The following is a 144,179-nucleotide window of genomic DNA, read 5'->3' as shown; positions in this document are numbered from 1 at the left end:
ATCATTTCTCACACTCCAGCTAATCTGAGGACCCCAGGCAGAAGATTCTCAGTCTGTTTGGCTCTGTAACGGTTCAAAGCTGTAACTGGCTGAGTGAATGGGATAAATAAGTGCATTTGTGATTCTGAGGTTTGTTATACAAAATATATGTCAGTGAGGCAGTAGGTTACTGATTAGAAGGACGGGGGTTTAAGCCCTAGTATTGACAAGCTGCAACGCTTGGGCCCTTGAGCAAGGCCCTCAACCGTTTTGTGCCCTGGGGTGTCTGACCCCATTCTCCTAACATCACTGCGAAGGAAGAACTTTACTGTGCTTTAATGTGCATGTGACAAGTCCCTTTTAAACTGATCAAACCTATTAATCCAAAGTTTAACAATTTCCGTTTCAGCCCATTCAGTGGCTCTTTCTCTATACCGAGCAAGAATAACACGTCCAACTCATCTCACCTCAGAATCTAAATCATTTGATGCGAAGCCTGGTTGTAATTACTTTGCTGCTTTTACCTCAGTTTATTTTTAATGTAGTGCATGGCCTTAGGTGGCTAAGTTGCAAACAGTTTAATTAGTTTGTATGGCGTGATGTGCTGCAGGATCCTGACGCTTCAGGAAGAAGGGAGTGTATAAAATAATTATCGATCGCCAACACGCCGTACGGTTTAATCAGACGGAGAGGTAGTATTCGGACTAGAGAAAACTAAAGTGTGCAAAGGAAATGAGGAGTGTCACAGAATTAAAAACAGACAATTATTTCCTCTAGTTGATGCAGATAACGCCAGGACTGAATTGGCAACAACCGTCATATTGTGTCGAATGTTTTCACCAGTGCTATGCTATTCCTTACAGTAAAAAAAATATGTCTCTCTCTTCAAGGGAGAAAATGTCATTTTTTCCCCCTTCTTCTCGACAAATTGGAGCGGGTAGCTACGAGGGAGGGTTTGTGTGTCATTTCAAGGGGCTTCAACAAAGTACTGAAATTTGGTGAAGGTTGTGAATTCTAGAGGCAGCCAGAGTTGATGTCTTCCAAGCAATGAGAAAGCCTAGATGGTGCACTTTAACACACACACACTTCACGCCTGTCTGCTTGTAAGACCTCTCGAGCTGAATTCGATCGATGCGATACAAACCCAGACAATCCTTCAACAAAAGGATGACGGATGAGGAAGTAAACAAGTTTGCTCGTGTGTCGAAACATGGATTTGAGTTGTGGTATGTGTAATGAATAAGGCAGCGCAGCAACAAGGATTCAATCTGGTGCAGCCAGTCGTAGGGGGTTTCGAGAGGTGAGTCACCTCCTGAAGCTCATCTGCAGTAATATCAGGTCGCATGACTCGGGTGGGAAACAAACCTACAGCTCACATTATTCAAAGTCTGAGTTGTTTTCCAGCTTGTGCATTTTATCTTTCTGGAAATTTCTGCTGAGATGGCGCGATTTGACACACCGCACGCACACATCACTACAAACTCCCTGAATACAACTTACAGCCAATATGCAATTTGTGATTTCTCATAGTCCAGGTATGGAATAAAACACGATTTGCTGCGCCGTTACAGGAATATAATCATTGGCAGGTAAAGGGATGTGAATACGCTCAATCTGAATCACAGTTACTGTTACAACCGCAAAGTTAATCTTCTTTCAGCAACACGTCCTGAGATGTTTTATATAAAAAATACTAGAGCTGTAAATATTAGCGCGCTAGTAACGCGTTAACGCACATTCACTTGAACTGCACTAGTTTTATGAACGCGCATTTCCGTTTGACCATTTTTGTTAAAAATATAAATAAATAAATAAATAAATAAATAAATAAATAAATAAAAATATAAAACACCATAATTATTTAAAAAAAAAAATTTTCCAAGAATATTTAGTCTTTGTTGTCTATGTTGATTTTCACTAATAATTAACATACATTTGCATAAAGCATATTTGTCGATGCCCATGTTGATTAGAGTATCAAAAACTTGAAAAGTATTATTTTTTTAGGTACAATTATAACAGATAAAAATATTGAATTAATCACGAGTTAACACACGACAATCATGTGATTAATAGCGGTTAAATATTTTAATCTATTCGCATATCTAATATATACATTAAAACTACAAATACACAATACAGACAAAAGTTTGTACACGCCTGTCAATAAGATTCGTGTATGCTTTTTTGAACATCCCATATTACATTTAGTCTCCATTTGCATTTAACCTCCACTCTTCGGAGAGATGTTCCATTAGATGTTGAAGTATGCTTGTGGGGATTCATTCAGCAACAAGGGTATTAATAAATGATCAAACATCTCAAAGGTGTTTAATAAGGTTGAGGTCAGAGCTTGATACTAGGCCACTCAAGAACTTCCACTTCAACTCCATGTAAAGCATACTTCATGGAGCTGGCTTTGTGCCACTGCATCCTATACAAGTGAGTGTCTCTGTCTACATCAGTAGTCAGTTTGGGCAAGAACCACATATGGCTGGAAAAGTCAGGTCCTCACCACATCCATAAACCTCATCCTTGACCTTCCTTTTTTCCTTCTGCCTGATGTCTCAATTCTCAGCATTCTTCTACTGATATACCTCATATCCCTCCTCTGCACCTCTGACCAAACCATCTCAATCAGGTCTCTTTTATCTCGTCTCCACAACATCCTACTTGTGAGATCCCTCTAATAAGATAATTTCTAATCCTGTCCATCCTTGTCACTTCCGATGAAATTCTTCCAATAATCTTCAACTCTGCTACCTTCAGCTCCGCCTCCTGTCTTTTAGTCAAGAATGTCTATGAAGTGTACTGTACATATTTTAATATATAACTCATAACTATAAATATATATTCCTACAATACTTCCTGATGCCATTCTTGCACTTCTTTCATAAACTTTTCTGAAATGAACTTCACATACAAAACAGAACCATATAAATATGTCATTTATTAATTTTATTCTGTTTATGTGTGACACTCATGTTAGAAGCTGCTGTAGAATTTGTTACAACAGAAACAAAAAGTATTAGAGCAACCTGTACATTTGAATTACAACTGGAACATCTGTTAGAACTGCTGTTTTCTGTGATTCTGTGATCTACTTTTCAGATGCCATTATACTTTAACTGACTCTGTGCTAAAGGAGAATACAGTACATTTACAACAGCCAAATCTCTAATAATTACCATTTATCCTCTCTATTTCTTGCAATTACTACTACTAAAGTTGTATTAATCCGCTGCGCTTCCAGGTCACTCAAAAGATTTCAATGATTCAATGCTTCAGTGGTGTCCTTCCTAAATCAATTCATCTCTTAGTATCATCATGTCCCCATGTCTATTAAAAGAATCAATATTATAGAGAAATGCGGTATAACAGCAGTTTATCACAGAAATCTTGAATGTCAGTACTAAAGCAGGAAACCTAATGAACACAATTCACCAAGTCTCCTTTCACTGTAGCCACAGCTGCACGTCCCACATACATCATCTTTAGCAGAAGCATCAATATTAACTTCATAAAATGACTGTGGGTTTTCAGTGCATTTTTTTCTGTGCGTTGATTATTTCCTGAGGATTTAAAATTATGGCAAATTGTGTCTTTTTTATGCAAATTTCACAGAAAAAAACCCACGAAAATTTTAATTCTGCATGAAGAAATGTTTGACTGTAAATGTCCTTGTAAGTGTACCTGTGACCAAATATACTACTTCTGCTCTGTCAGCTATTGCAGAATAAAAGACAGCTATTAAATCCACATAAATATATATCTGAGGTTGTACAGTTTGCTACAGATGTGGCATGTGAGCTCTGACTAGTGCGCTCTCTGACCATCCAATCAAAGCACGTGAAAATACAGACTTGTTTGGTCGGCTTCTAGTGAGCCTTTGAGTAAGCCTGTCACAATCTGATTGGTTAAAAACTCCAACGTATACAAATACACAAGAAAAAAGCTATGAAATTAGGTGAATCGACTATTAGGAATTATTTTATTATTTTATTCATGGACCCAGTGGCACGTCGTCAGGGTCAGCAAAGCCTTCTCTCCTGGCCTGAACACTATCAGAAGCACTAATCTACATTTACAACCTAAATTCTAATATTTGTTCCATGAAATTGTATTAATTTATTCCCAACAGTTTATTCCCTTCATTTCGTAGTGTTTCTCTTGGCTGCACTGCTTCCAGTACGTGTATGTTGATTTTTTTTCCAATCAGATTTCAGACTCTATGTGCTGCCACGTGAATCTAATCTGCTCAGGGCTTTCAAAGTCAGTACTGCTGGTCTTCTTAGCATAGTCTCTATTACCAACAGGTCTGTTTCATTAACCAATCAGATTTCATATTCACCTCACAGGGCAGCTAGCTGGCCCAGAATAGCGTCAGCATTTTTTGGTCCTCTGATTGGTTGGTCAGAGGGAAACTGTTACTGCCAAGTTTGCCTGGCAAAACACATATACATCTAAGTTAGACTTTTTTATACCTACAGAGGAAAAGAAATGTATTTGGTCTCGGACATACTTAAAAATACATTTTCCAGAAAAGCTAGACATCGTGAGGAGGTCAGCCAACCCCGAAGCTAGCTAGCTTGTCTCAGCCTGGGAAAGGGTTTGTTAACCACTTCCAGACCAGTGAATACAAGCGGTACCACTGGATTACCTCTGAGAAGCGCTGCAAATTATGAGTCTGCATCTCTGGTGAATAGGTTAGATTTTATTAAAATTTGTATGTTTTTGTCATTTTATTAGACAAAAATTTATTCTGAACTGCTCCAGATGATGTATGTGCACAGTTGCGGTTCTAGTGTAGAGAATTGGAGCTTGCTTTAGTAAAACGGTATTCACCCTTAATACGCTAAATGCCGCTCTCTCTGTAACACCACGTGTTGTTATATTGCATTTTTGTATAGTCCTAATGGCTTTTATAATTGCGACGTGATAGTGGAGGTATTAAGAGGTAGATTAAGTAGGGTACGTCCTCACTGAAGGCCCAGGTATTAAATGCACTGCATGGACCAATATATATCAAAATGTAAGTCTGATAGAGTTTAGGGGAGCAGAGAAGGCTTTACTGACCCTGATTGACTGCTAAGGCTGTGAGGTTTATTAATGGTTCAATAGTGCATGTATGAGATATTAACAGTAGAAACAAATTTGCTCAGAGATAAAGAGGGTTTTTACTTACATACAAATAACAGCACAGTGAAATCTTTCCTTCACGTATCCTAGCTTGTTAGAAAGAACACAGAGCACAGGGTCAGTCATGATACAGGGCCCCTGGAGTAAAAAAGGATTAGTCAAGGGCCTAACACTGGCAGCTTGCTGGCAACTCTGAGAAGTACCCCAAAGCTTTAATTATTGAACTACACCTTAATTAAATAACTTAAATCTGGCAGCGTGTGATTGATAAAATAAACATTTATTCACTGCAAACATTTGATATATTGCAAGGCCATTACCTAAAATGCAAAGTTTTTTAAGCTAACATAACTAAAATGCCATCTGGGCACATTGCAGACAAAAACACAGTTTTCACAAAACATCTCTACATTCCTGCACTTCTCCTGAGGCTCATGATATAAACTGTGCAGAAATGAGTGTGAGTGCAGCAAAGAAAACCAAGGCTTCAGGAGTGAGTTAAAGCCGACGCTGTGCCACCTTAGTGCTAACGAGGCTCAGAGCCGAGCCCTGGGAACACGCAGGGCCTCTTCCTACTTGTCTCCTTCTTCTTTTCTTTTTCTTCTTGTGGCTGTTGTAATCACTCACCCCCTCCGAAGAGCCACGATTCTCACTGCTGGCACTTTCACACGACAATTATCTCACTGCCTCCAACGCTTCCTTGTTAGAATGAATTATAATAAGAACTCTTCAATCAAACCCTAGAAGACAGCACGACCTCGCAACTTTTCCATTTTGTTCCCTTTTGCTGCGTCGACCAAGCCACCAGCAGGAGTTTTCATTTTGTGCTCTGAACATCAGGAAGCTGTGCACAAACTTACAGTAATAATGTCAGTAATTACAGTCATAAGAAAACACGTTTCCGACTTGGTGTTTTACATACAAATGTACTTCGAGCTGGGTATTTTTATTTATTTATTTTTTTACAAAAATCTGCTAAAAAAGTTGGCCTACATTTTCCAATGTTGGTGCTCTGGATGGCCTCCCAGGTGGCAAACAGCAAGCTGACGGCTTTCTCAGCTTGGCTTTTGAAGCTTTCTTCTCTGTTTCTCTGCCTAGAACTTTCCCTTGCTCATCTTATGTTTTAGTACTGCATAATTTATTTAAAAAAAAATGGGAAGGGTTTTCTTTTATATTTTATAATCAGAATTGTTCATGAACTCAAGATTGCGACTACAGGACATGAAGATACATTGAATGATGATTATTAATGGTTTAATTTAAGCAATAGTAATCAAGTACTTATATTTTGGTGACACAAAAACAGAGGTGGGTGAATAATATAAAAGCAATTTAATAAGGTATCTGCAGAAACTGTTATGAGGAAGGAGTTTCGTAGAGTAACAGAGGTGGATGCAAATGCAAAATATAGGAATGAAACAAAACTAGGATAATGCCGGGCTGGTGCTTGGAATGGCACAGATAACAAAAGAAGAAATTTTAAATGTCCTTGGGTATGCTCTGGTGGTCTGGAGGGGGATTTTCTAATGTGGCTAGACAGAAACAGTATTAACACATATAATAAAGATCTACATGTTATTTTGAGTGCAAGAATGTACAGATTGGAAACAGACAGACAGACAGACAGACAGACAGACAGACAGACAGACAGACAGACAGACAGACAGACAGACAGATAGATAGATAGATAGATAGATAGATAGATAGATAGATAGATAGATAGATAGAAAAATAGATAGATAGATAGATAGATAGATAGAATCCAAATGAAGCATCTGGAAACTGGAGTATACAATAAGGAAAGTGCATTATTGCATTCAAGAGCAAAACTGAGCGGATATGAAAACCACCACAGACCATTAAAAATGCTAATTCTGTGTAAACAAGTTATTAAGTTTAATACCACAGTCTGGAAGGAATAAATGCATATTTTTTCACTTCTAATATTGTTTTTAATTAGAAGATATTTGAGTATATCAGAATATGTGTAGTGAAAACCAATTTGGGTTTTACTACTAATATTTTAATAGACACTGAAAAACTCATTATACTATCGTTTGGTGATGTGCTAAAATTAAATACATAAAATTAGTACATTAAAATGTGGACATTTTGGCTTTTCTTGTTTTCAAGAAAGTCAGACTATTAGTAAGAAATAAATGCTATTGTACAGTGAATGAATCCATAATCATAAATCAAAACCAACAATACAGATACAGAAATCATGATGTTCATTATTTAAATACAAACAAACAAATGATACTGATAATAATAATAATAATAATAATAATAATAATAATAACAATAACAATTATTATTATCGTTATTGTATTATTATTATTATTATTGTTGTTGTTGTAGCTGTTATTATTATTACTACTGTTATTATTATTATTATTATTATTATTATTATTATTATTATTATTATTATTATTATTATCAGTATCATTTGTTTGTTTGTATTTGAATAATGAACATCATGATAATAATAATAATAATAATAATAATAATAATAATAATAATAACAATAACGATAATTATTATTATCGTTATTATTATTATTATTATTATTATTATTATTATTATTATTATTATTATTATTATTATCTCATATACAGTCTGCTGAAACTCTTTCCCAAGGCAGGTGATAAAGACTGGTCAAACCAAGTATAGCCGAACTCCAACATAGCTTTTTCCCATTAGCCAAAAACTATTTTAAAAACGCTCTCCCTTAACCCCAATCAATACTGGTCTTTTCTTTCTACACTAACTTTAATACTGTGTGCAATATCATACTCATGGACAATATTTGTCTTTACGAACTTGGACAACCACTGCACTAATGCCACTTTCTGTCATGGGGCAATATGTACTGGGGCATACTGGTCAATGTGCCAATTCTGTGTTAGTGACTATATGTTAGTATGTTGGTATGCTGGGACGTGGTAGCACAGTGGGTAAAGCATTAGACTTTGGATCGGAAGGTCCAGCACCACCAATCTGCCCTTGAGAAAAAACCCCTAACCCTCAACAAATTTCGGTCAAAGTCCAGTACTGCCAGGAAGCTTGTATGCCATTTAAAAGTAAGTTTCCTGATATATAAATAAACGAAATATAAATGCAGTAGGTGAAGCCAACACATATCGAAGCACTTGCTGAATTTCAATGTGATTCGATGTTTTACTCCGACTGCAAGTGATCTTGCAAGAAAATGACCCTAATGATGGATATGAGTTGAGATGAGATCAGATAATGTTTGGGTTTTCCGAAAGAATAAATTCCGTCTGCTGCCAAATTCAGGGTAAAATCAATCAGAGATGAAGTAAAGAAAATTTCAAAGGAAATGTCAGAATGATCGATGATATGACCAACTCTGGTACATGGCTACAAAGTAATTGGTATAATCATAATTGTGGATACTGAGCACAAATCTCCACAAAATCTAGTGGAAATTCTTCCCAGAAGAGTGGAGGATATTATTTGAAAGAACATATAAATCTTAAGGTCAGCTTTCGCAAGTTTTTGTTGAATCTTAATAGCCAAACCTGAAAATGAAATAAAAAAAAATGATTTTAAATTTTTGAAAAAAAATGAGCTCTTTTTCTTCTTATTACAACGAGGATGAGATGCAACTGGGATTGATTTTACAATTTGTTAAGCAAAATAATACCGAATTCAAATTTCCAATCTCATCAACAGGCCCTGCTTGTTCGGCGTGAGTGCCGTGAACGTTCCTCCCCCAGATCCTCTGATTTCCACACAGATCTGAAATGAAGAATGAAGGAGGAGGATTAATGGAGGTGGCTAATGCTCAGAGGGCTCCTCTATCCTCCCAGCACTAATGAGAGAAGCAAGGCCACTGATTAAGCATGCCATCAGAGGTGGAAAGAAAGACGAGTCATGCTATTGTTAATTGCATAAATCCTCTTTCTTCTAAGGGGGCTGGAACTACTTGAAGTTGTTGAGACGGAGTTCAGTAAGTTCTCCAATGTTCTGCAGGTCACGCTCACCCATATCTCTGGGAATCTGCCTCTTTTGTCTGTTCTCAATGCAATTCAGACACTTGTTAGAGCAGAAGAGCAGCACAGTCATGTCTTTCTAAACTAGAAAAACAAAACCATTTGGTGTAGGTGGGATGCTCAGAAAAGGAGAGGAGAGAAAATGAATCAAAGCAGAAACAAGGAGAGCTTTGTTTGGTGTTCAGTCAACACTCGGCATGTTATATTCTAGCAGCATAATTAAAACCTGAACGTTGTGGACTTTTCCTTGTATCGTGCTGTTTTCAGAGATCACATGTGTTAGAAGAGCAGGTTGATGTTCCCATGATGCCACACAAATAACTGTTTAGGACATTCAAAAACTATCAAATGCTAATCAAGGCCAATCAAATACTTAAATAGGACACTATTCTTAATGGAAAAAGATAAAGCCACATTTAAAATCTTTTTTTTTTCTTTCCATCTTTACTTTCATCACTCAATTTATCATCTACATTTTAACCAGGGACTGTCTGTTTGTTCCTTTTTGTCTGTGACTTTCTTTCTTTCTTTCTTTCTTTCTTTCTTTCTTTCTTTCTTTCTTTCTTTCTTTCTTTCTTTCTTTCTTTGTATTTCAATCAGTGAGTGTATGTGTGCTGATTTCTTTCTTTCTTTCTTTCTTTCTTTCTTTCTTTCTTTCTTTCTTTCTTTCTTTCTTTCTTTCTTTCTTTCTTTCTTTCTTTCTTTGTATTTCAATCAGAGTGTATGTGTGCTGATTTCTTTCTTTCTTTCTTTCTTTCTTTCTTTCTTTCTTTCTTTCTTTCTTTCTTTCTTTTCTTTCTTTCTTTCTTTCTTTCTTTCTTTCTTTCTTTCTTTCTTTCTTTTCTTTCTTTCTTTCTTTCTTTCTTTCTTTCTTTCTTTCTTTCTTTCTTTCTTTCTTTCTTTCTTTCTTTCTTTGTATTTCAATCAGTGAGTGTATGTGTGCTGATTTCTTTCTTTTTTTCTTTCTTTTAAATACTTAAATATGACACTATTCATCATAAAAGCTTGATAAAGCCACATTTCTAATAATATAATAACATAATGAATTGATTCTTGTTATTCTTAAAAACAACTTTTCTACTCCTCCTAAAGCTTTGAATCTACTTACCCAGAAAACACCCCCTAATTATCAGCCTGTTCTGTTTTAGCATGTAGAGACTTTTTAAACAGATCGGAATGATGTTTTTTTTATTATGAAAGCCCGAATTCCCACCAGCCTCAATTGAAAATGTTGAACTTTATAACTTCTAAACCTTTCAAGCTCCATGCACTCCTACATTCCTCCCTTCAGACTGTTCTGACGTTTCATGCTGCATTTTTTTCTAACTGATCTGATGTCTATTTTGCTTGTAGTGAACCATCCAATCCCCAAACTCCCATAGATATAGAGTGAGGAAATGTTCCAGAGTCCAGCTCAGAACCTTCATAACTCAAACTGTCAAAACTCACACATGCTGCAGGCCTGAAGCCCCTCAACCTCACTTCCTTCATCCTCATCCTTTCACTCTGTCACTGTTACACACACTCACACTTCATCTGTCTTCATCTGTCTCTAACTCAATCTGCAATTAACACACACACACACACACACACACACACACACACACACACACATACACTCACTCACTCACTCACTCACTCACTCACTTCATCGTTCTCTAACTCACTATCAATCTGCAGTTAACACACACACACACACACACACACACACACACACACACACATACACTCACTCACTCACTCACTCACTCCTCACTCACTCACTCATTCACTTCATCAGTCTCTAACTCACTATCAATCTGCAGTTAACACACACACACACACACACACACACACACACTCACTCACTCACTCACTCATTCACTTCATCTGTCTCTAACTCACTATCAATCTGCAGTTAACACACACACACACACACACACACACACACACACACACACACACACACACACACACACTCACTCACTCACTCACTCACTCACTCACTCATTCACTTCATCGGTCTCTAACTCACTATCAATCTGCAATTACACACACACACAAACACTTACTCACTCACTCACTTACTCACTCACTCACTTCATCTGTCTTCATCTGTCTCTAACTCAATCTGCAATTAACACACACACACACTCACTCACTCACTTCATCTGTCTTCATCTGTCTCTAACTCACTATCAGTCTGCAATTAACACACACACACAAACACTTACTCACTCACCGACTTCATCAGTCTCCAACTCAATATCAATCTGCAATTAACACACACACACACTCACTCACTCACTTACTCACTTACTCACTCACTCATTCACTTCATCAGTCTCCAACTCAATATCAATCTGCAATTAACACACACACACAAACACTTACTCACTCACTCACTTACTCACTTACTCACTTACTCACTCACTCACTTCATCTGTCTTCATCTGTCTCTAACTCACTATCAATCTGCACACACACACACTCTCTCTCTCTCTTAATATATCTTTCTAGCAATCGACCTGCATCCTTCTTTCGCTCGTTCTGCCTATTAATAAAACCTCTCTAACGTGTCATGGTTGTGATTGCTACATGTACATTCAATACAAGTCAAATTCTCAAGTACTGTTTAAATCAGATACTCTTTAGACTTTTACTCGTCATATTGGAATTAGTTACTTTTAACCCATTCCAATAATTCCAATAATAGTTTTGCAATAAGGCATCTACACTGATTCCAGGTTCTCTTTACACCTGTGAAGAAAAGAAGAAAGAAAGAGAAGGATAGACCTCTGTAAGCATGAACATTCTAGCTGCATACACGTAAAAGTGTTGGTTCGGTGGATAATGCATTGGCTCAGAAGGTCACAATTTTAAATCCCAGCCGCACCAATCTGCCGCTGGGTTCTTTGAACAAGGCCCTCAACCCTCAAGCGGCTCGGTTGCGAGTCGCTCTGACTAAGGACATCTGCCAAAATGTAAAAATTGTGAAAAAAGAAATTCACTCAAAGACATGGATTCGTAAAAAAGAAGAAATGGGAATGATTGTGCATTATTATATGGCTGCCTCCCTGCTAAGCCTCTCACATATTAAAAGTCACAGAGTTCAGCGCATCCATCTATGTCAGAATGCGAAGGGTTTCGTGCGCGGCTACATGGCAGCATCCGCCACTGCACACGCTAACACAGAAAGGAAATAGAAACTGCTCGGTAATTAAATAAATTGAAGATTAGAACAACTCTAGTGTGGAAGTTTTATTACTGCAGCAATCCAGCCATGGATGCAAATCAGTGCTCGCTTAACACCCTGACTGAATCATTCCTGTACAATGCAAATGACTCTTTGCATTATAAATGAATAATAACTCAAACAGCTCGGCCCGGTACAGTACGAACGCTTAACCGTAAACAAGACTGAGATCAGGACTAAATCCTTTACATTTGTGAAACGTGACTTTTCCCAAGCTTCGAGGATTTTGTTGCTTGAAAAGAAGATTTCAGTTGCAAGGCAAAATGTTCGGTGCCAAAACAGTTTGGTATCTAAACGCTTGCTTTCAATGAGTACAGAGGCTTTAAATAAATGACATTTACATGGCTTTGTTGTAGTTGATTTCTGAAAAGGATCATTTTTATCTGACTCTTAATCTGGTCTAAGCTTATCTTTTAAGATATAAGATGAAAAAGTCAGTCTAGCTAAAAGAGGAAATCTGTCTCTAACTCAATCTGCAATTAACACACACACACACTCACTCACTCCTCACTCACTCACTTACTCACTCACTCACTCACTCACTTCATCTGTCTCTAACTCACTATCAATCTGCAATTAACACACACACACAAACACTTACTCACTCACCGACTTCATCAGTCTCTAACTCACTATCAATCTGCAGTTAACACACACACACACTCACTCACTCATTCACTTCATCTGTCTTCATCTGTCTCTAACTCAATCTGCAATTAACACACACACACAAACACTTACTCACTCACCGACTTCATCAGTCTCTAACTCACTATCAGTCTGCAATTAACACACACACACAAACACTTACTCACTCACCGACTTCATCAGTCTCCAACTCACTATCAATCTGCAATTAACACACACACACACACACAAACACTTACTCACTCACTCATTCACTTCATCGGTCTCTAACTCACTATCAATCTGCAGTTAACACACACACACACTCACACTTCATCTGTCTCTAACTCACTATCAATCTGCAGTTAACACACACACACACACAAACACTTACTCACTCACTCACTTACTCACTCACTCACTCACTCATTCACTTCATCTGTCTCTAACTCAATCTGCAATTAACACACACACACACTCACACTTCATCTGTCTCTAACTCACTATCAATCTGCAATTAACACACACACACAAACACTTACTCACTCACCGACTTCATCAGTCTCTAACTCACTATCAATCTGCAGTTAACACACACACACACTCACTCACTCACTCACTCACTTACTCACTTACTCACTTACTCACTTACTCACTCACCGACTTCATCAGTCTCTAACTCACTATCAGTCTGCAATTAACACACACACACAAACACTTACTCACTCACCGACTTCATCAGTCTCCAACTCACTATCAATCTGCAGTTAACACACACACACACTCACACTTCATCTGTCTCTAACTCACTATCAATCTGCAGTTAACACACACACACAAACACTTACTCACTCACTCACTCATTCACTTCATCTGTCTTCATCTGTCTCTAACTCACTATCAATCTGCAATTAACACACACACACACTCACTCACTCATTCACTTCATCTGTCTTCATCTGTCTCTAACTCAATCTGCAATTAACACACACACACAAACACTTACTCACTCACTCACTCATTCACTTCATCTGTCTTCATCTGTCTCTAACTCAATCTGCAATTAACACACACACACAAACACTTACTCACTCACTCACTTACTCACTTACTCACTCACTCACTCACTTACTCACTTACTCACTTACTCACTTACTCACTTACTCACTTACTCACTCACTCATTCACTTCATCAGTCTCTAACTCACTATCAATCTGCAATTAACACACACACACACACTCACACTTCATCTGTCTCTAACTCACTATCAATCTGCAATTAACACACACACACACACTCACTCACTCATTCACTTCATCAGTCTCCAACTCACTATCAATCTGCAATTAACACACACACACACACACACACACTCACACTTCATCTGTCTCTAACTCAATCTGCAATTAACACACACACACACTCACACTTCATCTGTCTCTAACTCACTATCAATCTGCAATTAACACACACACACACAAACACTTACTCACTCACCGACTTCATCAGTCTCTAACTCACTATCAATCTGCAATTAACACACACACACACTCACACTTCATCTGTCTTCATCTGTCTCTAACTCAATCTGCAATTAACACACACACACACTCACTCACTCATTCACTTCATCGGTCTCTAACTCACTATCAATCTGCAGTTAACACACACACACAAACACTTACTCACTCACCGACTTCATCAGTCTCCAACTCACTATCAATCTGCAGTTAACACACACACACACACACACTCACTCACTCATTCACTTCATCAGTCTCCAACTCACTATCAATCTGCAATTAACACACACACACACACACACTCACTCACTCATTCACTTCATCGGTCTCTAACTCTATCAATCTGCACACACACACACACACACACACACACACACACACACACACACACACACTCACTCACTCACTCACTCACTCACTTCATCTGTCTCTAACTCACTATCAGTCTGCAATTAACACACACACACACACACACACACACACACACACACACACACACACACACACACACACACACTCACTCACTCACTCACTTACTCACTTACTCACTCACTCACTTCATCTGTCTCTAACTCAATCTGCAATTAACACACACACACACACACACACACACACACACACACACACACACACACACACACACTCTCTCTCTCTCTCTCTCTTAATATATCTTTCTAGCAATCGACCTGCATCCTTCTTTCGCTCGTTCTGCCTATTAATAAAACTCTCTCCATCTGTCTACTTGTCACTGTCTGACTCCATCTGACTCTCTTCTTTTATCACTCTATTTATCATCATATTTCCACCAGGGACTGTGTGTTTGTTCCCTTTCTTTCTTTCTTTCTTTCTTTCTTTCTTTCTTTCTTTCTTTCTTTCTTTCTTTCTTTCTTTCTTTCTTTCTTTCTTTCTTTCTTTCTTTCTGTCTGTCTGTTTGTCTGTCTGTCTGAGTGTCTGTGAAAGGAATGAACATTATTAATAATCTGGAAAGGCCACACAAAGTTTTAAACAATGAGCAATCTCCACATACTGAGGCTGATTTGTCCAACTTTTGTCTTTATTCTTCTACCCATGTATACTTATAATCCTACTATTCACTGTTCTTTGTGAATCAGCTTCACCCCCACGCATTCCTCCTCATATCCCCTTAGGAAGGTTTTCTCCTGCCACCCCAGACCTCCTGCACTAAGCCACCATGAAATGCAAAAAGTTCAATTTCACATTCAGAATGACTGAAAGACAATCTTTGTCCTTCCTGGTGTGCAAGTTGCATTTTTGTTTCTTCTCTTCGTCCATCCATAAATGTTAATCAGGCCAATCGGTTTAACTGCAAGTACATCCCTGTGTGTTCTACATCGGGTTTGAGTGCTGTGTTTAACACCTGGGTTTTGTCTCCTCTCTGAGACAGCGACCTCATTTTCTTTTGGTGCAGATTCACTGATGGAATAACAACACACACCCTTTATACTGAGTTTTTCTGGCAGCCATGTACTAATGAATAGGTACACTACAGAAAAGTCTCTGATGAGATGAGTGTCACGAATAGAACCGGTGGAGTGTGACTCTTTAAAGATGAATACCTGAGGCGCAGATTCGCAAGAGGGAAGCTCATAATTGTAAGAAAATGACGACAGCGAGAAATCTTCAAATTAAACGGGAGCTGATGATCATTTTAATACAAGCAGTGTCTGGCCTGTCTGCAACTTTCGTCTAAGTTGGTGTAAAGTATTTAAATACGTGTACTTCATTAGTGTATTTGTCATTTTTTTTGGCTACGTTCTAGGTTAAATGAGTAGGAAATATATACATCTTTTCCTCTGTACTCAGCTACATTTATAATTTAATATATGCACTTTATACTCCGCTATATTTTTATTGAAATTATCATTATTGATACAATTTTGTACAAGATGTCATTAAGGCTCAACGATCCCGCATCTGCTGCCCGTGAGTGACTTTTTAGCACCGCTGGCCTCTTTTTCGATCCAAACAGAGTTTGAATAAAATCCAAAATCTTTAGAAACCTGAATTTGTTGAAGAATAACAATATTCTTCTCTGAGACTGAGAGGTGCATCAAACTCAGTCAAAATATTTGGTTTTACTTTATCTTAAATGATTAGTTTTTTTAGTCCATTGAATATACCATAATTTCCGGTCTATAAAGTGCACCCATATATAAGCACTGAATTTGACAAAGATTTTTATTTTAAACATAAATAAGCCACACCTATCTATAATTAACTTTACACAGGCTTTAACGAAAGACAATGTCTGTTACATGGTGTAACGGATAAAATATTTTGCACTTCCGTTAAGAGCAGAGCGGCATTTTGGGAATAGCCTGCCGCCGCATTTTTCCGGTATTACTGCATGTGTGCAAGACCGAGGAATATGTCCTTATTATTTTCTGATGCTCATTTCTAAGTTTCTTTGACTAACCCATAACGCTGTTGCCAAGAAAAATAAAAAAGCACGAGTTTTGGAAACCTGTCTGTGCTTATATGATTTCTGTTGTAACTGGAGTTAGCGAGCTCTCCCTTCACCCAGACTCAATGCGTTACAACGGCTTGTATCTAAACAGTAGCTTAACAAGAAAGTCATTGTTCACTGTCTTTCTCCTTCCTTTCACAACTATTTCTCTCGGGAGTTTATCTTTTGGCATAAAAAAAAAAAGCGTTTTTTCTCCCGATGCCGTGCAGCTCAGAACACAGGTGAGGTGCGTTATTTCGTTTCCGTTCAGAAATGTTATTGGTCTAATGTTATGGGGTTCAGTTTTTTGGCTTGAAGTTTGTGAAACCGGGAAAAACCCAGGAAAAATCCATAAATTAGTTTGTTGTTTAAGCCGCGGGGAAAAAAACGTGGGGAAAAAGTAGCGGCTTATAGTCCGAAAAATACGGTAAATTGTTCTTCTCCTTTATGACTTGATACCGTCATTGAATTTGTTAATTGAATATCCCTTTTTTGAAAAATTGTTTTAATACTTTTTTTTTTGACCAGCTTCATTTGATCTTTGTTTCATTCTGACTGTTGTGTTGATGGTAATGCAGTGTTGAGGTGTACAATTGACGAAATAAAACCTCTCTAACGTGTCATGGTTGTGATTGCTACATGTACATTCAATACAAGTCAAATTCTCAAGTACTGTTTAAATCAGATACTCTTTTAGACTTTTACTCGTCATATTGGAATTAGTTACTTTTAACCCATTCCAATAATTCCAATAATAGTTTTGCAATAAGGCATCTACACTGATTCCAGGTTCTCTTTACACCTGTGAAGAAAAGAAGAAAGAAAGAGAAGGATAGACCTCTGTAAGCATGAACATTCTAGCTGCATACACGTAAAAGTGTTGGTTCGGTGGATAATGCATTGGCTCAGAAGGTCACAATTTTAAATCCCAGCCGCACCAATCTGCCGCTGGGTTCTTTGAACAAGGCCCTCAACCCTCAAGCGGCTCGGTTGCGAGTCGCTCTGACTAAGGACATCTGCCAAAATGTAAAAATTGTGAAAAAAGAAATTCACTCAAAGACACGGATTCGTAAAAAAGAAGAAATGGGAATGATTGTGCATTATTATATGGCTGCCTCCCTGCTAAGCCTCTCACATATTAAAAGTCACAGAGTTCAGCGCATCCATCTATGTCAGAATGCGAAGGGTTTCGTGCGCGGCTACATGGCAGCATCCGCCACTGCACACGCTAACACAGAAAGGAAATAGAAACTGCTCGGTAATTAAATAAATTGAAGATTAGAACAACTCTAGTGTGGAAGTTTTATTACTGCAGCAATCCAGCCATGGATGCAAATCAGTGCTCGCTTAACACCCTGACTGAATCATTCCTGTACAATGCAAATGACTCTTTGCATTATAAATGAATAATAACTCAAACAGCTCGGCCCGGTACAGTACGAACGCTTAACCGTAAACAAGACTGAGATCAGGACTAAATCCTGTACATTTGTGAAACGTGACTTTTCCCAAGCTTCGAGGATTTTGTTGCTTGAAAAGAAGATTTCAGTTGCAAGGCAAAATGTTCGGTGCCAAAACAGTTTGGTATCTAAACGCTTGCTTTCAATGAGTACAGAGGCTTTAAATAAATGACATTTACATGGCTTTGTTGTAGTTGATTTCTGAAAAGGATCATTTTTATCTGACTCTAATCTGGTCTAAGCTTATCTTTTAAGATATAAGATGAAAAAGTCAGTCTAGCTAAAAGAGGGAAATATGTCTAAAATACTGCTAGCTAAGTGTGATTTCCTCACAACTTACACTGTAAATTTCATGCTCATCTCATACGTACATTTTTTATTATATTTTTTACTTAACTACAAATATAGAAACCATCAATATTATAGAGAATCACAGTGTAACAAAGTGCTGATATCAAGACAAGTATCTCATACAGTGAGAATGAATGTCATTACTAAAGCAGCCAAAAGAAAAAGAAGAAGAAGAAAATGAAACACAACGGCATGATGTGTAGGATACAAATATAATCCATTTAGTTTGTAATGACACCAAAATGTTCCTGTGAACAAAAAAACACTGTACTTCAGAAAAGAGTTTTTTTTTAGATTGGCATATTATAGAAAAAAGTCAAAAATGTTTGTGTCCTATGGTATTTTTCTTCACTTGGAAAACACCTGCGGTTAAATTTAACAAACATATTACAGATCATACCGACACCTTTCATTTTAACACACACACACACACACACACACACACACACATTAGCTACACAGAAAGCACTTGCACTGCAGGTGTGCTGTTAGTTGCATTTATATCTAAAACGTTTCAAAAGACATATGGACATTCATTGTTTGAAGTCTGGTTCCTCTCCGGGTTTCTTCCTCATACCATCCCATGAAGATTTTCCTTGCCCTGCCATGACTGACTCACTCATTATGGATAAATTATAAAGAACACACACTAAACAATACATTTATACACTAAATTAATACATATTGCAACTTCTCTAAAAAGCTGCTTTGGGACAATGTCAATTGTTAAAAAATGATCTACAAATAAAGCTGAATTGAAAAGATTTAAAACGGTCAAATGGAAAACAACCAGCAGACAAAACCAGAGGGAACGATGAGTGTCGATTCATTTTTAAATTGCCATGTAGATTTGATTATATTCAACTAGATTAGATTACATTAGACTTTGATTACACAAAACGCAGTCAGCCGACTGAGTATAATGACCAAATTTACAAGTGCATTTGGAATTAAAGGGAACAAATGAGACATCGCAAACAAAATGCATTAGATTCTATAATTTATTGCTGGAGCTCTCGTTTCATGTATATGGATTTAGGATATAGTGCGACTGCCCATTCTCTTGTTTTTATCCTTAGCTTTTGAAAAAATCGTTGTTTTTGAATAAACATGTCATTATGCCTATTAGTGCAGTAATGCAAAAAAAACCTGTCTGCAGATGCACAAAAACCAAAAGGGAACATTTTTTTTTTCTCTCATACAGTGAGAATGAATTCCATTACTAAAGCAAGAAATCCAGTGAACACAATTCAAAAATTCTTCTTTCACTGCAGCCACAGCTGCACCACCCACGTACCCCCACCACCCCCCAATAGCAGAAGCATCAATATTAATCTTATAAAATGAGCCCAGTTTTGTGGGTTTTGCATTTTTGTGCATTTTTTCCCATGAAGTATAGTTTTCCCAGGGATTTGAGATGAAGGCTCAAGTTGTGTGTTTTTTGCAAAATCTGCAGGAAAAAACACAAATATTTAAATGGTCCGTGAAAAAGCTTAGCAACTGTTTTGAACTGTTTCGGCCGACTTTTCCTCACGATCCAGCTGCTCTTGAAAAGTCCATCTATCTGCGATCAAATAAAGTTTTTCTCCTTCATCAGTCATTGCGGAATAAAAAAACAAAAAAAACAGCTATTAAATCCACATTACGCAAAACCTAAAAAAGCTGACACTATTGTATGTCTGCTAGATGACCCCCAAGAAAAAATGCAATATATGGTATAATGAATTGCTGGAGCTCAAGTTTCATCTATATGCATTTAAGATACGGTGTGACTGCCCATGCCACGTTTTTACCCTTGTTTTTTTTTCCTAATACTTTTAAACAGACTCAGAGACACGTTAACTTCTCTATTTTTAATAAAAAAATATACAAGAGAAAAAATAAACATGTCTGTAGATGCACAAGATACAAAAGTGCCAATTTTTTTTAGTGTGAAGTTATTTACCGTAGTTCATTATGGCTGTCTGATCTATCTCCTGGAATCTGTGCACAGAAGGATAGCAACCGTGAGTGTGTTTGCGTTTTTTTCCAGCTTGTGAGCTGGGTGCAATTTCATAGCTGGATAAGTTTGTGATTGCGATGCTGGCTGTCAGCTCAGCTTGAGAGGCAGGTTTCTTGAAAACTGCAGAGGACTGAGCAAGAGTTGCCAGTCGCTTCATCATCATCTCGTTATGTTAAACCAAAAGCAAAAACCAATGTCATTTGTTGAAGAAGCCCTGATCAACAAGTTTTATCAAATCCCCTTTCTAGAACACAACAAGAGCACAATAAAACCAATTGTCACTACTGTTAAAATGAGTGATTGTTCCCGGCAGAACCCTATAACTGGTGTTAAACATACAAAAGCGTGCACATAAAACTAACCGAGCCTTTACATCTCACAAGGCTCCCATAGTTCTGTCTGTATTGAAGCTCTTTATCACGGCCCAGCATAAATGTCTTGTCCCACAAGAGACTCTCTGAAACTTTAATGTAGCTGTGCGCTACATATTTATTAAACTTAGCCTACAACGTCTAAAAAATCAGATATGCACAGAAATGATCATGTTAGGCAAATCACCAAAAGCTATGATTCTTTTCCATTTTATTTTTAAAGCTGCTAATGCATCACCATCCTTTTTTGCTCTGTTGAAGCTGAAACTGTGATAGTATGTGAGCAGAATCTTGTAGTGTGAACATGAACTAAATAATCCGAAACTCATAAAGAACTCCTTCGTTATTCAGTTTTCTTTACACTTTTCCTAGTGGGGGTTGCGATGGCAACAGGCTGAGAAAGCTAGTGCAGACTTCTCAGTACCTGATTAGAGAGTCTAGCTATTTCTAATGGACTTGAAGTGACTCTTTTTTTAAAGATTTTTTCACATGCGATCCATGAGATATAATCTTTCCAACAGGTTCTAGATCTACCATGGGGTTCTCCATCCAGTGTGACGTTATACACTATATGGAAAATGTCCCCATTTAGTCCCTATTTGCTCTTATAATAACCTCCAGCCTTCTGGGAAGATGTTCAATTAGATTTTGGAGTGTGCTTGTGGAGATTTGTGCCCATTCAGCTTTTTTAGTAAAGCCAGGAACTGATATCAGTGTTCACATTCATCCCAAAGGTGTTCAGTAGAGTTGAGGTCAGACCATGCAAGCAGGCCACTCAAGATCTTCCACTTCAACACGTAAAGCATATGGTCATGGAGCTGTCTTTGTGCAAAGAGTCACTGTCTTGCTTAAACACTTTTGGGTCATCTACTGCGGTGGTCCCCAACCCCCGGTCAATTGGTACCAGGCCGCACAGCAAGAATACATAACTTACATTATTTCCATTTATTAATTATCTGATTCTGAACGATGTTTTATTTTGGAAAAACCGCATCTGTCTATGACTCACTCTTGATGCATGTCAAGATGCCTCGGTCGCATGTCTTACCTCCATCCGCTACCTTCTTAATGCAGCTGCTCCGGCCGCTAACACATAATACATTACCGCTAAATTCAAACCCACAAGCTAGCAAAATGAAAATACCAGTTTTTATGCCGGTCGTATCATTCCATTTTGTTAAATTTATACACCACAAATATAAAATATTGTCAGCCATTAATCCGGTCCTTGGTGCAAAAAGAAGTTAGGGACCACTGGTCCACTGTATATCAAGTGAAGGTAAGCGTTAATGCCACCGCATATATAATTTGTGCCTTCAATTTGTTGGTAACAGTTTGGGAAACAACCACATATTCCAGGAGAAGTCAAGTAAGAAAGAAAAGTGTTTTCAACTTGTCACTTGTACACCAAAGCACAGTGAAATCTTTCTTCACATATATTAGCAATGTTAGGAAGCCAGGGTCAGAGATGTTACAGCAGCATTGGAGCACAGAGGGCTAAGTATCTTGCTCAATGGCCCCAAGAGTGACCTTCTGAGCCTCCACTTCCCCAAATCTTCCTTCTATAAGTCAGAATTGACCAGCAGGGCATCACTGTATATAGCATATACTGTAGATATAGATATATAGTATATAGGTCATTATACTTAGTTGTTTCAGAGAAGCAACAGCTTCTAATCATCTTAAACAGCTTTGTAATCTGATGTGCTTTAGAACTATAAGCAAACCAAGCAAGCCTGCAAATAATTAAAACATTGACTGACCAGTAAACCCAGAAGTTTCTCCAAAAACAGACCTCCTGTCTGACCACCTAAACCAATGCAAACAACCATAATGCCTGATTCAAGAGGCTATTTCAATTTTTTTTTTTTTTTTTTTGGAAGAGATCCATAGACTTAGTAATGCAGATTTTCTTGCCAACCTCTTTATATTTAAAAAGGATGTACTCCTGTGCATGGTGCAAGTCTACTCTCTGTATATTTATATTCTACTTTCTTCTGGAGTCAACTGAGTGAACAGAATCATATAACTGCAACTAGGAATTATGAAAGCTGTGCCATTAGATCTTCAACTATGGTATGATTTGCAAATTTTGCATACGTATGCTACAAACATTCTAGAACAACTTGAATATGTTAATACACCTCATGCAGAAATCAGTATTTAATTTGGATTTTATTACCAGAAAATTGTCTGGTGATGGCGAGGTGTTTGTTGTGGTACTTGTTTAAAAAAGTGTCTGTTCAAGCCAGTGGTGGACGAAGTCATGACAAATCATGTAGAGATTCATTGGTAAAATATGACTCCAGTAAAAGTGCTCCATTTAAACATTCATTTAAGCAAAAATACCAAAGTGCTTAAGTATCTAAAATACTAGGATTTATTACGGCTTTAATGTTCCTTTTATGATTTTTGTCACAAGACTCTTTGCTTAATCAACTCAGATTATGTGAAAATACTCTGTTACTCTCAGCACGTCAATCCATTAATTGAATGATATTAATGATTCAAACACTGATTGATATCTATTCAAAAGATCATGAGCAAACCTTCTTTTTAACTATTTAAAAAGAAATCGTGTAATTAAGGCCACGGGTGCTGTGGCGAGTTCGAGTCAGGAGTTTCTCCATCATTTATTCCTCTCAAAATGCTGAACTGTATGTTGGCGATAAGTAGACGCCACCGAGCGCCAATCAAAACAAGTTCAAAACGGAGCGTGCGCTCGACCCTGATTGGTGGATTGATGCATGTTTGGCCAGTTAAGTTTTTATCCACTTATGAATAAAAACAAACATCTGATTTTACAAAATGTAGTTAAGTAAAAAGATACTTGCTTTTGAAATGTTGTGAAGAAATACTTCAGTAAAATACAAATACGCATAAAAGCTACTTAAGTGCAGTAATGAATCACATTTACGTGGTTACGTATCCACCACCGATTCAAGCTGTACTCAACTAACTACAAACATTTAGGACTTACATTATCGAGTACACAGCGTATCGTCTAAGATTAGAGTTTATCGTGCAAGATATAAAGAAATATACTCTACATTGCTGCAAGTGCTGAATGTGTCATGAAGGTGTTTTATCAAAACTGAGTTTTAAATGATGGGTCTGTTTTGTCCAGGCAGAGGTATTAGAATGGCAGTCTGTACGACTTGAGCGGTGGATGGAGGAAAGGAATTACAGTAGTGTGTCATCAGCAAAGCATTAGCTGAACAAATTATTAGATCAAATCAATAAGTTCACTGATTTAATGTATAAAACAAGATTCAACCAAAGAGCAAACACTATGGGAACTCTGATCATTATGAGTGAATGTGTTCATTGAATTTCAAAAACTTTTTCTTTTTTTTTTTGAGCCCATGGTGGAATTAGAAGTCTAATATTCTGCATGGTTCGGAAAAAATGTGAGGCATTGCCACTGCACAGGTCCAGAGATCTTATTTTGATTCGGAGCTTGTTTTTTTACAATTAGTTTTGCAAATAGTCGGCAAGGGTTTTCTAAGGGGTGTTCAGTTACCACTCCACACCACCACCCCGCTACCCATCCTGTGCACAAATGGTGTAGATAACCGAGAACTGCACCAAGCTGTAAATGAATGTGTGAAACTGTCTGCTCTGGCAACCCAATCAGGGGGTTTTCCCAAATTATATGGTGTTCCTGAGATTCCAGATCCATTAACCTCACTACAGTAAAAGAATCACTGATTAACATACTTATCAGGTCTTTCTTTCTTTCTTTCTTTCTTTCTTTCTTTCTTTCTTTCTTTCTTTCTTTCTTTCTTTCTTTCTTTCTTTCTTTCTTTTTTTCTTTCTTTTTTTCTTAGGATTGGGGGTTAAACTGTGGAGAAAAGTGGAACTAGATTTTCTCCATTAGCTCTTATAGAACTATGTTCCTATAAATTTAAATAAAATGAAACGAGACGAAATGTGCTCTCGTTCATTTCAGCCATCCTGCATTTTTCATCCTATTTATCTAATGCTTTCTTTTTGGGTTTGGAAGAGCTAAGCGAATTCAGGATGGATAAGAAAAGACGGCTTTAAAAAGGCTCAAATCCAAAGTGCTGACTAAAAGACACTTAACCATTATTGATTTCTGTCTAAAAAGGTCTGAGATGTATATGTATTTTTGGTCTTCCCCAAAAGCTTTTTTCATTATGGGCAGGTTGGGATGCATTTTAAAGTCTCAGATATCATTCTCTCCACAAAACACAGTAAATGTTCATTTGTATATTTTATAAATGTTAGTTAACTTAACCTAAAAGGTTTATTGTGTGTCAAACTTAGGTTCTTGATATCTACAGCTTTATAGTTGATTGTATATTCAATATAAAGGACTTTTGTGATTAGTTAAGAAGCTGAATGAGGAGTGTAGACAGGTAGTGTGGTTCTGTGGTTCAGGCTCTGGGTTACTGTTCATAGAGTTGAGGGTTTAAGCACCATTAATCTACCACAGTTGGGCTTTTGACGTACCATGGCTGAACCTTTGCTCTGAATCCAGGTTCCTGACAAGCTGGGTTATGAAAATATTTTAGGAAGATGGCAGCTCTGGGTTACTGATCAGCAGGTCGGGGGGGTTCAAACCATGCTGTGCAACTCGTGGGCCCTTGAGCAAGGCCAGTAACCCTCTGTGCTTCAGGGGTGCTATATCATGGCTGACTCTGCACTCTAAAGACAGATTCTTTAAAAAAAGGTGCTTGGATATGAAAAGAAAAGAATTCACTAGAATATATACATGTGACAAATAAAGGCTCTTGTCTTCTTCTATACCTTTAGTAAACCTCCAAAATATAGTATGAGTCCAATTCATTGAAATGATATCAAATTTCTTTCTACACGATTCTCCTGAACAGCTGGGTTATATTAAAACTTTTAGACATTTTAACTTTCAAGCTCAGCTGAATGAATGTTTCAGCTCTTAGAGCATGCTTCAAAAGAGGACAAGCAGATCCTAGTGGGCTTCAGAGAGCTTCATCAAAGCAAACTGGCTTCCCTAGTTCAGACTCATTAAACATTAGTTAGTTTTTTTTTTTAAAGCAAGAGAACAGATACAGCACGTTTAATTTATCATATTTTTTAATATTCATCGTATAGATTTTCAGACATCGTATAGATTTTTTTAAACACAAAATGTTTTGTTTTCACAATTATTGGAAAGATTAACAGCAGCAAATGTCTTCTTGCAATGTATTATGACTTCACCCATTCCTTTATACAGAACAATTAATGCTCTTGAATATTTTTAAGCCCTATCTATGGTGAAGCCTCAACCTCCTGGCAGAACTATGCTCATACATTACACAACTTATTACAGTTACGGCATTTGGTAGGTGCCCTTATCTAGAGCATTTTACAACTGAGCAGTTGGTGGTTAAGGAACTTGCTAAAGGGCCCACCAGTGGTGGTGCTGGAATTTGTTCACAAAAGGTCAAACCTTGAGATGGTTAAGCAACATAAACAGAAGATCACATCAGAATCCACTCTTACTATCTAAAACAAAAGAAAACTGGAAATACATTGCTTGTTCCCCAGTCTTTAAATGTCCAGTTTCTGTATAATCTTTTTATTGGAGACAGTCCATCTGTCTCCAATAGCCATGCCATTGTGGAAGACCCTGAGATAAATAGATAGATAGATAGATAGATAGATAGATAGATAGATAGATAGATAGATAGATAGATAGATAGATAGATAGATAGATAGATAGATAGACAGACAGACAGACAGACAGACAGACAGACAGACAGACAGACAGACTCTTTCCAAACTTTAAATCCCTCCCTGTAGAATGAGCTTGAAATCAGACATATGATAGCAGTGTGAGAGAGCTTCAGAGCTGCTTAATGGAAAACTCGAAGCACAGTCAGCCCTGAAACTAATAGGGATTTACAGAAGGGTGCTCATGGGCTTGGAATTGGTATTTCTTTTTCTTTTCTTTTTTTTTTCTGTGAATAACAGGATTATTGAAATGAAATTCACTTGGTTTCTAAAGCACTTTTAGTTACCACAATGGAATTACAAGTTCACTGAAAACAACTATAGTTCCTATAAAACTATATGCCCTATAGCTGAGTCAGTTGAAAGTATACAGTGAAACAGTTGCTTTCTTTGTTATTATTTCTGAATATTATTGCAAAAGGCTCTGAGAATAACAGTCCCTCGCTGTGCATGGCGTGACTTCCTGTTTCAGATGTGCAGTTTAAGTAATTCAACTTTTTTCTGCTTGGGTGTAGTGGGATTAAAAAATTCGCCAAATGATAAAAGCATTACCTTTATCATGAGTTTCAGGACAGTAAAGTAAATGAACACTATAGGCTTATATATATATATATATATATATATATATATATATATATATATATATATATATATATATATATATATATATATAAAATAAATCCTTCTTCTTTTTCTCTCGACAACATATCATCCGTCTCCATACCCCCCTGTCCTCTACATCTGCCTCTTTTAAACCAACTACCTGCATGTCTTCCCTCACCAAATCCATAAACCTCCTCCTTGGTCTTCCTCTTTTCCTCCATTCTGGTGGCTCCATCCTCAGCATTCTCCCCCTGATATACCCCATGTCTCTCCTCTGCACATGTCCAAACCATCTCAATCGAGCCTCTCTTACTTTGTCCCCAAAAGGTCCTAGATGCGCTATCCCTCTAATAAACTAATTTCTAATCCTGTCCATCCTCATCACTCCCAACAAAAACCTCAACATCTTCAGCTCTGCTACCTCCAGCTCCACCTCCTGTCTTTTACTCAATGCCACTGTCTCTAAACCATACAACATCACAGGTAAAATTCTGATAGCAAGGTCCTGGATACAAATGAAATCAATTTATCCCCACTGAGTGAGCCCTTATTCCTTATAGTTTTGTGTGAAGTCATCATGAAAGTTACTTGCCACTTGATTTGTGGTGAATTTCCCAGTAAATTACACAAAAACCATGTCAAATAAATGCCCCGGACTGCATAACAGCCCTGCTATATTTATACCTTTAATTAAATAACTACAGCAATTCAGAATATACTGATATTAGCATATATTATCACATCCTAGTTCCATATTTTCTGGTCATAATTAAATCATCTCATAATTACTATAATTCTTTAATTATACACTATCAGTCCAATGTGTAGATTCTGTTTTAGATGCCATCACACAAGCAGATTAAAGCATTAACCAGGCGCAATCCTGTTTGTCCTCAGGCACTCGCACTTAAAACAGCTGTAAAATTTAAGCATGTTAGCATGCTTATTTAAGCTAAACCATTAAAGAAAAACAGGCTATAAGAGAAAGCTGTGTTTGGAATGTTGTAAATGCACACAGGAACAAAATGATACACATTATCATGAAAACTGATAGAGTCATCGTTCGCAAACAGAACCTAGTTTCCCCAAAGCATTGTAACGTGATGGAGGCAATATTCAGTGTGATTCTTAAATTGGAATGCTTTGAGAAAGTCAGCCTCAAGCAAATCTCAAGCACTGAGATTTCTGCATCAACGTATTATTTTTTCGCTGTATTAGAAGTAAAATTTAAATGGTTTAAGGGTGCAATTAGGAGAATTTCATAGATTGGGACTGAAAGATTCATATTAAGAAATGATTAAGTGGCATTAAAGCGAGATTTTAAATCCACACAAGACAGGCAAAAAAACCTTCATATTCTGTTTTTTCTGTATTCGATTACGCACACATGAAAACCCATATTCCCTCATTGGAAGTCCTGAGTGTTTATCTTGATCTTGAGTTTGGAGTTTGATTTTAGAATGAAATTATTACCTTCAGCTCAGGGTATTTCTGCTGCATAGTCCACCAAGCGTGAATAATTTTCAGAAATCTTACTTCAATCCCGCATGCACTTAGAATCACACTGGTATACAGAAGACCTTTGCATACTTAATATCTCATAATTATGAGATCCTGATTTTCTAATTATGACTTACTAACTCATAATTTTGACTTACTATCTCATAATGATGAGCTTGTGATAGACCCTAATTAGATTGAAAGCCAGAAAAATACTTATAAAAATAGATATAAAAATAAAATATAATATTTATCATTATATAAAAAAAAATCTAGTTAAATGCATCAAATATTTCCTATAACTGGATTACAATAAAACATATGTAAGACTATGAAACCTATCACAAGGATTTTTATAATTTTTTTATTTAAAGCATGAAGTCTTTTTCTATTGGCAGATCAATATTCTCCATTAAAATAATGTTATTTATAAATGCAAAATGAAAACTAGAAGAAATAAACTACAAGCCTAAAATGTAAAAATATTCCAAAATTTATATTTAACATTTTTTACATTTCACTGCAAGCTGTATTCTGAATATAAATAGGTTTGTGCCAAATACAAATCTTGAACTTGAACTTAAAATTGGTTTAATTCTCTTTTATTATTTGGCATATTGCAATCTTATAATAAGAATAAATAATAGCAAAGAAAAGAAAAATGCAAAAAATATATTTTTTGCATTTAAGATATTTGAACATTCCAAGATGATTGCAGGGTGCAATGATTGTTTTCTAAACATGAACCAGCACTTCTTCTGTAGTAGGTCTTCAGCTGTGTAGTAGATCCTCAGGACCGTCAGATCCATGGGCCGATGCCTTAACCACCAATCCACCACATCCCCATTTAGGTGCAGGCAGAACCTTCACAGATTTTTCCATCGTATTGACTTTCTCTGGTATTATTACTTACTGTTAACTTGCCTTGTTTTAGAAAAGATGAAGATACATAGAAGTGTGAACTCATTTTCCCTGTAACAAATTAGCAAATTAGGCACCAACCCAAATTGAAAATGTGGCAAAAAAGCACACTCATTGGGCACGTGAACAGATTTTAAATCTCTCTGCAAAACAAAATACAAGCAAGAACCATTCTCTTATTTCTAGCCAAGAAATAAACATTAATGGCTCTGAATTAAAAGGTAATAGTTGTTGCCCTTTAATCAAGTCAGTCAAGGGAGCTAATCTTGATAGTTGTAAACATAGAATGCTATGTACATAGAGCTTTAAATCATTGTTCTATAGTATAGTATAGTATTCCATGCATTGGAACTATGTGACTGAAGAGAATTTCTGCTGTTTGAACAAAGCATTGGGATCTTATGTAGATCTGATGATATCTTGGTGTTGGTCAGAAGCCAGTGAAATTTTCAGTCAATTGCACAAATGCTAATATTATTCCTCATTAACAATGTAGAAAAAGAAAACATGAACCCTAAAACAAGGCAGTAATATATTTTTGAATTATGTATTGCTTCTTATAAGTAAGTCTTGAGGTAAGCATCAAGGAACAGATTTTGATATTCTGAAAGACTGAGAAAGACAATATACACTATATTGCCAAAAGTATTGGGTCACCTGGTCATAAGTACAGTATGTGATTTTTGATCATTGCATTCCACATTTAGTCCCAATTTTCTTTTATAATTCCCTCCACTCTTCTGGGAAGATGTTCCACTAGATTTTGGAGTGTGCTTATGGATATTTGTGTTCATCAGCCACATAGGTATTATGAAAGGCAGGTACTGATGTAGGTGAGGAGACCTGGGGTGCAGTCAGCTTTCCACTCAAGATCTTCCTCTCCAAACCATGTAAACCAGATCTTCAAGGAGCTCACTTTGTGCACAGGGGCATCGCCATGCAGGAACAGGTTTGGGTTTCCTAGTTCAAGTGAATGCAAAATGTTATTACAGCGCATCTAAAGACGTCCTGTACAATTGAGTGCCTCCAGATTTGTTGTAACAGTTTGGAAAAGAACCACATATAAGCAGGAAAGTTCAGGTGTCTCAATATTTTGGCAATATAGTGTATCTGACAAACACACCACATAACCAATCTTAAAGGAATTCTTCAGGTGTCAAATTAAAGTCTGTATGTTTTGTGGCTATCACAGATCATTTTAACATCACTTCATCACCACAGATAATAAACTAAGACATGTTGTAAAGCAGCAGTGTATTAACCCCTGGTGGAAAATGAATCCATGTGCATATTAAAATCAACCTCTCATGCAGTACGACAGGAGACTTTGGCTACCATCGCAGGCAGTCTTACGAATGGAAGCATGTGGACAAGCTGTTACGACAAGAGTCATGAGTGTTAGAATTTATCGAGAATCCTATTAGTGAAAAAAGGAGCAGCTGATGCTGTTATTAGCTTGGAGATTGAGTGGGCTAATGTCCGGACTGGAGTAGATCCGGATTGGTGAGTCCAGTCCAGAAACTTGGAAATGGATCCAGAGGGATTCTGTGTCACTACGAACACATTCACAATTCTGAAACTGTCCCATCTGTTCATATTTTGCCCACTCCATCCACACTAAATTGGTTTTGACCACAGAATATATACGTATTTTAATAATAAGGGAAAATATTGCTTGTTGGACACACTGATGTATCATGTGATCTGCTATGCTGTTTTCTGTGTTTTTTATTTTTAACATAAGGTATGGCTGTTTTTGTCATTTTACCTAAGTATGTTTTGTTTGAAATGTTGTGCTGTAGTGGTTTCGTTTTTGCTTTTTTGTTGTTATCGCACTTTAATTTGTGAAGGTGTCCCTATAATTAAAGACAACGAGATTGATATTTATATTCCCTTGTCATTTTTTAACTACACCAGAATCCCCCACTTCCCACCATCCTTAAAAAAGGACCTTGGTTAATTTTACTCCTAGTATATTTTAAATAATATAGGTATTACTTTGACTTAAGTAGATTTTTAGGCCAGTAACTTTACTTGTACCTAAGAAAAATTTAATGGAAGTAACTACTTTCACTTGAGTAGAATATCGTATTACTCTTTCCACCTCTTGCTATATTAAATAATACAATGCTGTGATGTATTACGTTATACAAAGTGGTGCAGGGAAATGGAAATTTTGGAACTGGGATTTGGTGATTCTGGAAGTTTGTGTCCCATCTGCTCTTTTTGGTTCAGTCCCCAGATGGTGTTAAATGGCCGGCACACCATAGAATATCGAGGCTGGTCGAGCTGCGATGGTGAGGAGCCCTCGCCCCTTCCTTCCACAACACGCTTCATCACAGTGTTGAGACGTTCCTTCGAAATGACGCACCTATGATGCCGAAATTCCCTTTGTGCAGCACTCACACTGTCACCATTCTTATAAAAGGCTTTACAGCGATCGCCTGTTGCACACTGCTTCACAGCTCCACTAGAACTAATAGCAATGGGTTTTAAATGCACTTTATAATAATAGTAGGCGTGTTATCAGGGGAGTGGTAGCTCATTGGTTAAGGTGCTGGGTTACTGATCGGAAGGTTGGGGGTTCAAGCCACGGTATTGCCAAGCATTGATTTTTGATATTGGCCAAGGCCCTTAACCCTCTGTGCTCCAGGGGTGCCGTATCATTGACGACCCCAGCTTTGGAGTTTCCCTGCTCAGTCCTGTCTAAAACTATGCTTTAATAGCTGCTTACACTCCAAATGGCAAAGAAAAATGATGCAAAGGTCAGATACATGTCAACAACGGTGTTTTATATTATTTCCAGAAACATGAACGGTAAATGTTAGTGTGGTCAAAACATAACAATGATGTCATGTACTAGGGTTAGGGTTATGGTTACGAGAAACAATACCACCATCGATCAAGGATTTTACAGAACAAATTCATTAATGCAGTACATACACATCTGATTGTTTAGCTTTTAATTGCCTGTAGTTTGTAATGTATTGTACACAAAATAGTAAATGCTTTCAGTTTGTATTTAATTTTTTAAAGATGGCTAAATGGCAGTAGTGTTATTACAGAAAATCCAAATTACTGCACTCAGGAAGTACAAACAGGATGTTTATCCACTTATATCATGGTGAGTGATATATTGGCACTAACACACGCAGGTGTTTTTTGGATTCCAGGTGCTCTGTACTTTCAATATCGCCAAGTGGCTTGAGAGCCATTGAGGAACAGATGGATGTTCCACAGAGGTGAACACTAACTCCCTCTGCAGGCCTTGTAACACCTTACATCCAACCAACACGTACAATATTGGAGTTTATTACGACAAATAGATTTTTTTTATTCTTTTGACTGATTTCAAATGGGTTAATTTGTCTCTACACATTACAGTGGGTTACTATTCATACATTTGGAATTAACATAGGGGTTAAAAAATGTATATAGCTGCAGATGCATATGTAAAAGTATGCTAATATGATGCAAATGTTGTGCATTATTTATTCATAAATCATTTACTGGAACCACTGAATTTGTGAATGATGGTCAGAATTTAAAGCTTTAGATGATTAAGAGGTTTTAATAAGAAAATCCATGCATCTGGTTTTAGATTTAGATGTATATATTGATAAATACTCTTCTTATATTATATTTCTTATAATCTAATCAAATATTTTTAACTAGGAAAATATTTTTTGCTGCTTGCTTGTTTACATTTACCACCCTGAAGTTGATCATTGTCTAAAAACAGCATGTTAATGTGACATTTAACTTTGTATTTTATATCTTTTGAAAATAGGAATTAGAAAAAGCAAATGGATATTTTGCATGTTCATTTTACAGAAAATGGAACCCCTTTCCTATGTCTAAACAATGTAAAGCATTGTGCTGACTGTAACCTGAAGACTTCTTTAAAAAAAAATTAAATAAACACTTTACTAAACAAAATCTTTTGCCAAATCAACAATACCACACATTCTTCACAAGCTGCAGTAGTTCCACTATATGACAAGTTCTTAATATAGCAATGTTAACATTGTTATAAGCTCACCGAAACAACAAAAGTTTCCAAAAGTATGTATATTTCTGATCATCAAATGATTGTTTGATAAATGATTATCAAATGATATGGTTGTTCCCCAAGATTTTAAAGCACACAATTGTCTTTGTGTGCTGTGGGATTACAATTTCCTTATTTACAAGAACTACGAGACTTAAACCTGCTATAGCATGACAATGCCCTGTGTGCAAAGAGAGCTTCATGTAGATATGGTGCATTAAATTTGGAGTAGAAGAATTTGAGAGTCCTGCACAGATACCTTTGGGAAGAACTTGAATGTCAACTATACCCTGGAACTCCTCATCCAACATTTTGATCTCAATAATGCACTCAGGAATCAGGAATTCCCACAAAATCTAAAGGAAGGCTTTCCCAGAAGAATGGCACTTTTGACTTATTTTGACAAATCAGAATTAAGAATTTATCAACTTAAAAAATGAGAAATGCGTTACATTGAAAACAAAACATTTAATACAATCATGTAATTTCACCGTGTTTGATCTTCGTCTCTTCACAGGAGGAATTAACGGTGATATAAATCGCACCTGTGGTGTTGTAAGCCAGATAATTTAAAGCTTTACGCTTCACTCACAATAACCTGAGGCATGGAAAAACAAATCGTGTGTCCATCATGACGGATTAATCAATCGAAAGCTCTCCATCAATTAAAGTACATCCCTATACAATGTCTAAACACATACCGATTTAGCCTCTAATAACACAAATATAAACCTTAAATTTAATTTACTTTTGAGACTAATGGTTCTACAATGCAACCGGGATCTTATTATTCTCATTAAACTGTGTGTGCAAGCAAACAGATATGAAGCTTATGTGACAATCAAAGGCCAGGTTTGATGATATGATCCTGAATAGCAGTCATGATCATGATGCATTTATAAAGGTTATATGTTCATCCTTAGTAACTGCCTGGTCAGTTGTGTTGGTTTATATTAGTCTATTGTTTTGATTATTTAATAGAATGTATGTTAGGATGGTACAATGTGCAGGGGGTATCTGGGTGCCAACAGACTCACCAATGCCAACAGACTCACCAGCTTATTAGTCATGGAAGTTGGGCTGGAGTCTTTGGTGTCTTAGAGAAGAATGCTGAGGAAACTTCTTAGTATCCTTGACAACCGCAGACCAAGACCACCGAACACAACCATAGAACGACACAGGAGATTCTTCTTACCCCAGTGGCCATCAAACTCTATAACTCATTCTCTTTAATGTTAAAAACTTAGGGAGTGATGTGGCTGAGTTTAAAAAACTGTCATACCTGGCATGCGAAGTGAGCAATGTTGGAGGCAAGCGCAGATGTGGAATATACAACAACCAAACACATAAAACAATACGAGAAAATGTGAAATAAAATGATTAAAACCCAGAACTTGAAACATAAATTAAAGACAACATATAACTCTGTGAACCATAGAAAGACATACAGTGAGAGTTTGTACATGGTGCATGGTGAGACCAAATCCGAATCCTAATTAATCAAAAAGTAAAATAGGTGCTACCATTCATTTGACATAAAACAAGGAGGTGAAGTAGCTAATGGGAAATGTAGCTCTGGGCCATAAACCACGACTCGGCAACCAAGACCAGTGGTGTTGTCAGTGCTGCATTTCTAGCTGTGGGTTAGAACAATGATGAATGGACCAGCATGCACTTATCTCACCGCATGCTGCACCATGCTCCCACAAATCCTCAACCACTACTCCAATGCTTCCACGACATCTCAAAGTATGAGGAAGAAATGGCAGCTAGGTGGTGGAAGGATCTTCTATTTGATGTTCAAACATCTGAGTCTCTAACAGTCTTTGAGAGACCTATAAAACTTACTTCTTCCAGCAACACTTTAATGAACACTTATTCTAGAAAAGAAACCTAACAATTAGCTTATGGCTTAATAGCTATATTAGCATGACTACCTGCCTAATATTGTCCCTCTTTTGCTGGCAAAACAGTCATAATACATAAAGTATTAACTTCTTCAGCAGTGTGAGCTACAGGGGCTCGTCTGTTGGATCGGACCACATGGACCAGCCTTCGCTCCTCACATGCATCAATGAGCCTCGGCCGCCCACGACCCTGTCACCGGTTCACCACGGTTCCTTCCTTGGAGCACTTTTGAGAGATACTGACCACTGCAGACCAGAAACATCCTACAAGATCTGCAGTTTTAGAGATGCTCTGACCCAGTCATCTAGCCATCACAATTGGTCAAACTCGCTCAAATTCTTACACTTGCCCATTTTTCCTGCTTCTAACACGTCAACTTCGAGGACAAAATGTTCACTTGCTACTAAATATATCCCACTCACTAACAGGTGCCATGATGAATAGATAATCAGTGTTGATCACTTGTGATATTATAATGTCACAAGTCTGTGTGCCATTGAATCTGTATATACTGATAGAACCTTCTAATCACTTTTTTTTTTTTTTTTTATTGCTCTGTATGTGTTTTGGGGAATAGTGATTAAAAAAACCAACCAACCAAAATAAGCATTCTGGTTTGGATTTAAACACAATACAGAATATCTGGAGCACTCAGACAATCATCCAGATACATGTGGTGTTATTACAGCAGCCTTATTAAAGTACAGACACAGAATAATGTATTGCCATCCCCCATTACTGGCCCCACATCACTCTGCGATTATGACTTTCATCTTCGCTACTTGTTAAACGTCCTCGAAATAATTAACTACCATTGAAAATCCACCACAGCATCATTTACGGATGGAGCTGGAGCCTATAGATTTGTTGCATACTTTAAAAACATTTACTGATACTCGAATCCCTGTCCGAGTGATCAATCCTGAAAAAAATAAACTACAGTTTACCCAGGGAGTTTACAGAGCATGGATGTCACGAGTAAGCTTTTCCTTCTATATTTATTGCCCACATATTACACATGCTGGGGATAAAGGCGAGATTGGGCCGGAATTGAGCGTTTTCGCCACCGACTGAGAGCGTGTCAATCAGCGAGAAAGGCTGAAATTATAATCTACTCGCTCAAGCTGCTCTGTAATTACTTATATTGTGTAAATGCAAATTTCTGTGTCGAATGTCTTATTTAAATCAGCTAAATTGCCAAGCTCTTATCTGCACCGCTTGCATAACCAGATATTCATTTTACGCTTTATTTATTTATTTTTTTAAGGTTAAGTTTTTTTTTTCTTTCTAAAATTAAAAACATGTGGTCTAGCAATCAATACGGATTCGGTGAGAAAATTGCTGTTCAGTGCAGCACTTGATTGCAATTATCACCTTCAAGAATCGGTGATCTATGATACGATGTCGACAATGTATAACCGGGAGAGCGCCTGTGCAAATGTGCTAAAGAAAAAAAAAAAAGGATGTGCTGTCAAGGAAAATGTAGAATTAGTATGCATTAGTGTTCACATTTTTTTTTTGTTCCAATATAAGATGGAAACATGTGGCAGTTTGGCAGGAGCTTGAAAATCTATTGTAATATAATGATATTAAATATGCATTAAAGATGATAAGGGTTTTTTTGTGAACTAAAGACGGTATATGTTCTATTGTTCTGTTTCTTTGAAGAATATAAAGACGTCTGATTGGAAGGTTGTGGGTATATAAATACCAGCAAAACCAAGCTGCCACTGCTGGGTGACAGATATATACCGATTTATATACAGATTTATACAGATTTATACCATTTACATGCTTTTTTTTTCACCTCTCAACTGCTGCTACTGCTGTTTTTTGCACTGCATTGTGTTTGTGTACTTGGTTATAGTCTTTATAGTCCTCTTTGCACAGTACTGTATATTCAGATTATACAGTAGGTTTACTAGTCAGCGCTATCTTGTGTTATGTGTATTGTCCCACACTGTCTTGTGTTGTCTGTCTGTCTGTACTGTCTGTTTGTACTGTTTGTTGTCTGCACTGTTTGCATTAGGTTGCACTCGATGCACTTCATGTAGCTGTGTGTTGTGTGTTGTAGCTCTATGTTGTTTAGTGTAGCACCAGGGTTCTGGAGGAACGTTGTCTCGTTTTTACTGTGTACTGTGTACCACTGTGTATAGTAGAAATGACAATAAAAGCACTTGACTTGACTTGACTTGACTTGACTGGGCCCCTAAACTAGGCCCTTAACCCTCACATGTTTAGTTGTATAAATGAAATAAGTGTTATTTCTTTCTGAATAATATTCAATAATGTAAATGGAAAAACAATGTGCTATCAAAGTAAATGGAAAAATGTTTGGGAAAACTCGGAATTCTGGCATGCAGAATAAATCAATAAATCTAAATGACTTGATGACCAAAACTTGATTTTCTGCTTATAATATACTTAAAAGAAATTCCCTCAAATATCACATTATATATAATTAACCAGATTATCAATATGCAATTTGTTCATTCCTATTGTTTTATTTAATCACAGATAGTTTACATTCTTGCCACTTTTTGTGCACTAAAACTTCTTATGTGAACATTGTGCAATATTTTTGCATTTTTGTGTGTGTATCTATTTTGTTACCTATCAAGTGAAGTGAAGTGAAGTTTATTTCTATAGCGCTTTTCACAACAGACATTGTCTCAAAGCAGCTTTACAGAATTTAACAGTCAAGGTGAGCAATGTGTATTTATACCTGATGGGCAGCCATGGCGACTGTGGCAAGCAAAAACTCCCTTAGATGTTATGAGGAAGAAACCACGAGAGGAACCAGACTCAAAAGGAGAACCCATCCTCATTTGGGTGACATCAAGAGTGTGATTATAGTCTTTAAACAATACAGAACACTGGAGAGTGAGAACTAACATGAGAACTGGAGTGTAAGATTATGAGTGATGTTCTTTCTACATTCTTATACTGATTTGAGATTATGGAACCAGGAGCTACTGAGCAACTCATAAAATAGCTCAACATTTGCGATCATCATAAATCCAACACCAGCTTCTCCTCTGTGTATTGTTTTTCGATACTGTCTAGTTTACTGTCTATTGTATTGTCTATTTGTTACCTCTCTTGGCTGTTATATGTGACATCTGCAGATTGGAGCCTCTGGAGAAACGCAATTTTATTCTGCTTGGCATCTTACTGACTGGCTGAATGACAATAAAGTTCATTTTGACTGAACCATACGCATACCAATGCACTGCGATTATAATCTATTATACTGTTAACTCAATTATATTCCCTTTATTCTATTTTTGCATTCAATTTTTTTTATTTGTATCCGTTTTAGTATCATTTAGTATTTATTATTTATTCTTATGGTATGGAACAGTCATAATGAGCATTTTACTGCGTGCCATGCAACAAATACAATTTAAATTTTTGTATAAGCAGCCAATTCAATAAAGCCAGCAGTAAAAAGAGTGAGTTTGCTTTAATTCGTCTCTGTATATACAGAAGATATAGAAGAATAATTTATAATCACACTATTTAAATGAAGATTGGGTCCCTTATTAAATACAGTTTTTTTAACATTTGTTTTCCCCCTTTTGTCCATTTAGGAGCTTTTTCCTTTCTTATTGTTACTCTTTCGCTTGTTCATTAGGGCTAGATTTCTACATTTATAGTCTTGGTAGATGCCCTTATTCAAAATGACCTACAAAGGTGCTTTGAAGTCTCTATCAATAAACACTTTTGTATATTGGTTCAGTAGGCTACAGACTCAGAATACCATCAGCCTACAAACTCTTTTGGCAGAGAATATACACTGGGTCAAATAAATATTTGATACACTGTTGATTTTTCAAGTTTTCCCACTTACAATCGTAGGTACACCACAACTGTGAGAGACAGAATCCCCCCCAAAAAATCCAGAAAATCACATTGTGGATGGACAGCAGGCTAGTTAGCTAACTTGTTAGAGATCCTTCGAATGTCGGAAATCCGGAAGCCAGCGAATGATACGTTTGCGTCTACATTTAAAACGGCTTAAAAACCATTAAAATGCAAATTGCCACCAAATACACTAAACCGATCTCTTCCTCCTCATTTTTCGCTGTAGCCATTGTATGATTTTTTATTGATTAATTTCCATTTTATTGCATGAAATAAGTATTTAATCACCAGCAAGAATTCTGTGTCTCACAGACCTGTTAGTTTGTCTTTAAGAAGTCCTCCTATCCTCCACTCATTACCTGTATTAATTGCATCTGTTTGAACTCGTTACCTGTAAAAAGGCACCTGTCCACACACTCAGTTAACCAGACTCAAACCTCTCCACTATGAACAAGACCAAAGAGCTGTCTAAGGACACTAGGGACAAAATTGTAGACCTGCACAAGGATGGGATGGGCTACAGGACAATAGCCAAACAGCTTGGTGAGAAGGCAACAACTGTTGGCGTAATTAATAGAAAATGGAAGAAATTCAAGATGGCTATCAATCTACCTTGGACTGGGGCTCCATGCAAGATCTCGCATCGTGGAGTATCAATTAGAAAAGCGAGTTTATTTCAGTTATGAAGATGAAGGTCTTTATATGTCATGTATATGTCATTTGAAAACTGCTGGAGACTCAGTTGTTTGGACACTGAGAAGAAACTTGCATGTCTTCCTTGTACATTGAGAGATGGTTGGACCAGTGGTTGAGGTTTGAAGGAGCATTGTGCACTATGAATTCAGAAGCCTGTTTACACCATGTGAGGAAACACAATCGTTATTTTATTAGCTTTTCAAGATTGTCTCTCAGCATCTCCGTAAGAGATGAGAGCTTGTCAAAATTGACAATTTGAAATGAAAATTGGTCCTTCAGAGATTCGAGATGAACAAACGAACATAAATATGAGGGAGACTAGAAGCCAAAAACATGAACCATGGCTTTGAGGCGAGTGACACAAAGCAGCAGATCATTTAGGACAAATGCTATGCAAAGAACTCTATACAAAAAGCAGGACTTACCCTTAAATAGACGTGTGTGATCATTTGGGTCAGGATGTGCAATGGCTGATGGATAGTGTAATGCTGTGAGACACTCTATGGACAAATGTTTCTGGGCACCTGACCATAAGATTGGTATGTATTTCTTTTTTGAGCATCCTATTCCACATTTAGTCCCTTCTGGAAAGATGTTCCACTAGATTTTGAGGAGATTTTGTGCCACAAGGGTGTTAGTAAAGTCGGGTAGTGATGTAGGTGAGGTGAGGAGGCCTGGGGTGCAGTCAGCGTTTACAATCATCCCAAAGGTGTTTAGTAGGATTGAGGTCAGAGCTCTATAGCAGGCTAATCAAAATCTTCCACTCCAACCCATGCGAAGCATAACTTCATGGAGCCGGCTTTGTGCTCAAGGGCATTGCCATGCTAGAACAGATTTGGGTGACCTAGTTAAAGTAAAGAGAAAGCATGTCACTAAACAATGTGTTTCCAGGGGAATATTTCACTTTATGCCATACTGTAAATTTTTTTTATTACATTTTGTAATTAAAGGGGTCAAATTAAATTGGGTTGTTAATGCAATTCATTTCATTTTTATTTGCATAGCACTTTTAACAATGTCTCAAACCTTCTTTACACAGATAAAATGGTTTTAAAAGAAACTTCTCTCTTATACTGTATGTGTTGCAATTTTACACACTTGATCTGGGAGTAAACGTAATTTTTTTGCCTCTTTAGAAGATCAGAACAATATTTAATAACCATTTTTAGGTTTTTAATCACTGAAAATCCCACGGCCCAGGAAAATGTTTTTCCGAGAATTGTGTATTTTCACTTTCAGGAATCAGAACATGTGGTAAAAAGGCTGCAGTGCTTATTGTGAGTCAGAGAGCACAAATACACAGGTAATGAAGCGAGCTAAAAGTTGGGTTCATACCAAAAGGCTACTTAGCCCCTACTGGCGCTGCTGCTATCGATTATTTTAGTAATGAAGTATTTTAATGATAATTTCCTTGATTAATCCAGAAATCAGATAAGTACCTTTTGTTTATTAAAGAGCAATACTAAATAAGAGCGAGAAAATAAGACAGGTCTCTTAAAACGAACAGGTCATTTGTTTTTCTTTTTTAGAAAAATGTACATTTTTATTGTTGAAATTGCATAAAAGAGTATCGCGGAAACCGAAACCCATTCAGTGCATTTAGTTCCTTTTGCAGTGGCTTTGTGGAGTAGAATTTGTGAAACTATTCGTTTAATAAAACTCATAATTATTACGACTGACATGTTTATAAAATCCCGCACAGTATCGTGACGTGAACTCTGATGCTTGGAACACATCATTAAATAACAGTAGTGACCTTCTGCCATGACACTAATGTTAATTCCCTGCACACTCACAATTTTCTACTTTTAGATATAGCATGAACTAAATTTTTTTTAGCAAATTTGCCTTATATAATGATAATAGGAACAAGAAAAGAGCAATTTTATTTGATTTCTTCAGGATGCTGTCATTCTGAATTTCTGTTTTTCTCCAACTCTCTCTTTCTCACTGGCACAGTCTCGAGACTTTCAGCTCATCTCTGGATCACTGCTTGTGCTTTATTGTTTATTCACAGAAATCTACATCCTTAAATAATCCAAAATTATCATTTTGGTTTCCTTTTCTTTTGAAAGAGCGTCCATTCCCATCGGAACTGCGAACAAACACTCGAGTAACAACATTAGGGTACGTAATTTCTCTGATATAGTGAGCATCTAGCTCATTCGATGTGTTGTATGAAATGTTTAGTCAGTCTTTCTCCATCGCTAGTGGTTATTTAATTTGTGAGAAGTGTACATTTTTTAGCTTTCTGACGGAGATGATCCTTGGATTAGATGAGCATCCAGAGTATAGAGAGAATTAGTGAGTGTAAGAGCAGTCCAAGTTCTGTAGGGGAAACTCTGGATGCCGTAGGTGGAGTGAGCATTCCCCCGACTCCGGCATTAGAGCCTTAACAGAGGGGTGAGTGGGTGACGTCTCGATGGCATACATGCAAAGCCAAAGCTAACGCTAAGGCTCACCTACGGGACCACTATTCCTCTCTGCTTCACGTGTCCAACAGGTTTGTTCTCTAAGATAGTTTTTACACAGGAGCTAATGATATACACCTTCAACAGTCAGAGGTTACTAAGAGTAACATTATAGAGGAGTGAAGGCAATGTCCCATGCTCTGGCCTCATCCTAATGTGATGGTGACGATGTAGCAGATTCTGGTCGCTGAACTGCTGGATGTCTGAGTGGTGCTTCAGAAAACAATGTTGGCTTCATAGATAATTGAAGCAATTTTGAGGCCAAGGCTCGAAAAAACTAAAAACAAATGTAACAAAGTTCTTTATACCAGCATCCGAAAGCAGGTCTAGTCAGTCAGTCCCATTAATTATTATTTATAGACCCCCGGGGCCCTACTCTGATTTTCTCATAGAATTTGCAGATTTCATCACAAATCCAGCTACTTCTTTAGACAAAGCATTACAGGTGACATTGTAGGTGACTTTAATATTCATTTTGATAATCAGCAAGACTCCTTAAGAACAGCAGTTGTGTCAATTCTAGATTCAGTAGGACTTCATCAGAATGTTATAGGACCCACTCATAGTGGTGACACACTCTTGATTTAATATTAACATTTGGATTCAATATTAAAAAAATATAGTTATAATTCCACACTCTGAAGATATTTCAGATTATCCACTTAATATCTCCTTTTAAACTCTCTCTCAGTCATTGCATTAGTACCTCGCCACGTTACCGTGGTAAGCGGACATTCGCGCCAACTACTGCAACGAGTTTTATCAATAATCTTCCGAGATTATTGACAATAATTAGATTTCTGTCTGACTCTGCCGAGCTCGACTGGGCCACTGAATCAACGTTCCGTTACACTCTAGATGATGTAGCTCCCCTTAAAACCAAAATGATCAGGGAGAAAAAATTAGCACATTGGTATAATGATCATATGCACAGTATTTTAAACAGCATGAAAGGAGAATCTCCTTATAGTTATAAAAGTTATAGAGTTATAGAAAAGCTCTTAGTGCTGCTAGATCAGCATATTTCTCTACCCCTTATAGAAGATTTTTTTATATTATAAAAGATTTATATTATACGTCTGGATTTTTTGCCTGATGTTTTCAACTTTATTATTAAAAAAGTTCATGAAATCATTACTACCTACTGATGGTGTCATGAACATTTCAATAATTAAGTTCAAAACATCCAGACGTATAATCAACGAATAAAATAAATCTGTAGACAGCAGTGTAATTATAACAAATAATCAATTACAAAGTTTTGCTCCTATTCAAGAGAAAGAATGAATTTCATTTATTTCATTAACTTTTATTCTCTATCAAGTTTCTTCAAACAGATAATTCCAGAAGTACTAGAACCTGTTCAATAAACTCTACTATCAGCACTGGTTATGTACCTAAATCTTTAAACTGGCAGCTATCAACCCCCTAATTGGGAAACCTGACCTTGACCCTTGTCAGCTGTCCAACTATAGTCAAGTCAAGTCAAGTTTATTTCTATTGCGCTTTTCACAACAGACATTGTCTCAAAGCAGCTTTACATAAATCAACAGTCAAGGTAAACAATGTGTATTTATCCCTGATAAGCAAGCCTGTGGCAAGGAAAAACTAACTTAGATGTTTTGAGAGTGTGGAGAGTGAGAACTAACATGAGTACTGGAGTGTGTGATTATAAGTAATGTTCTTTCTACAGTCTTTTACAGTCATTATGGTTATAAAACTAGGAGCTACTGAGCAACTCATAAAATAGCTCAACATTTGCCATCATCACAGATCCAACACCAGCTTCTCCATGCCAGAGCCTTTATACACTCCAGGAGGTCCAATGTTAAAACTCCACACATGAAGTGGGATCCAGCTGGCACTGGTACACCTCTGGGTGGTATGGGAAGTTTGCGACATCTATTTCTATGAAGGGTAATAATCTTCATGAGGTGGGACGTGACTGGAGCTGGACAAACCTCAGGATGGGGAGAAAAAGAGAAGCAGTGAAGAGAAATTAGCGTAGCTGCTGTTCATGATATTAACAGCACAAGTTGATAATGTGCATTTGATCAGATCTACTGGAGCACAAGTTTATGATATGTGATGTATGTTATGTGTAGGCTTTGCTGAAAATATAAGTTTTTAATCTGCACTAACTGGCAGAGTGTGTCTGCGCCCTGAACACTGTCAGGAAGACTATAGTCCAATATCAAACCTTCCCTTTATCTCCAAAATTCTAGAAAACGTTGAAGCATAGCAGTTTTGCTCACATCTACGTAAAGTGGTAAATGACCTGTTATTCGCCTCTGATCAGGGTTTTTCCCCATTACTTGTTTTGCTCGACCTTAGTGCAGCTTTTGACACCATTGATCATAATATCCTCCTTGCTAGACTGGAAATTGTTGTTGGAATAAAGGGAACAGCATTCTCCTGGCTTAGGTCTTATTGACTGATCGCTATCAGTTTGTAGATGTAAATAGTGGGTTCTCCACACTCTCTGATGCAAAGTTTGGTGTTCCGCAAGGATCTGTCTAAGGCCCAATGCTTTTCTCTTTATATATGCTGCCTCTAGGTGAAATTATATATAAACATGGTATGAGCTTCCATTACAAAGCCATATGAGCGAGATTAGCTTAAAAATGTTGAGGAGTGTATACAGGACATTAGACAGTGGATGCTTGATAACGTCCTCCGCTCAGCTTGGATAAGATGCAAGTACTTTGACTAGAACCACATGTAGCCAGAAGTAACTTTCTAATTCATGCTTTTGCTACTTCTAGATTAGACTACTGTAACGCTTTACTGTCTGGGTGTGCGAGTAAGTGCATAAATAAGCTTCAGTTAGTTTAGAATGCAGCAGCAAGAGTTCTTACTAGATCTAGAAAATATGACCACATCAGCCCTGTTTTAATCAGTCTACACTGCTCCCAATCAAATCTCGCATTGATTATAAAATACTACTACTGACGTATAAAGCACTCGCACCGCAGTATCTGAGAGAACTTCTGTACCAATATGATCCTCCACGCCTACTTAGATCAAAAGGTGCAGGCTATTTGTTGGTACCTCAATTATTGAAGACTACAACAGGGGGCAGATCTTTCACTTATAAAGCCCCACAGTTATGGAACAACCTTCCAATCAGTGTTCGGAACTCAGACACAGTGTCTCAGTGTCCATGTCAAGCCTTTTATCGGTATATGGCAAAGGTAAATGAGCAGATCTGGAGGTAACATGGATATAGAGTGTTCGGTAAACTGGGATACCTGTATGCTGTCGTCCCCTCACTCTCACACGTTCACTCAGGTTTGTTGACGGTGGTGTGGTTGGTCGTCTCTTATCCCTGAGATCCCTCATGTCTGTGTTACCTTCTGACTCTCCATTTTAGTTATGCTGCCATAGTGAGTTTTGCCGGAGTCCCCAACTGCACAGTGTCCTTAACTTAAATACAACAATAAGGATACTCACATTTACATTTGCGGCATTTAGCAGACTCCCGTGACCAGAGTGACGTACAAAAGTGCTGAGTCTCTATCAATGAATAAATCTACACTGGTACGCTAGAATATGATTCAAGATAAATCAGCCTACAACTCTTAGCAAGTTTGTTTTTTGTAACAAAGCAAACTTGGAAAATGTTAGTTGAAGTGTTTCAGAAAGAGGAAGGTCTAAACCTTAACTTGAAGATAGCCAGGGACTCCACTAAACGGACATATAGAGGAAGTTTATTCCACCACCTCGTTGCCAGAACAGAGAAGAGCCTAGAAGAATACTTACCTCTAACGCTGAGAGAAGGTGGTACCAGTCGAGCAGTGCTGGAGGATCTCGGACAGCGTGGTGCAGTGCAAAGTGTGATGAGGACTCTGAGGTAAGAGGGTCCTGGTACATTTTTGGCCTTGTAGGCAAGCATCAGTGTTTTTAATCTAATACGCACAGCTAGTGGAAGCCAGGGAAGGGAGCGCAGCAGTGGGGTGGTGTGGGAGAACTTGGACAGATTGAACACAAGTCGTGCAGCTGCGTTTTGGATCATTTGCGTTGGACGAACAGCGTTCAGAGGAAGACCTGCCAGCAGAGAGTTGCAGGGCACTGCAATTTAATAATACTTAATAATTCATATATTTCTCTCCCTGTCACCCTTCTTCTCTCTCTCTTTTCCTCTTTTTTTCGGTCGAGTTAAACATTCTTCTGAGATACCAGTGACCACTGTTCCTGTCCCTCGCCTCTCCTCGGATCTGCCCGCTTCGTCCCTGCCTGCATCTGGATGATGTTCCCTTCGATAATCTTAGTTATTCTTTATTAGCACATTATATGTGTAAAGCTGCATTGAGAATGTTCATTGTTAAAAGCACTATACAAATAAAAAAAAGAATTAAATTGTGAATAGGATGCAGCATGAAGAGGGGAAAAGTCCAAAAGGAAGTGTTTTTTTTGTGGTTTTGATGGTGCCCTATCATTGTTGTGGATTCATTTTTAACACTTCCTGATTATTTCGTGATGGCCCTACTTGAAATATTTTTATGAACAAATTTAAATAATCAAGAGCAGATTGCATGCTGGTGGATTCCATGTCATTTTATCTATCTATTTAAACAAAAGTTTGTGGACCCATGAATATTTAATAGTACAGTAGATGTTTGCATGGTATTTTGCTGTAAAATATGAATTTCCTTCTGGGATGAGTAAAGTCCATCCATCCATCCATCCATCCATCTGAACCCACCCACCCACCCATCTATCTTTTTTTTTTTTTTTTTTTTTGTCTATCTCAGTGGTGGACAGTAATGTAATAAATGTAATTCATTACTGTATTTGAGTAGGACAAAATCTTAACTGGTCAATCACAATCTATCTATCTATCTATCTATCTATCTATCTATCTATCTATCTATCTATCTATCTATCTATCTATCTATCTATCTATCTATCTATCAAAAGTTTGTGGACATCTCACCATAAGATTAGTATGTTCTTTTGGAACATCTCATTCCACATTTAGTCCCCATTTTCTTCTCAAAAGACGTTTCATGTGGACATTTGTGCTCATTCAGCTACAAGGGTGGTAATAAAGTCAGGTAGTGATGTAGGTGAGGTGAGGAGGCCTGGGGTGTTCAGTAGGGTTTAAAAGGGTAAAGTATATGTTCATGGAGCTGGTTTTGTGCACAGGGACATTTGGGTCTCCTAGTTCAAGTGTAGGGAAAATGTCATGCTACCACATCCAAAGATGTCCTATATTCTCAGTGTGCAGGAAGGAAATCAAGAAGCTAGAGAAAGTGAAAGAAGTCATTGGAAAAATGTTGCTTCAAAACGGTTTCGCTTATTGCAATTGCTCTTCTGCTACATGACCTTTTGAAATGAAATTAGAAATAAATTAGGATGTATAAATGGTTGTGTTTGTGTGTGTGTGTGTGTGTGTGTGTGTGTGTGTGTGTGTGTGTGTGTGTGTGGAGGCGATGCTCAGTTATTACTGTACATCAGTATAAAAAAACAGTATACGTAAGCACCTTTGTCCTGGAGAAACATTCCACTTGACTTTACTTAATAGAAACTTGTCCCATGGCTGTTTTTGCACCTCCAGACTCTCAACTTTCAACGAAAGACGCAGAACAACAGAACATTAGACACCATCCGATGCCAAAAACAGAATTTAACATTCCATACCGTTCCACCATAAAGTTCACAAAGAAAAGTGAAACACTGTTCTAAATCCGGAACCTGAACAATTCGTGTGAAAAATCGTTCTTTTTTTCTCACACTGTATCAAAAAGCCTTAAATATACATCAAAAAAACTTAAGCATTTCACTGATTAGATGCTGCAAAGAGTTTTAGCAGGCCAGCATCAGCTTCATCAGTGGTGTGTGAGGACATCATAACAGCTAGCAGCAGCTGCAAACAAGTTTAGAAAGTGCAGTAGGAAGACTTTTTTAATGGTGAAGGCAAAGCAAACTAGATCACAATATGACACTGTGCATCAATACAAACTAGCTGAAGTCCATGTCAGATGTAGTCCATGTTATGTCTGTGTCAATTTGAATGATGCAACATGAGGTATATTTTTAGTCTGGTCGGGGAAGATGTCTACTATGTCTGCATGTCTACTATGTGCCTCATGCCCACAACATATAAAAAATAGAGAACTTCAGGGTGAATAATTATAAAATGCATTTTCGGACAAAAAAAATAGCAGTCGTCCTCCATGTTTCTATTACTTTTTTTAAATCTAGTCACTTTTTTCCTCTCAGGAATTGTGATGTGATTCAGACACTGATCATCTCTAACTCATGAGTAAAATCTGAAAGTGTGGGCTGTAAGAGTTTTTATAAATAATTGTAGTTGTAGCTCAGTGATAACGGAACGATTTGTGAGCCATTGTATCCACCCTAAATGTCACCAACATTTCCTGCTTGTATTTTTTCCCCCTCACTTTTGCTCCCTCATGGCAGTTTCTCACATCTGTCCCTCTAAATGAGTCTCATTAGATCTTGTTAGTGTGCATATACACTGCTCTGTTTATCTTGCAGCTGTCTAAGCTGTATTTGAAAATGTTTTGAAAAATCAGTGCCTTGATTGCAATGGTTTCCGAATCATACACTGTATGTATGTATATATAGATACATATAAAGCAGCTACCGATGCAATGCGATGTGATCCAATTCACCCCATTACGATACAGTGCGATCCGATTTCGGTTTGAATCAATGCAATAATGCAGTGGAAAGGAATATGATGGTATGCAATTCAATATGGTGCACAGAGTTCTTTTATTTCTTTGGTTCAGACACACAGCAAAGTGCCTTCTGATATCTAATGCATGACTCTATACAAAAATAGTTTTTTTAAGTGTAAATAAAACCAGTACTTGTATCAGTACAATTTTTTAAGTTGTTAAATTTCATGCCGATGCACCGATCCGAATCTGTGAATCATATGATCCCTAATATGTATAGCTGCAAGTGTCAGCGGCCAAGTTTTTTTTTCTTAAAATAGCACCCCCAGTGGCCAGTTCTTGTCAAGTTACTTAGAACAATAAAATGACCATAAAATTAAGCTAAACATAGAATGCACACCTTCAAGCCAATCAGAATTGAGAATTTGGATATGAAAATGGTACAATATCCTTTATATTATATACAGTGTGTCCTATAATTCTCTGGAAATGGACAATTAGATCGAGATAAATAATTCAACCCTGTAATTTTCCTTACAATCAGAAGTTCTCTCAAAGCTGCTACTATACAAAATGTCTGACCAATCAGATATTAGTTCGTAATCAGTAAGATGTCTCTAAAAGGTGTGTTTTAGTAGCACGTCATCAGAAACAGGAAAGTTGAACATGTGAAATAACCGAATGCACTACACAGGGAGGGACTTGTAAAAAGCACAGCTGACAGATATATGGATGCATTATTAATGCACTCAGCTCTTTAAAGCAGGCTGGGAATGTTTAAGGTCACAGGTCCACTACCAGATGCCCTCCAGAATCTTCTCCTGGAGTCAGGGAACAGCACTCGGTACACAACGCATGGCTGGAGGTGGAATGAAACGGCCTCACCTCAGTGCTCTGGTTTAAAACCTGCTATGATTGCTTTGCTTTAACACTGGCCTCAGACCTCGGGGTCACCCGAAGAGGCGTGGAGTAAAATTGGCTGTGTGTGAGTGTGTGTAGGCTGTATGTCGGATTGATGCTACCGAGTCTGTTTGCACTACCCATCATCATCATCATTCTCTATTATTTCATTCATTTCTCACGGTTATTCCAAGCTCTGGGAAATGCGTTTGTCTTTACCCTACTGGGCTGTGTTCATGACAACGCTAATTAGGATTAGGAGATTTTCCTGATGAATCAGGCGCATCAGGAAACCCTGCTGCTTCTATTAACGGTTTGAAGAAAGAGTCTATAAATTAGTCTCTTATCAAAGGCGTCAGAACGAGAAAATTTGCTTTATTCTCATGAGGATGTATCGTGTGCTGGATGTAACAGGAAAACCCAACACCATATTTCAGAAAGATGGAAAAAAACAAGTGATCAAGACCTATAATTGTGATAGTAGTGTATTTGCAAGAATGAAAGGGAAAGTTTATAGGACTGAGGTGAGACCTGCGATGTTGTATGGTTTAGAGACAGTGGCATTGAGTAAAAGACAGGAGGTGGAGCTGGAGGTAGCAGAGCTGAAGATGTTGAGGTTTTCGTTGGGAGTGACGACGATGGACAGGATTAGAAATTAGTTTATTAGAGGGGCAGTGCATGTAGGACGTTTTGGAGACAAGGTGAGAGAGGTGAGATTGAGATGGTTTGGACATGTGCAGAGGAGGGACATGGGGTATATCAGTAGGAGAAGGCTGAAGATGGAGCCACCAGGAAAAAGGCAAAGAGGAAGACCAAGGAGAAGGTGTATGGATGTGGTGAGGGAAGACATGCAGGTAGTTGGTTTGAAAGAGGCAGCTGTAGAAGACCGGGGGTATGGAGACGGTGTGGCGACCCCTAATGGGAGAAGCCAAAAGAACTAGAAAATCAAGACCTAAAAATTGATTTACAAAGCACTGACACTGGAGGCTCCTTCCAAACAATGTTAAAGACCTTATAGAAAATTAAACAATTATATGATGTTTCTCCCCCGAGATTTTATTTTAACCCTTATGTAATTGGCAACTGTTATACAAGATTCAAATTTTTACATTTAAATTTATGGCATTTGGCAGGAGAACGACTTACAACAGAGCAAGGAAAAAAGCAGTAGAATAAAGAGTTATGGTGTTGTACACGAATTAATAAGACTTTACAGCATTATTTATATATCAATAATTCAGAATATCAATAATTCAGTCAGTGAGTGAGAACAAACAATGTGTTCCAATGAATGCATCGATCCTTTCTAATCCTGTGTTTTGTAGGCATTACTGTTGTAGAAATTGAACGACGACTTTAGAATAAAGACTTTAACCGCATTGTTGCTTAAACTGTGAGGAGAAAATCCGAACTTCGATTGCCAATATGTTTTATAACCTTCTAGATTAGCATTTACAAAGTGCAAGTTCACAGTACACACTTTGAGTCAAACGCTTCTGCCCTGCTTTTACAAAGACCCTTCTGCTTAATCATGGTGGAGGTGGGCAGCCAGTTTCGAATGTTTTGAAGTATTTGAAACCCACATATGGTGGCTCAAGGGAAACACTTGAGCCACCATATGTGAGTGATGAACATCTCCTGTTAGCATATGGTCTCACTCATTAGGAATTGATGAGATCTCTGTAATGAGCTCCGGCCACATTAGAACATAGATGTAGGAGGTCTCATGTAACGCTCGTTCACACTCAAGTGCTTCACGCATTAAGATTCATCGCATGTGCTGGTGTCTAATGCGTAATTGGCCTGTCTCGACCCACAGCGCGCATGGCGATAAAGCCTGTGCATGGGCTCTGTAGGAAGCAATAAACTACACCAGTAAAAATGCTGTGGCATCTGCTGTGGACATCACACGAGTGTTCAGAGGAATGGATGGCTTTCTGAGAATGATTGGTGTCGTGTAACCATCACAGTGTTAGACCGAGAAATATACATATGCCTCAATAAAAGCAGTAATACTTACTAAATATCAAAGGATGACTGGTGTAAATAAAGCTTTTACTCTTAAAAATGTCTTATACTGGGTGCACACTGTGCGATTATTAATAGTTTGATGGTTGTCATGCTGTCAGAGAAAAAACTTTTCAAACTTTTACGTCCTCAATCCGTGACACATTCAGACTCACATTCTCTCGTTAACGGTAGCTAGCAGCAAATGAAAACAGTCTGTAGCAATAATTTTGTTCATGACATTTCTTGATAAAAAAACACCATACAAACACTCCTTTTCCCTCCATAAATCGATAAGTGTCTCTTCTCGCTGTACTGTCCATCTGACTCCTTTTGACATTTTTGCTGAGGTGGTTTAAAGTTGTCATGCTAATCAAGGCTAAATTTAGCCTTGGATTATATGAATCTTTTAGGATTTAGGAAATTTACTTCAGACGACCAAATCGTGTTCAGAATCGCACATTGTAGAGATGATTATTTAGGACACCTGTTGCTGGTTGCTTTCTGCCTTTCTACAAAAAACATCAACTGATTTTACTGAAATGCCACATTGAATTTAAGTTCTATTTGGGGCAGATTTTGTTGTCCTGCACAGAAACTATTAACCTACATTCATAGGCTTGTTGAAGAGAGAAAAAGTCATCTGATAAAATAGTTACTTGTACTTCCAAGTCTATCTGAGGAGTTACCTGGGACTGACTAATATCACAATCAATTCCAGGCTCGCTTCTTAATACGGACTGGTATATTTAGTTATGAACATTGGTGGTGATGTACTCGATTCTTTAATGTCCAAAATAATCAGCTTTAAAACACTTTCAGATGACAAAAATACATTATACATTTACAGCATTTGGCAGCCACTCTTATCCAGAGCAACTTACAATTATTGAAATAACATGTATTATATTTTACATTTATACAACTTAGCAGGTGAGGGTTAAGGGCCTAGCTCGAGGGCCCAGCAGTAGCAATTTCTGGAATTTTAATTCACAACCTTCTGATCAGAAGTCCAACATCTTTACCTCTCACAGTTCTCAGGCTTGCTTTTCCAGCCCTTTTAATACAAATTGTGTTATTGCATTGTTCTGAAACACGCATATTTCTTTGTAATCTTACTTTAATAGTTTTATGACAAGTGGTAGATAAGTGGTTAAGGCATTGGATTTTGGATCCGAAGGTCACAAGTTCGATTATCCTAGCCACATCAAAGGGATGTTGGGAAGCTGGGGTCAGAGCGCAAGCCATGTTACAGGGCCCCTGGAGCACAGATTGTTAGATGCCTTGCTCAAGGGGGCCCAAGTGTGGCGATACCGGGGCTTGAACACTCCTTCCGATCAGTACCCCAGAGCTTGACCACTACCATCTCCCCCATCAAGCTGCCATTTTTGAGCCCCTGAGCATGGCCTTTGCCCCATAGCTGTGGTATGAATGACTACTTGATTTCGAGAAGTCAAGAATTTTCTTAAAACTGTTACAGGTAGTATTGGGTGATAACTTGGAGATATCCAGTCTTGTCAGGTGATTCCACAGGTGAAATACCACCTAAACTCGATCACCATTTGGGCTAATATTTTAAGCCCGATAGTTTTCACATCACTAAACAAGAAACTTTGAGTTAATAAGTATGAATTGCAAAAAAAATAATAATAAAAATAAAAATATCACACCCTCAAAGTTGCGCAATCATGAAGTTAATTTCTCTAAAAAGTTTCAAGAGTTGATCTTCATTCATCTTTGGAAGCTCTGCTGTGAGAAGGAAAAAAAAAAAAAACGCTGGCAGCACTTTATTAAATCTGCTACTTCCCACAGGATTACACAGACTCTGATGGTTGTGTTTCCAGCTTTTTAGTTGCTGCATAAAAAAAGTGTGTATATTTTAACTAAAGATGGACGTACTGTACTCTCTTTAGTATCCTAAAGACATGAGTTATGACTTTTGGGAATTTATACTACAAGCATATGACTGTACATTTTTATCTATGGATGCAAACAATGAAGTTTTGTGGATTAATGCTGAATGTATTTAGTACTTTCTGAAATCTCCCTTTGCCAGCAACAGCTACAATGAGTCTACTATTAAATTTGATGATAGAGTACATGCAGAGTACTATGTAAGGCATCTGAGATGCTCTTTGATATACAGTACAGTCTACAGCAAGCATTAAATCTGCACTTACTTCATATAATCCTCTAGTCTGATACCTGGCAGAGGAAAAACATGAATCTCCTGTTTTGGATTGTACCAGAAGCATTACCTCGAATACTTCAAGGCTATCTAGGGGAATAGCTGGATATTCAGCTGTGTGCATCAGTGCCTCTTATGTATAGGCCCAATTCCGTAAAAGTTGGGACACTGTGACACCATATTTTATTCATAGTACAACATAGAAAACATCTGAAATGTTAGAACATAGTAAATGGACCATTGTAAGAGAAAAATAATGTTATTTTGAATTTGCTGTCTAAAACACGTCTTAAAAACCTCCAGAAAGCATCGTCTACGAACACAGTTTGCCATGTAATTCAAAAATGCAGGGTCAATCTCGATCCTGCAAAGAAGAATAGCTTTTATTTGTCACATAAACATTACAGCACAGTGAAATTCGTTTTTGCATATTCCAGGTGTTAAAAGCTGGGGTCATCCATGATACAGCGCCCCTGGAGCACAGAGGGTTAAGGTACTTGCTCAATGGCCCAAGAGTGGCAACTTAGCGATACCAGGGTTCGAAACCCCGACCTTCCAATCAGTAACCAAGCACCTTAACCACTGAGATACCACTCACCTTTGCAAAGAAAAAGCCGTCCGTGAACATATTCGGGGAATGCAGCCACAATTTCCATTTTGCCTCACAACATTTTAAATGAGCTTTGGCCCAATGAGAATAAACATAATTTTTTTTTCCTTGATTTTTGTTGTCCCTTTCCAAAGTTTTTAGGACATGTTACAGTATTAAATTTTAAAGTACCTCATTTTTTACCTTGGTAAAAATAGTACATTTTCTCAGTTTAAATAATTGACATGTTTTCTATGTTCCATTGTAGAGCTTGACGACTTTTTTGTCCTTCAATTCATCAATTTGCCATCAGCATGCAGAGCAAATTCAAATTGCATTCTTTCTCTACCAACCCCGAGGCTTCCCGAGGTTTTACCAGCTCCAGTCACGTCCCACCTCATGAACATTATAGACCTTTAAAGAAGTACATCTAGAGACGTACCAGCACCATTTGGATCCCACTTCATGTGGAGTTTTGACATTGGACCTTTTGAGTGTTTAAAGGCTCTGTCATGGAAAAGCTGGTGTTGGATCTGTGATGATCGCAATTGTTGAGCTATTTTATGTGTTGCTCAGCAGCTCCTGGTTCCATAACATCAACTGACTGTATATGACTGCAGAAAGGACTCACAATCTTACATTCCGGTGCTAATGTTAGTTCTCAATCTCCAGTGTTCTGTTTTGTTTTTAAGATTTGAAATCAAACTCTTGATATCATCCAAATGAGGATGGGTTTCCCTTTTGAGTCTGGTTTCTCTCAAGGTTTCTTCCTCATAACATCTAAGGGAGTTTTTCCTTGCCACAGTCACCTCAGGCTTCATCATCAGGGATAAACACACATCATTCACCTTGATTCTTAAATTCTGTAAAGCTGCTTTAAACCGATGTCCATTGTGAAAAACGCTAAAGAAATAAACTTGACTTGACTCGCACACATACAGTAGCTAAATCTTAGCCAGCAACTATTCTCTAGAGTAATTTCCACTGCAGAACAACTATTTTCCTTTTTTATTTATTTTTTAACACAGATGGGCTGTTTGCATATTGGAATATCATTGGTGTCATGTTTGTCAAAACAGCTGGTGAACCACATGGCAATGTCTTTAAGTTCAGGCCTCTGGCATAATGTCATTCCACAGCTATGTTAAGATGCGTTACACTCCTTCTTCTTCTTCGTCTTCTAGGGAATGCTGAATGAAGTTTTCTGCCTGCAACACACCTTGATTTTATCATTTGGAAATCATTTCTAGACAGTCCCCCACTGAGATTTTTCTTTCTGCTCCATTAAAAGTGACTCTGTATAAAATTAAATCTAATCAAAGCTTCTTTTTCTACTTCTTTTAGGCTGCTTCCATCAGGGGTCGCCACAGCGGATCATCCAATTAAATTAAAATTAATTTTTAACTTAAAAGTGCTTCATTGATAAGGTTTGACCTTTAGAATTCAATTGTCTTCTTTGTGCTGTACACCAGGAGCTGTACAACTGGTGCTATTCTGTGTTACTATTTTTGCAATTTCATCATAGACTGCAAGTTAGAACAAAGAGCAATCGTGAAGTTCTGTATGAAACTGGGCAAACCTGCCACAGAGATGGTGATGCCACAATCATTCGCGTTTTGAGTGGTAAGCGCTTCACGAGCGGAAGAACATCGCTACAAGACGTTGAGAGATCAGTAAGGCCTTCAACGAGCTCAACCACAAAAAATGTAAAACCGTACAACAACTTGTGCATAATGATCGTCAGAGAACAATCCACATTACCTCACTTCCGCACTCGCCGGATTTGGCTCCTGCGGACCTTGCCCTCTTCCCAAAGATGAAGATCCGGCCCAAAGGTCGCCATTTGGACACCATTGCCAAGATCCAGCGCGTATCGCAGAAGGTGCTTGACATGCTTCAAAAAGTAGACTTCCAGGACACGTTCCAGATGTGGCAGGAATGCTGGGTGCGCTGTATTGCTTTGCACGGGGACTATTTTGTAGGTGATGGTGCGGAAACTTAGATCAATAGAAGTACTGAGAAGTACTTTCTTGTAAACAGAGCCAGTCTCAAAACTTTTTGATATCACCTTGTATCTAAAAGAGGTGCTTCTGAAAAATGTGCTTATATTTGATTCTATTTACAGTAGAAACAGCCACACAAGAGCATAATGCTACTATAAACATGCATGACCAGAGGAATGCTTTAAGTTGGGTGTTGGGTTTGTATTTGGTTTGCACCAATTATTATGCTATGTCTATAGAAGAATGATCCTCATACAATCACAAAATCTAAGTTCTTGGAGGTTTCTCAAAAGTGTTTTTTTGACCACTCTCCTATTACAGCCAAATCTGTACAGAGCTGATGGTGTTGTTTCTGCTTATGCAGGTTCTCCAAGTTCTTGTTTTGTATCCAGTCTAACTCGGTCAACCTGATCGTGGTAATGTTTAAAGAAAGTTCAAAGCTTTGCCAATGGTTTAACATCCTTATCCATTGTTTTTCATCTCAGTGCTTCACAGCCAGTTCTTTGTTCATCATTACTGATCTGATAAAGGATTTTATTGTTCAAGAAATTGAAGGAATTTTGATTGCTACATGAAAGGGGTCTGAATGCACATTAAATGTGCTGTTTAAATCCTTTTAAGACTTTTCAGGCAGTCAACAACATCATTAAAACTGTGGCATTAACACTAAATGCTATTATTTCAATTTTTACAATAAAAGAAGCAAAGACTGTATTTTCCTACTGTAGATAGACAAAAATATCAGCATGGTCCCTCTTTTGGGAAGATGTTCCACTAGATTTTGGAGTGTGTTTGTGAAGATTTGTGTTCAATCAGCCTTAATGGTGTACAGTACACAGGTACTGATGTAGGTGAGGTCAAGAGGCCTGGGGTGCTTTCAGCATTTTAATACATCCCATGTTAATCGGGTTGAGGTCAGAGGTCTTTAGCAGGAGATCTTCCACTACAAACCATGTAAGGCATATCTTCATGGATCTTTGTGCACAGGAGAATTGTCATGCTAAAAGAGAGATAAAAGGAGGGAAATTTTGATGTTACCAAATCCAAAGACGTTCTAGACAATTGTGTCTCCAAATTTGTGGTAACAGTCTGCTGAAGAACCACATATGGCTGGAGAAGTTAAGTAAGGTGTCCCAATAATCTTTTCAGTTCAGTGTAGAAAGACTGCGGAGGTGGATTACTGATGGGAATAAATCAAACATCATGGATTCTCATGGACGGATTAAACAAGCTGCATCAGCAATATTGTTAAGTTTGTTGAGAAATTGTTGTGATTTCATAACAAGTTCCCAAAGCTGATATAATCACCGGGCAGTTGTAATATCATGGTATTGTCAAATAAAAGCATTGCGCTGCCAAAAATCCAGCACTTCCGCAAAAGGCTCTTGATCCTCCCAGAGTCTCAACCGGAGATCCGCGAACGCAGAGATCCCAATTAGCGGTAATCATCTTGATTATCGCTAATTAGCCGTCGTAATTATCTTCTGCCGTTGAGGCCTATTATCCGGCCCATCGCACGATAAATGACAAACTCGTGAAGCCCATTTTCTAAACAAAAACAAACACAATTCTCCAGGATGAGGTTAATCAGATGTAAAAACAAATGGGAAATCAAAAGACTGGTCCAAAACCCACAAGAATGCTGTATTCCAAGCGTGCATACGAACAAGCGGTTCAGGGCTTCATGGAGTGGTTTGGAAGTTACTCCGATGTAAACACTGAAGCAGTTTCATTAAAATCCAAGAGTCTGCATGGATGCTCTCGCTTCTATATTCAAATAGAGATTGATTTCCAGAGGTGTTAAGAACACTTCTCAGCCGGATTGCCTTTGAAAACGCTGGATAACAATCTGCCGTTGTCTCTCTTCTAGTGCGCTTGGCCACATGCTGATGAGGGATTAGAATAGATCGACTGGCAGTTGTATGCATTTCCAGTAGATCTGAAAGGCAGTTGAAGGCGGTAACGAAGTCAAAAGAAAAAGTGGTGGGACAAGAAAGAAATGCAAATGCAAAATTATTATTGCCTATTTTTGTTACACCAAATGACTCATTGCTATAAATGTACAAAAGTAATTTCTTCGTCTTTTAATGCATTGGTGCTCGTCAGATTATTAGGTACACCGATTTAGTGCAGTTTGGTGAAGGTGATGGTCTAGTGATTTCTGCTTAAAAAAATTAGATGAAATTATGTTTTAGCACCCTCGGGTTCGCGCGAATGCCATGTAAAGCTAGTTGAATAAATAAGTTTATGTAGTGTTGATTGTAATTTAGCTGGTGGATTGAACTTATAAAAGAATATTATGAAGAAATGTTGTGTGGCGTGGTATAGGTTTATTAAAGCGTTGAATCAGATCAGCATCAATGACTAAAGTTTTAATGTTTTTTGTTTATGAATATGCATGAAATATAATAAAATTGAATAGCGTTTCTCTTAGGTGTGGTGCAGCGAGTACAGTTTATATCCAATCAGATTTCAGCTGTCACATGTTGCTGAGGTCAAAGGTATTTGCTGTAAAGCCTTCAGAAATCAGCACTGTGAGCACCTATTATCATAAAATACATGAAAGTGAAGCTGTTGCATTAACCAATCAGATTTTGAGCTGGAGTTACTGAAGCCATCCAGCAGGCATCCAATAATGTCAGCTTTTTCCATGTCCTTTGCTTGGATGGTCAGACAGCGCACCTGTCAGAGCTCTCAACCCACACCTGTAGCAAACTGCACAACCTCAAATATAGCTGTTTTTTCAATCTACAAATGAATGTTTTCGTTCCTGTAGAATTTGCACAAAAAACACACAATTTGCCTACATTTTAAATCTCCAGGAAAACCATAATGCACAGAAAACAAATGAAAAATCCGGGGATGATGTATGTAGGCAGTGCAGCTGTGGCTACAGTGAAAAGAGACTTGTGTTCATTGGGTTTCTTGCTTTAGTCACTTGTATAAGTCCTGTTTATTGCAGCGCTCTGTTCTACTGCGTTTCTCTATAATATCGATGGTTTCTATAGCAGTGGTGTCATAATAATGGTATTAATAGGTGGATTGATTCAGGATTCCTAGATGTAAATGCATTGCCCTTTAGTGGTCTATTTGTTTGTGGTGAACGCCACTTGTGTATGTATAGAACATAGACGAGATTTCAGTCTGCGAAGTAACTATACATTAAACGATGTACCCTTTCATGAATATGTTTCTTGTTACTCCATGACATTTCAGACAAAAAAAATGTTCATCGATACTTTATAAAAAGGTAAAAAAGAATCCGTGGCAAGAACACAAGCGTAACCCTATGGTTCTGGTTGAGAGTGTGTGGAGAAAGGGTTCTCTCACAGTGTCTGTAACTATAGAAAACTCTCGCTATAAATGTATAATGTGTAGGAGAATGGAACACTGAACTGCATCTATTATTCACATCTCGTTTTCATGGATCGATACCTTCTACTTTTAATACTTAAGTTCATTCAGAAGCAAGAACGTTTGCACTTTTCGCCCAAGTTGAAACGTAATTATATTGGAGTCATATCTTTTTGTACTTTTACTGAGTACAGGGATCTTCAACCACCACTGCATGAATGTTCCATGTGATCATACATACAGTAGAAGTAAAGCATAATTGTAATATCTATTTTTTTGTGTGACAACTGCCCCATATCTTGGTGCAAGTGCTGTAAATTTGGCTTATTTAGAGCTCAGGAATGTATTAAATATAATTCAATACTTGAATAAATAATAGAAATCCTACAGTAGAGCTCCAGGTTAGATGAGTTGAGATGCACAGCTTTGCCTACATCACCTGACTTCAGTAGATGCTGCACAAGCCCAGTCCTCATTAGAATGCAGACCACCTGGTACCTAAAAGCGCTGTTAGATGTGCTTCGGGTGACACTACCTCCTAGACAGAGATGAAACTAGCTGTGGGTTTTACTGAAATAAAACAGAGGCAATATTTCAATGGTATTTAAATAATTTAATAATAGAGAGTTAGCTGTAAAGGCCATTGTACAAAATTCCAATCTGCACCCAAAACCAATCAATCCGTCGAAAGTTTTTTACCGGTTCTTTGAATACTAAGTGTTCTTTAGCAAGCTGTTCCTCATGTCGATGAGAACCATGGACCTGTATCTGCGCTCGAGGCTCTCCATGTACTCCAGATAATCGCCCACTCTGAAGCCCTCGATGGGATCCTCCTGCACAGGGAACACAAAGCAAACCTGCTGTCAAGTGTGTGTGGATTGGATATTATTTGGGAAACGGCATTGTGAGCCGTATATCTGGTTATACCTAGGGTTGCAAAATTCTGGGAAGTTTCAAGACCGGAACCTTTCCATAGGAATTAACAGGAATTGATTGCAATCAAAATTGCAGGTTAGCCTATAACGGGGAACTTTCAAGTCCCAAAAAAATCTTGTAGCATCATTTTGGTTAAAAACAACCTGATTTAATGTAATTTCAGTTGAATTTCTACCCTACACATTTATCAATCACATGCACACAGCACACTTACTGCAGGGTTACTGAGGCCACGCCCCCTACATGCACTGTACTTTCCTCTATAACATAACACACATCACACAACACACAAAATAATGTCAAAAAATGTCCTCCTTGGCATGTTTTTATGGGAATTACATACATTTATTTTTCAAACTTCAGAATTTGTATCTGTATTAGTTTGCATGTATGTCAGTTTATGACCAAACTAAATGTTTATATTTATGTGTGTGTATATTACAGTTTATATACATTTACCCAAATTTCTAATGAATTCCCATTAATTCCTGGTAAGTTTTCAAATAGAAACATGTCCAAAATTCCCCAGTTGAAGTTCCCATGAAAAGTTTTCTTTTGCAACCATAGTTATACCTACAAGTTAGCTTTGCTTTGGCAACCCAGTGTGAAAAATACACCTTTTATCAATGAATGATGTGCAAAAGTCACAAAAGGCGATTAGAGAGATATCTATTGGAGGTGCGAAGAATTTTTGTTGAATTTCCCAAATTTCTGTCAATACACAGCCAAAAGCTTAATACGCATTATGCTGTTCATAAGCTAACATGCAGCTCCGCTAAATCCAGGCGCTGGCGTAAAAAAAAAGAAATTCAACTGAAGCCTCCCTGAATTACCGAACATGACTACGTGCACAAATAAAAGAAATGATAAATTAACTCTTATGGCTTTGGCGTGTTGAGTAAAAGGTAGCTGCAGGGTAAGCAGTTTTTTTTTTTTTACGCAGCTGCACACTGCGGTTTGTCTGGCAATGACACTCAAATGAGACTAATTACAGCAGGAGTCAGCGAAAGCGAGCAAATAACGAGTCTCAGCTAGCTCATAGCGAGTGATATTGTTGACAATGCCTAAAATGAAATGCCTAATAAAATGGTTGATTTCTTTCTTAAACGCAGCCAGCGATCAAGCGGTGAATTGGCGGACACGCGCAAACTCGGTTGAGGCGCCGTAGAGATTTGGGAAAGATTTGATTTCGGCTGTAGACGTGATCATATCAGTGTCATATCATATGAAAGGGTTCATATATCCTATTTGCACTGACGGTAATACGTAATGGCTTTTATTTCTGCCTACAGGGCTCTCCAATAATATATATATATATATATATATATATATATATATATATATATATATATATATATATATATATAAAGATGCAGATAAATATCTAGCATATTTACAGTGCAGATAAATATCTAGCATATTTACAGCAAGTGGTATATATGAAAGTATATACAGTGAATAAATATAAAGGCTATTTCAGTGCAGAGATGTGTGGACATTCAGGAGTACAGTGAATAAATATAAAGACGTACAGTGAATAAATGTAAAGGTTCAGAAATGGTTCTGAGGATATGGCATTTAAGTGGAATGTGCAGAAATGAAAGGTTACAAGATCACAAGATTATGGCATTTAAGGAGTTAGCAAGCTGTATAAACAGTCTAATATATATATATATATACACACATACGTTATATACACAAATAAATGTGAAATGTTGGGCAGAATATACAGTAATGATAAAGATACATATAGATAAAAATAGTGCAGATGTAATGAGGAGTGAAAAAGATATACTATGTAGTATGTACATGTATTGTACAGAGGTTCAGCAGCTGAGTGCTTAGGCACAGGTATGATGGTAGTGGTCTTCAGGCATGTAGGAACTGTGGCTTGGGCCAGTGACAGGTTGAAAATGTCAGTAAAAACCTCTGCCAGTTGTCCAGCGCATGCTCTGAGAACACGTCCCTTTATGCCATCCGGTCCAGCTGCCTTGCGTGCATCCACTCTGCTAAACACTGTATAGACGTCCGTTGTTGAGAGTGAAAGTGGGCTGTAAGCAGTAGAAGAGTCCGTGGTTGGTGTAAAATATCCTGTGCTTTGGTCAAAAAGAGCAAAGAAGTGGTTAAGTTCATTCAGTTGGAAGGCACTGCTGGTTGGTTGAGCTGTAGGTTTGTAGTCTGTGATGGACTGGATGCCTTTCCACATGCGTCTGGGGTCAGAGTTGTGGAAGTGCTCTTCTATGTGGAGTCTGAATGTGAGTTTTGCTTTCCTGATGCCCCTTTTCAGGTTGGCCCTGGCTCTGTTGTAGTCCTCTGCACTGCCAGATTTAAAGGCAGCATCTCTTGCTTTCAACAGGAGACGGACTTCAGAGTTCATTCACGGCTTCTGGTTAGGAAAGCATTTCACGTGTTTGACGGTAGTGACATTGTCAATGCACGTGTTAATATGGTCCAAAACAGATGATGCGTAAATGTCCATGTTTGTGTGAGAGTCCAGTGTAGCCTGTGAGGCGAACATGTTCCAGTCAGTATCCTGAAACTGTTGCTGTAGAGAAGAAATGGCCCCCTACGGCCATACCTTTACTGTCCTCAGAGCTGGTTTCACACGTTTGATCAGTGGTGTGTATTTGGGTAGCATAAACAAAGAGATGTGATCAGACTGACCCAAGTGGGGGGAGGGGAATGGCTGTCTATGCCCCAGGTATGTTTGTGTATACCTGGTCCAGTGTTTTGTCCCCTCTGGTAGAGCAGGAGACATTGCGGTGAAATTTTGGTAAAACAGATTTTAGGTTGGTCTGAAATTGTCATCGTAGGTGCATGTCCACTGTGAGAGACATAATCTAAAAAAAAAAATCCAGAAATCACAAGGTATGATTTTTTAACTATTTATTTGTATGATACAGCTGCAAATAAGTATTTGAACACCTGAGAAAGTCAATGTTAATATTTGGTACAGTAGCCTTTGTTTGCAATTACAGAAGTCAAACGTTTCCTATAGTTTTTCACCAGGTTTGCACACACTGCAGGAGGGATTTTGGCCCACTCCGCCACACAGATCTTCCCTAGATCAGTCACGTTTCTGGCCTGTCGCTGAGAAACACAGAGTTTGAGCTCCCTCCAAAGATTCTCTATTGGGTTTAGGTCTGGAGACTGGCTAGGCCATGCCAGAACCTTGAAATGCTTCTTACAGAGCCACTACAGTATTACCAACAGTAACCTTGGAAACGGTGGCCCAGCTCTTTTTAGGTCATTGACCAGCTCCTCCCGTGTAGTTCTGGGCTGATTTCCTTACCTTCCTTAGGATCATTGAGACCCCACGAGGTGAGATCTTGCATGGAGCCCCAGTCCGAGGGAGACTGACAGTCATGTTTAGCTTCTTCCATTTTCTAATGATTGCAAAAACAGTGGACCTTTTTTCACCAAGCTGCTTGGCAATTTCCCCATAGCCCTTTCCAGCCTTGTGGAGGTGTACAATTTTGTCTCTAGTGTCTTTGGACAGCTCTTTGGTCTTGGCCATGTTAGTAGTTGGATTCTTACTGATTGTATGGGGTGGACAGGTGTCTTTATGCAGCTAACGACCTCAAACGGGTGCATCTAATTTAGGATAATGAATGTAGTGGAGGTGGACATTTTAAAGGCAGACTAACAGGTCTTTGAGGGTCAGAATTCTAGCTGATAGACAGGTGTTCAAATACTTATTTGCAGCTGTATCATACAAATAAATAGTTTAAAAATCATATATTGTGATTTCTGGATTTTTTTTTTTAGATTATGTCTCTCTCGGTGGACATGCACCTACGATGACAATTTCAGACCCCTCCATGATTTCTAAGTGGGAGAACTTGCAAAATAGCAGGGTGTTTAAATACTTATTTTCCTGACTGTATATATATATATATATATATATATATATATATATATATATATATATATATATATATATATATATATATATATATATGCAGTGGTACCTCTGAATAAGAATTTAATTCATTCCGTACACACACAGTTCAGGTTGGGTGCACTCATATTGGAAAAGGAGGTCGTCGACAGCAAATCTGCTTCGTGGGGTCACATCCCATCACCCTGTCACTAGTAATGTTCCTATAGCAGCATGTCCCTAAGTGATTTATTCCTTACTGTGAAGAGTCTGTGATACAAACTGTTCAAAACTCTATATTCTGTTCTACCAATAAATAATTCAGAGCTACGACTTCAACACTCAGCAACTACAAATCCAACCATCCTTACGAGAAATCGGTGCAGATAAAACTCGCATACTGAGCTACAGGTAGAACCAAAAGAACAATCCACATACGTTTTATAACGTATAGAAAGTAGAAAATCTTATACTTATAGAGGTATAGAAAGTAGAAAATCAAAAGTCAGACAAAGTTTAATTTATGATCAGTCGGTAATCACTGTGCTAATAAACAACAGTCTCGCCAGAGTTACCTTTCAAAGTCTTGCCATTCAATAATTGATCGATCAATTTGTATTTCTGACCATAATCCATAGACCTCAACGGACCAGGGCCTGCAGCAACAATGGGCAGGGGTGGGCTTAGCCCATCCAAATTTGCATCTTGCCAACCCAATCAAAGTTTGATTTAATTTTTTTAGCCAAAGGGAAAAAATAACACACATACTAAAAAGTCAGTATGGAGCTAAAGCTTGTCAGTGTGTCAAACTAAAAGTAATGCAAGGTAGGGTTAAAAAACTATTCTGCTGGGGTGGGGCTTTGGGCTGAATGATAATTGTTCATATGTAGGCTGCCTGTCCAATCAGTAGTTAGAAATTATTCTGGGATTTTCTGTGTTATTTTTCCCCTTTGGCTAAAAAAAATAAATCATAGCTGCTCGTTTAACCGACATTAAATTTTATCACACTTTATTCAGCTGCTGATACAACTTGACATGTATGATGTGTGGTCTAGTGGTTAGGATGCGGCGCTCTCACCGCTGCGACCCGAGTTCAATCCCCGGTCAGGGAACCAACCCCAGCCACTCTAAGTGCCGGTCCCAAGCTTGGATAAATAGGGAGGTTTGCGTTAGGAAGGGCATCCAGCGTAAAAACGTGCCAAATCAAACATGCGGATGATCCGCTGTGGCGACCCCTAATGGGAGAAGCCAAAAGAAAGTTTTAAGCAAGCCTAGCACTGCATGCGTCTGTAGAGATGCTGCCTTTAGCATATCAGAGGCTATGGCTAATTTCAGTTTACTCCGGCAAGCCCTGCTTCAAACCCATCTCCTGGCTGATTTAGCCCCAGTTCAAACGATTAGCGATTTCAATAACGATACGGCATCCCAGCAAATATCAGCTAATTACTCAAAGCGTGCTTTAGGTAATGTACCCCACTCAATTAATCCTCCCAGGTTCTGCACATAATCATGGCTGGAGTACTCTGTTCTGGAGGATACATGCTTCTGTTTCCCATGTCGGAAATATGCCAGTGCCAACAAAAGAAAGATGTTGACTTTATCTCACATGATTTAACAACCATTTACTATTCAACAGTACAGTTTTCAGAATGCTGTTGGTTATAAAGTAATAAAGAATATGTTTTGTTACTGTCTTTGGTTAATTTATGGATTTAGAAAAAAAAACATTTTCTGGAGGAAAAAGTTCTATAAAAGTGTAAAAAAAAAAAAAAAGAGAAACTTTTTTATAATGATCTAATTTGTTAGTGAAGTTTGAAATTAAACTTGATAAGTTGGTTGTTGGATCAAGATTTTTTGAATTTTATGTTAACATACAGTTAATGGTTTAAGTTATTACTGTTCAGTTTTAAACAGATTTTTTTTTATAACTTTGTAAATATTATTTACGGGGAGAACTGTATAAGGTGTTGGGGCCACTACCACTGATTGCCCACCTATTATTTGTACCAGCCCACCTTAATATAATTGGCTAGATCCAGCCCTGATTTGAACATAATAAATAAAAGCTCTGTGGATGGATCTACACAGCCTGTGTCCACATTGTCTGTCTTAAATATTATCACATATATTTGTATATATTTGTTTCGAACATGGCAGGACATGCTGGAATTAGGAAAAGGCAATAAAAAAATTATAAGAATACATTTTAATATTAAAGGAATTACGTTTTTTTGCAGATTGGTAAAGCTCTGCCAATCCTTAATTCTGCCTCGCTAAGATACTCTTTTTATACCCGAACACCTTACTGACCTGTTGCCAAATACCTTGTTTGGTTGCAGAACCAAAACACCTCCACCTCTTTTAGTCATTTTTTGCTCTGTCCAAAAAAGCTTTTTGGAGACGTGTTGCAGCGATCAAATTTAAACGTACTTATTTTTTTTGTTCTCCCTCAAAAATTATCTCAGCATACAGTCATTATTGTCTAAATATCTCGCAACAAAAGTGAGTACACCCTAAGTGATAAACAGCTGTACATCATGTAGCCATTCAAAGCCACATGTCCTATTCATGTATCTTGTATTAGAGCAGTTCAAATTTAGTGCTTTGAGTACAAATCTCTCATACTGACCACTGAATTTTCAACATGGCACCTCATGGTAAAGAACGCTGAGGATTTTAGAATTCGAATTGTTGCTCGCCACAGAAATGGCAGAGGCTGTAAGTCGATGGTTAACACCCTGAAACTGAGTTACAGTAAAGTGACCAGGGTCATACAGAGGTTTTCCAAGATGGGTATCACTGGGAACAGGCCTCGCAAGATTCCGTCAAAGAAGTTGATTCCTTGTGCTGTGTGTCAGGTGCAGAAGCTGCTTCAAGTAACAGACGCATGAGTGCTGCAGCATTGCTTTAGAGGTTGCAGAAGAGGAAGGTACGACGCACACTGCAACAAGTCGGTTTGCAGGCCGTCGTCCCAGAAGAAAGTATTTTCTAAAGCTGGCTAACAAGAAAGCCCTCAAACAGTTTGCTGAAGACCAAGAGCATGAATTACTGGAACCATGTTGTCTGTAGTCTGATGAGACTAAGATAAACCTGTTTGGCTCAGATGGTGTCCAGCATGTGTGGTGACGCCCTGGTAAAGAGAACCAAGAAAATTGTGTTTTGCCTACAGTTAAGCATGGTGGTGGTAGCATCATGGTCTGGGGCTGCACAAGTGCTGCTGGTACTGGGAAGCTGTGGTTCACTGAGGGAAACAAGGATTTTAACATTTACTATGACATTCTGAGGCAGAACAATATGCCCTCTATTTAGAAACCGGGCTGAACAGCAGTTTTCCAACATAACAACGACCACAAACACACCGGAAAGATGACCACTGCCTTGCTGAAGGTGAGAGAGTGGTCAAGTATGTCTCCACACCTGAACCCTATTGAGCACCTGTGGGGCCTCCTCAAGCGGAAGATGTAGAAGGGCCATTTGGAGGAGTGAAAGAGGATCCCAGCAACAACCTGTGCAGCTCTGGTAAATTTCATGCCCAGGAGGATTAAAGCAGTGCAGAACAATGATGCTCACACACAATACTGACACTTTGGACAAAGTTTTGACATGCTGACTGATGGTGTACTCATTTCCGCTGCCAGTTATTTAGACAATAATTGCTGTATGTTGTAAAGAACACTGGGTAAACTAAAAGTCCTACAGTTCCATAAATGCAATTTCACTAAACTAACTCATCTAAGACTCTCATGTAATCTTAAAAAAGGGCAATCAAGTCTTTTGTTCTAACGATTACTGCTTAAAAAAACAGCCATTACGACAAACAAAGAGCGGAGCATTAAAAAGCAAGGTTATTAGCGCTGAAAGTAAATTGTACAGATGTTTTTGCCTTTTGATGAATAAACTCCCGCTGCTCCAGAGAAAATGGCCTGGGGAACTCACAGAGTAAGAGCTTGCACTGAAATCAAGCATTTCAGTCCTAATCACTTTGCGAAGACATTAAAGGTATTATTAATAATAAAGAAGCAAAAAAAAAAGTCTGAAAACAGTCGACATGGGAAAAGCTCTGAACTTCTCTCATGCACTCTACTGTGCCAGGGTTTCAGAGTGCTGAAAGCTTCACACAGAGATAGGGAATTGCTTTTAAATTTAGAAGAACAAAGGATGGGATTATATTCACATTTCAGCCGAGTTATCCAGAATCATTTTGTGTCCTTGCTCTGAGTCTAGCTTCAGAGAGTTTCAGCAAAAAAATAAATAGAAAAATCATCATATGCTAATGTAAAATATATATATAATATAATTATATGTACATACTATATATATATATATATATATATATATATATATATATATATATATATATATATATATATATATATATATATAGTATGTACATATAATTATATTATATATATATATATATATATATATATATATATATATATATATTTTACATTAGCATATAATGATATACACTATGTAGACAAAAGTTTGTGAAAACCTGACCATAAGATTGGTATCGGTTATTGGAGCACCCCAAATTTTACATTAAGTCTCCATTTGCTCTTGTATTCTCCACTCTTCTGGTAAGATGTTTCACTAGATTTTGGAGTGTGCTTGTGAAGATTTATTCAGCCAGAAGGGTGTTAGTAAAGTCAGGTACTGATGTAGGTAAGGTGAGGAGACCTGGGGTGCAGCTAGCATTCCATTTCATACCAGAGATGTTCTGTAGGCTTGAAGTTACACTTCTATAGGAGGCCACTCGAGATCTTCCACTTCCAAACTTTTAGTCTATTTTCTTTTGTTTGCTTATGATGGGGTGGTCTAGACAATTTTGAAAAATATACAGAGGCACACGATTGTATAGGAAGTCTTTGGATATGGTAGCTATGATGGCCAAGAAGTACAAAACAAATAAACAATTTCAAAAACAAATTAACAAATTCGAAAAACAAATTAATGAATTCAACAACAAATTCAATTCAAAAGCATGTTTTCTTTAAATAGCAACAACACAACAACAAGTCAGACAAAGCAGAAGAGGCAGGTATAGTTTGCGAATGAAATGCTTACTGCTCATTGGACGAGACACCTGTCATTCAAGATATACAGGAAGTACAACAGGCTGCGGCAGGAGAAAGTTAGCACGTGTGTGTAAAAGTGTAAAAATATTTATTCATATTTATGAAATGTAAGTTGCACTGGTGGAAAAAAAATTGTGTTAAAGCAAAACGCAGAACTCATGAGATTAGTTATAAGTTATAAGATAAAAAATGTCCTACTTCCTGTATAACTTGAATTACAGGTGTCTTGTTCATTAAGCGATAAGTATTTTATTCACAAGCTATACCTACCTTATCTGATTTGTCTGAATTGTCATTTTCTAATTTGTTTATTTGTTTTTGGATTTATTTCGTATTTCCGATTTGCTCATATTTTTTGTACTTCTCATTTTGGCCACAGTAGGTACAGTAGCATCAAGTTTTTACATTACTTGATGCACTGGGTGACCCAATCCAGGTCAAGCATGACAATGGCCCTGTACTCAAAGCCAGCTCCATGGAGATATGCTTAACATGGGTTGGAGTAGAAGATCTTGATTGGCCTGCTATAGAGCTCTGACCTCAACCTGACTGAACACCTTTGAAATGACTTGGAATTCTAAACCCTCCCCAGGCCTCCTCACCTCATCTACATCAGTTCACAACTTTACTGACACCCTTGGAGCAGAATGAGCGCAAATCTCCACAAAATCTAGAGGAACACCATCTCAGAAGATTGAAGGTTATCACAGCAGCAAATTGAGACTAAATGTAGAATTGGATGTTCAGAAACCACAAACTTCAAAGTCTTTAAAATTGTAATATTTAAAATTATTTTATTTCTTATATTAAAGTTTTTATAGTCATGCAACCAAGTTCATGCAAAAAATCCTGCTTACTGTTTATTAAAAAAAATAGGATTTAATTATTAAAAACTGTAATTGCTATAGAAGAAAAAACGTTTATATGAATATAATCAACTTCAGGGTCATAGAAATACGCCATGTCTTTACAAAACCCCCATCCTGTATTTGATTATTTACCTATAACAACATGCAAAACAGGATTTAGAATATTTTATGCTGCTATGGTGGTTGATTTTGGTATTGAAATTTTCTCAGTTAAATCAGGGCGCCGTAGTCATGACCACAATCCGTGCAATTGGAAATGGAAGCCTCACCTTAAGGAAGAGCTGCAGGTCCTGAGTCTGTGTGTGCTGCAGGATGTCCTGCTGGAGGTGCTTCAGCACGGCAACACACATGTACACTTGGTAGTCGACGCCCATGATGATGCACGTGGTCACGTAGTGGCAGATCTCAGGCCAGTCCAGGTAGTTCCAGAAACACTGAGTGAGCCATTGCAAACACATCTTCATTTATAAAAGAGAAAGAAAGAAAGAGAGAGAGACGAAGAGAGAGAACAGTCAATAGAGCACACAATGTCAACACCCTGAATTATTAAACAGAATCAATACCAAACGGCAGCCAGATGTTAGTTCAAGAAGAGTTCTGAACTGTGTCATGGTGCAGGACGGGGCAGTGCTGGAAATTAGCAGCAAAACAATCCACAATACTGAAGGATATAAAATGGTAACAAAAAAAAAAGTTTAGAATTCCGAGATTTCTATAGTCACAGTATAGTATTCTACTCAAGAATAAGTAAATAAAAATTTACTTAAGTACAAGTAAAGTTACCGGTCTAAAAATCTACTCAAGTGAAAGTAAAAGTAGATATTTTTTTGTAACAGTGGTGGTGGGGGGGAATATAAAGGGGATATAAATCTTAAATTAGCTGTTTTTAATTAAAGAAACACCTTTACAAATTGCAATGTTTTTCTTTCGACTGCTACCATTAGGAGCGCCACAGCAGATCATCTGTCTCCATACCCCTCTGTCCTCTACATCTGCCTCTTTCACACCAACTACCTGCATGTCTTCCCTCACCACATCCATAAACCTCCTCCTTGGTCTTCCTCTTTTCCTTTTTCCTGGTGGCTCCATCCTCAGCATTCTCCTACCGATATACCCCATGTCCCTCCTCTGCACATGTCCAAACCATCTTAATCTCCCTCACCTTGTCTCCAAAATGTCCTACATGTGCTGTCCCTCTAATAACCTCATTTCTAATCCTGTCCATCGTCGTCACTCCCAACGAAAATCTCAACATCTTCAGCTCTGCTACCTCCAGCTCCACCTCCTGTCTTTTAGTCAATGCCGCTGTCTCTAATCTATACAACATCGCAGGTCTCACCTCAGTCCTATAAACTTTCCCTTTCACTGTCACAGATACTCTTCTATCACAAATCACTCCTGTCACTCTTCTCCACCCACTCCACCCTGCCTGCACTCTTTTCTTCACTTCTCTAACACACCCTACATTACTTTGCACTGTTGACCCCATGTACCTGAACTCCTCCACCTTCTCCACCTCTTCTCCCTGCAACCGCACCCCTCCACTGCCCTCCCTCTCATTCACACACATGTACTCTGTCTTACTCCTACTGACTTTTATTCAGTTACAAATTAAAATAACACACACACAAAAAAAAAGAGGCTCAAGTGCCAGCACTTTGTTACAGCCAAAAAGGACATCGGAAAACCACAGGACAGAGGTCTTTTTGGGGCACAAGAGATGCGTGTGAGAATTAAGGGAATAAAACTAATTCGTTTCCAAAACATTAAATAATCGCTAACTATGATTTGCTTAAAAAAATAAAAATACAATGGAGAGAAAAAAAACAGCAATTGTTTGGAAAAAGCAAGAGGAATAAAATGTGATATTTGGCACATTCTAAATGAGGAAAAACAATCAGATCATCCATCTAAACATTCTTCTTCATCTGAACAGAAAACAAGGTCATATCAATGTCATGCACTCTACATAGTACGCAAGAACAGGATACAAAAACGGCGTCAGCGTAATCTGAAATCAGAATTGTATCAGTTTAATGGAGTGACGCTGTATATCAAGATTCCAGGAAAAATACGAGAAAAATAGTTACCACAACTGTTACCACAAATCTGGAGGCATTTAATTGTACAGGACGTCTTTAGATGGCGCTATAAAAACATTGCATTCACTTGAACTTGGAAACCCAAACCTGTTCCTGCATGGTGATGCCCCTGTGCACAAAGTAAGCTCCTTGAAGATCTGGTTGACATGCTTTGGAGAGGAAGCTCTTAAGTGGCCTGCTATAGAGCTCTGATCTCATCCCTACTGAACACCTTTGGGATGAAAGTGAACGCTGACTGCACCCCAGGTCTCCTCACCTACATCAGTACCTACAGTGAGGAAAATAAATATTTGAACACCCTGCTATTTTGCAAGTTCCCCCACTTAGAAATCATGGAGGGGTCTGAAATTGTCATCGTAGGTGCGTGTCCACTGTGAGAGACATAATCTAAAAAAAAGAAATCCAGAAATCACAATATATGATTTTTTTAACTATTTATTTGTATGATACAGCTGCAAAAAAGTATTTAAACACCTGTCTATCAGCTAGAATTCTGACCCTCAAAGACCTGTTAGTCTGCCTTTAAAATGTCCTCCTCCACTACATTTATTATCCTAAATTAGATGCACCTGTTTGAGGTCGTTAGCTGCATAAAGACACCTGTCCACCCCATACAATCAGTAAGAATCCAACTACTAACATGGCCAAGACCAAAGAGCTGTCCAAAGACACTAGAGACAAAATTGTACACCTCCACAAGGCTGGAAAGGGCTACGGGGAAATTGCCAAGCAGCTTGGTGAAAAAAGGTCCACTGTTGGAGCAATCATTCGAAAATGGAAGAAGCTAAACATGACTGTCAATCTCCTCGGACTGGGGCTCCATGCAAGATCTCACCGTGGGGTCTCAATGATCCTAAGGAAGGTGAGAAATCAGCCCAGAACTACACGGGAGGAGCTGGTCAATGACCTGAAAAGAGCTGGGACCACCGTTTCCAAGGTTACTGTTGGTAATACACTAAGACATAATGGTTTGAAATCATGCATGGCACAGAAGGTTCCCCTGCTTAAACCAGCACATGTCCAGGCACGCCTTAAGTTTGCCAATGACCATTTGGATGATCCAGAGGAGTCATGGGAGAAAGTCATGTGGTCAGATGAGACCAAAATAGAACTTTTGGGTCATAATTCCACTAAACGTGTTTGGAGGAAGAAGAATGATGAGTACCATCCCAAGAACACCATCCCTACTGTGAAGCATGGGGTGGTAGCATCATGCTTTGGGGTGTTTTTCTGCACATGGGACAGGGCGACTGCACTGTATTAAGGAGAGGATGACCGGGGCCATGTATTGCGAGATTTTGGGGAACAACCTCCTTGCCTCAGTTAGAGCATTGAAGATGGGTCGAGGCTGGGTCTTCCAACATGACAATGACCAAGCACACAGCCAGGATAACCAAGGAGTGGCTCTGTAAGAAGCATATCAAGGTTCTGGTGTGGCCTAGCCAGTATTCAGACCTAAACCCAATAGAGAATCTTTGGAGGGAGCTCAAACTCTGTGTTTCTCAGCGACAGGCCAGAAACCTGACTGATCTAGAGAAGATCTGTGTGGAGGAGGCCAAAATCCCTCCTGCAGTGTGTGCAAACCTGGTGAAAAACTACAAGAAACCTTTGACCTCTGTAATTGCAAACAAAGGCTACTGTACCAAATATTAACATTGACTTTCTCAGGTGTTCAAATACTTATTTGCAGCTGTATCATACAAATAAATAGTTAAAAAATCATACATTGTGATTTCTGGATTTTTTTTTTTAAGATTATGTCTCTCACAGTGGACATGCACCTACGATGACAATTTCAGACCCCTCCATGATTTCTAAGTGGAAGAACTTGCAAAATAGCAGGGTGTTCAAATACTTATTTTCCTCACTGTACCTTTTATAACACCCTTGTGGCTGATGAACACAAATATCCATAAGCACACTTTAAAGCCTAGTGGAATATCTTCCCAGAAGAGTGGAGGGAATTATAAGAGCAAATTGGGACTAAATTTGGAAGCAATGCTCAAAAATCACATAACATACTTATGACCAGGTGACCCAATACTTTTGACAATATAGTTTATGTTTATACACATATACATTTATATACATATAGTTGCATATTTATTATCGATCTGCACTTGTCAATTTGCACAATTGCTACTTTTTGCACTTCTGGTAGATGCTAAACTGCATTCTGTTGCTATTTATATAAACTAACTATCTATCTATCTATCTATCTATCTATCTATCTATCTATCTATCTATCTATCTATCTGTCTATCTGTCTGTCTGTCTGTCTGTCTGTCTGTCTAAATGTTTGTCTGTCTGTCTGTCTGTCTGTCTGTCTGTTTAAAGGTTTGTCTGCCTGCCTGTCTGTCTGTCTGCCTGTCTGTCTGTCTGTCTTCAGCACACAGAATATCATCACTGACTGAATCTACATCGCCCTCTGGCTGTTTTGCAGCTTTGTGGAATCGGGAATGTCAAGCAGAGCCAGCTGCCCTTCTGTGATAGAGGTGATACTCAATTTCGACTCACTTTCTTTCCTAGATTCGTTCGCTGGTGCTGCTTTTATTCGCATTCGAAGTTCACTTCCTCACCACTCGAAAGCATTTCACTTGGCCCAGGGCGTTCGAATATTTATAATCAGTCGCCCGAACATTAAAAATGCCCTTCATACAGTATGTAACTTTGTCGTATTTATTTCTCCATGTAATTCCCGGCAGTAGCAGAAGTCCTGATGTGGACGTGGACTGACTTAAGAGCACCCAGACTCCAGACACACCGGAGGAATAAAGCACAAGAATTTCCTCTCTGGTGGCAGAAATCATGTCAGCCTTAAAAAAAAGGGACCTGAGATGAATAGGAGGAAAATCAATGACAAACCTTTTACTTTTGATTTAAAGCTTCATGCTGTGGAATGACTTTCTTTAGATGTTTTAAGCACAAGACAAGGTTCAAGGTCGTTCAATAAACATGAAAGAGATGATGCAATCGGTCCTCCCTGACTGCCAATAATGCCATCATTGTTCATTATTAGATGCCTTCTTCAAGGACTAATACATTTATTATTATCATGTGAGACACTACTACATACTACTAAATTACCACTACTATTACAACTACCGCAGACACCATTAACACCACCACAACTAGTAAATACTACTAATTACTACCAAATAATTACTATTAACTACTACTGAATATGCCTACTAAATACAACAACTACTACTACTAAATACTATTACTACTACTAAATACTAAAACTACTACTACTAAATACTAAAACTACTACTACTACTAAATACTATTACTACTACAAAATACAACAACAACTACTACTACTAAATACTATTACTACTACTACTAAACACTATTACTACTACTACTAAATACTACTGCTACTACTAAATACTACTACTACTACTCAACACCACTACTACTACTAAATACCATTACTACTACTAAATACCACTGCTACTACTAAATACTACTACTGCTGCTAAATACTACTACTAAACACCACTGCTACTGCTACTAAATACTGCTGCTACTGCTGCTGCTACTACTACTGCTGCTAAATACTACTACTGCTACTAAATACTACTACTGCTACTACTAAATACTACTACTAAAAACTACTACTAATACTAAATACCACTACTACTAAATACTGCTACTAAATACTACTACTATTAAATACCACTGCTACTGCTGCTAAATACTACTGCTACTAAACACTACTACTACTAAATACCACTGCTGCTACTACTAAATACTATTACTAATACTAAATACAACAACTACTGCTACTAAATACTATTACTGCTACTAAATACTGCTGCTACTACTAAATACTACTGCTGCTACTACTAAATACAACAACTACTACTACTAAATACTGTTACTACTACTAAAAACCACTACTACTACTAAATTCTAATACTGCTACTAAATACTACTACTATTAAATACCACTGCTGCTGCTGCTACTAAATACTATTACTGCTACTAAATACTAAAACTACTACTAATACTCAATACTAATACTACTACTAAATACTACTGCTACTACCACTAAATACTATTACTAATACTAAAACTACTATATTATTACTACTACTAAACACTGTTACTACTACTAAACACTACTACTACTACTAAATACCATTACTACTACTAAAAACCACTACTACTAAATACCATTACTACTACTAAAAACCACTACTACTACTAAATACTACTACTACTACTACTAAATACCATTACTACTACTAAATACCACTGCTACTACTACTAAATACTACTACTACTACTCAACACTACTACTACTACTAAACACTATTACTACTACTAAAAACTACTACTAATACTCAATACTAATACTAATACTAAATACTATTACTACTACTAAATACCACTACTACTACTAAATACTATTACTACTACTAAAAACTACTACTAATACTAAATACTATTACTACTACTAAATACAACTACTACTGCTAAATACTGTTACTACTACTAAATACTACTGCTACTACTACTAAATACTACTACTACTACTCAACACTACTACTACTACTAAATACTATTACTACTACTAAAAACTACTACTAATACTAAATACTAATACTACTACTAAATACTACTACTATTAAACACCACTGCTACCACTACTAAACACCACTGCTCTAAACACTAATACTAAATACCACTGCTGCTACTACTACTAATACTAATACTATTACTAATACTAAATACAACAACTACTACTACTAAATACTGTTACTACTACTAAATACTACTGCTACTACTACTAAATACTACTACTACTACTAAATACAACTACTAGTACTAAATACTATTACTACTACTAAAAACTACTACTACTACTAAATTCTAATACTGCTACTAAATACTACTACTATTAAATACTACTGCTACTACTACTACTAAATACTATTACTACTACTAAATACTACTGCTCCTAAATACTAATACTACTACTAAATACTACTGCTACTACCACTAAATACTATTACTAATACTAAAAACTACTATATTACTACTACTACTAAATACTACTAGTCTCTTGCCATTTCAAGACTGGACTACTGCAACTCTCTGCTGGCAGGTCTTCCTCTGAAGGCTATACGTCCACTGCAACTTGTGTTCAATCTGCCCAAGTTCTCCCACACCACCCCACTGCTGCTCCCTCCACTGAATTCTAGCAGCTGCACGTATCAGTTTAAAACACTGATGCTTGCCTACAAAGCCAAAAATGGACCAGCACCATATTATCTCAATGACCTCATCACACCTCGCACTGCACCACTCTGTCTGAGATCCTCCAGCACTGCTTGACTGGTACCACCTTCTCTCAGAATAAAAGGTAAGTATACTTCAAGGCTTTTCTCTGTCTTGAAGGGACGAGTGAAGGCCGTTCTCTTCCTAAACCAATTAAACTAACACTACCCAAGTTTGTGTTGTTTAAAAAAAAAAAGAAACAACAGAGTTGTAGGCTGATTTATCTTCAGTTTGTAATCGAGAGTACCAGTGAAGATTTATCCATTAATAGAGACTTACTGTAAATGCTGCTACTACTACTGATTCTACTACTGCTAAATACTACTAATACCAATAAAACATGATACTAATAATACTACTACTGCTACTACTAAATACTACTACTTGTAAATAATAATAATAATAGTTAATAATATCAACTATTTTACTTTATTTATACCTATTCCTTGGTTAGCTTTCAATATTTTTGACCATTTGAAATAAAGTCTAAATCTACATTCTCTTCCATGTGCATTAAATGCTCTCACTGCTTTGAGGAAAGAAATTCAGAGGGCGATGAACAAAGCACCCAATCCGAGGAGCGACGGCTAGAAGTCGACACTCCAGAATACCAAGCGTGACACAATTGCTGTGTGGAAGGTGGCAGTGAGAAATCCTGCTCGACTGAAATCAGCTCAGTTTCAACTTGTTAAACAGTTCCTAAGCCTGCTAGTGAGTTTGTTCATATTGTGGCTAATTTCGAATGTTCCCTCATTGAACTTTCAGGAAATACGTTGATATTCTGTACAGATTAAGCTCAGTGATCCCAAGGTTTAAATATGTGCTGCTTGAAAAACTGAAATAAGAGTGAGCGATATTGTTTGGTCATTAACACCGAGAGCCACCGGATGGGGCTGCAGAGGTCAGAATAAGAGGTGTGAGGCGTTCTGTACCTGGGACGGAGTGAAGCCGGACATCCTGAATGCGGAGGAGACCAGAGGCACTTCGGATTTTAGCAGCATCTCAACGTAGTGAGCGGTGCACGAGTACAGAGGGGGGACGCCCGACTGAGCCATCTCGGCTGGAATGTGCTCCTGCAGCAGACGGATTTATAACTTTGTTACTGCTGTGCCGCAATGACATCAGAAAATACAAACAAATCTGAATGCTGAGTAGATCCAATACCTGTTAATACTGCATTATATACCCGTCTCTCTCTAGCTTTTATTTCTAATTTGAGCGATTTACTGTGGCTTGGATACGAGTTAATAAGCCGAGCATTACTTGGGTGCCTGTGCCTGTGCAGAAGAGAGGTATGAGATGAGAATAACCATTTTTCATGCAGAGGGAAGCCTACGCATTTCATTATCGTCGCCTCTGACAGCGACGCCGGGGTAGTGAGGGAGCGAGGGGCGCACACTGTGCGGAGGATCGCGTTCCTATTTAGAGATTCGCATCGTGGTGTGAACTCTGTGCCTTTCTCTCCTCGTTCCCACGATCGTCGCTTTAGACTTTGCGATTTGCATGCGGTTCTCTGGGTTACAATCAGGTAGAATAACTCCACTTAGAGGGGCGTCGCTGGTTAACAGAGTGAAATCGACAGTCAAATGTATTAATTTATTAATGTGCACTTTCAAATGCATTGCCCTCTTTGTTGTAAGTTGCAAAGTAACTTGTACTGTGGTGCTCCACGTATCATTATCATGTCAGGTATTATTATTACTATTGATTAGGGGTGTAAGGAATACGTGTCTGTAACGAACAGTTTTGGTACAGGGCTTTCGGTTTGGTGCACACGCGTACCAACTGCAATCTTTTTTCTGTGCGGTACATGTTTAAAATCTGAGGGGTTCCCTGGTGGTCTAGTGGTTAGGATGCGGCGCTCTCACCGCTGCACCCCATGTTCGATCCCCAGTCAGGGAACCAACCCCAGCCATTAGGGTTGCACAAGCCAGTGCACTCTTAGTGCCGGTCCCAAGCCTGGATAAATAGGGAGGGTTGCGTTAGGAAGGGCATCCAGCGTAAAAACATGTGCTAAATCGAACATGCGGATCATGAACACAGATGATCCGCTGTGGTGACCCCTAATGGGAGAAGCCGAAAGAAAGAAAGTTTACATGTTTAAAATCTAACTTCCCTCACCAACGAATTAAGTGGCTCGCCGCAACTTCGCCGCAAAGTCTCTGCCTCGCACTTGGAGAGCAGCATCACTGTTTGTTTTGTTTTTTTATTCTTATTAAACGTGAAAACATACACGACAAAGCCAGGGGTATGGAAAAAAAACTAGAGTTAGCGCAGTGTCACTATTTAGTGCCCCCAAATGCGATTTGTTGCACGTTGCAAAAACTCTCGCGCTATTGATTCTTTTTTCTTTTATGTACAGCTTCAAGAATTTCTATTAAAAAGAGAAAATCCTGACAATTCCGTATATCCAGGGAGTAAATAAATGAGGGATGGAGGGAAGGAAGATATCTGTTGATGTATGCTGAAAGAAGTAGAACAGTTAAGTAGATCATATCTTTAGAAAATTACATATTAAATGTAAAACAAACCCACACACACTTGTATACACATCTGTATTACCCAAATGAGGCCTGACAAATGTCATTTATAAAATTTTTGATTAAATATTATTTTATATATTATTTAACCAAGCAGGGATTTTATTTAAAATTCTTTTAAACTCTTGATGCTCACAAATGTTAATAATAATAAAGGGTGTTAATAATAAAAAAACAAAAAAAAACAAGCAATTTCTTTAACCTAACTGTATTGAAATTGAACCGAACCGTGACTCAAAAACAGAGGTATGAACCGAACCGTGAATTTTGTGTACCGTTACTTTATTATGACTTTATTAATGTTGGAAAGAGTCGCGAGTGTCAGACCTGTGTAACAGTCGGAGGCAAAAGCTGCAACTTTCCTTAGGACTATAATATAAGTGCTAAGAAACTCTAAAGATGTTTTCCAACATCAAACATAACTAGAAATTTATTTAAAAAATAATAAAAAGTATGAAATATTCTCGTAAATGAAATTGGATTTGTTGGCAAATTGTGTTGGAAGAAAGTAAATAAACACTTCTAGATGTGCTTTTCGTGGTAAATACTAGTGGTGTGAAGTGTTTGACTAAATGCACTTTGTTACTGTACTTAACTGATATTTTGGCTACTTTCCAGTTTTACTGAGTATCAAAGATATAAGCAACTTTTACTCTTTATATGTACTACATGTATGATTCACTATACAGATGGTCCCCGAGTTACGATGGTTCGACTTACGATTTTTAGATGTTAGGATGACGATAGCGATACGACAAAATTGTAAAAATATGGAAGATTTTGCGCGACAGGCAGCAGTGTACGATGTACGATACAGGTTGGACGCGTAGCTGGGATGAGCGTATCTCTCGTCCTGTAAGATGCCTCACTCTCGCTAGCGGTCGAAGAATTAAAGTTGTCTCAGTGTGTATTTTATTCGGTTTCAAACACCAATTTTAGTGATAAAAGCGTGTCTTCCAGTGTTGGGACGTTTATTTATTCATTCTTTTAATGAAATGAGCTCATTTTGTGCATAAAAGTGTAAAATTTCTTAAAGTAAACAATGTTTATGTTCTATTGTGAATAAAATATTGCCTCATGTGATTTGAGAGTCTTTTGGTTTTTATTTTATTCAAATGTTAAAAACATTTCCGGAATTCAGGTTGTACTTTAACTGTGTTTGTCTATTGAAATTGCATTTGTCTAATTTGACCAAATCTTTTTGATCTTTGTTTCATCCTGGCATGTTGAAAAGGCTGTTGTTGGTTAATGCAGTGTTCGAGGTGTACAATTTGATTTGTATTTTAGGAAATAAAATAAATCGATGAGTCAAATACTCGAGTACTGTAAAAATACCCACTTCAGCATAACATTCTGCGTCGTCGATTACTTTCCTATAAACACACACGTTTCATTCCTTAAAAGTCGCGACACGAGAGGTACACAGCGGCTCACGATTTCAAAACCTCGCACTCGAGTGTGTTCTTTGCGCAATTGCTTCATTCCTGATTTCCCCATGTGGATGGGTTGAAAAAGAGACTGAGAAAGAGTGCATACCTAAAAAAAGGATGTGAAACGAGGAAAGGCATTACTAATGTAGAACTGAAACCAGCCAGCCTGACTGCTCTTGCTCATGCTGGCATGGGGATGAATTTGGAGTGGACTCACAGATCGGTAGATTCGAGGAGGCCAGAGGAAGGCTGATGTCAGCAGCCGGGAGAAACGCAGCAGCAGGTTGAGAGAGCGGCCTACGTCGCCGCCCATCAGGAGGAAAATGGTGGAACAGAGCCAGTCGTGACCAGGGTACCCGCCCTGCAAATAACCTCACGCAACAAGGGTCAAGGAAGCATCAGCACTGCTCGTGTATGACGACATATCTCTTCGATAAATGCGCAATACACACTAAAAAGTACCCAGACCTCCACTGGCTGAATGTTTAGGATGAATTTTAATGTACAATATTTCTTCATATTACGGTTTATCTAGATTTAACAGGGGTATGAGGGTTGCTTTATCATTAAAGAAGCCTGAAATAAGACTTTTCTTGTTCCAAAAATTGGTCTCTAACAATTAGATGGGTTCCAAATTTTAATAATACCTGCCTATGGTGACAAAGTTCACCACCAAGTTCATTAGTAGCATGTAGAAAATGAAAAATTGACTCGGTGCACTTTTGCAAAGGCTATTCATTTCTTTTTTGTGTCATTTTCTATATGCAGTACCTTCCAGATCATTTAGTACAAGTAAGAAATAGAATTAAAAAAACCCAAACAAGCAAAGATAAAGCACAGTAAATACAGTAAAATATGACTCCAGTAAAAGTGCTCCCTTTAAACTTTCACTTGAGTAAAAGTACAAAAGCCTTAAAATGCACTTAAGCATCCAAAGTACTATGATTTATTCTGTCTATAATGTTCCTATTATTATTTTTGACACAAGATTAATCAACTCAGTTTATGTGAAAAGACTCTAATGTTACTCTTAACACACCAATCAATTAATGGAATGATATATAATAAGTCAAACACTGATTTCTATTTAAATTATCATGAGCCCAAAACCTCCTTTTTAACTACTTAAAAAATCGCAGTTAGAGCCACGGGTGATGTGATAAGTTTGAGTCTGGAGAATTTATTCCTCTCTGAATGTTTTACTTGCTGGTGAACTGATGCTGAACTGTATGTTGGTGATAAATAGATACTACCAAGCGCCAGTCAAAACACACGCTAGAACCTGATTGTGTTTGATCAGTTGAGTTTTAATCCTCATAAATAAAAAGGAACGACTGATTTCACAAAATGTAGTTGAGTAAAAAGTCAGATATTTGACTTTGAAATGTAGTAAACTTAAAATAAAAGTTTCCCTGAATAGAAATATTACAGTAAAGTACGAATACGTGAAAAAGTACAGAAACAAATTAGATTTACTTCCCTACTTTCCACTACTTGTAATACGACATATGATACTGTAATTATTGTGTAAAAGACTGCATAAAATTTTAAAGTTACTGAGTCTCTGAGTCTCCTGTCAGATTCCGAACATGCCTGACTCTACATTCATGCTTATCCAGAGCGACTTACATTCATACATTATACAGGTGAGCAGCTATGGGGTGTAAAGGCCTTGCTTAGGTACCCAAGAGTGGTATATTGGTGTGGCTGGGATTTAAACTCACAACCTACAGATTCAAATATTTAATGCCTTAACCACTAAGCTACTTCCTCCCCATCTATACTTGACTTCAATACTCTTGCAATTCTGTCACTTTCTTTATTTTTTTATGTTCCCACATAAATCTCCCCAAGACTTCTCCAAAACAGGACTTTTCCAGAACATACATTTATGTCATTCATACAACTCAGTAGCTATGGGGGATAAGGGCCTTGATCAGGGGCCCAGGAGTGACAGCTTGGTATGCTGGGATTTCATCCAAAGTCCAATGCATGAAGCCCACCCAATGTTGACATCTGTTATATAATCTAAACTAAATTCTGCTCGGGTTAATGCTGAACCGAGTTATGAAATGACAGGGCAGATTAGACCATAAATAAGTTTAAATCTGACAAAGAATTTGCTGATTTACAAAGACAAAGTCCTGTTGTCAACTTTAAGAACTCCCAATCCCAGAGAGTTAATGCAAAAAAAAAAAAAAGAGACTGCCCTCTGAATGAATAAACTGCTGATCGAAGTTTCTGGCTTTTGGCAGACACTGTTATCAAGACCAGTGAGCATTTGCAAGTTAAGGCCCAGGAGTGGCAGCTTGGCAGTGCCGGGATTTGAACTTACAACCTTTTGATTCAAAGTACAACACTAAGCAACCAATTCCACACACAAAAAAGCACAGAATGATACGGATCAAGATTTAAGAAGACCTCGAGACCTCTCAAGACCTAAAAAAACCAAAACAAACAAAGGCCAATGCCAAGGTTTTACTTCAACAAATTGACTTTATTTATGCATTGCCTCAGCTATTAGTATTATTATTCTCCTCCTGTCGAATTTGTGAATTGATGTAAAACGTAAAGAGAACCCAAACTTTACTTTCTGTCAAGACCATTTTTAGGACTTTGAGGATGGATTTAGACTGTAATTATTATTAAAAGTCGACTTCAATGGCTCAGGACCACAGGTTGCATTCAAGCACTTATCACTAGACACCTTAACAATGATGGGACAGTAATAAATGGACATTCGGTGCCACCCAAATGAGGATGGGTTTCCTTTAAAAGTCTGGTTCCTTCCTCATGCCATCTCAGGGAGTTTTTCCTTGCCGCAGTCGCCACTGGCTCGCTCATTAGGGACAAATTTACAATTATAAGGAACAAATCTATCCAATTTTTTATAGCTTTGAGACAATGTCTATTGGTAAAAGTGCTATACAAATAAAGATTGATTGAATTTTAGCGAGATAATATCCAGTACCCAATTGAAAAAAGTCTTAAAGCTGAAGACTGTTCAGCTCTAGTGTATACACACGCATCTAATACATAGACTCTAAACACGATATATACAGAATGGCACATTTTAATTCCGCTATTGCCTTTCCACAGATAAAAGATGGGCAAATAAAAGGCTGCCATATTGCCTACCTTTGCATATTTCCACGCTGTAGGCGACAAAACTTTCAGCGAATGCCGGGTTCTCTTCAGGTTTCTATACAGTGGGTCAGAAATCACCCACTCAGCGTAGCATTTCAGACAGCAGGCAAAAAGCATATTTCATCTGGTAACTATAGTGACAGCTGAGCTCAGCACAGCTAGGGCTTATTCAATGCGAGCTGCGCTGTTATTTTAAGCTATTGCATGTATAAATAAAATGTATATTTTGTCAGATCATTTAGTTTCATTGTGACCAACGTTTTTTACTGAAATGAATCAAAAACCCTCGATAACACAGGATGACGCTAAGCATATGGGCAGACTACAAATATGGAAGCCACAATTATAAAAAAAAAAAAAAACTCAGATTGAAATCTGCTCATATTGAAATCTGCTTTTCAACTGGGTTGTACTATATTTTTCTTTCTAATAATTTGCAAAGGTAAGAAATTAAATTAACAACAACAAAAAAAAACAGACAGACAGACGTACAGATGGACGGACAGAAGGATAGATGGATAGATGCACAGACAGACAGATCAATATACATATGGATAGATGGATGGATAGATAGATGATAGATAGACAGACAGGCAGATGGATAAATGCATAAAAAGACAAACAGACAGACAGACAGATAGATACAGATTAATAGACAGACAGGTGGATGCGCAGACAGACAGACAGATGCCCAGATAGATAGATAGATCAATAGACATATGGATAGATGGATGGATAAATAGATGATAGATAGACAGACAAGCAGATGGATGGATGCATCAAAAGACAGACAGACAGACAGACAGATAGATAGATACAGATCGATAGACAGACAGGTGGATGTGCAGACAGACAGATAGATGCCCAGACAGACAGAGGCCCAGATAGATAGATAGATAGATAGATAGATAGATAGATAGATAGATAGATAGATAGATAGATAGATAGATAGACAGACAGACAGACAGATAGATAGACAGACAGACAGACAGACAGACAGGTGGATGCACAGACAGACAGATAGATGCCCAGACAGACAGAGGCCCAGATAGATAGATAGATAGACAGACAGACAGACAGACAGACATACAGACAGACAGACAGATAGATAGATAGATAGATAGACAGACAGACAGACAGACAGGTGGATGCACAGACAGACAGGTGGATGCACAGACAGACAGACAGATAGATAGATAGATAGATAGATAGATAGATAGATAGATAGATAGATAGATAGATAGATAGATAGAGATCAACAGACAGACAGGTGGATGTGCAGACAGACAGAAGACAGATGCCCAGACAGACAGACAGACAGACAGACAGACAGACAGACAGACAGACAGACAATGTAATACTCTGTCAATAAAGAAAATACAGCAAAAAGTACTGAAGGGGTCCATGCTTAATATAATGCACAGTGAACATGTTGAAGTGAATTCTATCGTGCTTTAATGCTATGCCGCCTCTCACCCTCCAAACCTTCCTGTTCCGTCCAAACTTCTATACTTCCACACATTTTTATAATGTTCCAATGTGGATAACATCAAGACTCCCTAAAAACAGTGTACATCTAAAACCCACTGTTGCTTCAGTGTGCCATCTTTCAATATGTAGATGGCATCGAATGACTCAAAGCTTATAGGACTCACTAAACATCTAAAAGCAGACAGACATGTGGATTAGAGAGAGCATGTACTGTTTGATGTGGATGTCTAATGGGAGTCTCGGAGGATGTTCACATTTAATCTGTAAGGGTATTCTGCTAGACGATGTCTTGCAACTGTAACACCACGATCACTGAAACACCCACACAAGCAAAGTAGATACACTTTAAAACACCCACCATTCAGTATTTCAAACAAATAAACTCAAGTGTGCAGTAAAACTCCAGCAGTAGCCATTTGGGAATTCGGTATTAATGGTGACTTGGGACCACTTGAAGTTGACTTTAGTACTGAACTTTTATTGTAAGACTAAAAAAAAAACTTTTTAAAATCTTCTTGTCCTACTAAATAATGAATTAAGCATTCTTAATGACATGCCAGGGAAGTATAATAATATCATAACAATAAAAATATCTTCTAACACAAGGAAATATTAAACATAAAATCTTTACGCTAGGGATCGCCATTTCATGCAACTTTTTTTTTTTACAGTAGCGCACAGGCTGTTGTTGTTGTTTATAATAATATTCAGCACACGTCGCAGCTTGGAAAGGTCATATACCAGATATAAGAGAAATTCTCTACTAAAGTGCAAGCAGAAAGGATACAGAGATCAGACTGGATTGCGGTGCGCTGCTGTGACAGGAACTCCTGACAGTGTTTGATGAGAAGACAGAGATCCTGCTCTGAATCCTCTCGCACTAACTTCAGCAGTGAGCCGTACCTGCGGTGACACGAGCAGAAAAGTTAGCAAGTGTGTCGTGACTCTAAAACGTTAAAATATTAAAAGAGTTGTCATAGCACTCGGAGTACAAATGTGTCATAGGATAGGTCATGCTTCTGGAATAACAAACACTTTGAAAGATGTGTGGCAATATATATATATATATATGCACACAGATAATTTATATACTGTGTATATAATCTCTATCTATCTATCTATCTATCTATCTATCTATCTATCTATCTATCTATCTATCTATCTATCTATCTATCTATCTATCTATCTATCTATCTATCTATCTATCTATCTATTATATATACAGTATATATAAAGTCTACATATTCAGCTATTACATCATTGCCTTTTGTTTAATTGGAACAGATGATAGTTTTTATCTATTTATTGTTACATTTATAATGTTGCCTAAATAAATCTTTTTGAAAAAAACTTTTTCATGCTACTGAGAAAACCCTCCAACCATTTTCATGTCCTCAAAAGTAGTTTAGGCAATCCTGAATTTTTTTCTTGGACAAATGTCCATTAAACAAGTTTTTTAATTTATTATAGCTTTATTAAATGGAGCATCAACAAAAAGAAAACCTGGTTTTGACTTTTACTACAGTCTCTACTTCCAGTCTGCTCTTATATAAAAAATAATCTAAACCTTTGTTTACATTTACTTAGTTGTTCACTAAGTAGATATACGTCCAGACACTTTTTATGAAATAAATCCTGTGTGTGTTTAATTTGTGCTGGCAGACCTCCACAGAAAAGATTTACTGTAGGAGAAGGCAGCTGTAATGAATCTGTGATTATCTCTTTGCTCATTGGAGAAGCTACTAGTATCAATGCATAACAGAAGATTTTCTCCTGGGGCTGAAAACACCGACCTGTGAGCCATGCCGATGCCCAGCTGTTCCACGGGCGTCAGATTGCGAGCCTTTATGTCATGATCACCAACTATAAAAAAGTACAAAGCAAACACAAATTACTGCACGTTTACGGTGCTTTCTATGCTGGCCAAGCATACGCCACAGGATTAATCATCACGTCTAAGTTCATCACGTCTAAGCGCGCTTAATTGGTTAAATGCCTATGAATGAGAGGGAAACGAGCCTTCTGATGTGATTATGAAGCCACTTCTCTGTTCTCATTAATTTTGGAACAATGGCAGGAGTGTGATGATATAACATAATGCAGATCAATGTGTCTGTCTCGGTGCAGTCAGCCAGTGGCCCAGATAATGGCACAGCAAGACTTAAACCGCCACTACAGTAAGTGAATATTCATCGTTATGCCTGGTTAATATGCATTGCCGATAACGAAGCAAGTGCGAATTAAAAAGGCAGGCATGAAAGGATGAGTGACAGGAAAAAAAAAATATGATGAACTAAGAGACTCAAAGCTTTTCCAGCATGACAATGTCCCTGTGCACAAAGCCAGCTTTGCCTGCTTTACCATAAAGAACCCCACTGAACTGGAACGTTCTGAGTAACACAATTGTGGCTCAATGATCTTCACAGATCTCCACAAACACACTCTGAAATGTGGAGGAACATCTTGCCAGAAGAGTGGAGATTATAATCGCAAATAGGAAATAAATGTGGATTGAAAGGTTCAAAAAGCATATGCGATTCTTATGGTCAGGTGTCCACAAACTTTTGTCTATACTAATGATAATGTGTGTCTGTCTAAGTGTCTGTCTGTCTGTCTGTCTGTCTGTCTGTCTGTCTGTCTGTCTGTCTATCTATCTATCTATCTATCTATCTATCTATCTATCTATCTATCTATCTATCTAAAGTGTTACATACAATGGATTATATGTCTATAAAAGGCATTACAGATTATAATGTTTTTAATGGCTTTTGCAACTATTCTTCTTGCAACGATAAAAACAAATCATGATACCTGATAATCATGCTGGTGTATCTCATTTAGCACAAAAAATTGGTGTCTTATAAATGTGTTCATAGTTTGTAGTAAACATAAAGTGTAGACAGTGTTACGCAATAGCTGTATACAGGAAACAGGAAGTCGTCCAGACACGTTCCTATGGATTACTCATTGCCATGAGCAGGTGACTAATTAATTGGACATTTTTTTTTAAATGTCAAATTTTTTATTCTTCTTTTAAATAAAGCCTATACAAAATGTATTTTTTTGAATGTGGGTAACATATGAGCCACTTTTGTCTTCATATCAGACTTTCATGCAAGTTCATGCAAGTTGAAAAAGTGTGATCTCTGTGGCTTTGACCATGTCATGGATGTTGGTGCTGAGATTTTCACACAACACACTCTCTAGAGTTTACAAAGAATGGTAAAAAAATTAAATAATAAAAAAACAGTGGAAGTGCAGGTCTATGAATGAAAACATCTTGATAAAACATTTCTAATAACTGGACTTCTGTTCAGAAGGTTTTGAGTTGAATGAGTTCAACACCACCAAGCTGCCATTCCTGGACCCTTGAGCAAGACCCTAAACCCTTGATTCGCTCTTGATCAGCCTGATTTTATGCACTGCACTGATGCCACATGACTGGCTGATTAGAAAAGTGCCTAAAAGGCAGCTGTTTTTTTTATGTCCCTAATAAACTGATCATTGCACTATGCAGGTCTGTTAAATCAGCCAAAGGCCATTCTTATGAAAAGAATTCTTCAATGCATTTATATACTTCTTAAAAAATGTATAGCAGAGCACTAAAGAAAAATGTCTGGCGATTTCATTTTTATTACTGACCTTTGTATTCTGCGGGTGGGAAAAAGCAGTGAGGTGGGGAGGAGGAAAGATGCAGCACGGCCCTCTCTAGAAGATCGGCCAACACTGTGGAAATGGAACAGCAAACCCATATTTAAACATCATTATAGCTGTAGTTGTAATTCTTACTCGAGCATCATCATTGGACTAACTGTGCTGGTGAAATCTCATGATGGTGAGTTATGTGGGGAATAAAACACAGCATGTAATTTAAAAGAGGAGATTGAGGGTCATATGCCTGGAGAACATTGTGGGCAACAGTCACGCTGGATTTGTGGTGTTTAATTTTCTGTCAATGAGCATGTTAACATTTCTTAAGATTTTAAACAGAAATTTCTTACATAGCTGCAGAAAGATAAGGAAGGGATAGACTTCTTTCACTCCTGTCAATTACAGTGAGACGAGCCAATCGTAAGTGTTTGGGTATGAGCAAGCGGGCTGATATCGCTTCAAATGTGATCCTGTAGTCAAAAAGATGTGATTGGATACCATTAAATGAAAAGAATCAAGGAAAATAGGATATTTCTGAAATGTTCTTTGTCACAGTGACACCAAGGGGACATATTAGAAATTCTAATACCACAATTCTCAACGCATGACCAAGTATATATACAGTATATATTACTCTGATTAACTGTGTATCCTCAGCATGCAAATACATCATCACTTACCTCTTCCTGTAAGAACTCTGGATTTGCTGATCATGGCTTTGCACAAGTGTCTCCTGCAGTTCTCCATCCAGTTCTCGTCTCTCTCACCATCCTTAGAGGAAGACAGGAAAGCGCTGACCTCAGAGTCTGTACAAACATACAAACAACAAAAGACAAGCTAACGCTTTTCACAAATTTGAGATTTCGTGATACTTTATGGAGTTTTAAAACCCTGGATTTATGAAGGAGGCTACGCTCGATCAACTCAGCGTGACCTTTGATGAGACAAGAAACGGCATGCTCTTTGGCTTACAGATGTTTCGCCTGGCAAAACCGAATAAATCGGGGTCATTACGCCAGGGAGCTGACTTGCTTCAACGGTCTTTGGTCATGTAATGTTGAGACGGTTTTTAACTTTGAAATACAGAAGCGCTTTACATGACGGCAGATAGGAGATGATGGAGTCAAAAAACACAATGTTTTTCGTAGATATTTGACCACCACTGTATAAATGACTGATTTGTAACTCAGAGATGCTTCGCTGATCTCCATTCAGAGATGTTTCATATTAATGCGTAATGTTTTCCTTTACAAGCCGAAAATGTAATCTCATCCATCCGAATAAAAACACACGCCTCGCGTTATCCAATCATCAGGATTAAACAAAGCCTGGCAACTCAGCAATTATAAATTTGAGCAAGTGATGAGGTTGAAGCCCCGTTTAAATCCCAGGAATGAAAATTTAGTCTTCGTCCGAATGTGAGGTGAATTTTAATCACGAAAAATAAACAGATAAGCTGTCCTTCCTTACAGACTCCACCCCTTTTGATTAATTATGCATGGTGTTTACAATGCAGTGAAGCTGAGTAGCATTGCAGTCTTGCTTGTGGAGCTCATTTCTGGGTCAGACAATGTTAAGCTAAAATCTGTCCTATGTCCTTCTTTACTGACTTCATCCCAACCGAGTCTGGTAAAAGCATCAGTCAAAAAGTGAGGGACGGTCTGGAGGTAAATTTTACGACTCAGTGATTTAAATAGCGTAAATATATGTAGGGCTGAAACGATTCCTTGTGTAACTTGAGTTATTCGAATACAAAAAGAATTATAATAAAATAATAATAAATAAAATAAACATATACTTTGCCTCAATGCTTCATTTAGTCCATTTAACTACACACAGAGCACTGTGTTTCCCCACGGACCATTATTAATGATGCACCACCTGCTAAACTCTGGAGCGCTCTGGGGTCTCATTTACAAAGATTTTGTGCGCTAATTCCCCTTCTCACCTTCTTTGTTTCCCCTTTGTGTGTACGCAGCGCTCAGATTTTACTTACAGGTGCGCACTTTCTCCCATCAAGTTATTTATTTTTTTTTAAGATCACGACCTTTGTCGCTTGAAAGTGGCGTCCGCACACGTTTTCAGCCTCGTTTTATGTGCACGTCGGGAGCTGTGCAACTGGTGCTACCAGGTCTGCTATTCTGAGGTATTTAAAGGTCATCATTTCGACACCACTGCGAAGATCCGGAGCCAATCGCAGAAGGTGCTTGACGCACTTCGAAAAGAAGACTTCTCAGCTAGGAACACTGGGGGCGCTGTATTGCTGTGCCAGGAGACTATTTTGAAGGTGATGGTGTGGAAACAGATCAATACAGCAATAAAATTAATAAAACTTTCTTGTAAACAGGGCGAGTCTCAAAACTTTTTGATACCACATCGTATTTGCCTTCATATAGATTTAGCCGCAGAGTTCATACAATATTTAAAGTTCAAGTTTAAGTTTATTTCTATAGCGCTGTTCACAATGGACATTGTCTCACAGCAGCTTTACAGAACTTCAGAATTCAAGTAAATTATGTCTATTTATCCCTGATGAGCAGCGTGGGGCGACTCAGATTGCTGTGACAAGGGCCCACGTTGTCATCTGCGGTTGGAGCCCATTCTCCTCAGATTTCCAAGCCATGCCTTTTGAGTTGCATCACTGTGCCACATTGTAAAGATCGGTTATTTGAGTTAAACTGAAAGGTTAATCCAATCCCTGGTGCATGAAAATCCAAAAAGCCTTTAAACTACCCCCATTCCTTCTAGCGGCAACAACCGTGCTATGGTTGGTCTGTCGTCCCATTTTCCCATCTTTCGGATGTTTCGTCATGATCTTCAACTGATTCTCTTAATCTTTTGAACATGAGTACGCAAATCAATAAATAAAACAAATTCTAGACCAAACAAATGAATGTTAGGACTAAAAATAAAGTCCAGGTGACTGGAAATATCAATGAAAGTTGAATCGAGCTCCTTTAACAGCAAATTTGTGCAGCTTCTTGCCTTGTTTAGTCCAGGAGGTCTTTGGCATTTCGAGGGTGTAACATGCGAGTCCGGGGAGGGATGAGAATATCAGCCATGGGTATGGATTATCTCCCTGGAAGGAAGATACACAAGAAGGAGAGTATGTTAGAGCTATAGGTAATAAAATAGGAATAGGAAACTGTTCACAGGAAGTAAAGCTGAGATTAAATGTATCACTGTATAGTTTCGCTCATATGAAGGTAAAAATTGGAACTCGAACCTTCTGCAGTTCCCTGGCGGGGAGTTTCCGTTCAGATGGACCACCGACCACATTCATCCGAACCAGGAGGTGGTTCCTCTCCACAGAAATACCATCAATGATAACCTCACTAGAGAGCAGTAAAGGGTTGTTATAAAGCACTTGATACACCAACATAACATTATCTTAGCCATAGTGTAGATTTTGAGCTCTGTTGAACCCAGTCACCGATATGTTTATTTTGGCAAGAAGTTCAGACAATAAACTAAATGTAAGGAACTTCCTCTATGTCTGCCAGAAGCTTGCTTACAGAAATATGAATATCAGGGGATGGTGTGGGGTGATATCAAACTACATAAGAAATCCTGATCTGAAATCAGGATCCTGAAATCCTTTCTGCTATATGTGGTTCTTTTTCAAACTGTTACCACAACTTATGGAGTTATAAGCAAGGAGCAAATTAGGACTAAATGAGAAAACTTACAGTACAACCAGGTGTCCGTAAACTTTTGGCAACATAGTCTAACTCATAGTGTAGTTTTTTTTCTGAAAAGCCAAGAAATCTTTTTTGGACAAACCTCCTCTAACCAATGGTTTGTTTATGTAAGTGTGATAAATCAGGATTCCATTATGTTATACGCTTCCTTTATTTGTTAGCTACAATGACCTTATAGTCAAAGAAGCAAAATTATGTCTAAAGATGTGTCTTGACTTCATCTGTGAAAAAAGGGAAACATTTCAAGTAAAAATTAAAGCACTTGGAGACTTGTCACCAAAAAAATGTCACATTTTTTTTCCCCAATGGTTATAGAATGAAACGTTTGTGGGCGTCAGACCGTAAGATTCTATGTCACAGCCCATTCCACATTGAGTCCCCATTTGCGGTTATAATAACCTCCACCCCTCTGGGAAGATGTTCCCACAACAATGTGTGGAAATTTGTGCTTAATTAGCCACAAGGATCTCAGTAAAGTCAGGTAGTGATGTAGGTGTGGAAGTCTGGGTTCCAGTCAGCATTTTAATGAGTTCCAAAAGGTGTTCAATAGGGTTGAGATCAGAGCTCTATAGCAGGAGATCTTCCACTCCAACCCTTGTAAAATCTCCATAGAGCTGGCCTAGCTCAAGTGAAGGGAAGCTTTTTCCAACTTGGGGAAGAACCATATATGGCTGGAAAGGACAGGTGTCCCAATACTTTTGTCAATTCAGTGAATGATTAATTTATACTCCTTTAACAGGCTTTTATTTTGTTTTATATATATATATATATATATATATATATATATATATATATATATATATATATATATATATATTTATTTATTTATTTATTTAATATTATTACAATTATTAAACAACTTTTTTAAATAGTTGGGAGCAGATGATGGTTAATATCTACAATAACAATGATAACAGGGTTTAACTTTTCACAAAGACATTCTAAAACATTAAATGTAGCCATAAACTGATAAAAAAAATAATAATTTGTGTTTTTTAAAGGGGGCATAACACACACACTTTGGCCAATCTCATGCTAAATTTGAGTACCTACTGTAGAGAGTGGAATTGCATCTTTGAAATCTCCGAAGAGTCTTATCAGATTCATAAAAAAATAGAGCTTTACGCTTCTTTCCGAAAAAAAAAAAAAAAACTTCTGCAGGCAGGTTGTGGGTGGAGCTAATGACGGAAATGGTGGGAACAAAAGGAACAAGCTTGAGAAACTATGGTGATGCCATTGTTAAAAATCAACTGCATCCATTGGACACTTAACACTAAGTTCTTTGGGAATCTAAAAAGGTTCTTCTTCCCTCACATCCAAAACCACACTTTTTGGATAATTGTTCTCCAGTGAGTCCTGTGCAGTGCTGCAGACGTTTGTAACCGAATGAAGCATGGTGGTGGGTGTGCTTTTCCGGGAGAAGTGCTCATACAGGAATTTCATAGCGTGTATTTGGCACAGAAATCGTTTCTTTCTTTCTTTTTTTTTTTTACTTCACCCATGTATAGCTTGAAAATTATTGGGTAAATAACTCAAGTTGATGACAGACTGTAATACAGTAATCGGGCATAACGTTAAGACCACCTGCGTAATATTTTGTTGGTCCCCCTTTTGCTGCTAAAACAGTCCAGACCTGTCGAGCATTGACAGCATTAACTTCTTCAACTGTTTGAGCTACAGTATACCACTTGTGTTAAAAACTGACCGCTGCAGACCAGGAACACCACACAAGAGCTGCAGTTTTGGAGATGCTCTGACCCCGTCGTCTAGCCGTCACAATTTGTGAAGCTCACTCAAATCCCTTTTTCAAATCGCCCTTTGAGTACAAAATGTTCACTTGATGACTAATGTATCCCACCCACAAACAGGTGCCATGATGAAGAGATCATCAATGATATTCACTTATTAACCACTCATAACGTCATACCTGGATCGATGTACATTTCAAAAACTTCAGCATGTGAACTAACAGGAAAATGATCATCTTCAGGGTGGTAAATTCGACTCCAGCTGTTTTGTGTCAGACTGCATCGCCCCATTCAGATCATTTTCCTATAACCACATGCCTCGTTTAAATCTATCCCTGAAACTGCCTGGGCTGGAGAATGAAGAGGTGTAAGTTCACATACTCTTCTCCAGTTGAGGTCTCGACAACGTTGTCCTTCTGATTCTGAAGCAGAATTTCCGAGAGTTTGTACTGAGACTCCAGGAGCAGAAGCGAGTCCAGGTTACAGCACATGGCACTCAGGAGTCTGAAGGAGAAAACAAAAAGGGGGTTTCATTAAGTGAAATTTGACATTAAAAAAACATCTGCTTGTCAAAAACATCATGTCGCTGTTAAAATAAAAAAGTGTATAAGGCTATTGTGCTGTTCCAGAAATCCAAATCAAAGCCTCCTTCGATTTGGTTCGACGTGTACTACTTACAGGTGCCCTTTGTTCATCAAACGCAAACCCAGAAGTAAAGTGGTCTGTCAGTGAAATGATAAAAGCCCAGAACTTTTGGCTTTGAGGTTGTTTTATATGAGTGGAGAGCATTCGAGTGGCTCTGAGTAAGTGTGTGTAGGCGGGTAGAGGGTACGGAGGAGTGTGTGTGTGTGTGTGTGTGTGTGTGTGTGTGTGTGTGTGTGTGTGTGTGTTTTGGGGTGCTGGTGTGGTTGTGATGAGACACTGATTTCTCTCTCTAATGGATTCTAACTATAGTACTGAAGCTTGATTTGAGAGGCGTCTCCAGAGTAATCCATCTCTTTTCGCAGGGCTAAATCAGCATCCTGGCAATCGCACCAGACGATTTTGCAAGTTGGCTTTGTTTTGAAACGCTCCCTTAAACCGAGCAATCGTCATAACAAATTGGTGTTTTCAGCTTCTCTAAATAAATAAATTAATAGCTGTAAAGGTAAATAAATGTAATCCAACATAAACAAAAAAAATAAAAAATTTTCTTGTAATCTTGTCAGCATGAGGTCTTCATCCGACACCTAGCAAACATGTATGCGAAACTAGTTTTGTATCATGCCAGCAGATGGCAGTACAAGGCGGCACGCACAGTCACAGAGAGAACCAAACTTCAAAAGTCAGCTATTTCGGCAACATGCGCCCCCTGTTGCCGGAAACAACATGATTCTGGTCTCTTGCGGACTTCGACCTCTGAAGATACGGCTCAAAGGCCGTCGTTTTGACACTACTTGCCACAGTCGCCATGGCTGCTTATCAGGGATAAATACACACCATTCACCTTAACTCTTAAATTCTGTAAAGCTGCTTTGAGACAATGTCTGTTGTGAAAAGCTCTATAGAAATAAACTTGACTTGACTTGACTACTGCCGAGATCCGGCGTGAATCGCAGAAGGTGCTTGCCCGCTTCGAAAAAAGAAGACTTCCAGATGTGGCAGGAACAGTGGCTGGGAGAGCTGTATTGCTGTGCGAGGGGACTATTCAGAAGGTGATAATGTAATAATAAATATTGTAAACAGAGCAAGTCCTGAAACTATTTAATACAGCCTCGTATATCACAAGGTCCTGATTTACTATAGCTCAATGTGTAAAAACATTTTTTAAATGGTGCATGTTGATTAACTAATAAAGTTCACACAGGACTTGCTCTTTCATTTAAGAAAATCAGCATGTGCTGGTGGTTTTTTGTTTGCATATTTGCCTTAATGAATATGCAATTTGCCGCATTTTGACCCAAAAAAACAACCCCACCGCAAAGTCAATGCAAAATGGTTGCTTTATTACCGATAATGATTTACTGCAGCTTGAAAGACATTTTGGAAATGATATGCTGATAAGCCTGAAGAGCATGAATTAAATTTGCAGACGTCGAGCCACCTTTCCGCGATAGAAAGAAAAAATTTGGTACATATTCTTTCAAATGACTGAATGTTACCCTGGGAAAATTGGCTTTATATCAGATATGATCCACAATTTTGCAGCTATGAAGCCAACAGCATTTAAACAGATTGTGAGCCTAGCATAACAGAATTTATGTTCTTTTATTTAGCATTTTGTCATTTTCTGACTTATTCTACAGCCTGTAATCAGCATTAGATATACTGAGTGTGTGAAACTGATTTATTTCAGTTTTACATTTTTGTAGTAGTCTTTCAGAGATTCAGACTTAGCCTGGCCATCAAGAACTATTAGCATACACACCAATGGTGGGGCCGTGCATTTCACACCAAGGCATTCAGTGGCCTACCTGAGTCAATTCACCTGTTAAAACCTATAAATAGAAACCAAGAGAATCACAGTATAACAGAGCACTGCATTAAAAAATAGGAATGTCCTACAGTAAGAATGAATGTCATTACTGAAGCAAGAAACCCAATGATACAATTCAACAAGTCTCCTTTCACTGGAGCCACAACTGCACCACCCGGCATACATTGTCTCTAGCAGAAGCATCGATATTAACCTCATAAAATGACCCCGGGTTTGTTTTTTTTCATGCATTTTCGTACGTTTTCCTGGGGATTTGAAATGAAGGCAAATTGTGTGTTTTTGTGCAAATTTCAATAAAATGAAAAAAGTATAAATAGTTCATTAAAAAGCTGAACAACTGTTTTGAACTGTTCAGGCCAAACTTTCTTCAGGATGTCCAGCTTTTCTCGAATAGTCCGTCTTGTTAATGGCCTTGTAAGTGTATTTGCGAAATCTATTGAAATCTATCTATAGAAACACACAAATATATTTTAACTTCTGTGGTTTGTTATGCCGTTTGTGAGCTCTGACTAATGTGCTCTCTGACCATCCTATCAAAAAAACCTGAACATGCCGAAGTGATTAGATGCCTTCTAGAGGGCCTTGGAGCGATCAAATCGCGATCTACTTGAAAGCAACTGCTTCAACGCATTTATGCGTTTTCCGCTTGAAGATGCTTTATTCACTTTTGGCGCATTTTATCGATCGAAATATGCTGAATATACAACTTTGCGTCTTAGATACGTTGATTTGAAATGATATAGTTGCAAGCAAATGATAAGAAAAAAGTTCAATCAATACAAATTAGGGAAGGGTTTGGATTAAGCAACCAAAGTAACCAAAAAACTCCCTCATTTGCATGTACAAATTAAATAAATAGCAAAAAATGATCAAATGATGATGCTTTTCAAAGATCAACAGCATCGAACACAGAGCAGAGTTAGAAGATATATGATACGTAAGGTTTTTTTTGTACATGAATATGTAATCTCTTTATTATATAGCGTTTCTACTAGTGTCTGTATACGTCAGAGTTTCTATCCAATCAGATTTTAGCCATCACGTCAAGTGTTGCCGAGGGTTTAAAGGAATTTGTCGTGAGGCCTTCGTAATCAGCATTTGCTTAAAGCAACAGCTTCAAGCAGCGTGGAATTAATGCTACTAATAAAAGCTGGCAAATGATGTTTACGGAGGCGATTAGGAATATTTTTTACTCTGCTCTGTATTCGATGCTGTTGATCTTTGAAAAGCTTCTTCATTCGTTTTTTGGGTTCTTTGGTTGCTCAATCCAAACCCTTCCCTACTTTGTATTGATTCAACTTTTCTTTTCATTTGCTTTGAGCTATCTATCTTTTCAAATCTACGTATCTAAGTCGCAAAGTTGTATATTCGGCATATTTCGATTGATAAAATGCGTCAAAAGTGAATAAAGCACCGCTCCTTGAAGCGAACAGCGCATAAATGTATTTTTAATGCGAAACTGAGAGCTCTTTGCAGGCAATCGCGTAACCTGCATAATCGCGCCATTTATTTGACTGGTTTATTACATAGTCGTCGTCCTTAATATCGGAAACTTCCTCTGACTCTCACTGGAGCTGAAGATAAGAAACTCAGCAGACAACAACCTGTTTTCTGGGGGTTTTTTATATATTCACTCCTTTCAGAGGAATGCTATGTCGATGTGTGGGAGGGAAAGTATATCGGTGTGAGGTGATGAATATCTGAGAGGCGGATTTAGACCCGACACCTCCAGTGTAACAACACATTCAGTTACTGAGTCAGACGTGATGGGTGGGATCCAACCTTGCAAGCCCTTTACCAGCCTACAGCTTCCTTACTGTTGTTATCTTTCCTGTTATAATCATTCAGATTATTATAAAGTAAGAGTATATTCACAAATGGTGAGCTTTTTAATGAGTTGCTCAGTAGCTCCTGGTTCCATAATCTCAACTGACTGTAAAAGACTGTAGAAAAATCATTACTTATAATCTTACATTCCAGTGCTCATGTTAGTTCTCACTCTCCAGTGTTCTGTATTGGTTAAAGACTATAATCACACTTTTGATGTCACCCAAATGAGGATGGGTTTCCCTTTTGAGTCTGGTTCCTCTCAAGGTTTCTTCTAAGGGAGTTTTTCCTTGCCACAGTCACCATGGCTGCTTATCAGGGATAAATACACACCATTCACCTTAACTGTTAAATTCTGTAAAGCTGCTTTGAGACAATGTCTGTTGTGAAAATCGCTATAGAAATAAACTTGACTTGACTTGATATTCATTATCTGACAAGACAAAGCAATAACATTTACATTATACTTATTTTTTTGGAGAAAACTAAATATTTATTTTTTACATTAATGGTATTTGGAAGATGCTCTTATCCAGAGCGACTTATAATCCTCTCTTTTATACAACTGAGCAGTTCAGGGTTAAGGGCCTTGCTCAAGGGTCCAGCAGTGGCAGCTTAATTGTAGTGGGATTTGAGCTCATGACTTTCTGATCAGAAGTCAAACAGCTCAACGACGGAGCTACCCCTTTCCCAACACTTTTGGGACACATTCTGACATGATTCTCATTCTGACATTGATACAGCTTCGTGATTAAGACATTCGATTTAGGATTAGAAGGTCGTGAGTTTAAATCCCAACCACACTAAACTGCCATGCCTAACCCACTGAGCAAAGCCCCCTAACTGCTCAATTATATGAATGAGGCAGAAGAATGAGTCACTGGATACGGCGTCTGCCGAATGCTGGAAATGTCAATGTAAATGTACCTGGGATACTTTGCTATGATTCTGGTGTGTTGTACACTTGGTCTTAGGTGGCTGACAACTTTTATTTTCAAGATGCCAAACACTCCATCAGGTAAAGCCTAATTCTTGCACCAAACACACCTAGAAGGCTGAACACTCATTCTGTCATGCTAGCACTCATTCTCAAGGGTTTTACTCTTTTAATGTTGCTGTTAGACTTTCATATTAAGGGTTACTCAACAACCATACAGGGAAAGTTGAACCCTTGTTTTGAGAAAGCTTAAGCCCCTAACAAGGTTACCCAACATTAAATTTTATTCCACTCAACTCCACTCCATTTAATTCAAGTTTTAGCACTTTTAAGAATGGACATTGTCTTAAAGCAAGAAATATAGTAGAAAGTTCATATTTAAGTCTATGTGTATTTATCCCCGATAAAAACTTGAAAGGAACCAGACTCAAAAGGGGAACCCATCCTCATTTGATTGACACCTGTGATTATAAATCATTAAAACATTACAAACACCAGAGAGTGGGAAATATTATGAGCCCCGAGTGTAATTTGCTTTTCGGTAACTCATTCAGATAATGTTAAACCCTTCTTCTTAGGAATGCAAAGCCCTCCTGGTGTAACATTTATTCATTTAGAATTCTCAGGTGGCCAACAGTCCTTCTGGAGTGGTAGTGCTTTTCTTGGCGAAGCTAAACAGTCCACCTAAAAGACGGATTTCTGGGTCAAACTCACCATCCAGAACGACACTTCTGAAAAGACCTGCCCTCTTTCTGGGTTGGTCAAATACCACATCAAATTTACGTTTTAAGATGATTAACATTTTTTATTAAATTGCAATTTTGTTTAATAAAAATGCTACAAGCTAGCACCTAGTACTCGGACTGGGACCTCTCTCTCTCTCTCTCTCTCTCTCTCTCTCTCTCTTTCTGTCTCACTTTCCTTCGCTTCACAATAATTTGCATTATTTGCACTAAAATGTCCCTTTAACTCTGGACTGGCACAGTGTGACTTTACACTTTCTTTTTATACCAGCGCACAGACACTTTAATGACAATCACATTTTGACACTTATGTCAATATCCATCATAGACATATCCATCTCTTTTTGTTCATTCATGTATGTGTGGGTATATGTGGCGATATATAAATAGAAGGCGGAGCTCGAGGAAGCAGAGCTGAAGAGGTTGAGGTTTTCATTGAGAGTGATGATAATGGACAGGATTAGAAACAAGTTTATTAGGAGGACAGCACATGTGGGATGTTTTGGGGACAAGGCGAGGGAGGCGAGATTGAGATGGTTTGGACGTGCAGAGGAGGGACATGGGGTATATCAGTAGGAAAATGCTGAGGATAGAGCCACCAGGAAGGAAGAAAAGAGGAAGACCAAGGAGGAGGTTTATGGATGTGGTGAGAGAAGACATGCAGGTAGTTGGGCTGAAAAAGGCAGATGTAGAGGAAGGGGGAGTATGGAGACGAATGATCTGTGGCGCCCCCTAATGGGAGAAGCCAAAAGAAGAAGTGTGTGTTCGTGTGTATATATATTTTATTTTATATCATATTATATTATATTATTCTTATCCTTTTTTCATACCTTATAGTTAGACTCTACTTTAATAAACTTTTGTATTTATTTTATTCTTTTTTTTTGTTACTTTTTCGTTACGTTTTTATGTTGTACTACTAGTTTTTCACGTTTACATGTTGGGCAGTCGTGAAAAAGCATTTTATTACATGTCGTACTCTGTATGATCGTGTATGTGACAAATCAAATTTGAATAAAAAAATATGGACGCACGCATCCAATCAGATTGTCATTGCACCAGTGGCATAATAATTACGAGACATTATTGTCCGACCACATGATGGCACGTCTGATTACCCACTCACGTTTCTACATTGCATTCTATGAAGGAATGTAGTGTAGAAATAGAAACTTTTCTTAAAAGAAGTATTGTCCATCAACGGAGAGCTTGCTCGACCCTGATTGGTGGATTGCTGCGTGTTTGGCCAGTTAAGTTTTTCTGCTTATAAACAAAAAGGAACAACTGATGTAGTTGAGAAAAAAGAAACATATTTGGCTTGTAGAAAAGTTCAAATAAAAATCTCCCTCAATGGAAATACTTTAGTAAAAAGTACAGATATGCGGAAAAGCTGCTTAAGTACAGTAACAAATTGCATTTACTTTGTTATTGTCCACCACTGAAGAATATTTGCCAGGAATCGCTTCGGCAGAGATATTTCACTAGAGAAATTGTTTGATATTTATTTACAGCATGTTAGCCGCCTTTTTTTATGGCATGCCCACGGAAATACAACGTTCCTTAACCAGATGGTTTTTCACATTGCTAAAAGAGAATGTTTATTCAGTCATGTTGTTGTTGCAATGTTTTAAGTTGACTAGTTATACATAAAAAATTAAAATTAATTGAATGAGCCAATGAAAGTGAATCAATCAAAAAAAAAAAACCCGCCATGTTTTTGCCATATGGTCCAGCCCTACTACGTCCTGATAAACGCTCCATCTAAGAAAAACTGGGCGGCTGAGCACTTGTTCTGTGACGGTAAAAAACCTCTTCATATGTGTCCAACAACTCAAGACTAAAATCTCTTTTAAGAGAGGCTAATGCTTCTGTTCAGGCAGGGGAAAAAAGACTTCTTAGAACCTCATTAATCAGTTTCGGATGGTGAACAGTTCCTCTTAAGAGGCTCTTCTGTTGGCAGGGTTCCAAGTTAAATTTAAGACTATTAAGGATGAAATTTGAGACCTATATCACGACATAAAAAACACACACCCAAATACGGTGTTAGCAATCTCCCAGTTTAAGTGTAGATTAAAAACGTATCTTTTTAGCAAAGCCTACACATAATATACGTCTCATATCATAACCTTGTGCTCCAGAACATCTGATCACATGCACATTATCAACTTGTGCTGTTAATATCATGAACAGCAGCTACGCTAATTTCTCTCCACTGCTTCTCTTTCTCTCCCAATCCCGAGGCTTCCTGAGGTTTGGCCAGCTCCAGTCACGTCCCACCTTATGAAGATTATGGACCGTTGAAGAAGTAGATGCCACACTCGCAAACATCCCGAACCATCTAGAGACGTACCAGTGCCAATTGGATCCCACTACATGTGTGGAGTTTTGACATTGGACCTCCTGAAGTGTTTAAAGGCTCTGGCATTGAGAAGCTGGTGCTGGATCTGTGATGATCACAAATGTTGATGCTCAGTAGCTCCTAGTTTTATAACCATAATGACTGTAGAAAGAACATTTACTTATAATCTTATACTCCAGTGCTAATGTTAGTTCTCTCTCTCCAGTGTTCTGTATTGTTGAAAGATTTATGATCAAACTCTTGATATCACCCAAATGAGGATGGGTTCCCATTTTAAATCTGGTTCCTCTCAAGGTTTCTTCCTCATAACATCTAAGGGAGTTTTTCCTTGCCACAGATAAATGTACACCTTTCACCTTGACTGATTTCTGTAAAGCTGCTTTGAGACAATGTCTGTTGTGAAAAGCGCAATAGAAATAAACTTGACTTGACTTGACCTTAACCGAGCCCTAAATTAAACTTTCTTTCAGCTTCTCCCATTAGGGGTCGCCACAGCGAATCATCCGCATAACAGAAAGCCGATTGGCTGTTGCGTGTTGGTCTCGCTTGTAGTTGTAACACAGCGAATAATATTTGGACTAGCAATGAAAGGACTACATCATCACTGAAAACTAAAACAAAAACATTCCAAAGGGCTACATGAGCATTTGAATGAGCGTTAGAGCGTTACGTGGACATCAGTTTGAAATGATGTAAAACCAGCGAATTTAAGAGTTAAAATTTGAGACTTTTTATTTGAGACCCCAGCGAAAACTGTGTTGGCTAGCTCTAAAGTCTCTACTTCTGTCTCAGAATTCCCACTCAGGTTTAAAATTCCATTCAGGATGGATGAATTTGGCAGATAGGAAGAACTCTGAGGATTGCAATGAGGCTAAGAAACTCCTTCTGGAAAGCTGCCCCACCATTTGGAAGAGTAATAATAGGAGTCATAACAGTCCTTCTGGGAGGAGATAGCACCTCATAGGGGTGCTATCCTGTGCCACGATTGGAAGCGCGAAAAGATGCGAGTGGAATCGCATGAGCCTTTAATGAGTTTCGCGTGAACAACGGGACTTGGCAAAGGTTTGGTAAACTGCAAGAAAAGCAAAAATGTTTTCCAAAAGGAAACAATAGCACGTCGTGTCGCGCACGCACACCGTTGGTTAAACATCTCGCCCAGCGGAGGAACTTCGATTTAAGAACATAACACCCTCGCTGTCAAATAAACACTCTGCCGAAGTGCCATGCGCCTCCCTGTAGGAGGCGGTTAGGGGGGGAAAGGGCCAGGAGGATTCCTACCGCCTCAGGTGGATCTGGTCCATGACACCACCCGCTGGTACCTCCGAGTTATTTGCGTCTGTAGACACCCATAGGTATGTTTTATGCTGCAATAAACGTGGTGTTGTTTATCATCATCGTAGTAAAAAAAATTAAATACGGCCTTTATTGATATAAATAAGTTCTGCTCCAGCTCTAATTACAGCCGCAGGTCAAAGATCGATGAGCTTCACCTTCCAGCCGACACTCTGAGGAAAAGGGTTTCTCTAACTTTCCTTTAAACGATCATCGGTTCGTTTGACATCCTTTCAAACACCGATCTTCCTAATATGAAAATCTCTTTATCTGACTGAATCATAGCAGAGCAAACACACACAGAGGCAAATCAGGCGCTCATCGATCTGAAGCACGAGAGAACAAATGGAGCGGGAAAAAAAAAGGGCTAATCAGATAATGGGCGCGCTAAATGGTACAGCCGTCCCTTTGTACTATTTCATTTGGAGAGATAGATAGATAGAGAGAGAGAGAGAGAGAGAGAGAGAGAGAGAGAGAGAGAGAGAGCGAAAGGGCCATGGCCAAGAAGCCGAGAGAGAGAATTATCGATCGTACCTCAGGCCAAATGTGTGCGACTGCTCGTAGTTGAACAGGGAGTGGATTTTGGCGTCGGAGTTGATAACGACGAGGCGGTCCATCACGTCCTGAGGGGAGAGAAGAGACACGTAAGCCTGGTAAGCCTGATGATGATGGTGATGATGCTGGAATTCAGGGGTGCACAAGTCATCTCTGGGCAAAGTCTGCCCTCTTATGGCAAGATGTCAAGCACCAGGCCTGTACAGTATGTTGATTCATTCGCGACTACAAGCTATTGACGCGATCGTGGAGTAGATCGTTCAGAAGGTTAGCGGAATCCATTCGGTGGGGACCTGCACCGTGATCGCAACTTGTATATCATGGGTTAATCATTTTCACACTTCCAATTGGCTTGAAGAGGAGAATTATAATTTAATATACAGACTTATTTTTTACTCTATACTCATTGGAATTTTCCCAATATCATTTTATTTTTTAGTTTCTGAACTAATAGCCATTAAACTTTCTCTCTTCTCTTCCTTCTCTGTCTTCTCCTTCTTCTCTTCCTTCTCTCTCTTCTCTTCCTTCTCTATCTTCTCTCTTCTCTGTCTTTTCTCTTCCTTCTTTTCTTCTCTCTCTTCTGTTCCTTCTCTGTCTTTCTCTTCCTTCTTTTCTTCTCTCTCTTCTCTTCCTTCTGTCTTTTCTCTTCCTTCTCTCTCTTCTCTTCCTTGTGTCTTCTCTTCCTTCTCTTCCTTCTCTCTCTTCTGTTCCTTCTCTGTCTTTTCTCTTCCTTCTTTTCTTCTCTCTCTTCTCTTCCTTCTGTCTTTTCTCTTCCTTCTCTCTCTTCTCTTCCTTCTTTTCCTTCTCTCCTTCTCTTACTTCTCCGTCTTCTCCTTCTTCTATTCCTTCTTCTCTTCCTTCTGTCTTCTCTTCCTTCTCTTACTTCTCTCTTCTCTTCCTTCTCTGTCTTTTCTGTCTTCTCTTCCTTCTCACTCTTCTCTTCTTTCTCTCTCTCTTCCTTCTCTGTCTTCTCCTTCTTCTCTTCCTTCTCTCTCTTCTCTTCCTTCTCTATCTTCTCTCTCTTCTCTGTCTTTTCTCTTCCTTCTCTTTCTTCTCTCTCTTCTGTTCCTTCTCTGTCTTTCTCTTCCTTCTTTTCTTCTCTCTCTTCTCTTCCTTCTGTCTTTTCTCTTCCTTCTCTCTCTTCTCTTCCTTGTGTCTTCTCTTCCTTCTCTTCCTTCTCTCTTCTGTTCCTTCTCTGTCTTTTCTCTTCCTTCTTTTCTTCTCTCTCTTCTCTTCCTTCTGTCTTTTCTCTTCCTTCTCTCTCTTCTCTTCCTTCTCTTCCTTCTCTCTCTTCTCTTCCTTCTCTCTCTTCTCTTCTTCTCTCTCTTCTCTTCCTTCTTTTCCTTCTCTCCTTCTCTTACTTCTCCGTCTTCTCCTTCTTCTATTCCTTCTTCTCTTCCTTCTGTCTTCTCTTCCTTCTCTTCTTCTCTCTTCTCTTCCTTCTCTGTCTTTTCTGTCTTCTCTTCCTTCTCACTCTTCTCTTCTTTCTCTCTCTTCTTCCTTCTCTCGCTTCTCTTCCTTGTCTTCTCTTCCATCTGTCTTCTCCTTCTTCTCTGTCTTCTTCCTTCTCTCTCTTCTCTTCCTTCTCTATCTTCTCTCTCTCTTCCTTCTTTGTCTTTTCTGTCTTCTCTTCCTTCTCTATTTTCTCTCCCTCCTCTTCCTTCTCTCTCTTCTCTTCCTTCTGTCTTCTTCCTTCTCTATTTTCTCTCCTCCTCTTCCTTCTCTCTCTTCTCTTCCTTCTCTGTCTTCTCCTTTTATTCTGTCTTCTCTTCCTTCTGTCTTCTCTTCCTTCTCTCTCTTCTCTCCTTCTCTGTCTTCTCTCACTTCGTATTAAATTATTCCCAATAGTCATTTAGTTCCTTTGATCAGAAATAAAATTTAATTTTGACTATAGTTCCAATCATTTATATATATCTATATAATTAAATCTCTATATAATTAAATCTATATAATTAAAATTATATATTAAATTAAATAAAAAGCGCATACGACAAAAGAACAAACGACTCGGACTAGAAGAGCTGAGAGATGAATTACTCAATCCTGGCACTTTTGTACGTCGCTCAGGACAAGGGCGTCTGCTGAATGCTACAAATGTAAATGTTTCCTGACCTACAGAGATTTTCACGATGCTCATATGCGTCCTTTAAAAAATTAACGAATCACTCTTTGAGACGACTCGTTCTTCTGAGTCACATTAAAGACTCGTTCAAAATCATACTTCTTGCCAGATCTAAAGCCCTGATGCAGACATGTCTGTCAGAATGAGAGCATGTGACCCTGAGACACTCACAAGAATACAGGTGGGCATTTCTCTCAGGCTGTACTCTGTCTTGTTGGGCAGCACCTGATGTCCCAGCAGCTCCAGCACAGCATGTGGAGAGGACAGCAGGTTCACCAGTGTTAGGAAAGACTGCAACACACAGAGACACAAACACACAGTTCACATACAGGTCAGTTCAAGCTTATAGAGAAGAGAAGGAAAGAAAAAACCAGCTAGAACCATTCAACTCATGCTGCTTACGTCCGGATGCACTGCTGTGATGGATCGTTAATATTTCCCACTAATGAATAAGAGCGGTGAAGGTCTTTGAACTGTGCATGTTTAAAATATATCTTTCTCTCTGTTTCGCACACACAACAAAGTTGCTTTTTTTTTTTTTTTAAAGATACAAGCAATGAATCAGAAATGAGTCTCAATCATGGCTGCTTTGGTAAAACACAAACAAACAGACTGTATTTTCCACACAACACTCCAAGGCCAAAAGTATGTGGACACCGGACTATCACTCTCGTATGTAGTTCGTCCCCAGACTACTGCCACCAAATCTAGAAGCACGTCTTTCTAAGCTGGAGCGTAACAATTTCCCTTAACAGGATCTTGAAAAAAAATAAATAAAATTACCATGTGTACAAATCAATCTCTATGAACACATGGTGTGTTAAAGAAGGTGCTGGAATCAAAAAACTCGAGAGGAGGGGGTGAGGACCAGGAATGCCCTTGTGCCCTAAATGAACCACAAATCCTCTGGCCACACTCTAGTAAAAAGCCTTCCCAGGAGAGCGGAGCTTAATAAACCAGCAAATGGGAACTAAATCTGGACAGTTCATGTGTTTGAGCTGGTCAGGTTTCCACATCTGGAAACAATGTCTATCTAATATACAGTAACACATCGTACTTTGAGGCAGCTCCAGTCGATAGGCTCCATTGGAATGGATTTAGGATGGACGACTCTCACGTCCTCTCTGCCACACTCGAGCGCTGACCACAGCTCCACCACTATGGCCTGAATAAAACCTGTGAGGAATATTTATAGAATTGCTACTGTAGTATAATACAATTTAAATAAAGGTTTCACAAAATTGGATAATTCACCAGAATCATATCCTGTTTTTTATTCCTCAAAATATAATTTTTATTTCAAGTATTATTTCTACTGTTTTTTAATTTTTTATTCAGCTTCATATATTTAATCTGCACTCTTTTTCGTGGACATTCAGTAACTTACCGGAGCTGCGTAGAGCAACAATGCCTGGGGCTGTAGCTGCCACCTGGGTCACCATCACCCCATAGCCAAACTTCTCACACCTGCTCACCTGATGGAGAAAAGCACAGGACATATATAAGGAATGAAAGGCGTGAGGGATCGTAGGGCTGTAGGCTACCGCTTTTCCTAATGTGAACACCGTGAGCAAAGCGGCACTGCGGGAGGATACATAAACGCTGAGCAACCTGAGAAAAAGAAATCTCCGGGACTCTTGGGAGAGTTTGTCTCCAGGAAACTATTCATATATTACATTACTGTTTCACACTGCGGTGAAAGAATATGAAGCTTGAGAAAGTTTGAACTCTGTGTATGTGATTTACAGATGTGATGGTGATAAGAATAAGACATGGAAAAAAAGACCAGTGGTGCTACAGTTAGTGGGGGGCACTGTAAGATTAAATACTGTTCAATTCGTACCTGGAGCTTTTTGGTAAACCTGGTGAACATGTAGGCAACACACTCGTGAATGGCTCCCGTTTGCTGAAGAAGCATCAGGCCTTTGGGAGTGGCTGCAAAGTTCAGCAGATTGTCCAGGAGCATCTCATCCCAAGCCATTCTGCAGTTTCACAATGAACAAGAGACCTGTATTGAAGTGGCGTTTTTTTTATGCATACATTTAACAAAAAAAACATCTCATTCAGTAGTGTTTTATTTCACCTTCTAAGATCTTCCCATGTTATAAAATGTCAAGTTACACTTTTACGTCCTAATGTGAGAAATCACTGACACTGAAGACTCCTTATGTTGAATGTACCATTCTTTTACTTTTATGGCATTTGGCAGACATCCTTATCCACAGTGACTTACAATTTGTTTTGTTTATACTGAGCACTTGTGGGTTAAGTGGCAACTTGGTGCTGGGATTTGAACTCATGACCTTTCGATCAGAAGTTTAACGCCTTAACCATTGAGTTACCATTCCTAATGCTACGTAAGGCTACGTTAATAACTAAGGGAAATTTGAGTTTGAAAGACGACCTTTGTTATTAAATACAGATATGATACGAGCAAAACATATGTTTAATATAACATTTTCAAAATATGTCTCTGGCCTTCTTTAGTGTGCCGTTTCAAATGTGTGTCCGTATTCGGTAGTCGTTTTGGGGAACCCTAATTAAAAAGAAAATCCGTTCAAGCTGAGCTTCCAGACAGATCTCTACATTTTTTTAGCTGTAGAAATAATACCCTACACAATACATATATATCCAAACGTACACTATATGGACACCTGACTATGTGTTTTTGAAAACTTCACTTCAAGTAGGATAAGAAAGTAGTAGCTTAATAAGATAAGGCATTAGAGTAGGTCAAGAGTTTAAATCCCACCACCTCCATCAAGCCATAATGATTGGGCCCTTGAGCAAGAACCTTAAACCTGCTCACCTGCTCAGTTGAGAAAACAAGATAATTATGATTCAAACGCAATGTCAAAGGATATCCAAACCTGTCCCCCCTGTGTGTAGACAAAAAGTATTGGGACACCTGACATTTTCAGCCATATGTGGTTCCTCGCCAAAAAAAACTTTCTTTCGGCTTCTCCCGTTAGGGGTCGCCACAGCGGACCATCCGCATGTTTGATTCAGCACATGTTTTTACGCTGGATGCCCTTCCTAACGCAACCCTCCCCATTTATCCGGGCTTGGGACCGGCACTAAGGCTTGTGCAACCCTAATGGCTGGGGTCGGTTCCCTGACCGGGGATCGAACCCGAGCCGCAGCGGTGAGAGCGCCGCATCCTAACCACTAGACCACCAGGGAAATGTGGTTCTTCACCAAAGTGGGACCAAAAAGTTGGAGGCACACAGTTGTTTAGGAAGTCTTTGGATGCGATTGCATTAAAGTTTCCCTTCACTTGAACAAGGAGACCCGAACCTGTTCCAGCATGACAATGTTTACGTGCACAAGGCCAACTCCATGAAGATACGCTTTGTATGGGTTGGAGTGAAAGATCTCCTGCTATAGAATACTGTACATTTGAGATGACTTGAAAAGCAGGCCTCCTCATCTCACCTAAATCAGTACCTGACTTTACCAACACCATTAGAGCTGAATGAGCACAAAACAAGTGGCACTTTGCTAATAATAAAATTACATTAGAAAAAAATATACAAAACTATTCCTTAACCTACACCCTAGGAGGAACCTCATGTAAGTTTTACTTCCACATCTTTTTATTATATTAAGTGCAGCGTAATGCAGGTTTGGAAGTCAATTCCAAAACTCTGTGTGTGTCTCTGAATATTTTTCTACAACAACACGCACCGATTCATATTTTGATCTGCCCACTTTTAAGAGATCTGAGTACAAAAAAAAAACTTGGATAGAAACATCAGAAAGACAGAAAGATCTTACATGCTTTGAAGGTCCTGGGAGGACGATGGTACGGGAGCTCCAGGAACAGGAGTGGGAATTCGTTCTGAAAGCGAACTTGCCTGTAGGGAGAATGAAACACCATTAGACACCTGAACACTTGATCTTTCTCAGAAAATAGAAGTACTTCCACAGTCTATTAAAGTCTCGCTAGATCTTACTGAGAATGGAGGGAATTTCGTTTTAACATAAGGACACATCTATACTGTACATTCCTGCTAGATCTTATCTTTATTATTTACTTTTCTTCTTCTTCTTCTTCCCTTGGCTGCTCCTGTTAGAAGTCGCCACAGCGTATCATGCGTCTCCATACCCCCCTGTCCTCTACATCTGCCTCTATCAAACCAACTACCTGCATGTCTTCCCTCACCACGTCCATAAACCTCCTCCTTATCTGTGTCTTTTCAATGCCTCATTTATCTCTCTCCACTAGGGGTGTTTCGGGTCGGTGTACGTGTCTACGCGTCAAAATCCTATCAACATATTACTATTACTAGCGAGGTTACCTTTCTCCATGCCTGGGCTATGCACTCATGCAAGCTGTAGGGTCTGAGCACCTGCAGCCCCTCACATGTGTTGTACATCTGACGGCACACAAAAATGAACGCCCCCTTCACAGCGGCGGAGTTCTGCAGCTCCTCGCATGCAGGCAGCTCTTTCGCCAGCAGCGCCTGAGTGAACTGCACGATCACGTGAGCTGCCGGAATACTGCAACCAACCACAAAGTCATTAGGTGTCACCTACTCAATAGAGTAGGCCAAACGTCTATTTCGTTACTGCAGTCTCTGAGCAGAACGAGTACTGCGATGAAAGCCGCCGTGAGCTAAATGATGTTTTCTTACCCTTCACCCTTGTTTTCTTCACCCTTCACGATCTTCCTCTCATACAGGAAAAGAGCTAACCCGCGTTCGGTCGTTGCGATTCTCGCGAGCGTGTCTGCTATGTGGGTCAGGCTGCTTTCTGGAGAGTGCAATTTGGCCTGTGAAGTGAAAAACAACTTAAGAAAAGGCTTTTGGCAAATTGTGAAATGCATGCGGAATGACAGTTTGGGGCTGGAAGCAAAAATCGATTTGCTGTGTTGCGCTGCATCTCGGCTTTAATATTTATAATAGTCCTAATGTTGAATCCAGCAGGAATAACTGAAGTTACAAAGGGGTTTCAGTGATAAAGTAAAAGTTACTGTAAGATTGAAGTTACTGCAAAATTAATCTTACTGAGACTGTGAGACTAACTTTCTGCGAGACACTGTGAGACTGTACACGTTTAGACTGGAAGTTACTGTGAAACACTGTGAGATTGTAAGTTACTGAGACACTAAGATTGTAAATTACTGTGAGACACTGAGATTGTAAGTTAATGCGAGACAATAAGATTGTAAATTACTGTAAAACAATGAGATTGCAAGTTAATGCGAGACACTTAGATTGTAAGTTACTGTGAGACAATGTGAGATTGTAATTTAATGTGAGACACTATGAGATTGTAAGTAACTGTAAGACAATGTGAGACTGTAAGTCAATATGAGACACTGTAAGATTATAAGTTAATGTGAGACAATGTGAGACTGTAAATTACTGTGAGACACTGTGAGATTGTAAATTACTGTGAGACACTGTGAGACTGGAAGTTGCTGTGAGACTGTAAGTTAATGTGAGACACTGTGAGTTTGTAATTTACTGTGAAACACTGAGATACTGATTGATCCAAACCTCATTGACCTCTATTTTCAATTTCTACTCACAGATTTATATGCAAGTTCAGAAATCGATTGATCTATACTTAAATGTTTAAACAAATGTTTCACACTGTTATAATTGCAATTCTTTTCTGAAAGAGCCTTCTGAGATTGTAAATTACCATGAGACTCTGTGAGTTTGTAATTTACTGTGAAACAGTGAGATTGTAAATTACTGTGAGACCTTGTGATACTGTAAGTTACTGCGAAACACTGTGAGATTGTAAATTAATGTGAGACACTGAGATTGTAAATTACTGTGAAACACTGTGAGATTGTAAATTAATGTGAGACACTGAGATTGTAAATTACTGTGAGAAACTGTGAGATTGTAAGTTAATGTGAGACAGTGAGATTGTAAATTACTGTGAGACACTGTGAGACTGTAAATTAATTTGAGACACTGAGATTGTACATTACTGTGAGACAATGTGAGACTGTAAATTAATGTGAGACACTGAGATTGTAAATTACTGTGAGACAATGTGAGACTAAAACAGTGTGGCTGTTATAACTATTATAACTATTGGTTAAGAGTAAAATGGCTAATTCCCTTGAGGAAACACTACATATACAACCCTGTAGATGAAGTCTTTTGTGAATGGTTATTTTTTATTAATTAAAGATCAACATTTTATCTATTTCTAGTTAACGTTATCACAGTTATCACATTTGATTATTTTATACATTTAACTATACATATTTTTACTTGGTTTAGATTATGTGAATTATCTGGGATATTATATTAGAAATACATACTGTATTGTGAACTACTATAAGAAGTGACATAAAAAAAAAAGGTATATGCTGTAACCAATTGGCTTTGTGTATTATATCACTCTGGGATCTTCATTATTTGTCAAAATGAGACAAGATAAGAAATACTGTTCGCTGACCTGTTTTCCTTTGAGCAGAGCAAGGATAGGAATCAGCAGGGTTTCGATGACGGGGATCTGGTAGATACACTCCACAGCGCATTCAGTGCGCTCACACAGAGTCCTCAGTACCTCCATCACCAGAGCAGTGGGGGAGAAGGAGTCTACACGACACATCACATACCCCATTGTACATACTGCACAGCTACTGTATACTAATTACACATTTTGTCACCTTATTCAGTGGAATGTGAGCAGTAACTTAATAAAGTACTGTGAACCCCCTAAGTCAGATCTTGAAGTGTTGGAAGTGGGAAAAATGGGCAAAATATTTTTGATGGCACAAGGTGGACCTACACGATTCTAGTATCAAAGATAATGAACTCTACTGAGAGCTCTTCTTGCACTAAAGGACTCGAATTGCAATTCAGCCCTGAAATCTAACTAAACTCTAACAAAGGCTGCACTCAGTCATGGCACTATTGTGTGTTCTGGAAGTATTAAAGTATTGGCACCCTTGTCTGACTCGTCCTTCACCAGGATTGAAATCGCCAAACAAACTGCTTTTTGCTTGATGTAATGCAAACCAACATGTGCACTTGACCTCAGGATCTGATAATCCACAGGCTCTGAGTTAATTTCCAACATGGGCCATCATGCAGGGTGAAAACGGAAAACAGGCTAAGACACCCAGGAAGACTTTACACATCGATACAGCTTTACTCGAGCTAGCAAAGGTGTTATTGATTCAGCTCATTAAAGTTTAGCAAAAAAAGGTAGGGGTAATGAATCATTGTTTAACTACTAGCATCGATTGATTCGGAGGAAGACGACGAGCAGCGACCGATTAAACAGAACTGGCTCAAACAGAAGAAGGTGCGGCGTCAGACGACGAAGGAAAGGCGAGTCATCATTATTATTGGTAATCACAATGGACCATAAAATACTTTCAGTGGAACTATTAATTCCACAGAGCTTGGAGATAAACTCAAACTGATAGACTTATCTCCTCAACACACACACCCTTGAGTTCATTTACACTGGTGGCGAGATGTGAATCGGATAAGACACACCTGCGTGATTCAAGTCGGAGTGATGTGTGTTGGGGTGCTGATACAAGATGTTAATCAGTATCACCACCAAGTCACTCAATGTCACAGGATCTGGAAGAGATGGCAAAATAAACAGCATGAATGGATTTAAAGATAGGTATGAGGAAATTCTGATCACTAGCCCGTAAATACTGTAACCTTCAACCACCATTTCAGCCATTACTGACCTCTTCTCTTCCTCACTTTAATGGGGAAGAGCTTTCTGCCGTTTGTGTACATCAGAAGCCTCCCGAGAACACAGAGCGAGTGAACGAAGTGAGCGTACTCCAGCTCCTTCGCGCTATAACAGCTCCTCTGAGCGGAGCCTGAAGACACAGCACACAGAGCAGTACAGCCATTACAAGATCTTCTGTCTTTCTAGTCAATTCCTGCAGCTGTGAGAGGAGCTCCGTCTGCAACAATAAATCACACACTTTCAAAGTGTCATGCAAATCTGCTCCAATGAAGGTGCATCATGGGGTGCTTTATTCCTCTTATTTCACAGCAATTTTAATAAAATGAAAAAAATATATATATATATATATATATATATATATATATATATATATATATATATATATATATATATATATTTGTGGTAAATGGTTCAAATCCATGCTTGTTTAATCAATTTATAGTTACATTTAGTTTTATGTTCACACAACAGACAAAAAGTGGCTCACTTTTGATCTTTTTTGGCTTCCACATGGCCGAAAGGACGTGGGCACTTGACCAATTGCCTCCATATTTGCTCATTGTACTTCCAATTCCAGATTTTATTCACTGTCTTTCCTGTTGAAACGTTTACCTACTATACGAAACGCACCGATTGAAACATTTTGTCATTTATATTAGAGAATTAGCTGTTTTGATGATTTACTTTCATGATCGGCATCACAAACTCGATTTGGCACACAAGAAAGTATGATGGAAACAAAAACCTTGTTTCAGCTAGAGAGCATAAGAGCATCGGTGAAATCAGATGCTGATGTTTAATCAGCGCTGTTGCTCATCCCAAAGCTGTTCACTGATGTTGAGTTCAGTGTGCAGGACACTTGAGTTCTTTCACTTCACACCTCTACACACTTTGTCTTCATGGAGCAAAGGGACGTTGCCATGCTGGAACAGATTTGTGCCTCTTAGTTCCAGTAAAGCGAATTTGTAATGATATAGAAAGAAATTCTATACAATTTGATGTGGTTCCAACTTTTTAGGTTAAAGTTAATGGGAAATAACCAGCAACTCCATGAGGAATTCATTCGGCTTGTTTTTTTTTTTTTGCAACTCAACACTTGTCATTTGCAATGTTGTGCTACTGGGAAGGATAAAAACTGAGAGGATTCTTTGGAGTAAAAGACTGGAAAAACTTCCTGTACCAACCCTTGACCTCAGCCAAACTGAGAGTCCCCAGACTTCCTCATTCCATCATTAGTGCCTGTCCTCTCTAATGTTCTTATACCTGAATTATCACAAATCCCCAAAGTCATACTCTAAAATCTAGCAGAAAGCCAGATGTGGGGGTTAATTATTACAGCAAAGGAGACAAATCTGAAATTAGATCTTCAACAAGCTTATTTATGTGTGATCGGTCAGGTGTTCACATACTTTTGGCTATATTTTGTATTAGATCAAGCCCATCAATATAAACCTGTGATTTGTCATTACAGCTATTATAGAAAATGAATCGACCAATCAGAATTGAGAATTCGACAGCGTATAGTAAACACACATTGCGTCACAGCAAACAATACAAATGTTTGTCACGTGTTTAGCTTGTGGATACACTTTGGGGCTACGAAGCACTTTCATTCCTGGGACATGCGGTTCTGAACCAAGGTCAAGACCGAGGTTTCTTCACACAGCAGCTGCAGAATCCACATAATCAGCGTATCCACAATCAGCACAACTGTCACCAAATAAAAGCACGGAATTAGTAGACACACTTTTTGTCAAAATTTTGGCTTGACAAAAGAGCTGCAAGACGGATATTCCAATGCTTGTATTAGTTAGCATTTTGTGCGTTAGAGAAATTAGAGTCTGGTTTAAATATAAACTATACAAACTACAGTCTGAGTGCAGGCTGTGGAACGTCCGAGGCTTCGGTGTTATCTAAGGGAACATGATAAAGTGGCTCTGAGCTTTGGAAGAACACTCAGGAACTGCACGTACTCTACAGGGAAACAAAAGCAAAGCTGCCTGTTAGCCGAGAGTTTAGAGTCAGTCTGCTTACTCAGCACAAGGCAGAAAGCAGATAAAGATAGTGATGTACAAGAAAAGGAGATAAGAAAACATTTAATGTGTGTTCAGTTTCTGCATGAATCTAGACTGGAAGAACCTGGTGAATTAGCAATTAAAAAAAAAAAAAAAAGTGTGCTAATTTACACCTGGTTCTGGAAGTCAGACAGAAATCACACAAAAGTCAAATTGAATATTTGTCTGTGGCGTTTTTATCACACTGGTTTTCTCACTAAAACGCTTATATATAAAGAGTTATTTAGCTAGTTATTTAGCTAGTTATTTAGCTAGTTTATGTTTATTGTCCTTATTTTCCAGTGGGTTTTCACGAAGGATCGCCTCCATTTAAACCGAATTGTATTATGCACAATATTTCAGGGTTGCTTTAAGAAAAAACATGAATCTGATGCTATTTTGAAAAAATCAGCAATCACTGTATTAAATGCTAAAAAGGAAAAAGAGGCGTTCCGCTGTATGCTAGTCTTTATAGTTGGCAGAAAATCTTATCCAAAGGGACTTACACTTTTCCTAGCAGTTGAGAATTACGGGCCTTGCTCAAGGGCGCAGGAGTGGCATCTTAGCTGGGATTTGAACTCATGTCAAATATCTAAACCACTAAGCTACCACTATCTTCACATGGATCTACATGGGATTGATAAGAAAGTCTTAACAATGACTTGCAATTGTCTAATTTATAGGTCTCAGTTGTCTTAGTTCAGGGAGCCAACAGTGGAAGCTGGGATTTGAACTCATGGCCTACTGATTGGGAGGCAACAAAAGCGTTTTACCAATGAGCTGCCACTCCGTCCCCCAGTTATTTAAGTTGTAAGGTTTAGTTTTGTTTTCTGGCAGGTCTCATCTACAGTGACTTACAATAACCTTATTTATTTTAAATATTATAAATTCTACAGGTTATGGACCCTGCCCGAGGACCCGAACAGTTGGCATCTGAGAGTTGAACTCACGATCTTCTGTTCAGAAATCCAAAAATCATTACCAGTGCGCTACCTCTTCAATGACCTAATTTCAGTTATGTTCTCTTGCATGTCTCTCTTCTGGGATAAAGGTCCATAACTGGGTGAAACATTCCAGCTGTTCCCCTCCAGAGCCTCCAGATCTTCCAGGCTCTAGATACGAGGTGGTATCAAAAAAATTTCGAGACTAGCTCGGTTTACAAGAAAGTACTTTCTTCTTCAAGTTTACACACCATCACCTTCAAACCTATGCTAGTCCCCTTGCAGAGCGATACAGCGCTCCCAATACTTATGGAATTATGGAATTCAACCTCCCATCCGACAAACTTCAGTCATCTTGCCTCTTGCCTTTTCTGAATACCTTCTCCTTGACATTTAACAGCTGCCCTCCAACACACAAGGGAGGAAATGTCCTGGACCTGGTTTTCACCCGTCCTACTCCAGCTACAGACATGACTGCCACTCCACTTCCAATCTCTGATCATCACCTGGTTTCCTTTTTAATCACCCTTCCTATTCAACCTAAAAATAATTTACATGTCTCTCTTATCCGTCCTAACCTTCACTCTATCTCCCCCTCCTCTGTAACTTCATGTACTCTTTCATCTCTTCCTGACCCCGTCTCCTTTTCCTCTCTACCCTTAGACGTTGCTACGGACTACTTCCTCTCATCTCTTTCCTCAACCATGGACCTCCTTTGTCCCTTGACTACAAGACCCAAGAAGACTTCTTGTCCCACACCGTGGCTGTCAGAAGTTTTGCGCAGTAATCGACGAGAACTCCGATCTGCAGAGAGGAAGTGGAAAAAATCACAGCTTGATGTAGACCTCTCATCTTACCGTGCACTCCTGACCAAATTTTCTTTGAGGTGACTTCTGCCAAAACTGCCTTCTACAAGGAAAAGCTTGAGGCCTCTGCACAAGATCCTCGTAAGCTTCACAACATCTTCTCTTCTCTACTAAACCCCCCTGCTGCACCTGCTCCATCCTCCCTGACTGCTAATGACTTTGCCTCCTTCTATGATGAGAAGATTAGGAAAATCTGCCAGACCTTCACTTTTACCAATGAGCTGCCACTCCGTCCCCAGTTATTTAAGTTGTAAGGTTTAGTTTTGTTTTCTGGCAGGTCTCATCTACAGTGACTTACAATAACCTTATTTATTTTAAATATTATCAATTCTACAGGTTATGGACCCTGCCCGAGGACCCGAACAGTTGGCATCTGAGAGTTGAACTCACGATCTTCTGATCAGAAATCCAAAAATCATTACCAGTACGCTACCTCTTCAATGACCTAATTTCAGTTATGTTAGCTATGCTAGTCCCCTTGCAGAGCGATACAGCGCTCCCAATACTTATGGAATGTGTCCTGTCACATTTCCCTTCTACGATTCACGCAGGATTTCTGCAATGGTGTCAAAACGCCGACCTTTGAGTCGAATCTTCATTTTTTTCGGTAAAGAGAGCGAAGTCCAAATCTGGTGAGTAGGGTGGGTGCAGAAATGAGACCTGCGATGTTGTATGGTTTAGAGACAGTGGCATTGAGTAAAAGACAGAAGGTGGAGCTGGAGGTAGCAGAGCTGAAGATGTTTAGGTTTTCGTTGGGAGTGACGAGGATGGAGAGCATTAGAAACGAGTTTATTAGAGGGACAGCGCATGTAGGACATTTTGAAGACAAAGAGAGGAAGACAAGATTGAGATGGTTTGGACATGTTCAGAGGAGGGACATGGGGTATATCGGTAGAAGAATGCTGAGGATGGAGCTGCCAGGAAGGAGGAAAAGAGGAAGACAAAGGAGGAGGTTTATGAATGTAGTGAGGGAAGACATGCAGGTAGTTGGTGTGAAAAATACGCTGTGGCGACCCCTAATGGGACAAGCCGAAAGCAGAAGAAGAAGGGTGGGTGCAGAACTGAGATCGCATGGATTGTTCGACGATCATCATGCACAAGTTGTCGGATGGTTTCGGCATTTGAGCTCGCTGAAGGTCTTCTCGATCTCTCGCCACCTTCCAGTGAGGTTCTTCCGCTCTTGAAGTGTGCATGTTACTCAAAACACCGCAAACGACTCGTTGCAGCATCGACGTAAACTTTCCGGATCGTGTCGAACGTGTCTTTGGCAGATTTTGCACCGGGTTCCTGCAGAATTTCACGTTTGCTCTTTGTTCTAACCCTTTGTCTGTGATGAAATCGCAGACGTGGTTGGAATAGCACCGGTTAGCACCATTAGTCTCGAAATTTTTCGATACCGCCTCGTAGCTACGAGCTGTCACAAAGTGCTACAGGTTATAAGAATCTGAATCTCCTGACAATAAAGAAGTTAGTAAAATATTTCACTTAAGTTCACACAGTTACTTGCACAACAGTTACTCATACACACATACCTATCTGCTGAGGATCCTTGGCATGACCGACATCCAATGTTCCCTCTCTAACTGCATCACAGGACTCCAAGTAATAAATGCACTGCTGAAGAGCTGAAGCTATCTGAAAGAAAAACAGAGGAAAATTCAAGTTCAATTTGAATTCTAAATTCTGAAATTGAGTTCATGAATGCTCTGTTTTCCTTTCAGATAGCTTACACACAGCACGAGGGAGTTTTAAAAACATATTCATGTAATATTTATGTAATTAACGTAAAAACTGGGCTAGATAAAAAATTGTTGACATTTTTTGTGTGCGAGATTCGAGAAACGCTGTGTGTTTTGTGGTAAAATGCACAGTGCGTGTAGGGGGCGTGGCCTCAGCAGCCCTGCAGTAAGTGTGCTGTGTGCATGTGATTGATGAGCGAGAGAAATTCAACTAAAACTGCATTAAATCTGCCTGTTTTAAACAAAATTATCCTTTTTTTTTAACTACATTTCAGTTCCCTGATATAGGCAAACCTGCACTATTGCAAATTCCCAGTTTATTAACATATACTCCCAATAATTCCAATGAAAAGTTTCCAGTCTTGAATACTACTGGAATCTTTTGCAACCCCAATCACAGATATAATTTCTAAAAAAAAAATAGTTGGCGTAAATAAAACGAGAATAATTTTTTTTTTATTGTGTATATAAAATGTGTGATAAAAACAGTTAAATAGATAAATGTGAATATAAACTGCTCTGGACTTTTTAATAGCACTGACCCTCTCTCTCCAACTCACCACTGCCTTGTATTTCCGCTCGAGAAGCTTTAAGACCACTGTCCTGCTGTAGTAGCCATGCTGGAGGTCAACAGTAAACAGGAAAAGGTAATTAGTTCCAGCAGTATGTCAGTTCTCAGAAAGGGGAGTCAAAGATCAGTTTTTGAGATATCGTATTAATCGTTCTGTTCGGTTCTTCACTCAGTGGTTAACATTGCTTTGGCCTGGACTTTGGTTGAATAGGAGTAATCTTGCAATTAATACATAACTGGCCTGGTTACATGCAACAGCATTGTCTACTTAGAGCTCCAGGGTTCCTGATTTGATCAAGAGTTCAGGGTCTGTAAGGGTTTGCATGTTCTCCAGGTTCCTACCATATCTATGGCATTTGGCAGGCGCCCTTATCCAGAGTGATATATATATATATATATATATATATATATATATATATATATATATATATATACTAGAGGGGGAAATTAATTATAGGCTTTTCACCTATAATTAATTTCCCCCTCTAGTATATATATATATATATAGTGATGGACTGGGGTGATCAGAAGGAAGTGAATGAATGAATGAATGAATGAATGAATGAATATCTAGTCATTCGATATTCAGTTATATTGAGAATTCTTTTAGGCTCAGTTGTGGGTCGCCTAATGCACACGGCTTACCATCAAGAGTGTGGGAGGTGGTAAGGCATTGGACTTTGGATCAGAAGGTCACAGGTTCAAATCCCACCAACACCGAGCTGCCACTGCTGGACCCTTAAGCAAGGGTTTTAACCCTCCCCTGCTCAGATGTAAGTGGGTCTGGATAATGGCGTCTGCCGAAAGCCATCAATGTAAGAGTTCAGGGTACTGTCTGGAGGAGTTTTAAGGGTTAAGGGTTAAGGGTCTTGTTTAAGTGCCGAGCAGTGGCAGCTCAGTGTCGGTGAGATTTAAACCTGTGTCCTTCCAATCCAAAGTATATAACTATAAAACTAAACTAATTAAAAAAAAATGATTTGAAATACTTTCAAAACTTGGTGTGAACAAGAAATGATTTTCCATGTACAATAAAAATAATGCATCAGTTATAGTGAGAATTTTGCTTTGTTTTTTGTTGGTTTTTTAAGTCGACTAAAGCACATGGCTCACCATCCACCTCTTGAACCAACTGGCTTTGATGTCCAACAGAGCCAGGAAGTGGACCGGCTCTAGAACTTTGTCCGAGCCGTGAGCAGACATGTCGTGTAGAGACAGAAGAGCGAGTGTGCTCTCGATTATTTCCTCCATGTACCTGCAGGACAGGAAGAAGATGGAAAATATAGATATTATTATAGAAATCTGCTGTAGAAATCACAACAGGAATGTGTACGTGTGTGTGAAAAGCTACAGCTCACTTCTCGGGATGCCGGATCCAGAATGTGGTCACTTCTTTCTGAAAGTCGTTCATTAGGCGTGTCTGGGTAAACAACGGAGGAGGTGTTAAACAAATGCTGCCATCCAAAAATTTACACCAAAATGTACGACGCCGTTTTAGTGTCGCGTTAAAAATAATAATACAAAATTAATTATTACGAGATGAAAAAATGCGATTTACTCAGCGTCTGCGTGTATTTTTCCGCTGTAGCGTCCGTATGCGCCGCAAGACAAAGAATTTCCTTACAGCTATTTTCTAACCCTAAAGTACGATTTAACCAAATCCACCACATCCATTTGCAAAACAGCAAAATGTTTCTCGCAATTCTGTGATGTTTCTTAAAATATTACCACTTTAAACTCATATTGCTACAACTTTATTCTCAAAATATTTTTATTATATTCTCATTACTTCGACTCTTTATTTTAGTAATTTCGACTTTATTGTTGTAATTTCTTCTTTATTCTCGTAATTTCGTCTTTATTCTCGTAATTTCGTCTTTATTCTTGTTATTTTGACTTTGTTCTTAAAATGTTTGACTTTATTCTTGCAATTTCGACTTTATTTAAAAAAAATATTTCGACTTTGTTCTTGTACTGCTACGACTTTATTCTTGTAATTTCGACTTTATTCTCAAAATATTTCGACTTTATTCTTGTAATTTCGACTTTATTCTCAAAATGTTTGACTTTATTCTCGTAATTTCGACTTCATTCTCAAAATAGTTCGACTTTATTCTCATAATTTCTACTTTATTCTCAAAATATTTCGACTTTATTCTCATAATTTCTAATTTATTCTCAAAATATTTTGACTTTATTCTTGTAATTTCTAATTTATTCTCAAAAAGTTTGACTTTATTCTCCTAATTTCGACTTAATTCTCAAAATGTTTGACTTTATTCTAGTAATTTCGACATTATACTCGCATATTTCGACTTTATTCTGAAAATATTTTAACTTGATTATTGTACTGCTACGACTTTATTCTAGTATTTTCGACTTTATTAGTTTGTTTGTTTTTTTACGTTTTTTAACACGGCACTAAAACTGTGGTATGAACGGGACGGACGAAGTCACGCACTTGTTTGAGGAGCCGTGTGATGTCGGATCGGTTTGCATCCACGTGTGCAGACTCAGAGGGGAAACTCAGCTTGTGATACAGGAAGTCGCTTTCCAGACTTTTCACTGTGAAACAGAACAGCATGCGCATATGCATGGATGTTCTTTAAACTAAATAAATAAACAAATAACACGTTTATTACCCAAGCTGGTGTAGATTTCCCTCGTCACATTCAGAGGGGAGGTAGAAAATGTCTTTGCAAAGAAGCGCAATACTTTGTCCTTTAGGAAAAAAACAACAAATAAAATACAGCACTGTAATTCGAAATGAATGCAAAAACAAATCCTGTTAGAACTAGTAGACAAAAAGTGTTTGGGTCTCAGAGAAAGAAAAAATCTCCACACACACATGATTTCAGACAAACCTGATGAGGCTGTGAAATGTGCTGACATTAGCACTTAAATTACAATCATGGAAACTGTGAATTTTTATGAAAAAAACTACAAAAAAAAAAAGTCTATTGCATGAAATGTTTATGAGATTAGGGGGTGATATACAGGGTGGCGTAGGGAAATGGGAGTGGAATGGGATCGTGTCCCATCTGCTCGTGTGATTACAACATGTGTGTGTCATTTCGGGGAAACTGAAGTTGTGTGTTGAGGACAGGGCTCCCTATGACTCCCTATGACCTTCTATGACTCCCTATGACTTCTAAGATTTCTATGGCTCCCTATGTCTCCCTATGACTCCCTATGACTCCCTATGGCTCCCTATGACTCCCTATGACTCCTATGGTTCCTATGGTTCCTGTGACATTTTTTTGCCCGTGTTGCATTCGTTCAGCAAGGTCTGAAAAATGGTTAGGTGGGAAAACAACACCTGAGGACCATCGACTCTTCCCCTGACCATGAAATGGCACTCTTGTGTATACAGTAAAGTAAACCACGAAGGTCATGAACAAGAGCTGCTCAAAGTAGGCCATGGGATAATCCTCTCAGATCGTTGCTGTGGTTACTAGTGGCGGTTCGTTTATTTTGAATGTGATCATTTTTCTACTGGACACGCCTGAGAAAAGCATCGCAAACGTCTCCGTAGGTTTGGTACAGGAAATCAATTATTGGAACTGTAAAAGTTGGTGTACTTGTGTTGGGGGATCTGCTTAATGAACATGTAAAATTTATATTTGGATTCTTATGAAGAGACGAAAGAGAAGAAAGAAAGAAAGAAAGAAAGAAAGAAAGAAAGAAAGAAAGAAAGAAAGAAAGAAAGAAAGAAAGAAAGAAAAGAATTGAACAGATTGATGGTTCTCACGCTGAGGTCGGGATCAGGGTCTGCGAGGGCAGCTGTGAGGTTTCGCCGTAGACCTGTCCAGCTCTCGCAGCTCAGAACATCAGAAGGAGGAGCACAGCACAGCAGCTGCAGGGCTTCCCAGCGTACCTACATACACACACACACACAAACACACACACACAAATAGAAAATGAGTCAAGTTCAAGTCCTCTCTCAGTGTCAGTTACACACAAAGAGCTCATTGAGATTGCGAGTGATGGAGAGAGACGTGTATATACGCACCTCTCTCGACCTGCTCGGGTCGAGCTTCTCCGAAATCACCTGGAGCTGCTCCTGTTTGATGAAGCCGTAGCTCTGCAACATAACATTCAAAACATTGAGATTGTTTTCCCAGAATGTCTCATAATATGTCAATTCTTATAAATACAGCAGTTTTTAAGCATGTACTTTTTATCTGTGTATAGTTACAGCTCATGTTATGGAGCACTCAGGAAACACAGCATGGACATATTCACTTATATATACTTAAACTAGAAAGAAAGAAAGAAAGAAAGAAAGAAAGAAAGAAAGAAAGAAAGAAAGAAAGAAAGAAAGAAAGAAAGAAAGAAACCAAAAGAATGACAATCAGACAAAAGAAAGAAAGAAAGAAAGAAAGAAAGAAAGAAAGAAAGAAAGAAAGAAAGAAAGAAAGAAAGAAAGAAAGAAAGAAAGAAAGAAAGAAAGAAACCAAAAGAATGACAATCAGACAAAAGAAAGAAAGAAAGAAAGAAAGAAAGAAAGAAAGAAAGAAAGAAAGAAAGAAAGAAACCAAAAGAATGACAATCAGACAAAAGAAAGAAAGAAAGAAAGAAAGAAAGAAAGAAAGAAAGAAAGAAAGAAAGAAAGAAAGAAAGAAAGAAAGAATGACAATCAGACAAAAGAAAGAAAGAAAGAAAGAAAGAAAGAAAGAAAGAAAGAAAGAAAGAAAGAAAGAAAGAAAGAAAGAAAGAAAGAAAGAAAGAAACCAAAAGAATGACAATCAGACAAAAGAAAGAAAGAAAGAAAGAAAGAAAGAAGAAAGAAAGAAAGAAAGAAAGAAAGAAAGAAAGAAAGAAAGAAAGAAACCAAAAGAATGACAATCAGACAAAAGAAAGAAAGAAAGAAAGAAAGAAAGAAAGAAAGAAAGAAAGAAAGAAAGAAAGAAAGAAAGAAAGAAAGAAAGAAGAAAGAAAGAAGAAAGAAAGAAAGAGAAAGAAAGAAAGAAAGAGAAAGAAAGAAAGAAAGAAAGAAAGAAAGAAAGAAAGAAAGAAAGAAAGTATGCTTATGCACATGACATATGGGGATCTTTGAGATGCTTTGCTCGTGTGCGTCTGGTAAAAAAATGATTCAATCGCTCTTTGAGTCGCATTAAAGATTCGTTTGAATCGTTTGTAAACGACTCAACGCTGGTATGAAGGCTACAGTTCGATAAAGAAGAGAAAATGTTTTATATTTTCCCTCCACGCACGAATGAATGATGCGATCTGTATCACCTGGTTTAAAGAGGAGTCGCTGTCAGAGCAGTTGTCCGTGTAATGGCTGCTCGAGGGCTCGCGTGGATTGGTGACACAGGTCTCCTCGTTCTTTAGCTGATCCTCCTCGAATTTGTTGAGCAGCGACTCCACGATCGCCGTCATGGCCTGCTTTAAGGTCTGCATCATCTGCTTATATCTATCGCACATCATCGTCACTACGTCACCCGTTTATAATGATCAAACACCCAAAGTAGACGTATAAGAGCAACGTACTGTGCAGATTCTCTGGTTCTTCTAGTCACGGCATGGACCAGCGTGTCCTGGCCAGACCCAGACCCGGACCCGGACCCGGCGCCGTGCCCTTCGCCCTTGGAACAGCTCTCCGTTTCCTCCTCGATAACGGCCCCCAGGCTGCTCTCCACGTACTGACGCAGATACTTCACAAACTCATAACTGCAACATATCCAAAAGAAGCATCGTTCGGATTTTGATTGGCTTTCAAGAGGGTCACAGAAAGACTACAAAGAAAAATTCACCATACTTGTGGAAGTTCTTGTCGGTCTCCTCCAGGTGAAGCAGGAACTCCTCGACGCTTTCCACCGACGGCGCGTTGGCGATTCGCTCTCGCACGCTTTTCAAAAGCTGTCTGAGCAGGGACTGGAGCTCGGCCTCATCCTCTGAGGAGAAAAACTGCGACATGGCTTCAGCAGGAGGTGCGATTCACTCCTCTTCAAGAGCTTCCTGTGAAAATATCTGTAATCAGAATTGGGAAATTTGCTGCCTATGATGTGCAGGGAAACAATATCGAGGGTCTTTTACACATATGAGCTGAAGTATTTCTTTTATTTTTCAGATAAACACAGCTACATGAAAAAAAAACACACAAAAATACTCATTGTAACTAAAATTTTTTAAAACTGAAAACTTTTCGTCACCGACTCATCACTGCCTCGTCACTGCCATATTACTGACTCGTCACTGCTTCATCACTGTCTCATCACTGACTCGTCACTGCCTCATCACGGCATCATCACTGACTCGTCACTGCTTCATCACTGTGTCATCACTGCCTTGTCACTGCCTCATTACTGCTTCATCACTGTCTCATCACTACCTCATTACTGCCTCATCACTGACTCGTCACTGCTTCATCACTGCCTTTGCTGACCGGACATCTCTGAGGAATAGTGAGGTGTCCTTCCCGAACGATTCATTCTTTTTTAACGAGTCTTTAATGTGACTCAGAAGAACGAGTCATCTCAAAAAGTGATTCGTTCATTTTCTACTGGACATCGCAAAAATCTCTGTAGGTTCGAGTAGTTCATCTCTCGACTCTTCTAGTCCGAGTCTTTCGTTATTTTATCACGTTACTCCTATAGACGCTATGCAGTGCATTACACAGGAAACAGATTTTGAGTAGTTCATTTCTGGTCCGAGTCGTTCAGTCTTTTATTACGTGACTCCCATAGACACGACACAAAGCAATAGATAGGGTTTTTTTTTTCTAAATCTCAACATTATTGTTACAATAATTATGGAAGTCATGTGACAAGTGAACTAACCAGAAGATGTGAAAGGTGACGGGCATTCTGTTTATCATAATTGGTCCCTAGCTACATTGTCATATTTTCATTATTGGAACTATAGTTAATGTTAGACGTGTAGGGGGATCTGCTTATTAAAAATGTAAGAAAAAGATCCATTCATTTTGAAAAACCAATCACTTTGGAACTACTTTGTTGTTATACAATAAGAATGCGCACTTTCTGACCAATCAAATTCGAGATATGCCTTAGAAACGCTACACACGCATTAATACACACCTGTGATTTGCCTAGTAGCCGGAACTACTTCTAGACCCAGTGCAATACCTGATTATTCAGCAGTGTATCTTTTTTTGCACTAAATAAAAGGATTGCATATTAAATAATACAAACAAATACATTAAAAAATTAAATGAATAATAATATTTTAGCTGCATTTTTAGCTAAATCAGCCAGCTAGCTAAACCCAAATCACACTTAAATGCTTATATAACTTGCCAGCTTGCTAAAACATAGCGGTTCATGCATAAGCACAGCGTTTACCTGTTTCATAAAAATAAAAATAAAATTTCATTTTATTCCAGAATATTCTGTTAGTGACCAGTGGAAAAACGCATTCCTGGCTCAAACAAGAACACACCGAGGCTGTACTAGGATTCGCGGCTCAATCCCAAATACGCATCTAGTGCACTATGTAGTGCGCATAAATCCCTGTACTTCACCCCAATGTAGGGCACTTGTCTAAAAAATAGAAATGGATTTAGAACACAGCACGCCAAAGCCTGGTTTTCTTTATATAAGGCGTTTCTATGGAGACAGCAAGCTAGACAGGAAGAATGAATGAATCCAGGAAGCAGATTTCATTGACGGAAAACCATGCTGAAAAGTGATTATCTTATGATAAAAACAATATAGATTTAGGTGTCTGTGTTTGAAATAAGTCACTAAAACAAAGCGATGAGGATCATCTCAGAATATGAGGACTAGCCCTTTAAGGCGGTCACGTGTTTTTTGTTTTGTTTTTTTGAGTGAAGATTTTACTTCCGGGTTTTAGTTTTTGGATCATTTTGAAGGCATCAGAAAGAGAAAAATAAATAAGAATACGTTCAGATTTGCTGCATTTGGCAAAAAATAATGGCTGCGGTGGATAGTTTCCCGTTATTGTATAGAGAAATATCCCGATCTTGCAGCTGCTATGTAGAAACGCTTGCTTTAGTGGGTGCACTTTATACAGCAAGCAAAGCTGTAAGACTGATGATGGACTGCTATAGTCTAGTAAGGCTTCACTTCATCCCTCGTCTGGCTGACTCCACAGATCTTGTGCATAGATATGGAAAATGGGCCATCATTAATGGTGAGTCGGTTTCAATGGTTAAGGTGGTTAGACTTCTGATCAGAAGGTCATGAGTTCAAATCCCATCACCACTAAGCTACCACTGCTGGGCCCTTGAGCAAGGCCCCTAACCCTCAACAGCTCAGATTCATGAATATGAGAATATTGTAAGTCGGTCTGGATAAAGGCGTCTGTCAAATGTCATTAATGACCATTAATGACATATATATATATATATATATATATATATATATATATATATATATATATCTCGGCCACTTTATTAGGTACACCTTACTAGTACCGCTTTGGACCCCCTTTTGCCTTCAGAACTGCCTTAATCCTTCGTGGCATAGATTCAACAAGGTACTGGAAACATTCCTCAGAGATTTTGGTCCATATTGACATGATAGCATCACACAGTTGCTGCAGATTTGTTGGCTGCACATCCATGATGCGAATCTCCCGTTCCACCACATCCCAAAGGTGCTCTATTAGATTGAGATCTGGTGACTGTGGAGGCCATTCGAGTACAGTGAACTCATTGTAATGTTCAAGAAACCAGTCTGAGATGATTCGCGCTTTATGACATGGCGCGTTATCCTGCTGAAAGTAGCCATCAGAAGATGGGTACACTGTGGTCATAAAGGGATGGACATGGTCAGCAACAATACTCAGGTAGGCTGTGGCGTTGACACGATGCTTAATTGATACTAATGGGCCCAAAGTGTGCCAATAAAATATCCCCCACACCATTACACCACCACCACCAGCCTGAACCGTTGATACAAGGCAGGATGGATCCATGCTTTCATGTTGTTGATGCCGAATTCTGACCCTACTATCCAAATGTCGCATCAGAAATCGAGACTCATCAGACCAGGCAACGTTTTTCCAATCTTCTATTGTCCGATTTTGGTGAGCCTGTGCGAATTGTAGCCTCAGTTTCCTGTTCTTAGCTGTCAGGAGTGGCACCCGGTGTGGTCTTCTGCTGCTGTAGCCCATCCGCCTCAAGGTTCGACGTGTTGAGTGTTCAGAGATGCTCTTCTGCATACCTCGGTTGTAACGAGTGGTTATTTGAGTTACTGTTGCCTTTCTATCAGCTCGAACCAGTCTGGCCATTCTCATCTGACCTCTGGCATCAACAAGGCATTTGCGCCCACAGAACTGCCGCTCACTGGATATTTTCTCTTCAGGACCATTCTCTGTAAACCCTAGAGATGGTTGTGCGTGACAATCCCAGTAGATCAGCAGTTTCTGAAATATTCAGACCAGCCCGTCTGGCACCAACAACCATGCCACGTTCAAAGTCACTTAAACCACCTTTCTTCCCCATTCTGACGTCCTTTTTGAACTGCAGCAGATCATCTTGACCATGTCTACATGCCTAAATGCATTGAGTTGCTGCCATGTGATTGGCTGATTAGAAATTTGCGTTAACGAGCAGTTGGACAGGTGTACCCAATAAAGTGGCCGGGGGCGAGTGTATATATATGTGTCATTAATGATATTTGAAGGACGCCTTAATCCAGACCGATTTACAATATTCTCATATTCATGAATCTGAGCTGTCGAACCATACTTTTGTCTATAGTACATATATACAGTCTTATTCCAAAATAGATTAAATAAATTATCTTTCCAAAAATTCTGCAAACAATACGCCATAATGACAACATCAAGTAAGTTTGTTTGAAATCTTCGCAAATTTATTTAAAATAAAAAACAAACAAACGGAAAAAAATCACACGTACATACTGTAAGTATTCACAGTCTTTGCTCAATACTTTGTTGAAGCACCTTTGGCACCAATTACAGCCACACTGTACTGTGTTTTTTTTGGAAACTTTGTTATTTTCTTTGGCCTGAATCTTCTCCTCGCCCCTCTATTTTTCATTCTGCAACATCTCTTGTGTTGTATGAAAGTCCGCTTCTGTCTCATTCAAAAGAAATTGCTTAATTCCAACTTTTTTCTCGCAATTGCGACTTCACTTCCTCACATTTTGTTAGCCTGAAGTTTAAAGCTGTTGGTGTATGAACGAGGCTCCTCTGCTTCATCTGTCTTGTTCCGTCTCCTCCAGAGCTGATGCAGGTATCGAAGGATCAGTTTGGTACCATGTGATTGTAGCCCATTTCATTTGAAATGTGTGAAGCTTTCTGGCACTACAGAGGGCGTGACGCTGCCCGATTGGCTAAAAAAAAGTCGGAAGAGCGAGAAAAAAGTCGTATTTGCAAAGAAAAAGTCGGAATTGAGAAAAAAACGTAGATAGCTTCCATAGTGTTGACCTGTCCAGAGCGCCCCAGAATTTAGCAGGTGGTGCGTCAGTAATAATGGTCCGTGGGGAAACAGTTCGAGTTGGAGTTTAAAGTTGTATAAAAATGAGAAAAATGTAAGTCACTCTGGATAAAGGCATCTACTGTTGATGTTAATGAGACTGTCGAAAGGACTTTCCTTTACCACATGCACTTCGGTCCTCATGGTGGTTCTCATTCCAAATGAGGATGGGTTCCCGATTTGAGTCTGGTTCCTCTCAAGGTTTCTTCCTCTTTCATTTAAGGGAGTTTTTCCTTTCCACAGTCGCCCCAGGCTGCTCATCAGACATAAACATACATCATTCACTTTTATTCTTAGGTTCTATAAAGCTGCTTTGAGACATTGTCCATTGTGAAAAGGCGCTATAGAAATAAACTAGAACTTATTCTCGATGATTTGAACTGATTATCTTCTTTTTTAAATACAGGTGCATCAGAGGCGCTAGCTAAAGCATACGCTGAGGAACTAGCCAGGCATGGTGTATGCATCATCCTCATTACCACTGACTGTCTAAAAGACGCTTCCAGGATCATCTCCGACGCTCATGGAGTCGAGGTTATCCGAGTGGAGGCCGATTTCCGTGACGGTGCATTGGCCTGCAAGTCCATCAAAGATGCGATCGAGGGAAAAGACATCGGGTTTGTCGTAAACTGCCTGAATTGTTCGCTGGAACCCCCCCGAGACTTCCACGAAATACCCGAGAGTGAGCTATGGCACGTTCTAAACACTGGCATATCCTCGGCTTTACTGATCACTCGCCTGGCTCTGACCGGCATGGCTGAGAGGAGGAGAGGCGCAGTCGTTAATATTTCATCAGGACGCTGCTCCAGGCCCTGTGCTCGGAAAGCTGCGCTCTCTGCATCCACGGTCAGAGATCAGATCATCATGTCACACGGTGACACAAATGAACCACTGTATCATCTATAAATGTTGAGATTTATGTTCGATATTTTCCCAGGCTTTCTATGACCACTTCAGTCGTGCCCTGCATTATGAATACGGCCATCGTAGAGTGTTCGTGCAGAGCTTGCTTCCTGGCAAGGTGGCCTCCGAGGGAGATGATGCTAGTTGGTTGGTTCCTCGGGCAAATGTTTACGCCAAACACGCTCTGTCCACCCTGGGCGTCTCGCATAGAACGACAGGATACTGGCCTCACACACTACAGGTACGATTCAGAGCCATGATTCGATTTTATTTACACTGATCCTACACTAAAATAGTGAATTGTGTTGCTACGTGTTTTGTCGTTGTTTCTTCCAGCTTGGGCTTGTGTGCTGTGTGCCAGAGTGGGTATGGCTACTGGGGGCACGAGTAACCTGTAGGATGACCTAAAATATCTCACTGCAATGTCTATCATCATGTGTGTTTTACAGCGAAAAGAAAAACACAGGAAATGACGTCGTGTGTGTAGAAATAATTCCCTCATCGTGTTCTGCGTTATTATGGTTGTGTTATTAACAACTCAAAGAGCAACCGGTATTCTATGTACATCACGTGTATATTAGTGATATAAAACAGCAATGTATTTATTGATGGAACATTATTCATGCTTGGTTTGAAAATGCTGCTTTGATGATATTTATTTTATAATCATGTCAGATTACATATTGTATCTTGTTTACTACATAAAAGAATAAAACATGCTGTTTCTGTCTGCCGATTTTCTGTGAGCAATTGATGTGTTATTTCATTTCTATCCGTTTTTAGTTACATTTATTGTGATAGTATGTAGAAACAAGTTCAGCAATCATAACCACCTCAATAAAAGCCTTTAGCAGTTTGAAAGTGTTAACCAAAGGTCAAGGAGGAAAGACAACAGCAATGATCTTACAGAATCAATTGTTGGTGCTTATGAATCTTGGAAGGGTTATAAGGCCGTTTCCTAACAATTTCTTTAAGAAAGTACATTCAAGACAGCTGCTGTTCGTCTCAGGAGTGGACTTCCCAGTAAATTCATGTCAAGTTCACTGTCAAAAAGATCAATGTGGAAATAAATGTCTGGGCATAACAGGGTGATGTTACAGTGGTGCCTGTTTATTAGGTGCTGCACACAAACAGAAACGTAACAAACCCGATAAATGACAAACAAACTGATGAAAATAAAAGCTGACCCTCTGAGTTTTTACCTAGCAGGACATGATAAAATCAAAATCTAATCAAAATCTTACAACTGGGTCAATAAAACGTCATATAAACAACATGACAAATTACACTGTGTCACACTTTTAGCAGCAGTAAAGCAAAGTTATCATGTTCTATATAACTTTATCAGTCTCTCGCATCACTTTCAAGGAATTTTGGCTTAGTCTGCTTGCAGTGTTTCCTTAGATCATTGAGGATTGGAAGCATTGTTTGGGCACAGCTCTCATAATTGGGCTGTGGACTTTGGACTTTGACTGGATCATTGCAACATCTTGATTCTGCTCTTTTTCTGCCATTCTGTTTGCTGGTGTGCCTGGTATCATTGTCTGTTGCCTGGTGCAATTTAGCTAAGCTTTAACTCTCAAATAGAAGGCATCATTTATGGCTCTAGAATATTTTGGTATACAGAGGAGTTCATGGATGGTTCAATGACTGCAGGTTGCCCAGGTCAACACACCTCCACCACAGTGTTTGACATTTGGTATGAGATGTTTGTATTGAAATGCTGCGTTTGGTTTTTGCCAAAAGTGGTGCTGTGAATTATGGCCAAACATCTCTACTTTGGTCTCTTCTGTCCAAAGGACACTGATCCAGAAGGTTTGTGGTTTGTTCAGCTGCAACTTTGAAACCTAAGATGTGATGCAGTGTTCTTTTTAGAAAGAAGATTTTTCCTGGCAACCCTTCCAAACATACCTTTCATTAGCTTTTTTTTTCAATTGTAAAAATACATTTCATTGCTCAGTCCACTCTTGGGTGAATTTTGAAAAGATTGGCAACTGTTTTGAATTGTTTTCCATTTGAGAATAATATTCCTCACTGTAGAATTATTGACTTGGACTTAAATGTGTATATATATATATATATATATATATATATATATATATATATATATATATATACAATATGGACAAAAAGATTGGGACATGCGACTTTTCCAACCAAACGTGGTTCTTCTTGTATATAATGGATGCAGTTTCATGAAATTTTCCCAAACCAGTTCCAGCATGACAATGCCCCTGTGCACAAAGCCAGCTTCATGAAAATATGGTCCTGACATCAACCCTATTAAAATTTTTTGGGGTAAATTGGAATGCTGACTGCACCCCAGGCCTCCTCATCTCACCTTCATCAGTACCTGACTTTACTAACACATTCGTGGCCGAATGAGCACAAATCTCCACAAGCATACTCTAAAATTAGTGGATTAGTTAGTTATAGTTATGGGTTTGTGTGCATATATATATTTATGAAGGACACTTCACTATAAAATCTGCATAAAAAGAAATTCCCAAATGCATTTACACTTTCCATCTGGATGCTATCTCTGGCATAACCCGAGTGTCGTATAATGCTTTGAGTTCAGCTAGATCCGCCTCGGTGAAAAAAACACTAACAGCCATTGCTTGGGTTTCTGCCTTGGTCTAGACTTCAAGACACCTTCTTCTGTCATCCCTTACTCTCTCGGTAAGTGGGGCAAAAACTAATTCACATTTTAGCATAACATTAATAAGAGTAATTAATTAGCACAAAACAATAGCAGTAAAAACAGATGTGGCAGAGATGTTATAGGATTTGACATTGGATATCTTTATTTTTATGCTTATAAATGGTTTGTTGGATTAATTATTTTTGGCTTTTTATATTAGTGACATACATTACATGATATTTGCAGCATTTAACAAACACTTGTAGTGTCTAGCTATTGTCTTATGCTAGTAGAAATGAGGAAATTTTGTAAGCTAAAACCCTGTTACAAACTTGTACAAGAGGTGCATAGAAGGTTATAGAACCATTTTATTCATAAATGCTACTACTACTACTACTACTGCTAATAATAATAATAATAATAATAATAATAATAATAATAATAATAATAATAATAAAAATAATAATAATAATAAAAATAAAAATGATGCATGCAAGTTTTTCTTTAATTTACTGTCTTTTTATCGCATCCATATTGCTACTTATGTATTTGTCTGGTTTTACTATGTGCCAAAACTGTCACTATAAAGTATATTTAAAATTTCTGATTTGAAAATATTTAAAAGAAATATGTGAATGTTGCTTATGATAGTCTGGTTGAAAATTAATAAATAAGATAGCAGCAGTTTCTCATTTTCTCTAAAAAACAAACTGTAATTATTGGCTAAATGAAGTACATTTCAATAGTATTGCACCAATCCTTTGAGATCCTGATCGGTTTTGGGTATTTAAACAAGGTCAAAGCCTTGGTTCCCACCAGACTCAAAAAGCTATCATCAAAGACCTTGCTTGGTTCTTATCCATAAGCACAACATCTCATTTGCTTCGATAGTGGCATGTCCCATGATCCTATGTGTTTATAGTAACGCAGTAGTACTATGGATTCATTTCATCTTCTTTTATATAGTGTAGTTAAAAGAAAAATGCAAATGACATGTTAATCTGTAGCTAGCTATTCAAATAACTAATAAATAAATAGCTATTTGTTTGTCTGTAGCATGTAGCATCTATCTATCTATCTATCTATCTATCTATCTGTCTGTCTGTCTGTCTGTCTGTCTGTCTGTCTGTCTGTCTGTCTGTCTGTCTGAACGGATTTAGCAAAGGCTGTAAATATTTATGCACATAATTAATTTATTTATGGGGTTTTGTTTGTAGAATTTTTAGTCTGTCTGTCTGTCTGTCTGTCTGTCTGTCTGTGCTAGCTTGCTAGCTATTAATCAAGCTAGGTATCTATCTGTTTGTGTAGATCAGCAAGCTTCCAGTAGTACACATAATAAGCTAAACATCACCCTGTTATACCTATTTATTTATTTTCATGTTGGTATTTTAGATATTTTCTTCTTCAGGTGACCCATATAACTGAAGATGGGTGACTGGGACCTCCTCGGTCGGCTCCTGGACAAGGTGCAGAAACACTCGACTATGGTTGGGAAGATCTGGCTGACTGTACTGTTTGTCTTCAGGATACTCGTGCTTGGAGTCGGTGCTGAGAGAGTGTGGGGTGACGAGCAGTCCGATTTCATCTGCAACACCCAGCAACCCGGCTGCGAAAACGTCTGCTACGACCACGCGTTCCCAATTTCCCACGTCCGTTTCTGGGTGCTGCAGATCATCTCAGTCTCAGCTCCTACGCTGGTTTACCTAGGTCATGTTTTGCACATCATAAATGAGGAGAAAGTCATGAGAGAAGCTATGAAGAAGGCCCAAAATGATCAAGCTAACATTTTCACAAGGAAAGGCCTCAAACTTCCCAAATATAGCAACGATAAAGGGAAAGTCAGCATCCATGGTCGCCTGCTGAGAAGCTACATTATAAATTTGCTCTGCAAGATTTTGCTGGAAGTGGGATTTATTTTAGGACAGTATTACCTTTACGGCTTTGAGCTCAAGCCTCAGTATGTATGCAGTCGCTTCCCGTGTCCACACAAAGTCGACTGTTTTCTGTCCAGACCCACAGAGAAAAACATCTTCATTTGGTTTATGCTCGTGATGTCCTGCGTGTCATTGCTGCTAAACCTTATTGAGGTCTTCTACCTGTTTATCAAGAAGATCCACAAGTGCCTGAATCGCAAACGCGACTACAACGTAACCGGCGTAACCCCGGTTTTGACCAAAAAAACTTTTGAAAACAAGGACCACATGATTCAGAACTGGATGAAGCGTGAACTACATCTTCAGAAAAAGGAAGCTGCCAATGAAGTGGGCAAGCGAGCGATTTTGGAAGACCACAACACCAATGACGTGGAAGAAGTTCATATCTGAGCTTCGTAAACAGAACCTTTCTCAAGGCCGGTTGAGGCAAATATCAGTGAGACTGAGCAGCTGTTGTTTTTTTTGGGGGGTTTTTTTGTTAGATTATACACTTTTTGGCCAAAAGTATGTACAGTATACATCTTGATTGAATGCTGATTTTTGAACATTCTATTTCATAATCAAGTTGCTCCTTTACTGCTATAACAGCCTTCACACCTCTGGAAAGAGCTTTCCACTAGGTTTATGGAGTCAGTCAGAGAATTAGGTTGAACACAGATGTTTAACACCATCACTGTTTGAATTCATTCCAAAGGTGTTCAGTGTGTTTAAGGTCAGGGTACCTTCTATACAAGCCACTTCCATACTAATCTAGAAAAACCATGTCACTATGGAATTTGCTTTGTGCACTGGTGCATTGTCATGCTGGAACAGGTTTCGGCCTGCTAGTTCCAGTGAAGGTTGTAATACTGCAGAATGCAAAGACATTCTAAAGAAGAAAGATTTTCCTACTAAAGAAGCTCCACTGATGCACCAGTAGGTCATGGAGGCAATGCTCTACAATGTCCAGAATGGCTGTGAGTTTCCTAAATGTGTCCTCTTTTCAATCATCTTTTAGATGGTCAAGTGCTTGCATAGTTTTGGTTATAGAGTTTCTTTAATTATTATTTCAAAGCACTGCTGAATTCTCAGATTTCTTTTTTTTTGTCCTTCAAAATAACTCAAATAATTTGAATGACACATTGATGTCTCATTAATGTATTAATGCATTTGTTCTTATATATTATGGTTTCTAAAGTAGCACATTTAACCAGAAATTGTATGGAGGACCGGCTGCATGATCTTCTTCGTTTTCTTCTTCTTTCAGCTGCTTCCGTTAAGTTCGTCTCCATTTTACCCTGTCCTCTACTGTTTGCTTCTTTCAAACTAACCACCTGCATGTCTTACTTCACCACATCCATAAACCTCCTGCTTGTCCTTGCTTTTATCCTTGTGCTTGGTGGCTCCATCCTCAGATTCTTCTACTGAAATTCCCCATACCCCTCATCAGCACATGACCAAACCATCTCAATCTAGTCTCTCACCTTCCTACATGCTGTTCCTCTAATAAACTCATTTCTAATCCTGTCCATCATCTTCACTCCCAATGAAAATCTCAGGACCTTAAACTCCCAGCTCCGCCTTCTGTCTTTTCATTAATAAACAAAGTCTCCAAACCATGCAACATCGCAAGACCTCCTATCACAAATCACTCCTGCCACTCTTCTCTTCACTTCTCACAATTTCTTCCATACACACCCTCCAGTACTTTACACAGTCGACACCAATGATTTAAAATTAACCTGCTATATAATCTATGCTTAATAATAAATGGAACTTAAAAAAAAACTATAATTTGTTCTTATTAAAATAAGACATTTACCAGACATTTATGGAATGAGTCTCCAGTGTCAGCATCTTCAGTGTTCTTACTTCATTATCTCCAGGATAGAGAGAGAGAGAGAGAGAGAGAGAAAAGTGAGGATGGTTTAAAAAACATTGTTTATATGGTGTAGTTGCTATAACATAATGGATAACGAACTAACTCGCCTCATGGATGTTTCAGAACGTGAAAAGTAACTCGAGAGGTTGTAGCTCAGTGGTTAAGCTATTTGGACTTTGGCTCAGAAGCTTACAAGTTCAAATCCCAACACCACTTTACTGCCACTGCTGGGCCCTTGAGCAAGGCCCCTAACCCTTCAGTTGCTCTGGATAAGGGCATCTGCCAAATGCCATAAGTGTATAAAAAGTATAAAGTTGTATCAGTAAAAATGAAATCCTCTTGACGGTAAGAGTAACTGTGTCTGACATCAGGCTGCATCACCCAATCAAATGACTTATTATTTTCTATAAGCACATACCCTTAGGCAGTTTCCTTTATACTTTAATTACAAAATGTCATTTTCTGTAATGTTTTTGGAAATCAGATGTGACTTGATATAAGATATCATTCTGAAATCTGTAAACTTGCAATAAAAGGCTAAAAGCAGATTTCTTTTTTCTATTTTCCTTTTAAATTTCCACCCAAAATGTTTGACGTTGAGAGGGAGTGGAGAACAGGTCAGTGTAAAGAGCATGGTCCATGATCTGTCAATCATTAATACTCTAACCATGAGTTGGGCTGATCTGAAGTCTACGTGACTGACTTAAAAAATATCTATCTATATATTACACAACAATTACTAACCACTGCAAGAAAAAACTCAAGGATCAACCACAGTGAGCGATTATTTGCTCACGAATTGTTATCCCTTAGTATCATCTGAGAAGGTGAGTGAGAAACATGATATATATTATATTATACACCTGCTGCTGAAACTGTTGCACTATTACCAGAATAGAAATCTATAATTAGAGATTCTAAACAATGATTTAATTCAATAATAAATTTTTCGTGTGTTTTGATTTTGTGCTTATTTAATATAATGTCCATTTATTCTGCTTGAGTTTGTTGCAGTGTATTTTATCTACCTAAAAAGATTCCAATTTATTAAATAATTCATAATTTTGTCTTAAAGTAAGGGAAAAAAATATTCTCAGCTTTATGTCTATTAATTAAACAGAATAATTTTGTAATTCTTTTTAACAGTTCTTAAATAAAAATTTAAATATCAGCCAATTTAAGTTTGATTTTTTAAAATGTGTTTGTTAAGTAAAAATTTCCATAAAGATCATTTTTAAATAATAACGAAAGTTTTATTAGGGAATAATAAAACAAATTACATTCCGATATATTGATGTTTTGAATTTGGATTTAAATTTCAGCCTGATGATTTTATTGTAATTTTAATATCACTTTCTTTGTATATCACAGCAATGATAATAAAATGGTGTCATGTTATCACTTAGACATTGACTGTTAAAATTTAAATGTTTATTACTACTTTTGGTAATGGCTGTATATCATGTTTTATAAATGCTGTTAATGATGCAGCATGTGAACAATTTTAGATACATTATACATAGTCTTTTCCTTTTACTGTATATGGCCATCATAGACAGACAGACAGACAGACAGACAGACAGACAGACAGACAAACAGACAGATAGATAGATAGATAGATAGATAGATAGATAGATAGAGATAGAGATAGATAGATAACAGCAACAAAAGGGAGTTAACCTCTACCAGAAGTGCAAATAGTTTAAATATGCATATATTAAAGTGCATATATTAAAATATATAAACAACAAAAAAATATAAAGGCTCTGGCCAGTGTAAAAATGCACAAAAGCTGATGAGAAAGTACAAAAAGGCTATTTTTTAGAGAAATGTTTTTTCTGAAACAGGTTAATAAATGTGGGCAGGTGTGTAAAGAGATTCTTATTTTTTCCATTTCCTGCTCTGTAGACAATTCTGATCAGCAAAGGAAATGGGAGATTGGGGATTTCTCTCCGTGTTACTGGACAAGGTGCAGTCGCATTCGACAGTTATCGGAAAGATCTGGATGAGTGTCCTGTTTATATTCAGGATCCTTGTTCTGGGAGCAGGAGCTGAGAGCGTATGGGGAGATGAACAGTCCAATCTTGTGTGTAATACGTTACAACCTGGTTGTGAAAACGTCTGCTATGACTGGAAGTTCCCCATGTCTCACATTCGCTTCTGGGTCATGCAGATCATCTTCGTGTCCACGCCAACGTTACTGTACCTGGGCCACGCCATCCACGTGATCCACCGCGAAAACAAACTGCGAGAGAAAATCAAACAGCAGCACAGCAAGGGAATGCTAAAATCACCCAAATATACAGATGAGCAAGGTCATGTGAAGATCAAGGGCAACTTGCTGGGAAGCTACTTCACCCAGCTGTTCTTCAAGATCATCTTCGAGCTTGCGTTCATCGTCGGACAGTACTACCTGTACGGCTTCGTCATGATCCCCCAGTTCGCCTGCTCGAAATATCCGTGTCCTCACACGGTCGAGTGCTTTATGTCGCATCCGACTGAGAAGACCATCTTCATCATCTTCATGTTAGTGATGTCGTGCGTGTCCCTGCTGCTCACTGTGATCGAGGTGTTTTACCTGCTGTGCAGTCGAGTGGGATGTCGCTCGGGGAAGAGGCGCACGAGGAACAACACTTCGGCTGAAAATCCTGCCAGCTTGTCTCCATCCTGGCAGCCTAAACTGGGAGCTGAAGATCCTCTAAAGCAAAACAAGCTGAACATGGAGTTTGAGAGTCACACTAGGAGCAGGAGTGGGGCCAAAGAGGACAAACAGCTGTTAGAGGACCATTCGATTTAGTAGATCGTTTCAAAAACTTTATATACATTTTCTGGTCATTTCAACAATACACTGTTCTGCATAAATCATTCTGTTATTTTGTTTTTATTTTGTTTTTATTGTTTAAATAATGTTTTCTTTTCCTACAAGCTAGAAATATCGTTTTTGGTCCTTGATAAAACAAATACCTTCTTGTTGTTCAATATTTAAGTTTTATTCAATATGAATGCTACATTTTTTTTCTATTTTATCTACAATAAAATATTTTCATTGAAACATTTCATTCATCTCATTAAATACTGTGCCTTTATGCACTTACAGCAACACCTGCACATAAAAACATCAGATAAGTAATATACCTTATAACCTATGGAACTTCATATATTTGGTAATATTGGTATTATACAAAATTCACAGGTTAAATATGCATAAAAAGATGAATATAAACATGCTGTCATATTCTGTAGTGAATAAGTTGCCAAATACATATTGTGAATAGTATTATGAGTTAAAAAAATGGTATTAATGGAATTAAAGGTAAAATGAAAACTCCACTTCCAATGTCTTGCCGAATTTAATCTCTATAATTCACATGATCTGTACTGGTGATAACATGTGACTCAATTGCCCCTTTACAAGAGTAAAGCTATTTTTTACTTCCTAAAAATGTAGTGGAAATACTACTCAAATGATAAGAAAAAAAGCTGACATTTTAAAAAGTACTCAAAGTATTATGATGTGAATGTAATTTAACATTATACACTGCGAATTAAAAATGTAGATCACATCAGTGTCATTCACTTTTACTGGTGTTTCTCAGAACTCTAAACATATCTATCTATCTATCTATCTATCTATCTATCTATCTATCTATCTATCTATCTATCTATCTATCTATCTATCTATCTATCTATCTATCTATCTATCTATCTATCCATCCATCCATC

General features: G+C 38.4%; 4 protein-coding genes across 6 annotated transcripts; 3 read left to right on the top strand and 1 right to left on the bottom strand.

Moving 5' to 3' along the window:
• Window positions 1-61,195: 61,195 nt before the first annotated feature.
• Window positions 61,196-130,132, bottom strand: tbc1d32 (TBC1 domain family, member 32). Of its 2 annotated transcripts, none has more exons than XM_046835877.1 (34): window positions 129,990-130,132; window positions 128,444-128,655; window positions 128,176-128,355; window positions 127,921-128,098; window positions 126,692-126,763; window positions 126,431-126,556; window positions 125,322-125,400; window positions 125,141-125,244; window positions 124,038-124,099; window positions 123,793-123,934; window positions 122,672-122,731; window positions 121,905-122,007; window positions 116,504-116,641; window positions 116,298-116,387; window positions 115,246-115,388; window positions 113,457-113,593; window positions 113,121-113,322; window positions 112,597-112,676; window positions 110,663-110,801; window positions 110,207-110,294; window positions 109,877-109,995; window positions 108,991-109,110; window positions 106,677-106,765; window positions 96,850-96,972; window positions 94,246-94,354; window positions 94,005-94,098; window positions 91,700-91,825; window positions 91,011-91,094; window positions 89,162-89,231; window positions 88,156-88,271; window positions 82,948-83,102; window positions 79,693-79,833; window positions 71,639-71,827; window positions 61,196-61,436 (listed from the first exon to the last, which is right to left on the bottom strand). In XM_046835877.1, exons 2-34 carry the CDS (start codon window positions 128,599-128,601, stop codon window positions 61,317-61,319), a joined length of 3,936 nt encoding a protein of 1,311 aa, XP_046691833.1. In that variant the 5' UTR covers window positions 128,602-128,655; window positions 129,990-130,132; the 3' UTR covers window positions 61,196-61,316. The 2 variants fall into 2 exon arrangements, with proteins under 2 accessions (XP_046691833.1, XP_046691832.1); XM_046835876.1 differs by having other exon boundaries at window positions 128,444-128,643.
• A 297-nt stretch (window positions 130,133-130,429) lies between these two features.
• hsdl1 (hydroxysteroid dehydrogenase like 1) lies at window positions 130,430-134,753 on the top strand. Its single transcript, XM_046835878.1, has 4 exons — window positions 130,430-130,800; window positions 133,521-133,960; window positions 134,052-134,258; window positions 134,354-134,753. Exons 1-4 carry the CDS (start codon window positions 130,581-130,583, stop codon window positions 134,423-134,425), a joined length of 939 nt encoding a protein of 312 aa, XP_046691834.1. The 5' UTR covers window positions 130,430-130,580; the 3' UTR covers window positions 134,426-134,753.
• A 1,845-nt stretch (window positions 134,754-136,598) lies between these two features.
• gja11 (gap junction protein, alpha 11) lies at window positions 136,599-140,356 on the top strand. Of its 2 annotated transcripts, none has more exons than XM_046835879.1 (2): window positions 136,599-136,699; window positions 138,054-140,356. In XM_046835879.1, exon 2 carries the CDS (start codon window positions 138,089-138,091, stop codon window positions 138,983-138,985), a length of 897 nt encoding a protein of 298 aa, XP_046691835.1. In that variant the 5' UTR covers window positions 136,599-136,699; window positions 138,054-138,088; the 3' UTR covers window positions 138,986-140,356. The 2 variants fall into 2 exon arrangements, with proteins under 2 accessions (XP_046691835.1, XP_046691836.1); XM_046835880.1 differs by having other exon boundaries at window positions 136,657-136,699; window positions 138,070-140,356.
• A 768-nt stretch (window positions 140,357-141,124) lies between these two features.
• gja13.2 (gap junction protein alpha 13.2) lies at window positions 141,125-143,510 on the top strand. Its single transcript, XM_046836448.1, has 2 exons — window positions 141,125-141,283; window positions 142,365-143,510. The coding sequence occupies exon 2, from the start codon at window positions 142,387-142,389 to the stop codon at window positions 143,251-143,253; it is 867 nt and encodes a 288-aa protein (XP_046692404.1). The 5' UTR covers window positions 141,125-141,283; window positions 142,365-142,386; the 3' UTR covers window positions 143,254-143,510.
• Window positions 143,511-144,179: the final 669 nt, after the last annotated feature.

The sequence above is a fragment of the Silurus meridionalis genome, chromosome 23, assembly GCF_014805685.1.
Source record: "Silurus meridionalis isolate SWU-2019-XX chromosome 23, ASM1480568v1, whole genome shotgun sequence".
NCBI lineage: Eukaryota > Metazoa > Chordata > Actinopteri > Siluriformes > Siluridae > Silurus > Silurus meridionalis.
This window is presented reverse-complemented; position numbering and strand designations above follow the sequence as displayed.

What these genes read in the sequence shown, in the direction of transcription:
- gja11 (XM_046835879.1), top strand. Translation starts at nt 138,089, where the DNA reads ATGGGTGACTGGGACCTCCTCGGTCGGCTCCTGGACAAGGTGCAGAAA.
- gja13.2 (XM_046836448.1), top strand. Translation starts at nt 142,387, where the DNA reads ATGGGAGATTGGGGATTTCTCTCCGTGTTACTGGACAAGGTGCAGTCG.
- tbc1d32 (XM_046835877.1), bottom strand. Translation starts at nt 128,601, where the DNA reads ATGTCGCAGTTTTTCTCCTCAGAGGATGAGGCCGAGCTCCAGTCCCTG. An exon ending in CAAGGATCCTCAGCAGATAG is followed by an intron (nt 116,642 to 121,904) that starts GTATGTGTGTAT and finishes CTGTGTCTTCAG; the next exon opens with GCTCCGCTCAGAGGAGCTGT. An exon ending in TCCCAGGACCTTCAAAGCAT is followed by an intron (nt 110,802 to 112,596) that starts GTAAGATCTTTC and finishes GTGAAACTGCAG; the next exon opens with AATGGCTTGGGATGAGATGC.
- hsdl1 (XM_046835878.1), top strand. Translation starts at nt 130,581, where the DNA reads ATGGCTGCGGTGGATAGTTTCCCGTTATTGTATAGAGAAATATCCCGA. An exon ending in AAAATGGGCCATCATTAATG is followed by an intron (nt 130,801 to 133,520) that starts GTGAGTCGGTTT and finishes TTTTAAATACAG; the next exon opens with GTGCATCAGAGGCGCTAGCT. An exon ending in ACTGGCCTCACACACTACAG is followed by an intron (nt 134,259 to 134,353) that starts GTACGATTCAGA and finishes TGTTTCTTCCAG; the next exon opens with CTTGGGCTTGTGTGCTGTGT.